This window comes from Schistocerca americana, chromosome X, assembly GCF_021461395.2.
Source record: "Schistocerca americana isolate TAMUIC-IGC-003095 chromosome X, iqSchAmer2.1, whole genome shotgun sequence".
Classification (NCBI taxonomy): Eukaryota; Metazoa; Arthropoda; class Insecta; order Orthoptera; family Acrididae; genus Schistocerca; species Schistocerca americana.
The window spans coordinates 179,568,252-179,712,430 of NC_060130.1; positions in this window are offsets into that span (position 1 = coordinate 179,568,252).

Consider the following 144,179-nt stretch of genomic DNA (forward strand, 5'->3'; position numbering starts at 1 on the left):
CCAATTGGTAGCTATGATTAAGTTATGCTCTGTGCAAAATTCTACCAAACGGCTTCCTCTTTCATTTCTCTGCCCCAATCCATATTCACCCACTATGTTTCCTTCTCTCCCTTTTCCTACTCTCGAATTCCAGTCACCCATGACTATTAATTTTTCGTCTCCCTTCACTACCTGAATAATTTCTTTTATCTCATCATACATTTCATCAATTTCTTCATCATCTGCGGAGCTAGTAGGCATATAAACTTGGCATGGGCTTCGTGTCTATCTTGGCCACAATAATGCGTTCACTATGCTGTTGGTAGTAGCTTACCCACACTCCTATTTTTTTATTCATTATTAAACCTACTCCTGCATTACCCCTATTTGATTTTGTATTTATAACCCTGTATTCACCTGACCAAATGTCTTGTTCCTCCTGCCACCGAACTTCACTAATTCCCACTATATCTAACTTCAACCTATCCATTTCCCTTTTCAAATGTTCTAACCTACCTGCCCGATTAAGGGATCTGACATTCTACGCTCCGATCCGTAGAACGCCAGTTTTCTTTCTCCTGATAACGACGTCGTCTTGAGTAGTCCCCGCCCGGAGATCCGAATGGGGGACTATTTTACCTCCGGAATATTTTACCCAAGAGGACGCCATCACCATTTAACCACACAGTAAAGCTGCATGCCCTCGGGAAAAGTTACGGCTGTTTCCCCTTGCTTTCAGCCGTTCGCAGTACCAGCACAGCAAGGCCGGTTTGGTTAGTGTTACAAGGCCAGATCAGTCAATCATCCGGACTGTTGCCCCTGCAACTACTGAAAAGGCTGCTGCCCCTCTTCAGGAACCACACGTTTGTCTGGCCTCTCAACAGATACCCCTCTGTCGTGGTTGTACCTACGGTACGGCTATCTGTATCGCTGAGGCACGCAAGCCTCCCCACCAACGGCAAGGTCCATGGTTCATGGGGGTAGGCTTAAGTAATTACTAAGCGCAATTCCTGTAAATTTTATAACGTACATGTAATAAACTGCGTGCATTCAGATCACTGTTTTTGTAGCCACATAAATTCCTTTGTCATTGATTTATCGTCGATGATTTACTTGTTAGATATTACACAACCAAATTAATTTATTTAATTTCAATTTCCAATCAAACAACGCCACCCACTAGGTAGGCAGGGGTTCCAAAAGCACCGTAACCTTACAGCTTCTATCCACTTACTCGTCGATCAGTCCAGTGTGGCAATAGGACACAGCAAACAGAAAGCTCATGTTTCTAATTTCACTTTTAAAAAAAATTATTCACGGAGGAGAATTATAGACACAGACCACCATTTCACCGCCGCACAGGACATAGAATTAAGCATCCCTGGCAATGAGAAGCAACTGAAAGCCTTGAAAAGGAATAAAATAGCCAAGCCCAGACAGAATCCCAGTTCGGTTTTACAGAGAATACTTTTCAGCATTGGTCCCTTACTTAGCTTGCATTTATCGTGAATCTCTCTCACAGAAGAAAGTCCCAAGAGACTGGGTAAAAGTGCAGGCGTCTTCGATATACAAGGAGGGCTAAAGAATGCAAATGAAAAATTACAGATTCGTATCACTGGTTTGCTAGAATTCTTGAGCATGTTCTAAGTTTGAATACAATAAATTCCACCGCGCGAGATAACATTCCGTCAGCAAATCACTACGTATTAAGAAACCACCACTCGTGGAATCTCATCGTACCCTTTTATCGCGTGTTATCAAACCCGGATGGTAATTGGCATAGATTTGAGAAAACACTGTTTAATCTAAGTCTGGATAGCCAAGAAACACAATATTTAAAGTATCAGCAGTAAGGATGCTTACCACTTATCACAAGCGGCCTTAGAAAAAACACAACAAATTCCATTTGGATAGCTGCATGTGATTTAACATGGAACTTGTGAGTGATAGTCAGTCGTCATTTTTATCTGTTTTCCGTCTTTCCCTTAGTTGCTCTAAATTCGTGGAGGTATGTACCGTCTAAGCAACTAGATGAAGGCAGTTTGTTTGTTGCCATACGCGTTTCGCTTCATTTATTTGGGAAGCAGCATCAGTGGCCTGAAATAAATGTTTCTTTTTATACATACAATAAACGTATTATGTGATAGATATAATATGCTGGTATATTACATTTTATCGTGTTTTTCTTTTGCTTTTTAGGTTACAAGCAACTTTTGTAGCACAAGTTTCGTATTGTGAATGAATAGTTCGGTGTTAGTTACGATTTCCAGCGCTGTTAATACATGTGTATATTCCTGGATATGTATTTGTTGTTCTTCATACTCCAGCTGGCCGATTTCTGGCGTTGTTTCATAACACTTGTCGCATCACATGTTTGACTTGCACTTCCATTTGGTGATCAACATACGTGTGTTTTCGGTGTGTAGTGTTGCCAACTGTTGTTATGTGTTTGTCTGTCTTTTGTTTGTGTTGTGCTTGATGTTTTTCATTTGCTGTGTGTGTGTGTGTGTGTGTGTGTGTGTGTGTGTGTGTGTCTGTGTGCTCGTGACGCGCGCGCGCGCACACGTGTATGTATTCTGTGCAGTTTTTTATATAATAAATATTTTTATATAATAAATAGGCGTGATAGTAATGAACGGTAAACATTTGTGCACATAAAAAGACAATCACTATTAAACTTTTCGTTAAAGAAGCTTGTATATAGTCTGTAGCCTAGCCCACCTGCCACACAACAGGTTCCTAGCGAGTCAAAAATAGAATACACTTGAGCGCCATTTCATACAAGCAAAAATGAGCCGACAACGAGGCAAGGTGATATGTTGGCGCCGGCCGGAGTGGTTGAGCGGTTCTAGACGCTACAGTCTGGAACCGCACGACCGCTACGGTCGCAGGTTCGAATCCTGCCTCGAGCATGGATGTGTGTGATGTCCTTAGGTTAGTTAGGTTTAAGTAGTTCTGAGTTCTAGGGGACTGATGACCTCAGAAGTTAAGTCCCATAGTGCTCAGAGCCATTTGAACCAAGCCAATATGTTGGCGGCGAATACTGCTGATAAGTCCAACTTCTCGCTAGCTCGAGGGGCATGGCACACTCAGGGGCGATTCGAGAACATTTTTCTACTCAAGCGGCTTGCCCTGTGCCTCTCTCCCCTTTACTCTCGTATACTTTTATCCGTGCCACTTCTTCTTTCTTTCTTCTTTCGCTTACGCCATAGTCCCGCGGCGATCGCAGGGTCGCCGTGCTTACAACGGATTTGGCAGTGTTAGTGTTAGGGGTGGCCGGATGCCCTTCCTGTTGCCACCCCGTACCCCCCAGGACGGAATCAGTGTACCCCAACTGTCTGCGTCTAGTGTAAATCGTGAAATAGTGCGGACGTGTTTCACATGTCTGCGACGCTTGTAACTGAGGCGGAACGTGGGGACCAGCCCGGTATTCACCTAGCGGGATGTGGAAAACCGCCTAAAAACCACATCCAGGCTGGCTGGTACACCGGCCCTCGTCGTTAATCCGCTGGGCGGATTCGATCCGGGGTCGGCGCGCCTACCCGAGTCCAGCAAGCAGCGCGTTAGCGCCCTAGGCTACCATGGCGGGTACTTTCATCCGTGCCACTGTTCGCTACTAATTGAGCTGTAATCAAATCAAGCACTTGAGTGCCCCAGACGCCTCTCTCACCTTGGCGTCCCTAGCGGCCGCTACTAAATGTGAGACGCCCCGTATAGAGATCTTACAGTTATGGCGCCTCTGACGGCCCCCTCAGCTTGGCAGCCCAACCGGCTGTTTGTGTCGCCCCGTGCACACTGAACCCAATCGACGCCAGTCTCGCAGCAGCCCCAGCAGCTTCCGCAAACGTGCATATTTCTCTGACGGTGCACTTTTGACGCGCCACAGCCGTTCGGCGCGTGTTCAAAACGGCTCGGTGACGCAACGGAATTGGACTGTCACACGACGAAGGTTCGAGCATACGAAATAGGTTCTCAGAAAAGTGAGTGAATCGCAGATTTCTTAAGTAATAGCACCCAGTACATTGCCGTGGACCTGGATGTTCGTCAGAGATAAAGGTACCCCAGTGAAGTGTGATGGGGCCGTTCTTGTTCTCTGTACGCATAAACGATTGGAAGGACTGGGTGATCAGAATTCTGTAGCTGTTTACTTATGACACTGTAATGTATGGGAACGTGTTATCGCTGAGTCACTGTAGGGGGTCACCTTAAAGACATACAAACTTTTATTTTGTAACAAATGTCCGCTGCATAGCGTTATTATCATGGTGTACTACCTTTAGTAGGAATATTTTTGTACATAGATTCTATAAAACTAATTACTGTTATTGCTACAGAGTATGTAATGTTTTTGCTACCTTAAAGATATATACAAAAAATTTTGCAGCAAATGCACACTGCATACAGTTATTGTATATTACTTTTAATATTAATTTCTTGCACAATGATAATATCAATGTAACTAAGATTACGTTTCTGTCACTATGACAGACGTATTTTGTAAATGTTTTTAACTGAGCGTCAGACTAAGCTGTCGCCTGGCAGGACATAGCCGGCCGGGGTGGCCGAGCGGTTCTAGGCGCTACAGTCTGGAACCGTGCTACCGCTACGGTCACAGGTTCGAATTTTGCCTCGGGCATGGATATGTGTGATGTCCTTAGGTTAGTTAGGTTTAAGTAGTTCTAAGTTCGAGGGGACTGATGACCTTAGAAGTTAAGTCCCGTAGTGCTCAGAGCCATTTGAACCATTTTGACAGGACATACGTTCTGCATCTGCGAGAATCTCATGATTGTGTTTAAGAGTCAGAGTCGACCTAACATAAAGAGTGGTGGTGGTGGTTAGTGTTTAACGTCCCGTCGACAACGAGGTCATTAGAGACGGAGCGCAAGCTCGGGTTAGGGAAGGATTGGGAAGGAAATCGGCCGTGCCCTTTCAAAGGAACCATCTCGGCATTCGCCTGAAACGATTTAGGGAAATCACGGAAAACGTAAATCAGGATGGCCGGAGACGGGATTGAACCGTCGTCCTCCAGAATGAACATAAAGAGTAGCCTGAGTCTACTTAAACATAAGTGAAACTCAGTCTGAACTGTCACCTGACATGATAATCGGTCTGAGTTTACGAGAATATAACGAAAGTCAGTGTGAGCTACCTTCTCACGTAAAATTTGTCCTATAAATAATTGAATATCACTACTTTGAGTGTATGTCAGTGTGAGCTACCACCTGACATAATATGTGTTCTATGACTTATAGAATATCATAATTGTAATTGAATGTCAGTGTGTGTTGTCGCCTGACTTGACATATATTTTGCAATCGATACTACTATGGCTCAGAGTGTTTCATCACCTGAGACCCCTGTTTATGACATACACTACTGGCCATTAAAATTGTAACACCACGAAGATGACGTGATACAGACGTGAAATTTAACCGACAGGAAGAAGATGCTGTGATATGCAAATGATTAGCTTTTCAGAGCATTCACACAAGGTTGGCGCCGGTTGCGGCGCCTACAACGTGCTGACATGAGGAAAGTTTCCAACCGATTTCTCATACACAAACAGCAGTTGACCGGCGTTGCCTGGTGAAACGTTGTTGTGATGCCTCGTGTGGGGAGGAGAAATGCCTACCATCGCGTTTCCGACTTTGATAAAGGTCGGATTGTAGCCTATCGTGATTGCGGTTTATCGTATCGCGACATTGCTGCTCGCGTTGGTCGAGATCCAATGACTATTAGCAGAATATGGAATCGGTGGGTTCAGGAGGGTAATACGGAACGCCGTGCTGGATCCCAACGGTCTCGTATCACTAGCAGACGAGTTGACAGGCATCTTATCCGCATGGCTGTAACGGTTCGTGCAGCCACGTTGTGATCCCTGAGTCAACAGATGGGGACGTTTGCAAGACAACAACCATCTCCACGAACCGTTCGACGACGTTTGCAGCAGAATGGACTATCAGCTCGGAGACCACGGCTGCAGTTACCCTTGACGCTGCGTCACAGACAGGAGCACCTGCGATGGTGTACTCAACGACGAACCTGGGTGCACGAATGGCAAAACGTCATTTTTTCGGATGAATCCAGGTTCTGTTTACAGCATCATGATAGTCGCATCCGCGTTTGGCGACATCGCACTGAACGCACATTGGAAACGTGTATTCGTCATCGGCGTACTGGCGTATCACCCGGCGTGGTGGTATGGGGTACCATTGGTTACACGTCTCGGTCACCTTTTGTTCGTATTGACGGCACTTTGAGCAGTGGACGTTACATTTCAGATGTGTTACGACCCGTGGCTCTACCCTTCATTCGATCCCTGCGAAACCCTACATTTCAGCAGGATAATGCACGACCGCATGTTGCAGGTCCTGTACAGGCCTTTCTGGATACAGAAAATGATCGACTGCTGCCCTGGCCAGCACATTCTCCAGATCTCTCACCAACTGGAAACGTCTGGTCAATGGTGGCAGAGCAACTGGCTCGTCACAATACGCCAGTCACTACTCTTGATGAACTGTGGTATCGTGTTGAAGCTGCATGGGCAGCTGTACCTGTACACGCCATCCAAGCTCTGTTTGACTCAATGTCCAGGCGTATCGTGGCCGTTATTACGGCTAGAGGTGGTTGTTCTGGGTACTGATTTCTCAGGATCTATGCACCCAAATTGCGTGAAAATGTAATCACAAGTCAGTTCTAATATAATATATTTGACCAATGAATACCCGTTTATCATCTGCATTTCTTCTTGGTGTAGAAATTTTTATGGCCAGTAGTGCAATATAGATTTTCATTATGGTAACCGAAACAGGGTGAGTTATCCCCTGACGTAACAGGTATTCTGCGTTTACAATAAGGTGGCTCAGTGTGTCCCATCACCTGATGCCCACTCTCTTTCAATAGTAGTACAATCAGTAGTACAATAGTACTACTGATCACTATTAAAGTCAGTGTGTCCTTCACTTGATATGACATATATTGTGCAATGGACATTATTTGTGGCTCAGTGTGTTTCATCACCTGGGGCCCCATATTTTACTAGAGTTTACAATTAGAATCCGTGTAAACTGTCACCTGACGTGACATGTATTGTACGATGGGCATTATTTGTGGCCCAGTGTGTTTCTTCACCTAAGGCCCCACATTTTACTGCAGCTTACAGTTAGCCTCAATGTAAACTGTCACCTAACGTGACAGGTCTTCTTAATTTACTATTGTCAGCGAAACGCGGCGTGTACTCTAGGTCTACTACTAGACAATGATTGTAACTGAAAGTCAATAGATGTTGTCACCTGACGTGACACATATTTTGTATTTAATCCTACTATGACTTAAAGTATCTTATTGCATTATTTCACTTGCATTAAGAGTTATGTATAAGACATTTATGCACATTTGCTGTTATATGATTAACTTCTAGCAGATATCTAACTATGTTATGTATTTTACCTCACATTCTACATTTCTGTTTGGTAATGTTTGATGTTAGTTGAGGTATTTTACCTCACATTTCTATGCTTCTATTTTGTAACTTTTAATACTATTTGATACACTTATATTTAGAAATCTACGTATATTGTGCATTTTACGTCACATTGTACATTTCTGTATTATAACTTTTGATATCTGATGTATTTGCCCTACATTTATGTCATTCTGTTTTGTACATTTTGATTTTCTTTGATTCACTGTGATTTGAAAATCTAATGATTTCATGCATTTTACTTCACATTCTATGTTTCTATTGGTAAATTTTATTGCTGTGTAATACTATTTTAATTGGAATACTATATATCTTTTGTATTGTACCTTACATTGTATTTTTTTAATGAATTTCGTGAGGAAATCTGTGCTAACTGCACAGATCCCCCCCCCCCCCCCCCCCCCCCCCCCCCACAAAATTCTGGTCCGTCGGATCAGGGGGTTATGAAAGGTTTGTGCTAAGGTCTGATCAGGGTAGATCCAGAAAACAAAGTCGATAGTTGCCAACCGCAAGGTGGAATGAGTACATTATCTTTGGGTAGGAGGATCTTTGATGGTTAAGGGAGCCGGGCGCATGCAGTAAAAAAACTCTGTCTTCGCAGCCAGGTGCCCGGAGGAAGGAGACGTGTGGTGACAGCTTTAAGGTAGGATTCGCACTACAGGTAGTACAGTAGGATACAGTAGGATTTCAGGTTGTACACTGAGCAGACTTTATCATATTAATGTGAGAAGCTATAAAATGATTCCAGAATGGTTTTTGTGAGATAATGTTCAGAGTTAGGATTTGTATGTCCAAGTTTTGACGCAGTAAGCGTTTTGTAAAATTTTTTATAAGAGTGATGAGTGATTCGTGCTGCAGAAATGTTGGAAATAGCTTTTGTATATGACTTAAATTTTTAACAATATATATATTTTTTGAGATCAACATTTTGTTTAAATCTAACAGCCTGAATCATAATCCACGTCCTTTGCTTGTATTGAATATGAAATTGAGTAGTAACGTAAAGTTACCCACCAAATGAAAGAACGTAAAGAAAATGAAGCCTCTATGCAATATATATGTGCAGTTCATGGTTTGAAATCGATTTTGGTATAACTAAAGTTATCAGAGCAAAGTTATTTCAAATAACTAATTTTATGCCATTGCACAACTGCCATTATTCAAGTCAAGATATAATTTCGTTAAGTAAACATCAGGTCCAAAAGTTAATTTTTCAGTACCATCTTAATGCCATTGCACAAACAGCATTATTCTCTTAAACGTGACTGCTGAGTCAAATACATGTTTCATTACTGGCAAAATGGAGGAGTGCACGAAATAAGTTTGCAGACGCAGTCAGATGCAAGTTTGTTGAATAATTATTTTGGAACAATTTTATCGTTGATACTTTCACTAATTAAAAAATTAAACAATTTTGGGTTAGATACTTTCACTCTTAAAGATAATTTTGGACATGATACTTTCAACCTGCAGGGAATATGTATGTGCTTAAGGTCATCGACTATTTTTCACGACTACTAGTAATGATAGCAGTTACAGACCTACGGGTCATTACTGTGGCACATACATTAATTCACAGTTGGTTATTGAAGTTTGCAGTGCCTGATATCTTAGTCACGTATCAGAGTACGTACTTCGTTTCGGAATTTATGAAAAGCTATGCCATGTGTGGCATATTCGAAAGTTACGAACGATCCCATTCCACCCTCAAACCAACAGTAGGATAGAGCGTGTCGATAAGATATTAGACATGGAGACTGGTATACCTATCTTCCATACGTGGTTTGCGCAAAGAACCCAAAGGTTCATACGGGAACATGCATGTCTCCATATGAGGTAGTATATGGGACGAAGAACTTTTAAGCCGGCCGGAGTGGCCGTGCGGTTCCATGCGCCACAGTCTGCAACCGAGCGACCGCTACGGTCGCAGGTTCGAATCCTGCTTCGGGCATGGATGTGTGTGATGTCCTTAGGTTAGTTAGGTTTAATTAGTTCTAAGTTCTAGGCGACTGATGACCTCAGAAGTTAAGTCGCGTAGTGCTCAGAGCCATTTGAACCATTTGAAGAACTTTTAAGGCCTTTGTTATGACAGATTTGCGAATCAGTAAAAATGTTTGCGAGAAGAATAGGCGGAGGGGTGGGGGATGGAGAAATGTACAAAAGACGAACAAAAAGGCTCTGGAACGACAGGAACAGCTATATAGGCGGCGCATGGGCGGACTGCCACAGTATCGAGCAGGACAGTGGGTATTGGTCACTCATCCCTATGCAGCGATGGGAAAGACAAAGATGATCTTCAGCGAGTATCACAGACCATGTCAGATCATGGAGACAACCTCATCAGTTAATGTCAAGGTAACTAGACAGTATAAGGTACACCATTCTGGGCGGGTCTGCGGCCAGGTTTCCACCAGTGTCTTTCGCCGAGGCCTACGAGAAAGACAGCTACGTCACGAAGCTAGGCCGAGGTCGCTCGCTAGCTCGCTCAACTCAGCAGAAAAGCTGCGTTTCTATATCTATTAACTCGTAACTGTGTTTGTATGTACAAACGAGCATTGCATCTTCTACTGGAGTCCACTGTTATGGAATTTTACTGTTATTAGTCCTACGATGATAGAAAGTTACTAACCCTACTGACCCTACGACTTATCTTAGAAAGTAGATTAAGGAAAGGCAAACCTACATTTCTAGCATTTGTTGACTTAGAGAAAGCTTTTGACAATGTTGACTGGAATATTCTCTTTCAAATTCTGAAGGTGGCAGGGGTAAAATACAGGGAGCGAAAGGCTATTTACAATTTGTGCAGAAACCAGATGGCAGTTATAAGAGTCGAGGGGCATGAAAGGGAAGCAGTGGTTGGGAAGGGAGTGAGACAGGGTTGTAGCCTGTCTCCGATGTTATTCAATCTGTATATTGAGCAAGCAGTAATGGAAACAAAAGAAAAATTCGGAGTAGGTATTAAAGTCCATGGAGAAGGAATAAAAACGTTGAGGTTCGCCGATGACATTGTAATTCTGTCAGAGACAGCAAAGGACTTGGAAGAGGAGTTGAACGGAATGGAGGATATAAGATGAACATCAACAAAAGCAAAACAAGGATAATGGAATGTAGTCGAATTAAGTCGGGTGATGCTGAGGGCATTAGGTTAGGAAATGAGACATTTAAAGTAGTAAAGGAGTTTTGCTATTTGGGGAGCAAAATAACTGATAATGGTCGAGGTAGAGAGGATATAAAATGTAGACTGGCAATGGCAAGGAAAGCGTTTCTGAAGAAGAGAAATTTGTTACCATCGAGTATAGATTTAAGTGTCAGGAAGTCGTTTCTGAAAGTATTTGTATGGAGTGTAGCCATGTATGGAAGTGAAACATGGACGGTAAATAGTTTAGACAAGAAGAGAATAGAAGCTTTCGAAATGTGGTGCTACAGAAGAATGCTGAAGATTAGATGGGTAGATCACATAACTAATGAGGAGGTATTGAATAGAATTGGGGAGAAGAAGAGTTTGTGGCACAACTTGACAACAAGAAGGGTCCGGTTGGTATGACATGTTCTGAGGCATCAAGGGATCACCAATTTAGTATTGGAGGGCAGCGTGGAGGGTAAAATCGTAGAGGGAGACCAAGAGATGAATACACTAAGCAGATTCAGAAGGATGTAGGTTGCAGTAAGTACTGGGAGATGAAGAAGCTTGCACAGGATAGAGTAGCATGGACAGCTGCATCAAACCAGTCTCAGGACTGAAGACAACAACAAACAATGATAGAAAGTGCACGGGCCTATTAATGATTTGTCGCAGCTGTACTGCAGTACAGTAACACTAAAATCATGTCAAAATCAATTTCAGTTGCATAAGGCACCACATCTTGCATGAAATGAGGACTCTTACGCAAAAGAGACTAAATGCTACAAAAAGCCGTTATACCATTATGTCGAGAATTGATTTTAAATTTTGTTGTGCAAGTAGTAATCACTAAGACTTTATAATAGGAGATTCGAGTAGAAGATGCAATTCTCGTTAGTACGTGCACACCCAGTTGCCAGTTAACAGCTGTAGAAACGCATTTTGCCTGCTGAGTTGAGCGAATGAGCGAGCTCTGGCCTACCTTCGTGACGTACGCGCCGAGGCCTGTCATTCTCGTGGGCGTCGGCCTTTTGCGTTGTGACGTCACCCGGCAGGCAGCGGACAGGCTGTGAGTAGCGCGTGTGTAATCTAGACGGAACGCGAGGCTAAATAATTATTGTAATAGCGTAGCGAGAGAGGGAAAGAGATGAGAAAAAATACAAGTAATTGCGCAGTTGCAAACTGTAACAATCATGGCCGTAAAACTAGTGATATAATATATCATCGATTCCTTAATAATGCGGTACAAAGGGAGTGGGTAGCTCGTTGAAAGAGAGCAGATAAAATTAGTGGACGAATTTGCTCAATCCGTTTTCTTCCGGAAAATTACGAGTGTGATTTAAAGAACGAGCTCCTTGGTTTGCCGATGAAAAAGAAGCTAAAAGCAAATGCAGTTCCATCACAGCATTTACCAAACTGGCATGGAGATGTAAATACAACTAAAAGCAACAGTGAAGCCACCGACGAAGTAAGCAACCTAAATATACTGACATTTACTGTTGTTCTGATTAAACTAAAAAATGGCTCTGAACGCTGTGGGACTTAACTTCTGAGGTCATCAATCCCCTAGAACTTAGAACTACTTAAATCTAACTAAATTAAGGACATCACACACATCCATGCCCGAGGAAGGATTCGAACTTGCGGCCGTAGCGGTCAAGCGGTTTCAGACTGACGCGCCTAGAACCGCTCGGTCACAAAATCCAGCTAAACTAAATTACAATGCTGATTTCGTTTACTTAAATCTTCTCAAACGGCATGTATTTTATCTATCGATACATAGTTATTATTTCTCAGGTGTCATTCATAAAACAGGCAACATGAAGCAAACATTTAATCACTTTTCTTTGTTACTCCTGCAGGTTGTACTTGAGCGAGCTCAGCGCTATGAAAATAGAGATGTGCGAAAGAGACCAGTTTGAGCCTTGGAATCTGTGTCTCCAAAGAAGAAGAAAGTGGACCAAGTAACAAATACAGCGCCGACCAGTGGACTAAGTGATTTAAGACGTAAGGACGAAGAAATCAAAAGACTGAATAAAGGAATAGAAATTTTGAAGAAGAAAAATGCAGTGCTGGAAATGACCCTAAAAGAACGTCATGTAGTCCTGAAACGGGTCAAAGCTGTCAGGCACGTGTTGTTAAAAAAGAGAAAATTAAGTGCAGCTGTGAAAGAAAGTGTGATAAGGAAGAAAGTATAAAATATATTATCGAGATGTTTCACTGCGGGACAAATTCGCAGTTTGTTAGAAGGCAACAGACAGGTTAAATGGAGTTCCCAGGGAATTGCCAATGCACTGACTTTAAAGAGCCTTTCTCGAAAAACTTATACGTATTTGAGAAAGCACAACATTTCTTTGCCCTGTCATGTAACGCTTCAGAATTGGACTAGAAATTTTAAGTGCAATCCATGCGTTTCGGATGAAATTTTGGCTATTTTGAGAGGAAAGACTCATACATTTACTGTGTTAGAAAAGAAAACTGAGCTGCGTTTTGACTAAATGAACATTGACGGACGTATCTGCTATGATGTGACGGAAGACAACATTTCAGGCCTCACAGCAATGTGCTAGTTGTGGTGATTCGTGGTTTATGTAAATCTTGGAAGCCGCCAGTTTATTATGATTTTGATGTGACAATGAACACGATATAATAAAGATAGTTGAACGTTCAGGGCAGCATGTTGTGGCCGTAACGTGTGATATGGGAGGAAAAAATTCTAGAGTGTCGAATGAGCTTTGCATCGACACATCCAAAACCTTTCTCACAAATCCAGCGGACAAGGAAGGAAAGATCTGGGTTTTCTGCGATGTGCCTCACTTTCTTAGAAACAACTTTTTGGACGAAGGATTTGTTCTACCTAATGGAACTTCAGTAACGAAGAAGTTAATTGAGAGCCTTTTGGACAGTCAGAAATGTGACCTGAATATAACACAACATTTATCATAAGCGCTCAATATCACAGGTAGAGCACGACAAAATGTTAGGATGGCTGCTCGTTTATTTTCACACCGCACGGATGAAGCCCTGTTGTATGCTCTGGGAAACGAACGTGAAAGTATTTTCTTTGAATTAATCAATGATGTGTTCGATGTCTTGCATTCTAAAGTTCTCTTTAAGCATGGCACGTCTCTACGTAGTGAGTTCGGTCTGAATCTTCCAAGACAAGAGAACACTTTAAGAAAGTTTCAAGATGTTTGATTGGATACCCGCTTTGGAAACAAAGGGTTTGTTGTTGTTTCAAAAGGGGTTTATCATCTCCAGCATAACACTTCTAGCACTGTTTGAAGAAGTAATAAAAGATAAAGAAAGGTATATCCTAACATCTCGACTAAATCCAGACTGTCTAGAAAATTATTTTTCGAGAATTCGAGGTCTTGGTGCTTTCTATAGCAACCATTCAGCAATCGAGGTCAAGCACAGAATTCGGCTTCTTGTTTTAACAGGAAATGCAGACGACGTACCGTTACCAAGCAGGGCATCAGTTGCTGATGAGAGAATCAGTAGTATAGCTGCTGCAGACACCGAAACGCACGATGACGAATTCATGAAATTCATTACCAGTGAACTTTGTATTGAGGTGACAGAGGAAAACCAAGTGAATGCTCAGTGTGCAAGTAGTTGTGACACTGCATCTATTACGGAAGAGGAAGAAGAACTCATGAGAACAATCCACGAAATAGAGGGAAAGAATTCTGATGCAGAGGACGTTTTGCCTGACTCTGTACACTTCACGGTTGGCTATCTTGCATTTAAGTGTCGAGCCACTGACAAACCCTTGAGATCACGAACTGAAATGTATTTCTTAGGACCAATTTCTTTAATTATGTTTTTAACACACTTTAAAAGCGTTTAAATGATTTACGGAAGACACATACTACATAAATTTCCCGCAACCTTAATTTCATATAGCGAGCTGTCTGACGCGGCCGGCGGTTGCCTACCTGCTGTCACGCTAGAGCGACCAACCACAGTTTCCTTGTCGGACTGGCCCCTCACTTAGTTAATGTATAGATACAGGTTCCTACGAAAACATCTATCGTGCACGTCAGTTGGGTGAAAAATTTAATGGTATGGTGGATACGGACCCACAATTTTTTGCAACCAATCCGGTACGCAAAGGTGCAGTAGGCAGAAAGAAGGAACCTCTAGGAGTTAGACAGTACAGGGCACAAGACTTGCCTTATGCTTTCAGGTCACGTAATAAGTTATGTTGCCAGGTTCTTTGCAATTATGTGTTGTGTTAGATTTGTTATTGATATGAGTGTTTTCTCTGCCTCGTGATGACTGGGTGTTGTGTGCTGTCCTTAGGTTAGTCAGGCTTAAGAAGTTCTGAGTTCTAGGGGACTGATGACAATAGTTGTTAAGTCCCATAGTGCTCAAAGCCATTTGATATTTGTGTTATGGGTACGGTTTGCATTGTGTTGTGTTCGGGTGGATTTAGTGTTTTCATGTCATTTGTATTTTTTTTTCTTTATCGTAGGGTTATTGACAGGTTTTTCGTGCTGTTTTTTATTGTTTCCACTATTCTTGGTAACTCGTTTCGCAAGGAGGGACGGGATAATGGATGGTTTCTTTCCTCAGGCGGCGACTTTGTGAGGACTGTTGTGTCTAGACAAGACAACCTAGACACAATGAGAGGAAGCCGAAAGGCACGCGCTTAAACTCACGTAGGCTGGCGTGAGGTCTGAAACAGGATACGTAATGAATGCTATAAAGAAAAGTACGTAGCTTCTGGAATACTTAACTTTAATCCATAATTGTATAACATCGCTCTTGATGATACATGCGTCATATAATAAATATCAATTGAATACGGCGCCTTGCTAGGTCGTAGCAATTGACTTAGCTGAAGGCTATGCTAACTATCTTCTCGGCAAATGAGAGAGTCTTCGTCAGTGTAGCATCGCTAGCAAAGTCGTCGGTACAACTGGGGCGAGTGCCAGGACGTCTCTCTAGACCTGCCGTGTGGTGGCGCTATCACTGACAGTGGCGACACGCGGGTCCGACGTATACTAACGGACCGCCACCTAGCAAGTGTGTTGTCTGGCGGTGACACCACATTCCTCCCCCGCAAGTCGGCGTACGGTTGTGTTATAAGGCTTCCGCTCGCCGTGGGGAGGACCCCATGATGACGTATGCGACGAGGTGGGGAGCCTAACAACAGGCGAGGCTGTGCCACCCGCACCCGGCCATTCGGTCCGAGGGGAGCTAGGAAACGCCTGAAAACCTAGTCCAGGGTGCACGCCAACATGCGGTGAATGCGCCCGTAAAGAGACAGGAGGGGCCGAAGGGTCGACCTCCATCGCGTCGGGGTACCCGACGGGCGAAGACGACATCTGGTCCGGAGCGGGCAAGAGTTCCATGTCGGAGGACAGCTGGTCACGGGAAGCGATCGGCGGCGCGTGACCCAGGGAGGCGCGTGGCGGCTGCAGCGAAGCTTCCACTGCGGGCGGCGCCGGCGGGAGAACAGGCGGCGGCGGCGGCGGCGCGTCGCCATGGAGCAAAATGGAAGGCAGCGTCGGTAACACCTGGGGATGAGGCGAGCCAGTAGATGGGTCCCCAGGGCGCTGACCGGACGGCACCGTCGCTGAAAGCAGACGGGGAGCGGCAGAACCCGTGCGACGACTGAGGCGCAGCTGATTGAGATGCCGACGCACCTCACCAGAGGCCCCCAAAACCAGATACATAGCGCGGCCGAGGCAGCGAAGAATGCGCCCTGCGCGCCAACGCTGTGAACCGCGATATTTGCGATAATAGACAACGTCGCCTGGAGCAAAAGCAGGCGTCTGCCGCTGCACAGGAACCTGATGCGGCGGATGCAGCAAAGACATCAAGGTTCGATTAGGACGACCGTGGAGCAACTCAGCCGGCGAGGGACCATCTCGGGGCTGAGAGCGATACGAAGACAAAAAGAGCAATAACGCGTCCTCCCGAGAATGCGACTCTTTCAACTTCAACATCTGTGACTTGAAAGTCCGGACCAATCGTTCAGCGGCACCGTTTGACTGAGGTGAAAACGGCGCGGATGGCAGGTGTTGAATACCATTGGCCTTCAGAATGACTGAAATTCTGCGGACATGAATTATGGGCCATTGTCGGAAACAATAGTCTGTGGAAGACCTTCAATACAAAAGATAGCGGATAACGCTTGGATGGTGGCAGTTGACGTCGTGGAAGACATCTGGACAACAAAAGGAAAATTACTGAATGAATCGACCAGAACCAACCATCGAGCATTCCAGAATGGACCAGCAAAATCGATGTGTAAGCGTTGCCAAGGGGAAGAGGCTGTCGGCCATGCAAAGAATTTCTGCGGTGGTGCGGATTGTTGTTCGGCACACGCCATGCAAGAAGAGCACATATTCGTAATCGCAGCATCGATTCCGAACCAAGTATAGTGTTGACGAGCAAGTTGTTTCGTTCGCAATATACCCCATTGTCCTTGGTGGAGAAGCCGTAAGACAGAGGACTGTAACGAACGTGGGACCACGACTCTGGACTGATCATTATCAGAACGCAACAACAAAACACCACGTCGAACAAAAAGTCTCTCCTTGTGAGCAAAAAATCCGCGAACCAACGGATCTTTGATCCGTGACTTTGACAAGGGCCATTGCGTAGCAACAAAACGCAAAACGGTAGCAAGGACAGGGTCAGCAGCTGTGGCTGTAGCTACACGACGAAAATCAATCGGAAACGATTCGACCACGTCATCGGTTTCCGAATCAATGAACATGCAAGCAAGTTCGGAAGAATCGAATGCTCTATCCTCAGCAACAGGCAAACGGGACAACGCATCGGCGTTTCCGTGCGTAGCAGTGGACCGATACAAGATATCGTAGCGGTACTGCGAGAGGAAAATAGACCAGCGAATGAATTGCTGCGCTGTACGTGGAGGTACAGTCTTGTTCGGATGAAAAAGCGATGTCAAAGGTTTGTGGTCCGTGATGATGGTAAAGTGACGACCATACATGAAATCGTGAAACTTAGTAACACCAAATACGAGAGCCAAGGCTTCTTTCTCTATCTGTGAATAATTTCTTTGCGCAGACGAGAGCAATTTGGACGCAAAGGCAATAGGGCGATCATGCGAGCCATCTTTGTGCGCAAGCACAGCACCGATCCCGAAATCCGATGCATCTACCATCAACAAAAGGGGTTTCTGGGGATCGAATGGCGTAAGGCAAGTATTAGAAAGCAACGCCGATTTCAACTGGCGAAAGGCGCGTTCGCATCCCGTCGTCCAGATGAACGGAACACCTTTACGGCGTAAGCGATGAAGCGGAGCTGAAATGGAAGAGGCATGGGGAACATAACGATGGTAATAATTAATTTTTCCCAACACACTCTGTAGCTGCTTCAAATTCTGCGGCGAAGGCAAGTCCTGTATGGCACGGAGGTGCGCTGGACTCGGATGTATGCCTTGTGCATTGATTACATGTCCCAAATATGGTAAGTCACGAGCAAAAAACACACATTTGTCCTTCCGCAAGCGAAGACCATTTCGTCGCAAGACCTGAAATAATGTTCTGAGATTGGCTAGATGTTCTTCTTCCGTCTTTCCGGAGATCACACTATCGTCCAGATAGTTTGCTGCAGTAGGGACCGACGCACAAACAGTTTGCAGATATTGCTGAAACAATGCAGGGGCGGATGCACACCCGAATGGCAGTCTTTTGAATCGGTACAAACCAAGATGTGTGTTAACCACTAAGACGCGCTGGGATTCGTCGTCCACTGGTATTTGCAAGTACGCATCGGCTAGGTCCAACTTCGAAAAATATTTACCCGGGCACAGTTTGTCAAAAAGATCTTCCGGGTGGGGTAAAGGAAAAGTTGCAATCACTAGTTGTGGATTCAATGTTGCCTTGAAGTCCACACAAAGTCTCAATTTACCGGAAGGTTTTGGTAAAATTACTAAGGGTGATGCCCAGAGAGAAGCTTGCACACGTTCAATCACACCTTGTGATTCCAAATCGTGTAATGTTCTTGCGACCTCATCACGCAATGCGTGGGGAACATTGCGAGCTCTGAAAAATTTTGGTTGCGCGTTTACTTTCAGTTCCAAATGTGCTTTATAGTTCTTAGCGCAACCAAGGCCCGGTGCAAAAATGTCTGCAAATTCTTCACACAGACGAGAAAAACTGGCTGAAGGCACAGTCTGGTTCGCTGATAGGACCTGATTGACTATAGACAAGTTAAACAACTGAAATAAATCTAAACCAAACAAGTTTACTGCAGAAGAAGAACGAAGGACATAAAAAGACACAAGTTTTGTTTGTCCCTTGTATGTTGCAAGAAGGCTGCACTGTCCTAACACAGGGATGTTCTGACCTGAATAACTATTTAACTTAACATTTGCGGCACGCAACGGAGGTGTGCCCAGTTGTATGTACGTATCTTTATTGATCAATGAAACTGCAGCTCCGGTATCGAGCTGGAATGGTATGACCTTGCCATTAAAGTCCAAATCTACAAAAAGTTTATTGTCCTGCTGACGACAAGAGCGACTGTCTCGTGCAACGTGAACTGACACTGGTACAGAAGCACTTGCGACTTGACGGGATTTCTGTCGACGTCGACGCACACTATCTGTGGGACGAACACAGTCACTGTTAGAGAGAGTGGCACTGGGCGGAGTGGATTGAACTACATGAATGTCCATGGACGAAGGTTCACGAGCCGGAGTATTCTTGGTTCGATTCCGGCGCGAAGCAAGGGGCCTGGAATGGTTGTGTGTGTCCGTTCTGAGCTTTTTCTGGCAAATGTCCTTTTTTATTACAGAAAAAGCAAATAGCTTGGCGTGACGGGCAATTCCCACGCGAATGTCTAGTAGCACACCGCGGGCATGATTTCACTGCATTTGCATGCTGGCGCGGGACACGTGGCGGAGGGCTAGGCGGCAGCTGCGCGGACGAGCGCGAGGGCTGGTTACCGTTCCGTGCAGCCCGCCCGGCGGGCCGGTTAACGTGACACACAGCTGGCGAAGTTGCAAATGATTCCTGAGCAAAGTCAAGTGTGTCCTGCCTATCCAATATGTCTATCACTTGTTGAAGGGAGGGATTGACCAGTTTCAAAATCTGTTCCCTTATACGAACATCAGAAACTTTCTGTGCAATTGCATCACGCACCATAGTATCTGAATAAGGGAGTCCACATTCACACTCAAAAGCACAATCCCTTGTAAGGCCTTGCAATGTTGCAACTCACTCCCTATTAGTCTGACCGGCTGTACGTTTCGTACGAAAGAACGTATACCTTTTTGCAACTACATTGACGGATTCCTAGAAATATGCATCTAATGCAGACAAAATTTCGTCGTAGGACAGAGTTGCTACGTCGCGGCGAGGAAATAATTTCACTATCACACGGTACGTCTGCACCCCTACACACGCCAATAAGTGAGGCTGCCGCTCCTTACCTTGAATTCTGTAGGCGGCGATATGGAATCCAAATTGGCGTGACCACTCCGTCCAGCTTTCCATTGCCGCATCAAACTGACGAAAAGGTCGTGCAACTGCATGTTGTTGCTGCGGTAGCGGTGGAGCGGCGGCGGCCGCATCGTTTTGCATTGCACGTTGACCCTGGACGAGCTGTCCAAGGGCATCCAATAAGGCCTGCGTCTGCTGATTCTGCAAGCGATAAAATTCGGACAGTACATCTGGAGATTGTGGCGAAGCCATGACACAAGTAATCTAAGCAAGTATAAAGAACAAGACCCTGTTTTTTCTCGTCGCCAAAAATGTTGTGTCTAGACAAGACAGCCTAGACACAATGAGAGGAAGCCGAAAGGTACGCGCTTAAACTCACACAGGCTGGCGTGAGGTCTGAAGCAGGGTACGTAATGAATGCTATAAAGAAAAGTACGTAGCTTCTGGAATACTTAACTTTAGTCCATAATTGTATAACATCGCTCTTGATGATACATGCTTCATATAATAAATATCAATTGAATACGGCGCCTTGCTAGGTCGTAGCAATTGACTTAGCTGAAGGCTATGCTAACTATCTTCTCGACAAATGAGAGATTCTTCATCAGTGTAGCATCGCTAGCAAAGTCGTCGGTACAACTGGGGCGAGTGCCAGGACGTCTCTCTAGACCTGCCGTGTGGTGGCGCTCGGTCTGCTATCACTGACAGTGGCGACACGCGGGTCCGACGTATACTAACGGACCGCGGCCGATTTAAAGGCTACCACCTAGCAAGTGTGGTGTCTGGCGGTGACACCACAAGGACATCCTGGATGATGCGAATGGTCCTGGGTTGGTCATACTTCATCGGGAGTGGGTCAGAGCGCTTAACTGTCGTCCAACCGTTGCAATCAGATTTTTTGCCTCAAGGAAATTGGATGTCATGCTTAGTCTTTTGAGGACTCTGAAATCAACAGCAGAGATGTGGGAAATTAGGAGAGGGATTAGGAGATTCGAAGATGTTTCTTTTTTTCGGAATTAGAAAATGTGCTCAAATGTGTGTGAATTTTTAAGGGACCAAACTGCTGAGGTCATCGGTCCCTAGAATTACGCACTACGTAAACTAACTTACGTTAAGAACAATACACACACTCATGCTCGAGGGAGGACTAGAATCGCCGGCGGGATGGACCGCGCATGTAGTCACATGGCGCCTCTAACCGTGCGCTCAAATAAAGAAAAGATGTTATGTGGACATGTGTCCGGAAACGCATACTTCTCTTCAAATCACATTAATCGTGGAATGGAAACACACACCAATAGAACGTACCAGCGTGACTTCAAACACTTTGTTACAGGAAATGTTCAAAATGTCCTCCGTTAATGAGGATACATGCATCCACCCTCCGTCGCATGGAATCCCTGATGCGCTGATGCAGCCCTGGAGAATGCCGTATTGTATCACAGCCGTCCACAATACGAGCACGAAGAGTCTCTACATTTGGTACCGGGGTGCGTAGACAAGACCTTTCAAATGCCCCCATAAATGAAAGTCAAGAGGGTTGAGGTCAGGAGAGCGTGGAGGCCATGGAATTGGTCCGCCTCTACCAATCCATTGGTCACCGAATCTGTTGTTGAGAAGCGTACGTACACTTCGACTGAAATGTGAACTACATGTTGTGTCGTACTTGTAAAGGCACACGTTCTAGCAGCACAGGTAGAGTATCACGTAGGAAATCATGATAACGTGCTCCATTGAGCGTAGGTGGAAGAACAAACTAAAATGAGCTCTAACATGGAAATTAAGCGTTTCCGGACACATGTCCACATAACATATTTTCTTTATTTGTGTGTGAGGAATGTTTCCTGAAAGTTTGGCCGTACCTTTTTGTAACACCCTGTATAAAGAGACAAGTGGTAGTGACATTTTTAGAGAAGTGCAAGGGGAGTACAATAAGTTACAGTTTACCTGCGGTAAATTAATAGTACAGTTATCACACTTGGTGGATGTTGTACCATGGTTCATAGTTTGGAGTAAAAGAGATTGGTAAAATACGTCAGGAAAATTACTGAAAATGGTGTTCGTGAAAGCAGATGAGAAAGATGTTAGGACATTAATTTACACTCTTGATGCGGTCCAGCAAATGGCGAGTTCTACGAAGGGTGTCATAGAACGAAACGCAACTCGACTGTCTGGTTTAGAGCAGGAGTTTTACGAGGTTAGTACGTGAGTTAACTATGGATCGAACTTGATATATAAGTGATACAAAGAAAGTGTTGAACAACGATCTGTGTAAGGTAGAGGAACAGTTAAATTAGTTGGATAACAGACTGGTCATTGCAAGGTTGCTCCGTGCCATGGCAGACTGACTGGGTGATACAAGGAATGAGGTGACGGTATTGCAGGAAGCAATGTATCATTTGGTAAATGGACGGCTCAGTCCGATGTTGATTCCAGCAAAGGAGTTTATGTTGGGAAAAGCACTTCCCAGCAGAATTAAGGCATATAGTGGAAGTTACAGAGAGTAATTTAGCATAATTTTTTCATATGGCTATGGTAAGAGTAAGGTCAGACCTATAACAGGGGTTGGTTCGAAATTACCTTTCATTTCTGGCGAAGTGGGACATAATAGAGAAATGGATACGAAAAAGGTCGCAGGAAGTATTGATGATTTACTCATGTGGTCATGTCATTAGCAGATTTGCAGAATTGCACTGAAGGTAGTGTTATTGTTCCGTCCAGAAAGACCGGTACAGGCTGATATGTGGACAAGTGAGACGAGTAGTTTTCAAGGAAAATGAATGAGACAAGTTTTCGACAAGGAAATCTCGGCCATACAGTCTAACTTCCAGAAGGTAGGAAGGCAATAGCTGTACTCGGTCTTGGCAACCCGAGGCGTTGAGAAAATTAGAGTTGCAGGCAAGCGGTATTATTATTTACGGTATGGCTCGTGGGATAGGCGGGAAAGCTTTACGCTTTGCGGCTACACTCATTGGTATGACTGTCATGACACTGATGCGGAATAAATTATATTGCCTGGAAAGGTCACTAAAGGTAGTAGTCATCTAAAATTTAACTTACCTTAATACCACCCTCGATCCTAAGCCCTCGACCTACACATTCATTAGACGAATTTATCAAATCAAAACAGGGGAAAATTTCTGTGTAACAGATGTCACAACACGTCCAAAATATTGAAAAAATTCATTAGCACAAGACCATATCGATAAGCATTTCGGATACCAGTCGTGGCGAGTTGCTTCTAGGTTTTTCCGTATTTTATTTCTGTAATGAATGCAGGCATATACGGTCTACAGATCTACAGACGTTTCAGTTGCCAGTCGACTGGTTGGCCACCACAGGCTGAGGCAACTTTCGATGGAAGTAAAACAGCTGCATTAGGCAGTGTAAGCATTAGATGAAGGATTGTAGTGTAATGAGATTCTGGAGACCGCACTTTGAAACTAAGCTCATGTTGGAGAAGGAAGAAAGCCATGTGGACCATATACATCTACATGAATACTCTGATAATCACATTTAAGTGCCTGGCAGAGGTTTCATCGAACCACCTTCACAATTCTCTATTATTCCAATTTCGTATAGCGGAAAGAATGAACACCTATATCTTTCCGTACGAGCTCTGATTTCCCTTATTTTATCGTGGCGATAGTTCCTCCCGATGTAGGTCGATGTCAACAAAATATTTTCGCATTCGGAGGAGAAAGGTGGTGATTGGAATTTCGTGAGAGGATTCCGTCGCAACGAGAAACGAAACGCCTTTCTTTTAATGATTTCCAGCCCAAATCCTGTATCATTTCTGAGACACTCTCTCCCATATTTCGCGATAAGACAAAACGTGCTGCCTTTCTTTGAACTTTTTCGATGTACTCCGTCAGTCCTATCTGGTAAGGATCCCACACCGCACAGCAGTATTCTAACAGAGGACGAACAAGCGTAATGTAGGCAGTCTCCTTAGTAGGTCTGTTACATTTTCTAAGTGTCCTTCCAATAAAACGCAGTCTTTGGTTAGCCTTCCCCACAACATTTTCTATGTGTTCCTTCCAATTTAAATTGTTCGTAATTGTAATATCTATGTATTTAGTTGAATTTACGGCTTATAGATTAGACTGATGTATCGTGTAACCGAAGTTTAACGAGTTCCTTTTAGCACTCATATGGATGACCTCACACTTTTCGTTATTTAGTGCCAACTGCCACTTTTCGCACCATTCAGATATTTTTTCTAAATCGTTTCGCAGTTTGTTTTGATGTTCTGATGACTCCATTAGTCGATAAACGACGGCGTCATCTGAAAACAACCGAAGACGGCTGCTCAGATTGTCTCCCAAATCGTTTATATAAATAAGGAACAGCGAAGGGCCTATAACACTACCTTGGCGAACGCCAGAAATCACTTCTGTTTTACTCGATGACTTTCCGTCAGTTACGAAGAACTGTGTGACCTCTCTGACAGGAAATCACAAATCCACTCACATAACTGAGACGATATTCCATAAACACGCAATTTCACTACGAGCCGCTTGTGTGGTACAGTGTCAAAAGCCTTTCGGAAATCCAGAAATACGGAATCGATCTGAAATCCTTTGTCAATACCACTCAACACTTCATGTGAATAAAGAGCTAGTTTTGTTTCATAGGAACGATGTTTTCTAAACCCATCTTGACTGTGGGTCAATAGACCGTTTTCTTCGAGACAAATCATAATGTTTGAACACAATATATGTTCTAAAATCCTGCTGAATATCGACGTTAACGATATGGGCCTGTAATTTAATGGATTACTCCTACTACCTTCCTTGAATATTGGTGTGACCTGTGCAACTTTCCAGTCTTTCGGTACGGCTCTTTCGCCGATCGAACGGTTGTGTACGATTGTTAAGTATGCAGCTATCGCATCAGCATACTCTGAAAGGAATCTAACTGTTATTCAGTCTGGAGCAAAAGACTTGCTTTTATTAAGTGATTTAAGTTGCTTCACTACTCCGAGGGTATCTACTTCTACGTTACACACGTTTGCAGCTGTTCTTGATTCGAATTCTGGAATATTTTCTTCGTCTTCTTTTGTTGAACGCATTTCGGAAGGCTGTGTTTAGTAAATCTGCTTTGGCAGCACTGTCTCCGATAGTATCTCCATCGCTATTGCGCAGAGAAGGCATTGATTGTGTCTTGCCGCTGGCATACTTCACATACGACCAGAATCTCTTTGGATTTTTTGCCAGGTTTGGAAACAAAGTTTCGTTGTGGAAACTAATACAAGCATGTCGCATTGAAGTCCGCGCTAAATTTTGAGCTTTTGTAAAAGATCGCCCATCTTGGGGATTTTGCGTCTGTGTAAATTTGGCATGTTTGTTTCGGTGTTTCTGCAACAGTGTTCTAATCCGTTTTGTGTACCAAGGAGGATCAGCTCCGTCGTTTGTTAATTTATTTGGTATAAATCTCTCAATTGCTGCCGATACTATTTCTTCGAATTGAATCTACATCTGGTGTACACTTATATTATTAATTTTGAATGAGTGGAGATTGTCTCTCAGGAAGGCGTCAAGTGAATTTCTATCTGCTTTTTGAATTGGTATATTTTTCGCTTATTTTTCGAGGATTTGTGGATCACAATATTCAATCTCGCTACGACAACCCTGTGTTCACTTATCCCTGAATCGGTTTTGATGCTCGTTATCAACGCAGGATTATTTGTTGCTAAGAGGTCAAGTGTGTTTTCACAGCCGTTTACTTTGCGAGTGGGCTCATAAACTAACTGCTCGAAATAATTTTCAGAGAATCTGTTTAGCACAATTTCAGATGATATTTTATGCGTAGCTCCGGAATTAAACATGTATTTCCGCCAACATATCGAGGGTAAATTAAAATCACCACCAACTATTATAGTATGAGTCGGGTACGTGTTTGAAATGAAACTCAAGTTTTCTTTGAACCTTTCAGCAACTTTATCATCTGAATTGGGAGGTCCGTAAAAGGATACAATTATTAGTTTATTCCTGTTGCCAACAATGACCTCTGCCCATAATAACTCACAGGAAGTATCTACTTCGATTTCGTGTTAAGTTAAACTCCTTCTGACAGCAACAAACACGCCACCGCCAACCGTGTTTAGCCTACCCTTTCGGAACACCGTTAGGTTCTTCGCAAAAATTTCGGCGTTAGCCAGCTTTCAATGCCTATAACGATTTGAGCATCAGTGCTTTCTATTAACGCTTGGACCTCTGGTACTTCCCTAACACAGCTACGACAATTTACAACTGTTATACCAATGGTTCCTGTATCTACGTTCTTCCTGTGTTCAGCCTGCACCCTTGTGACTGAAGCCTTTCTTGTATTTTCCCGAGACCCTCTAACCTAAAACACCGCCCAGTCTACGCCACACAGCCTTTGCTAACCGTGTAGCCGCCTCCTGCGTATTATGAGCACCTGACCTATTCAGCAGAACCCGAAACCCAACCACCCCTTGGTGCAAGTCGAGGAATCTGAAGACTACACGGTCGCAGAACCGTCTGAGCCTCTGATTCAGACCCTCCAATCGGCTCTGTACCAGATGTCCGCAATCGGTCCTGTCAACTATGCTGCAAATGGTCAGCTCTGCTTTCATCTTGCAAGCAAGACTGGGCAGCCTTTACCACTTCTGTTAGCTGCTCGAAACCAGAGAGAATCTCTTCTGATCCAAAGTGACACACATCATTGGTTCCAACGTGAGCAACCACCTGCAGTTGGCTGCACCCTGTGCTCTTTATTGTCTCTGGGAGGACCCTTCTACATCTGGAATGACTCCACCCAGTATGCACATGGGGTGCACATTGGTTTTCTTACCCTACTCGTCAGCCAAGTCCCTAAGGGGCCCCATAACGCGCCTAACGTTGGAGCTCCCAACTACCAATAATCCTACCCTCTGCGATTGCCTGTATCTTGCAGGCTGAGTGGTTTCCTCTGAAACAGGACAGGCGACAGTATCCGGCTCAGCGACAGTGTCAGCCACAGACAGCACCCGGAACTTGTTTGTCAGACAAACTGGGGAGGGCTTACGCGTGGCCGCTTGGGAAGTCTTTCGCCCCGGGGCGACCTTCCACTCGACCACAGGTGAAGGGTCGGCCTCAGTGCGAGCAGTAACTGGGTTGGCCACCGGTGAGGACCGATCGGAGGACTCTGACGTGCTGGACGTCCGTTGGATCCCCACAGCCGGCCCATAACAGTGGTGCCCATCCACTGCAGCCTCAAGCTGTGTAAGCGAAGCCATCACAGCCTGAAGCTGAGAGTGAAGTTTCACCAACTCGGCTCGCATCCGCACACAATAATCGCAGTCCCTGTCCATACTAAAGACCGTGGAAAACTAAACTATGCAGATAATCGGTCTATCGGCACGTGCTGGGCAACTCTACTGTAGGCCCTGACGAAAACGCACGAACTGTGTCTAGTAATACGCAGATATTCAAAAACCTAACTACCGAAGCACTCAGGTGAAACTAAATAATTTTCCCCTGATTAGGAACTTGTAATATGTCACAAAATCGGTTTAGTTTCTGACGCAAACGAAAACGTGAAAACTGTGGCTATTAGATATTAAATTTACACGCAGAAACTCAAGGAACTAAACTATTAAAGCACATAGATGATACAATAAAATTCGCTCCTGGTTAAGGCTGGGTGTTGCTATCAGCATGGTATGGAGCTTTTCGGTTTGAGAGTAATTTTAATTAAAGACTCGCCTTCGAAGACTCTGGACGGATCTTTCAAAAGAGAGGAGGTCTGTCGCACTCTGAAGTTCGACGCGTGCATTCTGAATTTTTAAAAGTTTTGTACCTACTGCAGCTAGACAGTAGAGGCCAGCTCAGCTGGCGCGGTAATCAAGTAAACCAGTAGACGTTATTGTTGATATTACGACAGAACTCTCAGATGGGAACTTGCGAGACGGTCAATGATCTTATGCACAGAACACCTAACAGAGTGTGAGCAGGTGTGAAGTAATCGTTTGCAACTTGGGCGCTTGTGTGCAACCGAGAAACTCGCACAATGCATTAACCGGGCCTAGCAATCCGTGCTTGGGGCAGAGCGAGCTAGGAAAAGCAGACAGGACAAGTAATATGAAGCAAACCTACTTGTCCCTCCCCAGGAGAATTATGGTAGAGGCATAGCTATAAGGACATAAATAATCGAGGTTATGGGCTAAAAGTATTCAGTCGTGCCACCTTTCTGTCTGCATCTTTAACTGGAGAGAATGATGGACTTCTGAGTTTCAGCGAAGCCACGACCCACCCTTGTTGATGGAGTTCGGCTGCTGTTAATTGACTCACTGAGTTCCGGCGAGGCGAGCCTATCTGTGATGTAGCAGCCGCTGGACTTCGGAAACTTCACCAATACATGGAGCTAGTGTGCAGCCAGCATCGACTCTCTGAGAGACTTCGGCCGATGGACTGCTAGCTATCTACGATCCTGATGGGGGATGTGCAACCTCATGGCATGCTAGCCACCTAGATGGCATCGGCCATTGTCCTGGTCAATCCATTATAGGTGTGGGGGAGAGGGGCAGTGATTCATCTACATCTACATCTACATCTACATATATACTCCTCTAGGCACCAAGCGGTGTGTGGCGGAGGTCACAATCCGCGCCAAAGTCATATTTCCCCCCTCTGTCCCACTCGCGGATCGCGCGACGGAAGAACGACTGTCTGAACGCCTCAGTACGAGCTCTTATTTCGCTTATCTTTGAATGGTGATCATTGCGAGATTTGAATGTTGGTGGTAATAATATATGCTCTACATCCTCGGTGAAGATCGGATTTCGGAATTTAGTGAGCAGCCCCTTCTGTTTAGCGCGCCGTCTATCTGCATGTGTGTCCCACTTCAAACTTTCTATGAGATCTGTAACGCTCTCGCGATGGCTAAATGTACCAGTCACGAATCTTGCCGCTCTTCTTTGGACCTTCCCAATCTCTTGAATCAAATCCATCTGGTGAGGGTCCCATACAGACGAACAATACTCTAAGACTGGACAAACTAACGTATTGTAAGCTATTTCCTTTGTTGAAGGACTGCATCGCTTCAGGATTCTACCAATAAACCGCAATCTAGAGTTCGCCTTACACGTTGCTTGTATAATCTGATCATTCCATTTCAGATCATTTCGAACAGTCACATCCAGATACTTGACGGACGTTACCGCTTCCAAAGACTGATCATTTATTTTGTACTCATGCATTAATGGGGATTGTCGCCTTGTTATACGCAGTAGATTACACTTACTAACATTGAGAGATAACTGTCAGTCATTACACAACGCATTTATTTTCGGCAAATCCTCATTGATTTGTTCACAACTTTCGTGCGATACTACTTTCCTGTAGACTGCAGCATCATCGGAAAACAGTCTAAGGCCGCTGTCAGTACCATCAACCAGATCGTTTATGTAAATCGTAAAAAGCAGAGGACCTATTACGCTGCCCTGGGGCACACCTGAAGCTACTCTTGTTTCTGTTGAAGTTACCCCGTTCAGGACGAGATACTGCTCCCTGTCTGTCAGAAAACTTTCTATCCCACCGCATATGTCGTTGGATAGACCATAAGCGCGCACTTTTTGTAGCAAGCGACAGTGCGGAACTGAGTCGAACGCCTTTCGAAAGTCGAGAAATATGGCATCAACCTGTGAGCCGGTATCTAGAGCCTGTTGTATATCATGCACAAAGAGGGTCATCTGTGTCTCGCATGACCGCTGTTTCCTAAAACCGTGCTGGTTTCTGCAGATGAGATTCTCAGAGTCTAGAAAGGTCATTATGTCTGAACACAAAATATGTTCCATGGTTCTACAACAAATCGATGTCAATGAAATTGGCCGGTAATTATGTGCATCCGATTTTCTACCCTTTTTATAGATTGCTATGACCTGGGCCTTCTTCCAGTCCCGTGGAACTTTCCGCCGTTCCAATGATCTCTGATAGATGACGGATAAGAATGGTGCTATATTTGTAGCATATTCAACATAAAGTCTTAAGGGGATACCGTCTGGGCCAGATACTTTTCTCGCGTCTAAGGATCTTAACTGTTTTACAATCCCTGATACACTAAACACTATGTCACCCATCCTTTCGGTGTTCGATAACTAAAAGGGGGAATGGTGCTGCAGTCCTCCACCGTAAACGAGTTTTTGAAAGCTAGGTTTAGAATTTCGGCCTTCTGTTTATCATCATCAGTTATATTACCCATAATGTCGGCAAGAGAAGGTATTGAATTATATGTAGTGTTCATAGATTTTACGTATGACCAAAATTTTTTGGGGTTATTTTTAGAATCTGCAGATAAAATATTGCTTTCAAATTCGTTAGAAGAGTCTCTCATTGTCCTTCTGACAGCTGCTTTCATTTCGCATAATTTATGTTTGTCAGCGGGGTAGTGACTGCGTTTAAAACGACTGTGCAAAATTCTCTGCTTTCTCAGCAACTTCCTAATATGTTTGTTGTACCAAGGTGGATCCTTTCCCTCCCCTATACTTTTGCTGGGCACATACTTCTCTAGCACAGGGTGGACAATACCTTTAAATATCTTTGTGTCTCGCGGTGAATGCTTGGAGCTGACTATGAAGATATTCATTAATGACACTTTTATTTGCTTTTCTAAACAGGAAAACTCTACACTGTTTTTTTTTGTTTTTTTTTTTAACTAACATAGTAGCGACAACGATATTATGGTCACTAATACCTTCTAGATTAACTTCCTCAAAAAGATCAGGTCTGTTTGTCGCGAAGATATCTAATATGTTCCCATATGAGGCACTGCTGCTCGTCTATGGACATCTGGTGTCGGCTACTGCACCCAAATGCACGTCTTGGGTACCACAAGTAGGCGGGGGCGTGCATAGCTGGCAAGACGGCGGAAGACCTGGGCAGGCCATACCCGTTCAGCGCTGCTGTTGACATGCATGGCGTCGTCTATTGGTTGGCTGCTCAGCATCATGGTAGCTGTTGCACGTGACCTGGGACGATGGCTGTCACTATCGGATTGGAAAGCCAGAGCATTCCATGATCAGCTGCGTTTGCAAGCGCATAGGGAGGCCATGAGGATGGCTGGGATGGTGTATGAGGCTGCCTGAATGAACGGATACTACCACTGCCTGACTGTACGCCCCGCCGTAAACCTGCCCTCTCCCTCTCCATTTCTCTCACCCATCCTGATATGTAGAGGCCTAGAATAGGACAGGTCGCTACAGAAGCGGCACCTATTTCACTACGCAAGTGTTGTACTAAACGAGCAGGAGAAACACACTTTTCACCGGAGTATCAACATGGGTCTTACAAGGGAACCTCCCCATCGAACCCCCCTCAGATTTAGTTATAAGTTGGCACAGTGGATAGGCCTTGAAAAACTGAACACAGATCAATCGAAAAAACAGGAAGAAGTTGTGTGGAAGTATGAAAAAAATAAGCAAAATACAGAAACTGAATAGTCTATGCATATGATATACAACATCAAGGACCATCTGATCTTATGAACGCCGTGGTCCTGTGGTTAGCGTTAGCAGCTGCAGTGCGACAGATCCTTGGTTCAAATGTACCCTCGAGCGAAAATTTTAATTTTTTATTTTCAGACAATTATTATCTGTCCGTCCGATGCGATCACTTTTTTGGAAGTGATTATCACATCCACAAGGAAACCTAAATCGGGCAAGGTAAAAGAATCTTTTTACCCATTCGCCAAGTGTACAAGTTAGGTGAGTCGACAACATATTCTTGTCATATGACGCACATGCCGTCGCCAGTGTCGTATAGAATATATCAGACGTGTTTCCCTGTGGAGGAATCGGTTGACCTATGACCTTGCGATCAAATGTTTTCGGTTCCCATTGGAGAGGCACGTCCTTTTGTCTACTAATCGCACTGTTTTGCGGTGCGGTCGCAAAACACAGACACTAAACTTATTACAGTGAACAGAGACGTCAATGAACGAACGGACAGATCATAACTTTGCGAAAATAAAGTAGGTAAAAATTTTCTACCGAGGAAAGACTTGAACCATGAGACCTCTCATTCCGCAGCTGCTCACGCTAACCACGAGACCACGGCGCTCCTGAGCTCGCGCTATCCTTGATGTTGCTTATCTTGCACATGGACTACTCAGTTTGTATATTTTGCTTATTTTTTCATAGTTCCACACAACTTCTTCCTGTTTTCTCGATTGATCTGTGTTCAGTTTTTCAAGGCCTATCGAATGTGCCAACCTATAACTAAATCTGAGGGGGGTGTGATGGGGAGGTTCCCTTGTTAGAAGATTTTACCCGTATTCTTGGCATTAGCAAATCGAACCGCTGGGAAGTTAATGTTTCGCCAGCTGCAGAAGCTGAAAACAGCCATACGCTGGAGTAACAATAGTCAGAATCCAGGCAGTTCACTGCATTAAGAGACATACGATAACGACGTAATATCATTTTTTGCAGAGCTTAAAACCGATAGAATAACTGGTTTAACGGTAATTCGGAAGCGTTCCACAGTAGCCTGCTGTCTTATTCCAATGTGGAACTTCTCTGCATACAATAAAATGTCAACCTGTCTGTGGCGTTCTGCAGTTTGGCTATTGGTGCAATAAGCCCACAAAAGCACTTTCAGTATGTTATGTAAGGAGATAATGGTATAAAACGAATATTGGAATCAGCAGAAGAGCCTCATGACGAATCCAGGTCACCACCAAGTCTGTCACAGCCGGCGAAGAGACGGCTTGGTCAGCGACTTCGCAACGCTTCTCTGTCAACAGACGACACTTGCCGCCGACGCGTGGCGCAGCCTGCAAGAGTAATGCAGCTCAATTACGACTGCTGGTGGTCACCGACAAGTTCCAGACGGCTCGGCACGCCACACTAGCCGACCTGAACAGCAGAAATCAGTACGGAAAAGTAGTATTTAATCACGCTCGAACGAGCCCCTTCGTCTTCGAACAGGTGGGCAGTGATGTGACTTCGAGACTGTGCTACTCTGCTATGCAGACGACTCTACCTCAGCCAGGACTCAAACAGCTGCCTGGCGCCAAAGCCTCTGGGTGCCGGGGGCAACTCTGTACTTCGCCGCCATCCCAGGAGCACCACGCCAGTGTCCACACATCTCCGCCCTCACCAGTGTACCAACAGAAGACCATTATGCTCCGATCCCAGGAATGTAATGCGGCCCAGGATTCCTGCAGCTGCCATTGCCAGCCAATCTTACTACGGACAGGAAAGACGGCAAACTGGCGACTCAACACCAACTGCTCAGCAGTGGAGTGTGCAGTCAGCAGCCGAAGGACGTCGCTTCTGGGGAGACGCCGTCGTGTTCTCTGCGCCTCCTCCTCCACTAACGCCTGTAATCCTGCCTCAATGAACACGTCACTGCAACCATCATCGACCTTCATCAGATGCCCAACACCCTCCCTCAACAGAGAATCCTATCCCACACTAAGCTATCAGAGCTGTCCTGTTCTAGCTGTTGTAAGAACGACTGGTGAGGATGAATAAAAACAACGAAATGGTCAGCCAGAAGACAGCACCCAGAACCTTGTATCTTCTGCTGCATGGACGTTCTAAGCAAGTGTATGAATAAGTGCGAAAATCAAAGTTTTCTTCGAGCCTGTATGGTTGTTTTACCGTCCTTCCTTCGTCCATTCACTGTTTGGGTACACTGATCCTGGGATTGGTAGTAAGTTGGTAATATGGAGAAGTTGTTTTCGGCTCAAGACGTTATTCAACAGTTAATAGACCAAGCAGCCCAGTTACAGCCAGAATAAGGGCAACTGGAGAAGTAAAGGAGGGAACAGACGCTTCCTAGTACACCTCCCCCAGATAACAACACCACTGCATTGGTTACACCATTTTCAGATTAAATGAGGGATGATATCTTTGTATCTTTCGATAATTTGCACACAGCCACTATGTTTGGAAATTGGAGTAATGAGCAATAGTTGAGTGCAACGAAGCTAAAATTAGGAGGGAACGCTAGAAAGTCTGTGATGTGCCACGAAAAGTTAAGGGAGTCAACAGTCGTTCGGTGTCTTCAGGGAAGGGTTGGTAGACAGCAGTAAGAGGAAAAATACATGGCGATACTACCATGAGAAAATTGACAATATGTTTAAAAAGCATGGGGACTCAATAAAGAGTTTTGTATACCACATTCGAAAAATTGGCAGTACGCAAGGAGTCCTGATAGATGATAATGCTAATGAAGTCATCTTACGGGAAGCTAAACAGAGAGCATTTGACTCGTTTTTATGGGGTTTAGAGCTATAAATTTTTTGAAGAGTTCGGATCAAATTTGAAGCAGAAGAAATGGCGTTAGTGCTAGCCGAAACTGATGTGGTCGAGAAGTCATAGGAAAATAATTTCATATTTAACACAAACGTTAAATTATTTTAATGTGGACATAGGGAGCATATGAAGTGTGATAGAAGAGAATGACACTGCTGGATATGCAGACGGTGTGGACATTCTGCACAGAACTGTAAGGATAGAAATTCACAGAGGCATGGAAGACAGTCACAGGGTGGACCACACACATAACTGAAAATGGAGTAACGGGCGGTGTGTGCACTGCACATCGCTCGCAGTAAGAGTTAGCACAAGTATGAAATCAGTGGTAGTCTTTTGTCTCACCCATTAGGTAAAAGGAAATTTCTGTAAGTTTTTGTTAGGTACCAGATCTCAGGTATCTGGGGCAAGTAAGGCTATACTTGCTATAGTGATATTAAATCCAACACGAAAGGCATTAAGTGGCGTAGTTTTGGGTTATGTATACTGACTTGGTTCAATGGCGATAGATTTTTTGGGTCAGGGAAGTCGTAGGATAACAGTGGGCATTCTGGCTAGGAATTCGCTGACTCAGTGGCTGTCAGCGTTTCCCTCTGGGGTTATAATACGGCTGAGACAATTGCAACTATCAAATTTTGCTGACATCGGAATCAGCACTTCCTTATCTCCAACTCCATTCGAGGAATCATGACATCCTGCCACATGCCAAAGTTAAAAGGGGTGAGGCGGAGTGCGGAGGAAAGGCCCCTCCCGCCCCCCTGCACTTCTGCAAATTTTGCATTAAGCACCCCAGCTCCAATGACACCACTCTACAGCCAATGGAACATGAAGTGTAGTGCTGTATTCATACTTTCGTGGGAGAGAGTCTTGCCTGCAGTTCGCATGCATGTCATACTTTGCTGACAACAGCTCAGCACTACCTTATCTCCAAGACGATACCAGGAATTATGACATCAGCAGCACCTCATCTGGGTGCATGCCAAGGGCATGTAGTTAACTATGCTTGCGTTTCTAGCTCCCAAAAATTCATTTAAAGACTGGCTCTCCTGTCCCACTGGTAACACTTTTTCGGAGCTATATATCATTTGCCATGGAATATTGGAAGACTAGATAGCATATTTCGCTACAGACAATTAAAAACCAACGTTTTCTTATAAAATATAAATCGGGATTTAGGTATTCGTATTTGTTGCAAATGAGTTTTATTTTATATACTATCCCACAAAATCTGAAAATGCAAGTAAAAGCAAGTCCTCTTTCAGCATATGACTGCAATTTAGAAAACGAGTGCTTGGAGCCACCAGCAGATGGCTGCACTGTAAAATCAAGGACGTTTGACCTCTATACCACGAATACTTTGCTACGTGGTTAAAAAGACACAGATCAGACGTATGCTGTAGGTTGTTCAGTAAGCAACTACTGTGCTACGGAGTGAGTGAGGTTACACTTACAAAAACGCGAGATTAAAAGTCTTAGACAGAAAGACACGCGTAATTTAATAACTATAGTACGAGGAAAACACAGGAAACGATGAACACTTAACTTGCCACTCTGCAGATGTATGCCTTGCCCAGTTCAATGACGTCAGGAGAACGGCTTTGTGGGAACTACACCCCAATGGCCTTGGTGTGGAAAGCACGTTATGTTGCTAAAAGTAGCAACATACCACTGAGTGGGAAATATCTATCAAACTATGTGGCCACCCATGGCGCACTTAATGAAAGCAGTTGTTGCAGCAATACGCCGAAAAGCAATAGGAAAATTCTAAAGAATTTAAAAATCTTGAGTGTTAAAGACTAAACTCCCCACTCTAGGGAGTGAAGAATCACAGCCCATTCATCGTCATTCTCTGTATGTAGCAGCAGAACACCTGAGAGTCTTTGCGTCGGCATCCACCAGTAACTGAGAGCCGGCCGGGGTGGCCGAGCGGTTCTAGGCACTACATTCTGGAACCGCGCGACCGCTACGGTCGCAGGTTCGAATCCTGCCTCGGGCATGGATGTGTGTGATGTCCTTAGGTTTGTTAGGTTTAAGTAGTTCTAAGGGACTAATGACCTTAGAAGTTAAGTCCCATAGTGCTCAGAGCCATTTGAACCATTTGGTAACTGAGACAAGAAGTCAGCGTTAGAATGTTGTGCAGTAGGCCTGCACAACAATTCATATTGAGAATTACACAGTAAATGTTAATCAGAGCCTCCACACCTAACAGCGGTTTCCCATACCTCAAGCGAAGATCACTTAACAGACAGTTGTGGGCGGAACAGGAATGCGGCTGACTATAAGCTACCTTCCACTATACATTGTCACTGGTGGTCACGATAGGGGTATATCGTAGAGAGGCTGTACCAACATCGCCCTCCTTTGATGTGGAGCTTCTTATGCAATGGGTGGAGCATCCACTGCCCATCAGAAAATTCTCTAGGCGTTGCATCTCACATATTCGCCTCGAGTATATTGATTATTCCTCTTTTTGATGATTTGACAGCCTATGCATGTATAGCTCCATGTATGTGTTGATTGCTGTATGTACTAGTAGCTGTCGGTCCTATTTTACCTCCATCTTGAATTTTATGTTGGTGTGGAGACTATTCTGGTGTGATTGAGCTGATCCTCACAAGAAGGTACCGTGGATGCGTATACACCAGCTAAAACGAAGTCGGGAGACTGCTGTTTTGTCTGCTAGGAAATTAACGGATTTTATATGTCTTTTAAGTCCGAAATATACGTACCCTCAATCACATTTCCTGTGTCAGCTGTGTTTATTAGAAGTATTAGCGGTTTTGGCGGATGCGACCATGCCCCACTAGGAAACAGAGCGAGGAAAAACGACATACATATTTTCGTTATTTGACACAATGAGTTACCTCCCATATCCTGTTGTCTGAAAATGCACACGAAGAAACAGCCACGTCTTACGAGGAAGTAAAAACCACGATCAAGTAAAAGATATGTAAAAGTCTTATAGTAGTTTACAGCAGTATTATCATGGCCCTGTAAGTAGATAGGGAGGAGGGAAACTCTTACAGCCCAGTATGCAAAGTGCAGTTGACACACTTTTAACTAGGGTAAAAAGAATACCCGATATTTACAGTTTGTAAATGTCCTGGCATGGTTGTGGATATGTATCAGAGTTGGAAGGTATAAACAAAAGTAGCGAAGCTCATCTGGCAAGCAATAAGAGCATATTCTTGCAGGAAAAATATCAGATCTGACACAGAAATCAACTCTACGCATGTCAACTCGCTGCTGCAGATCCTTAAGCTATGGAGTGGAAGTCATATCAACACGTAGACCTGGTTCCATCAAGTAAGGTACTACAAGAGTCTGCAGACAAGCTCGCTGATGCATCAGATACGTATACAGAATTGTTTCCAGGCATCAAGTTTCCAATATATCCAAGTCGTTGAGCCTCATCTAGGTACGAAGCGAGTGTTAGTATACTTTTTATGATCGTCCTAATCAAAATGTATGCATGTAGATAATCGGGAATAGGGGAATTCTTAGGATTTTTTCGTAGACTGGCGTATAAGAAACGCAAATATTCTCGTATAAAATCAAACAAAGCATGAGTGTGTCAGGAATATTATCAAATACGTGCGGAAAACTACGCAAAAATGACATAAAACGGTAAAACTCGAGGAAAACCTGCCATAATTACGAAAAATTGATGGGAAATACGAAAAATTGAGGGAAATACGACAAAATACGTAAAATCGCGAAAACGTAGCAAAAGTACGTAAACTGACTGAGAATACGTAAAATTAGAGAAAAGTACCATGAATTGCGGGGAACGGAGGTGGGCTGAGGGTAATTGGGGTCCGTAATACATACGAGTACGTCAACAAAGACGATATAAGTATCACACAGAAGTGCTATATTAAAGCAGCCAAAACATATATCTCCCAATCCAGGACAGTTTTCTCACGCATGAAATCGAATATAAATATTACCAAATTAGGGTTGATCTCACAGGCACTGTTATTCCACAAGTATTCAGGAGATTAACAGACATAAACCATTCCCTAGCGTGTACTGCAGGAGAGTGGACTAATGCTACATATATCTGCCTCAATAGTGTGAGGAGGGGTCTTAGGACAAAATTGTTGTATTATCCGATACATGAGCAAAACCTCCTAACCTCAGACCATGACTTCTTTGTGCCAGAGGAAGGCTACCAGGGCCGTGGTGATGCTGCTGTAGATCGTGATCAGACTGTTACACCTCCTTTGGCTACTGATCGTGGGTTTACTTACTCATACGATGTCGTCGTTTCTTCGTGTACATTTTCATGCAGCAAGAAATTGGTAGTAACTCAATCCATCAGTACCAAAAATACACTCCTGGAAATTGAAATAAGAACACCGTGAATTCATTGTCCCAGGAAGGGGAAACTTTATTGACACATTCCTGGGGTCAGATACATCACATGATCACACTGACAGAACCACAGGCACATAGACACAGGCAACAGAGCATGCACAATGTCGGCACTAGTACAGTGTATATCCACCTTTCGCAGCAATGCAGGCTGCTATTCTCCCATGGAGACGATCGTAGAGATGCTGGATGTAGTCCTGTGGAACGGCTTGCCATGCCACTTCCACCTGGCGCCTCAGTTGGACCAGCGTTCGTGCTGGACGTGCAGACCGCGTGAGACGACGCTTCATCCAGTCCCAAACATGCTCAATGGGGGACAGATCCGGAGATCTTGCTGGCCAGGGTAGTTGACTTACACCTTCTAGAGCACGTTGGGTGGCACGGGATACATGCAGACGTGCATTGTCCTGTTGGAACAGCAAGTTCCCTTGCCGGTCTAGGAATGGTAGAACGATGGGTTCGATGACGGTTAGGATGTACCGTGCACTATTCAGTGTCCCCTCGACGATCACCAGTGGTGTACGGCCAGTGTAGGAGATCGCTCCCCACACCATGATGCCGGGTGTTGGCCCTGTGTGCCTCGGTCGTATGCAGTCCTGATTGTGACGCTCACCTGCACGGCGCCAAACACGCATACGACCATCATTGGCACCAAGGCAGAAGCGACTCTCATCGCTGAAGACGACACGTCTCCATTCGTCCCTCCATTCACGCCTGTCGCGACACCACTGGAGGCGGGCTGCACGATGTTGGGGCGTGAGCGGAAGACGGCCTAACGGTGTGCGGGACCGTAGCCCAGCTTCATGGAGACGGTTGCGAATGGTCCTCGCCGATACCCCAGGAGCAACAGTGTCCCTAATTTGCTGGGAAGTGCGGTGCGGTCCCCTACTGCACTGCATAGGATCCTACGGTCTTGGCGTGCATCCGTGCGTCGCTGCGGTCCGGTCCCAGGTCGACGGGCACGTGCACCTTCCGCCGACCACTGGCGACAACATCGATGTACTGTGGAGACCTCACGCCCCACGTGTTGAGCAATTCGGCGGTACGTCCACCCGGCCTCCCGCATGCCCACTATACGCCCTCGCTCAAAGTCCGTCAACTGCACATACGGTTCACGTCCACGCTGTCGCGGCATGCTACCAGTGTTAAAGACTGCGATGGAGCTCCGTATGCCACGGCAAACTGGCTGACACTGACGGCGGCGGTGCACAAATGCTGCGCAGCTAGCGCCATTCGACGGCCAACACCGCGGTTCCTGGTGTGTCCGCGGTGCCGTGCGTGTGATCATTGCTTGTACAGCCCTCTCGCAGTGTCCGGAGCAAGCATGGTGGGTTTGACACACCGGTGTCAATGTGTTCTTTTTTCCATTTCCAGGAGTGTATTTATATCTCTTTTCCTCGCTTTATTTCCTAGTGAGGAATGGCCACAACCTTCAAAATCGCTAATACTACTGAACTACTACTAGTACTCGGAGCAACATTACTTAAGAAAAACCTTCCAGCATGACGAGTGTCTTACGACAGGTTGTAGGAGCGCTAGTTGAAGTTTATTCAAAAATGGTTCAAATGGCTCTGAGTACTATGGGACTTAACATCTGTGTTCATCAGTCCCCTAGAACTTAGAACTACTTAAACCTAACTAACCTAAGGACATCACACACATCCATGCCCGAGGCAGGATTCGAACCTGCGACCGTAGCGGTCGTGCGGTTCGAGACTGTAGCGCCTTTAACCGCTCGGCCACTCCGGCCGGCTCCAACTTGACCGTCCAAATATAAGCCACCACTGTTTTGGCTGGATTTACAAAAAATAAACCAACGTGGAAGTATCAAAAATAGGAGAAAATGACGGCCTCTTCCAGTCGTTAAGTGTGAAAGGTTTGTTAATTAGCACTGTGTCCTCGATTCTGATTGACTGGAGGATTTGTATGTTAAATCATTTCATGGAAGTGGCGATGCCGAGATGCCTCGTTGGGATGACTTGTCTGGGGGTGAGGCGATCTTTTCGTAGCTGTTATATAGAATTTTAGAAGTTACTCTGTCTGCCGGCCGGGGTGGTCGAGCGGTTCTAGGCGCTACAGTCTGGAACCGAGAGACCGCTACGGTCGCAGGTTCAAATCCTGCCTCGGGCATGGATGTGTGTGATGTCCATAGGTTAGTTAGGTTTAAGTAGTGCTAAGTTCTAGGGGACTGATGACCACAGATGTTAAGTCCCATACTGCTCAGAACCATTTGAACTATTTTTTACTCTTTCTACAATAAGCGCGTTAGTTCTTCCTACTCTGGCATATGGTGCATATCGTGCAAGAACGTAACTAACGGAAATAAAGGATGCTAGGGCTTTTAATTCTAATTACACTTTTTATTCCTCGCCTGATATTTGATAACGACGATATGGCGGGAGGGTTTTTCTACTGGACAGTGTGAAACAATACTCAGCTGTTGTAAGTATGGACATACTATAATTTTGCCAACGCTATACACCTATAAATGAAAATCGGAAATGTTATGCTGTTGGAATGGAAAGTTACTGTGGTTAGTGTTCTGACATGTGCATAGGAAATGACTTGGATGACACTGTATCCAGTCGTAAGGGACGTGATTGTGTGTTTTTAATAGTAGACAGCTTATAAGTGGTAAGTTGACTTCAAATAAAACTGCTCCAATTAATATTCTGTCGAAGAATAGCGAATTAAAGTGGAGGCATCTGCAGTCGGAAGGGGATGTAGTGCCCACATGTGAACATTTTAGGAGAAAAAACCTCATATTTCCCTTCTTTGTTCTGAGAGAGTGACGAAATGTCTCACTTTGTTCTGTGGTAAACTGGCCTACGACGTGCTCCTGAAGAGGGTCAGGGCCTTCGGCTGCTGGTTGCCTGGGACGTCTGCTTGCATCGGCTATGACTGCGGCCGAATCTTGTAGTAAGTGTTTTACGTTTCGTAATCGCCATTGCATTGGTAATGTGGGACATGCCATAATGTACAAATACACTACTGGCCATTAAAATTGCTACACCAAGAACAAATGTAGATGATAAACGGGTATTCACTGGACAAATATATTATACCAGAACTGACACGCGATTACATTTTCACGCAATTTGGGTGCATAGATCCTGAGAAATCAGTACCCAGAACAACCACCTCTGGCCGTAATAACGGCCTTGATACGCCTGGGCATTGAGTCAAACAGTGCTTGGATGGCGTATACAGGTACAGCTGCCCAAACTGCTTCAACACGATACCACAGTTCATCAAGAGTAGTGACTGGCGTGTTGTGACGAGCCAGTTGCTCGGCCACCAGAATGTGCTGGCCAGGGCAGCAGTCAAACATCTTCTGTATCGAGAAAGGCCCGTACAGGACCTGCAACATGCGGTCGTGCATTATCCTGCTGAAATGTAGGGTTTCGCAGGGATCGAATGAGGGGTAGAGCCACGGGACGTAACACATCTGAAATGTAACGTCCACTGTTCAGAGTGCCGTCAATGCGAACAAGAGGTGACCGAGACGTGTAACCAATGGCACCCCATACCATCACGCCAGGTGATACGCCAGTATGCGATGACGAATACACGCTTCCAATGCGCGTTCATCGCGATGTCGCCAAACACGGATGCGACTATCATGATGCTGTAAACAGAACCTGGATTCATCCGAAAAAATGACGTTTTGCCATTCGTGCACCCAGGTTCGTCGTTGAGTACACCATCGCAGGCGCTCCTGTCTGTGATGCAGCGTCAAGGGTAACCGCAACCATGGTCTCCGAGATGATAGTCCATGCTGCTGCAAACGTCGTCGAACTGTTGGTGCAGATGGTTGTTGTCTCGCAAACGTCCCCATCTATTGACTCAGGGATCGTAACGTGGCTGCACGATCCGCTACTGTCATGCGGATAAGATGCCTGTCATCTCGACTGCTAGTGATACGAGGCCGTTGGGATCCAGCACGGCGTTCCGTATTACCCTCGTGAACCCACCGATTCCATATTCTGCTAACAGTCATTGGATCTCGACCAACGAGAGCAGCAATGTCGCCATACGATAAACGGCAATCGCGTTAGGCTACAATCCGACCTTTATCAAAGTCGGAAACGTAATGGCACGCATTTCTACTCCTTACACGGGGCATCACAACAACGTTTCACCAGGCAACACCGGTCAACTGCTGTTTGTGTATGAGACATCGGCTGGAAACTTTTTTCATATCAGCACGTTGTAGGGGTCGCCACCGGCGCCAACCTTGTGTGAATGCTCTGAAAAGTTAATCATTTGCATATCACAGCATCTTCTTCCTGTCGGTTAAATTTCACGTCTGTAGCACGCCATCTTCGTGGTGTAACAATTTTAATGGCCAGTAGTGTAACATCATCTTGAATTGTAGCTTGTTGTGGAACTAAAAAATGATAGTGTTTCCCTACACATGCGAGTAGATTATGTGAAACTCGCTGTTCTGTGATGACCAAATTGCTTAAGAAGCTGCAACACAACAATCTGCTGCTACTGCGAATGATGGTCTGCTGATTATGGTTTTCTTCAAGTACAGGTGACAGAAACTTTACACAGAGGTTGGTAGAAGTGAGTTGGTAGAAGTGGTTTATGGAGCAAATATGTCCGATGTCAGCATGCATATGGTATTTGTTTTCGATCTATTGATAAAATCTTATAAGGTTCTTTAGTTAGGAAGTCCCGCTACAAGGTATGCCCCGACAACTTTTTTGTTTCATAAACGTCTGTGAGATATACCATTGCATTGGTAAAATGGAACTTGTCACAGTAAACAAACAGCCTCCTCTTGAATTACAGCTTCTTGTTGCTGAATGCCAAAAGATTGTGTTTTTTCGAACATCTGAACAGATAACATGAAAAACTGTATTCTGTAATGTTGTTTCACGTGTCTGAAATGTTTGTAGTACCCACATGCAATGCACACTGATTTGAACACCAGAGACGCTCTCATACCACGTAATTTTGTCGATCAAACGGAAAGAAATCGGTTAGCATAGATGCTTCGTTATACTGTGTTTGTGTGTGTGTGTGTGTGTGTGTGTGTGTGTGTGTGTGTGTTTCTTCAGAGTTTTAAGTTCTCACTTCTTCTTGACTCTGACAGAAGTGTCGAAATAATGAGGACATTCTGCAATGATCGGTATTTTTTACGGTAAGTCGGTGGAAGTTTTTTCGATTTTACACAGGGTGGACATGTATAGAAGTGGTGAGATAAGTTAATACACCTGTCAGACGTATTGCTATAGAGCTCCCATCTCTGCAGTTTGGCCATCTGTAATCGGCAGCAGTGTTGTAATTTTTTTCACATCGTTGGATGTCACAAAATTATGGGTGGTGATGAGATAGATAGAGATGTGAACTGTATCCTACAGTCAAACATAAAAATGGCATTTCAGACGTTTGAAATAAGCGTAATGCGCTCGCATTAGGAAGAATGCTGACAGACTATACCGATTTTTCTCATAAAACTAAAAGAAAATGGACTGCGCCTATTTCCATGGAAACAACTTTAGCTTTGTCACGATTGTGTTTATTTAATAGATGTTTACTTATAAGAGATGTGTAGTCGTTAGATACAACTAGCCGTCCGGTGTGGCCGAGCGGTTCTAGGCGCTTCAGTCTGGAACCGCGCGGCCGCTACGGTCGCAGCTTCGAATCCTACTTCGGGCATGGATGTGTGTGATGTCCTTAGGTTAGTTAGGTTTAAGTAGTTCTAAGTTCTAGGGGATTGATGACCTCAGATGTTAAGTCCCATACATTCGCATAGATAACAGCATATTTGGACACGAGCACCTGTCCAATCGCGATGATCACATGCTCACTGCAGTCGTAATTGACGAAGTCGTGGGTCAACGTAGAAGACATAGGGGTCACCTGCTTTGGATCCCCGTGTTCAGCAATCTAAGCTTAGCCGTTTGTTCTGAAACATTTCCGCCTGCACCATCACTGGTTTCTGCCATCAGATATGACGCAGGTCGCCGACTAACCTGCTTTACAGAGGGGCTACCCTCCTACCTCCTCCTGTGATAATGTGTAAACAACTAACAGCATCTCTCCTACTAGTGGGACCACCGTCCTTCAACCACTTGCCACAGATTCTCACGAAAACAGTCCGCGAAAAGCTTATCGTCTCCGCCGCTTCTCAGATGTTCTTTCGAAGTCGCCGGGCCTACAACAATCTGGAATCAGATTTTCACTCTGCAGCGGAGTGTGCTCTGATACGAAACTTCCTGGCAGATTAAAACTGTGCGCCGGACCCAGAGTCGAAACCGGGACCTTTGCCTTTCACGGGCAAGTGCTCTACCTTCTGAGCGACCCAACCACGACTCACGACCCGTCCTCACAGCTTCAATTCTGCCAGTACCTCGTCTACTACTGGCAGAATTGAAGCTGTGAGGACGGGTCGTGAGTCGTGCTTGGGTAGCTCAGATGGTAGAGCACTTGCCAGCGAAAGGCAAAGGTCTCGAGTTCGAGTCTTGATCCGGCAAATAGTTTTAATCTGCCAGGAAGTTACAACACTCTGCCTTTGACAAAGTCGCTTATGTCAGTGAATTTACTCATTTGCAGCTGGAATAGTTTCTGTTTCGTCTATGCTCTGCTGATATACTTTCCTAACTGCGAACGTGCCCGTAGTGCCATCAGTTTCGCGCTCGGCTGTGGTCATAACGTTTTAGCTCATCAGAGCTAAGTAGGTGCAGTTCCATGACGTATACAGAACAAAACCCACCTGCTGACAATCGCACCACTATCGTAATGCGTAGCAGAGTTTTATATAAAAAGAATACTAAGTAAAGCGATGAGTTTTTGTGCAATTTTTGATAGATAGATGGAGAAAATTTGCAAATCTCCTTATCGATTTTCGGGAATGTGTCTCCATGTCTTTGCTTCCCGTGCTCGGTTATGAAACAGTCAAATAATAACTTTTATCTTCTCTGTTAATTTGATGTAACGCGTATGTGTTTCTGGGAATTACATCCAGTGATATTCATACAAAATAACAAATAAGCTGTGACGTCGCCAGGACTCGATTACGTACTCTGCCGTGACCTTGCGCCCTCGGATGCCGGTAGCTCATCCGCAAGCGATTCAACTTTGTATCGCTCCATCAGCCATTAATGTTGCAAGCCTGTTCCATATGTATCCAAGTGGAGCGCGTGCAACTGAAGATCGCATGTATGAAACGTCTTTTACATCTAGTTTGACATCCAAATGCCCTTGCACATAACGTGCACCTTATGTTGATTTCAGGTACATTAATTTTTGAAGAAAAAACTGTACGGACAGAGCGATTACTTATGAAGTCAGATGGCCATTCCAATAACCGGTTATGAAGCAACGTTTTCTGCGTCGAACTGTCGGCTCTGCGACGGAGTACTGCCTTATTCTGTGCCCTCTGTCGGAAAGCCTCGTTTCCTAGTGACGTCAGTTTAACTTTGCGGAGAATCTTTCATCTACATCCACATCTACATTTACATCTACATCTGCATCCAACAAGTCACCTTACGGATGGTACTTGTGGCAGGATTATTTTTTATCCTATCCCTATTCCATTTGCGAGTGGCAGCTGAGAAGAACGACCATCGGTATGCCTCTGTATTAGCCGTAATACCTCGAATCTTGTCATTATGGTCATTCCGCGACACGTATGTGAGGGAAGTAATTGGTTGCCAGAATTTTCCCGTGTTGTACGTTCTCGGAATTCCAACGGCAAACCACCCCATGCTGCAGAACGCCCATCTTGTAATGGCACTATAGTGACTCTCGTGTGTCGAAGAAACGGTCCCGTCACGAAATGCACCGCTCTTCGTGGGATCTTGTCTATCTCTTCTAGTAATCCAACCTTATAAGGATACCAGACTGTTGGAAAATACCCAAGGATCTGTCGAAAAAGTGGTTTGTAAACCATTTCTTTCGTGGATGAATTACATTTCCTTAATACTCTTCCAAAAAATATCAGCCGTTCATTTGCTTTTCCTACAATTGGTTCTATACGGTCGTTGCAATTAAGGTCACTCTGTAAGCGCAGAACAGGGAATCAGTGATCATAAGGCCGTTGCAGCATCCCTGAATATGGAAGTAAATAGGATTATAAAAAAAGGGTGGAAGGTTTATCGGTTTAGCAAGAGTAATAGGAGGCAGATTTCAGACTACCTAACAGATCAAAACGAAAATTTCTGTTCCGACACTGACAATGTTGAGTGTTTATGGAAAAAGTTCAAGGCAATCGTAAAATGCGTTTTAGACAGGTACGTGCCGAGTAAAACTGTGAGGGACGGGAAAAACCCACCGTGGTACAACAACAAAGTTAGGAAACTACTGCGAAAGCAAAGAGAGCTTCACTGCAAGTTCGAACGCAGCTAAAGCCTCTCAGACAAACAGAAGCTAAACGACGTCAAAGTTAGCGTAAGGAGGGCTATGCGTGAAGCGTTCAGTGAATTCGAAAGTAAAATTCTATGTACCGACTTGACAGAAAATCGTAGGAAGTTCTCGTATAACGTTAAATCAGTAAGTGGATCGAAATAGCATATCCAGACACTCTGGGATGACGATGGCATTGAAACAGAGGATGACACGCGTAAATTTGAAATACTAAACACCTTTTTCCAAAGCTGTTTCACAGAGAAAGATCGCACTGCAGTTCCTTCTCTAAATCACCGCACGAACGAAAAAATAGCTCACATCGAAATAAGTGTCCAAGGAATATAAAAGCAACTGGAATCACTCAACAGAGGAAAGTCCACTGGACCTGACGGGATATCAATTCGATTCTACACAGAGTACGCGAAAGAACTTGCCCCCCTTCTAACAGCCGTGTACCGCAAGTCTCTGGAGGAACGGAAGGTTTCAAATGATTGGAAAAGAGCACAGATAGTCCCAGTTTTCAAGAAGGGTCGTCGAGCAGATGCGCAAAACTATAGGCCTATATGTCTGACATCGATCTGTTGTAGAATTTTAGAACATGTTTTTTGCTCGCGTGTCATGTCATTTCTGAAAACCCAGAATCTACTCTATAGAAATCAACATGGATTCCGGAAACAGCGATCTGTGAGACCCAGCTCGCTTTATTTGTTCATGACACCCAGAAAATATTAGATACAGGCTCCCAGGTAGATGCCATTTTCCTTGACTTCCGCAAGGCGTTCGATACAGTTCCGCACTGTCGCCTGATAAACAAAGTAAGAGCCTACGGAATATCAGACCAGCTGTGTGGCTTGATTGGAGAGATTTTAGCAAACAGAACACAGCATGTTGTTCTCAATGGAGAGACGTCTACAGACGTTAAAGTAACCTCTGGCGTGCCACAGGGGCGTGATATGGGACAATTGCTTTTCACAATGTATATAAATGACCTAGTAGATAGTGTCGGAAGTTTCATGCGGCTTTTCGCAGATGATGCTGTAGTATACAGAGAAGTTGCAGCATTAGAAAATTGCAGCGAAATGCAGGAAGATCTGCAGCCGATAGGCACTTGGTGCAGGGAGTGGCAACTGACCCTTAACAGAGACAAATGTAATGTATTGCGAATACATAGAAAGAATGATCCTTTATTGTATGATTATTTGATAGCGAAACAAACACAGGTAGCAGTTACTTCTGTAAAATATCTGGGAGTATGCGTACGGAACGATTTGAAGTGGAATGATCATATAATATTAATTGTTGGTAAGGCGGATACCAGGTTGATATTCATTGGGAGAGTCCTTAGAAAATGTAGTCCATCAGCAAAGGAGGTGGCTTACAAAACACTCGTTCAATCTACACTTGAGTATTGCTCATCAGTGTGGGATCCGTACCTGGTCGGGTTGACAGAGGAGATAGAGAAGACCAAAGAAGAGCGGCGCGTTTCGTCACATGGTTATTTGGTAAGCGTGATAGCGTTACGGAGATGTTTAGCAAACTCAAGTGGCAGACTCTGCAAGAGAGGCGCTCTGCATCGCGGTGTAGCTTGCTCGCCAGGTTTCGAGAGGGTGCGTTTCTGGATGAGGTATCGAATATATTGCTTCCCCCTACTTATACCTCCCGAGGAGATCACGAATGTAAAATTAGAGAGATTAGAGCGCGCACGGTGGCTTCTCGGCAGTTGTTCTTCCCGTGAACCATACGCGACTGGAACAGGAAAGGGAGGTAATGACAGTGACACGTAAAGTGCCCTCCGCCACACACCATTGGGTGGCTTGCGGAGTGTAAATGTAAGTGTAGATGTAGACTTGCTGTTTCCAGAGATTTGTCGCCAATAGTGTAATCATACAGTTGTGAATTTCTTCACCTATTTATGGGCAATACGTTGCACTTATTTACGTTCAGCATATGTCCGTAAACTGCAGCCAGATTGCTAGAAATGCAGGGTAAATAAATAAATAAATTCGCTCTGGATTCTTTGTTCACTAGCACTGCTAATATGTTCTGCAACAAAATTTTGACGAGTGCTCATTTTTGGTAGAAAAAGAACGTCAGACATTATCAATTTGAAAGACTAATCGCAAGTATGTGCATTCCGCACCTTCCAGTTACGCTCCCACATTCGCAAACTTTTGGAGATAGACACGATCCGGAGAGTGTGCGTATTGGTTTTCATTTTCTAAGTTTCGTTCATGTGGTATGTAATCTTGCAGTTATAGCAGTTCTTGTATAAATCACGTGCTGTTTCTCAATTCTAAATCAGAGTTAGCAGGATAAGTTGCCACGTTATTTCATTTTAGAGACATATTTTGCGTTCAGACATTTATCTTGTTCTCTTACAACAAACTGCGGCCCTCGATGCAGTGAAGTCCATTCCCCTATCTTCAGCTGTACACCTTGCCCCAAAGAGTCCGTCTATCCTTCCTCATCCTTCACCATTGAATGCATAGTTCTCGTATCTTGGTCCCCAACAACCATAAGCGTCAAATAGCCACGGCATTTAAGTCTAAGGGAGGGACTTGTATCTTACTCGTTTCACCATTTCATTAGTGGTCTTATTTTCTAGCAAATGAAACACAATACATAATCAGTTGTTTTTAATTTAATTGTCTTGATCGCAAAATGTTTTGAACATTATTCGTTTTGGCTATGCATTACGCATTTTTAAAAACTACAACAGAAGTAAAGGAAGAAAGCGTTACTGTCTGAAACATTAAAAGGTTAAAAATAAAACAGGTATTATGATATAGACACGATTTACCTAACGTTCTGTTGCACTGCACCAATCATAATATGTAAAATAACACAAGTCAAAGTTGCCATGCTGTTTCAACTACTTTATATTCGATGCAAATGCTATTATAGAGGTCGCTGATGAATGTATGACGTGCAGATAATTGTACAAAGTAATTAAATGAAGATTCTTTTAGAAGTAAAGTTATCAAAAATATTCTCACTTTTATTTAAATAAGCAAAAAACCCTTTGTATTGAAGGTCATAAAATCTATTAGTTTTGTGATAGTTTACAACTTATTAGAAATTTTGCAAATTGTTCAAATAATAAAATTTAATTACAAAAATCATGCTAAAAGCGTTCTTTTTTCCCTTTATTGCTATTTCATCCGCCTCACCCCGTATGGGGGTGAGGTTGGGGGGGGGGGGGGGGGAGGACGGGGAGGCTGACAGCGGATGCAATGCGCCGCTTTTCAGCTAAAACTTTTAAAACATTAAAAAATTGTACATAGCGATAGGAAGTAATGAATGGCTCACACACCAGAAAGACAGTCAGGTGCATAAACTAAAAGATAAAGGGTGAGTTCTTGATTGATTAAAGTATATATACAGACGAATGGAAAACTCATTTTTCACACAATATAAAAGGTAGATGGTCAGCTGCAGAAGATATAAAATAAAAAGCAGATATGTTCCTTGATTAAAATAGATATAGAGGAGTGAAAGTGATGAGTGGATGCAGACTACGAGGGATATGGGTGGTAGGGAATAATAGCGTTTGGGATAGTGCATAGGAAGGGATGTTTGGAGGAGTGATTTGGTAGAATGAAGACCGATACTTTTCTGAATCAAGCCTTAGGATGTAAATGGAGGGCAGTGGTGAGGAAGGTAGCCCTGTTGCGCGGAGGAGGTGCGGGTTCTCCTATGTCCGGTGGGATTTGTATATATGAGGGCGGATTTCATGGTCGAGTAATGCAGGCGATTGAAATTTCGTTTGGTGAGGACGTGAATCGTGTGGATGTTTAGTGTTGGGGGAATGTGGAGGTCGAGGCTCCCAGAATACCATGATCTGTATGTGTGTGTGTGTGTGTGTGTGTGTGTGTGTGTGTGTTTGTGTAGGGGGGTGTGGGGAGGAAGTAGTGGGTGGTTAGTGTCGAGTTTTTAGGGAATACGATATTCCGATATGTTAAGTATGGAAGAGTAGGGTGGGGAATTTTATAAGTTGGTTGATGACTCGGCCAAGGGGGGAAATCAGATCCGAAAGGCAAAATGGAGTGGGTGGCGTTCGAGTATCAGAGGAGTGCGACAGAAAGAGGGAGTAGCGGAAGTCCATGTCATATCTGCATAGCTGAGAATGGAAAGGATCAGCGATTTATAGGTGTGCAGGATCACGGAAGGGTGCAATTACCATGACAGGCAGGTTAGTAGTTTTACCAGTTTTGGTCTATTGTGGACTTTCTGTTGAATTGTTAGTAGATGGGGTTTCCACGTTAGTCAGCCATCGAGTGTTAGCCTGAGGTATTTTGGTGTGTTATTTAACGGCATAGAACGGTTGTAAATGGTAAGGTAAAAGTTGTGCGGGAGGAAGCTGCAGGAGATTTAGTTTATAATTCTTGCCTGGATTTTGGCAGGGTTGCACTAGGAGGTGAATTGATTGAGATGGACCTGGAAGGATCGTTGGGATTTCAGGAGCGTAGGGTAGAGAACGAGGAAGGTGATGTCATTGGCATACTGAAGGAGATGATTAGGAGGAGGGGGGTTTTGCCATCTTGGTGGTATAGAGGACATACAGGAGAGAAGAGAGGGCAGGGCCGCGCGGGATTAGCCGAGCGGTCTCAGGCGCTGCAGTCATGGACTGTGAGGCTGGTCCCGGCGGAGGTTCGAGTCCTCCCTCGGGCATGGATGTGTGTTTATCCTTAGGATAATTTAGGTTAAGTAGTGTGTAAGCTTAGGGACTGATGACCTTAGAAGTTAAGTCCCATAAGATTTCGCACACATTTGAAATTTTTTTAGAGAGGGTAGATCCTTGGGGCGCACCTGCAGCGGCGTAGGAGACACATGATTTGGTATTGTTGATGGCGAGATACAACGAGGCGACATGGGATAGCAATATGCATATATACAGATGGCTGTAGTGTCGCGTACACAAGGTATAAAAGGGCAGTGCGTTTCCGGAGCAGTCATTTGTGGTCAGGTGATTTACATTAAAATGTTTCCGACTTGATTATAGCCACACGAATGGAATCAACAGGCTTTGGATGCGGAATGGTAGTTGGAGCTAGACGCATGGGGCATTGCATAGCGGAAATCGTTTGTTGTTGTTGTGGTCTTCAGTCCTGAGACTGGTTTGATGCAGCTCTCCATGCTACTCTACCCTGTGCAAGCTTCTTCATCTCCCAGTACCTACTGCAACCTACATCCTTCTGAATCTGCTTAGTGTATTCATCTCTTGGTCTCCCTCTACGATTTTTACCCTCCACGCTGCCCTCCAATGCTAAATTTGTGATCCCTTGATGCCTCAAAACATGCCCTACCAACCGATCCCTTCTTCTAGTCAAGTTGTGCCACAAACTTCTCTTCTCCCCAATCCTATTCAATACCTCCTCATTAGTTACGTGATCTACCCACCTTCAGCATTCTTCTGTAGCACCACATTTCGAAAGCTTCTATTCTCTTCTTGTCCAAACTAGTTATCGTCCATGTTTCACTTCCATACATGGCTACACTCCATACAAACACTTTCAGAAACGACTTCCTGACACTTAAATCTATACTCGATGTTAACAAATTTCTCTTCTTCAGAAACGATTTCCTTGCCATTGCCAGTCTACATTTTATATCCTCTCTACTTAGACCATCATCAGTTATTTTACTCCCTAAATAGCAAAACTCCTTTACTACTTTAAGTGTCTCATTTCCTAATCTAATTCCCTCAGCATCACCCGATTTAATTTGACTACATTCCATTATCCTCGTTTTGCTTTTGTTGATATTCATCTTATATCCTCCTTTCAAGGCACTGTCCATTCCATTCAACTGCTCTTCCAAGTCCTTTGCTGTCTCTGACAGAATTATAATGTCATCGGCGAACCTCAAAGTTTTTACTTCTTCTCCATGAATTTTAATACCTACTCCGAATTTTTCTTTTGTTTCCTTTACTGCTTGCTCAATATACAGATTGAATAACATCAGGGAGAAGCTACAACCCTGTCTCACTCCTTTCCCAACCACTGCTTCCCTTTCATGCCCCTCGACTCTTATAACTGCCATCTGATTTCTGTACAAATTGTAAATAGCCTTTCGCTCCCTGTATTTTATACCTGCCACCTTCAGAATTTGAGAGAGAGTATTCCAGTTAACATTGTCAAAAGCTTTCTCTAAGTCTACAAATGCTAGAAACGTAGGTTTGCCTTTTCCTAATCTTTCTTCTAAGATAAGTCGTAAGGTTAGTATTGCCTCACGTGTTCCAACATTTCTACGGAATCCAAACTGACCTTCCCCGAGGTCTGCTTCTACCAGTTAGAGAATTGAATATGCCGAGATCCAAATGCCAAGAGTGTGTCAGGAATTTCAGCGGCCTACGGCCTTTACTTAACGACCGAGAGCAGCGGCGTTAGTGTGTCAGGAATTTCAGCGGCCGACGGCCTTTACTTAACGACCGAGAGCAGCGGCGTTTGCGTAGAGTTGTCAGTGCTAACAGACAGGCAACACTTCGTGAAATACACGCACAATCAATGTGGGACGTACAACAAACGTATTCTTTACGACAACGCGGCGAAATTTGTCGTTGATGGCCTACAGCAGTAGACGACGGACGAAAGCGCCGTTGTTAACAGCGCCACGTCGCCTGCAGCGCCTCTGCTGGGCTCGTGACCATATCAGTTGGACCGTAGACTACTAGAAAACCGTAACCTGGTCTGACTAGTCCCGATTTCAACTGGTAAGAGCTGATAGTAAGGTTCGAGTGTGATGCAGGCCCACGAATCTATACAGTCAGGTTGACGAGAAGGCACTGAGGAAGCTGGTGGTGGCTCCATAATGGCGTGTACTGTGTTTATAAGGAATGGATTTAGTCCTGTGGTCCAGCTGAATAGATCATTGACTGGAAAAGGTTATTTTCCCACTTGGACTCAATTTCCAGCCATTCACATACTTCATGTTCCCAAAAAATATGGGATTTTTATGGATGACAATGTGCCATGTCACTGGGCTACAATTGTTCGTGATTGGTTTGAATAACATTCTCGACAATTTGAGTAAATTATTTATCCATCCAGAACAGTCAACAAGAATTCCATCAAACATTTATGGAACATAAACGAGAGGTCGGTACATGCACAAAATCCTACACTGGGGACACCACTGCAAGAGTGGACAGCTACGCGGGCATGAGACTTTCAAAAACTTGTTGAGTCCATGCCACGCCTAGCTATTGTCTTTGCCAGGCAAAATGAGATCCGACACAATATTAGGAGGCATCCCATGACTTTCGCCGCCTCAGTGTAGGCTGGACGGTGAAAGAGATGTTATGTAATGATGTGGACATAATTGGTACGAAGTGCATAGGTCTGGAGATTAAATAGAAGACGGGAACGTGATACAAGGCGATATGCTTCTTCGAGCTCCAGGGCGACAAAATTAGCGGATTTGCAGCAGTTCATCTGGTGGGACAGGAGATGAATGAGGTACAGGAGATGGTCATCGGAGGAGATGGAAGTCACAGTAATGGACAGGAACTGGTAGGAGTTGTAGTCGACGTTTATGTCTATGTTGGGATAGGATGGACTCAGAGTCCTTGATAAAAGCGGAGGTGAGGCTAATGGGACTGTAGGAGGGGGCGTCCCAGGAAAGTTTGTTAGGTTTCAGGAAGAGGAGGATTCGAGAGGTTTCCCACGGCACAGGATAGAAATACCGGTGAAGGAGTACATTGTAAATGGTGGTTAGGATACCCAGGAAGCAGACAGGGCATTCTTTCAGGTGTCTGTAGGTCTTGCAATGGTGACTGGTAGAGGTGTTGCGCTATTTTTAGGTATCTGTTGAATGAATGTCTTGTGTTGTCATAAGAATGTTGAGTTCTGTCTGTGGGAGGGTGTCCAGGTACTGGAAGCTAGGAGTGAGGGGTGGCAGGGAGGTATTATTGGTACGCTCACAGACTGTAGGAATAAGGAGTAATGGAAGTGAGACTGATGAGGGATAGTAAATGTAAATGTCGTGTAACTAGGGCCTCCCGTCGGGTAGACCGTTCGCCAGGTGCAAGTCTTCGATTTGACGCCATTTCGGCGACTTGCGCGTCGATGGGGATGAAATGATGATGATTAGGATAACAGAACACCCAGTCGCTGAGCGGAGAAAATCTCCGAACCAGGTGGGAATCGAACCTGGGCCCTTAGTATTGACATTCTGTCGCGCTGACCACTCAGATGCGTGGGCGGACATGAGGGATAGTGAAGGAGTCAGAGAGATAGGATGTGAAGTGGTTGGCTTTGCTTAAATTGTCGGGTAGGTGGTTATTATCGTGCAGGAGAGGGTAGGATGGAGCAGGTTTGCCTTCCAGTACCTAGAAGAATCTATGAGCAGAGTGGCTTTGAGGTTTGAGCATGTTAGGTGCCAAGCTCGTTGTTTCTTTCCATTCAGTAGATTTATGAAGTTTCAATGTAGTCGTCAATGGTGCCTAAGCGAGTCTCGCTCACAGGTCTGCAGGAAGAAGGAGGGCAAGTAGTGGGAGTTCAGGACGTTGTGGATAGGTGGACTTCGATGGAGTGTGGTGAGTTACAGTGTTTGACAAGGTCTTGTGAGGCGGCGGGTGGAATAATTGTTAAAGCTCCTATTATTTATTTAATGCTGTTGTTTGCCATTCTCAACACTGGCTCTCTAACTACAATATTGGCAACCAGAAAGTGATTATCAAAACGTGAAGCCTGTAATTAGAATTCCTAGTGCCCACTTCATCTGAGAAATACATTTATAGCTACAGCTTATAGCTCTGAGGAATTAGGAGATTGTCTGGGATTCATAATCAAAAACCATTCTCTCTAAAATGTTCACTATATTCTGAAAGTCACAGACCAAAATGAATCCACACAATCCAGCTACCAGAGCAGTTCAGAGTCTAATGCGCTGATGCAACTATAACTGTCCAAATTAAATGTTTAAGTGAATGCTCACCATAATTTGATGATAATGTTCATCAAACGCCACGCTAAATAATGGTAGAATGTCTGTCCTGCGGCGGCACGTGAAAATACGACATACACAAACTGAAGATAGATCATTAAAGTCATCCCAGAATTAACACATCACTCGAAAACGATTTCATGGTTATGCGTATCCCGAATAACTTATTACAGCATCTGAGGCTGTTTATATCAACGATACCGACGCGACGCGACTCCCGGCACAGGTGGTGCGCTAATCAGCGTCTGGAGAGAACTGGGGCCTTCCTCTTCTCGCACGGCGTTCTTACATATAAAGCCGCGGTGCGGACGGCTAAGGGAACGCCTGATCAAATCTGCTCTCCCGACTAGCCGCTGGGCTAAAGTGCACGTCATTTATGTTGGCGGCCGAGTTTAGGTTCGTTCTGCGCATCTGACGTCAAAAAATACAGTCAGCCAATGAACAGAGAACGACGTTGCCAGATCTCGACTGCAGAGCAGAGCACGGACGAGTGTCTTCAGTTTTAGACGTTCAGTCATAAACAACGTAATCGAACAAAAGCAATGTCTTGATAGCAGACTTTCTTTCATAGAAAGTTTGGAAAAACCATTCTTTATACCGATTGCTTCATATTCTATTAATTAATTAAACTAAACAAGCAATAAGACTCCTAGTTCAGGCGATAGCTAGGAAAGGTGTTTGTATCAATTTCACGAACCGCTTTTTCGCAATAAAGAACAGCGGTAATTGTTTATTTCCTATTGTACTTCGACGAAGTGCGAGTAATTCATAGGCATACCAACAGTGTTTGTCAGAATTTTGCGTGAGCTGTTAGAGTCCTTCTGGAAGTACACCACAGGACGAGCTGCGCTAGCGTAACGGTTAAGGCATTGGGTGTGTAAGCGAAAGGTAAAGATTTCAAACCTTGAGTGATGCTAAATATTTTCTTCATATAAAAACAATATCGAAGTGTCTTACTTCACGAATTTTATTCGTTTGAATGCAATTTTTTGAAATTTCTAGTGCTTTGTCTCTTCCTTAACCCTTTCGCTGCTGCAGTCACGTGCTCCCCGCATTCCGCGCTGTGCGCGGTTTTGTCATCACTGCACTGACTGCCTGTGCAGACACTGCTTTGACACACTTATCACTCTATTTCACAAAAACTATTTGGCCCAAAAATTAGATTTTTACCCATATTCTTGACTGATACCTTCCCTCCATAAATGACTTAATTTTGTTTCGATGTTTAACCCAGTTATTGTGCAGCATTAAATGTAGTAAACCATTGCACGAAATTTTGTAGAGTTTCAGAGGTAAAAGTCCACGGCGTATACTTTCCGTATGGTCGATTTTAGTTGCCGCAATGTTGAGAATGAAATGTGGACAAGGTACTTAAATTTCATATAAAATTTACTGTATAACCATATCTCATTTAATTTAGTACCACATAGGTGTCATATGTAATATTGAGAAATATTCCGTCTTTCGTTTTATTTACACCTGGCGCGTTTGGCTTTATTTTAAAGCACTTCAATCAATGAAAGGTATGGTACATACACAATGGTACTCATGTTCTCTTTCTTGTTTTTGTTCCACAGTCGCAGTTTTACCAATGGTATTGAAATATATTCCTCTTCTGCAACTGTAATAAGCGACTTATTTAGACCAGATGCGTTTCTCTCTTTTGAAGCATCTTCAGTGGACAGTATTTTGTCTCCTTCATTGCCAAGTCACCTTTCGTAGTTTTGTGCTGCGGTAACACAATATTCAACGTTTGTGTCGGCTGTTCAGTGTTTTAGCAAATAAATGCTGTTTGTGTGTGCCACACACAAAAATTACATTTGACATAGCTCTGAGCACTTCACTGATAGACGGTATATTCAAGTCCTAATGTTTTTGTAAGTCCACAGTTTTGTTTAATGTATTTTGTCTACTTCCTTTTGATTGATTGAAGTGCTTTAAAATAAAGCCAAACGTGCCTGGTGTAAATAAAACTTTTGTTACAGTCGCGAAAGACGGAATATTTCTCAATATTACATACGACACCGATGTGGTACTTAAATCAAATGAGATATTGTTATACAGTAAATTTTATATGAAATTTAGGTATCTTGTCCACATTTCATTTTCAACATGGCAACTAAAATCGACTATACGGAAAGTATACTCTATGGACTTTTACCTCTGCAAACTCTTCAAAATTTCGTGCAATGGTTTACTACATTTAATGCTGCATAATAACTGCGTTGAACATCGAAAGAAAATTAAGTCATTTATAGGGGGAAGGTATCAGTCAAGAAGATGTGTAAAAATCAAATTTTTGGGCCAAATAGTTTTTGTGGAATCGAATGATAAGAGTGTCAAAGCAGTGGGAGCATCATGTGTCTGCACAGGCGGGCAGTGCAGTGACAAAATCGCGCACAGCGCGGAATGCGGGGAGCACGTCTCTGTAGCAGCGAAAGGGTTAATGCGGCCGTGGTGGCTTTACTACATAAACTGCGCGCTCCCCCCTAAACGTAAGCTTGCGAACTATATGCTATACTATGGCGCTGCTTCTCTTGGCGCGTGCAACTGGCAACGCAGCAATCTCCCGTGTCTGGGCGGGCATGCGCGAGCCGCCAAGATAAAAGAATTCAACTATAGTAATGCACCACTTTAAGTTATCGAATAAATCATTGCTTCCTTTGCTGATGGCCGATGAAGCTTTCAATTTAATTGTGTAATCAGCACACAAGTAAGTAATCATAATAAAAGTCTGACGTGGTAAGTCAAATATTTTGGGCGAGAGAATTAATTTAATTACACTACACGCAGTAGACGAGCTCTGAACTTGCTCTTTGGAGATACGCTATAGCTATAGTTTTATAGTTATTCTGTTGAAACTTCTCACATTTTTATGATTATAGCGGATCTCCATTCTACTTAAATTTAAACATCCTAGCTTTAGTTATTCGCCTACTTAATCTATCTTGCTTCCTTAATTTCTAAGACAAAAACCAGAAAATCATGAATTTCAGCTAAAATTTTAATTTGTGAGATCCAGAATACTGTTTCTACTAAATTATTATGCAAAAGGAATCTAAATATAAATTTTTAAGTTTGTAGCTCTTTTCTGTTGCGCCAATGATTTTTACAGAAAAACATCCAAATTTCGAAAATGGTTAAAGTTATTGAACTGATATCCAACACATATTGATTTTGTATTACTCCTGACATGCTAGAAACGTTTCAGGTTATTTACTTCATTTTAAAGTATTGCGCAATATTTATGACGTCAGAGCTAGTTACAGCGGACTAGGCTGGCACACAATGGAAAGACTGATGTGAATTTTATAAGGCGTGAGTACGCTACTTCCCCACAGTCTGTTGGAAGAAGGTGGTAGCATGGTGGATGTCATTGTGGTTTTGGAAGGATAAGGGATGGTTTCCGATTTGGATACCAATGGTTTTTCTGTAGGCATCCCAGTTTGTACGTGAATAGTCATGGACGTGTTTGCAAAAGACAGGAGGAGTAAGTGCATAGGTGGGTTGTGTTGTGTAGGCGATGGCGAGTAGGACAAGTAGAGGGTAACTTCCAATGGGTCGCTGAATGCAACAGTAATGCATCCAACGAGGGTAGCAGAAGCGAGGATAAAATCAGAAGAGGAACTGTTTTCAGGGCAGTCTGCTGTGCAACATGGACTATATCGCCATAAATTGAGTCAGTATATCGACGCCACTGCTGAAGTTAACTGTGAAAGCTACTATGAATGTTAGTTCAAATAAATGTTCAAATTTGTGTGAAATCTTATGGGACTTAACTGCTAAGGTCATCAGTTCCTAAGCTTACACACTACTTAACCGAAATTATCCTAAGTTCAAACACAACTGCCCGAGGGAGGACTCTAACCTCCGCCGGGACCAGCCACACAGTCCGTGACTGCAGCGCCTCAGGCCGCTCGGCTATGAATGTTAGTGTCAGTGCCGATAATATATGTGGAGAATGTGTGGTCTATATGGGTGACTGAATTGTATGTGCTGGGATGGCGTGGTTGGAAGTAGATAGTATCGAGGGTAAGAGTTATGGTCTTGAGGAAGAGTTCGAAGATGAGATGTTCGATAGGAGTACTGCAGACCAGACAGGGATGTTACTGCGGTAGCAAACAGGAAATCCATCTTTGGCGGTAAGTGTTGATGTGGTGTTGGATACGGTATTCGTGATGAGGGGTTTGATGGCTGACAAGGAGGGGGTATTGTGAAATACTATATTATGCTGCTGTTATGACGCGATTTTGGAATAGGAGTGTTTGTGTGGATGTTGGCTGGGTGAGTTTAAACTAGAGTGTCGAGATGGCTGAAGAGGAAGTGGACATGGTTGAAGGAATGGGTAGCTTATGTGTTGACACGACGCACAGAGTGTACAGCAAGGGAAATTTGTTGTAGAGTATGTGGCCTGTGAAAAGGGTTGACTATGGTCATAAATCAGTTGATGTCTTCTGCTGTGGGACGTGGGCAGAAGGAATTGTTGGGGTGGATGGGGTTGTCAGTTGGTTTGATGGTAACTGTCACCTTCGGTCTGGAAGATGGAGGTTGGGTTTCCTCTTAATTGTGAGATGGAGCAGGTTACAGACCTTACATGTAGGAGTATAAGTATTGCTTGAGAAAATTGTGGGGATTGTAATGGCGGCAGGTGGGAGGATCCTGCAGTTAACAGTGAGGTGGTCACCATACATGTGATATCTTTGGCAGTGGTACGATTGAAGACAGGTTGGACATGATTTGTAAAACAGGGCCTTTTGTAAAGAAGGTGGTCGATTGTGGGTAGGGATTCACGAAGGTGTAGACTTTGAATGTTGGGTGTGCTTTCCAAACTCCCGGATCAGGATGACAGTTGAGCTCGGACTCCAGCTCCTAAACCAAGGTTTCTGGGTCAACCCACTTGATCACATCAGTAGAGATTGGGGGAACAGCGAGGAGGCCGTGGTTGCTTGGTCTGCATTGGTGTGGGAAGGGATGGGAGGTTTGCAAAGCCATCTAAAGTGACACACAGTATTTTCCAGAGGAGTTTGATGTGGAAGTCTGTATCAGGGGATCTGTTGTGATTGGAGTCGTTTATACGGATGATCTGAGTGATGGGTAAGGAAGAGATATATTTTCGGATTTCAAAGAGGAGAGTTTTGAATTTAGGGAAGTTGCGGGTTCGGATGAGAGAGGAGAAAGGTATAAAGCTCATAGAGGTGGTTTGATCCGAGATGGCAGTCCATGAAGTCTGGGCTTCCTGCTGGCCTTGGAGTCTTTTTGAGATCAAGATTGGGGCACTTTCAGTGCTGATGTTTTTTGATGACTTCCTAATGGATGTAGACAATACGTAGTGGCGGGCGAAACTGTGGACAGTTGCTGTCAGGATTGTTTGAAATTGGATTTGGACAAAGAGGGTACCACAGTACAGCAACATGTTGCAGAGTCGTCTGTCTGAAATGGTGCAGGTGGATCAACAATGGTGGCGCTGCAGGAGTTGGTGCTGCTGTCGATGATGATGGTTCTTGTGCTGGAGTGGCTGAGTCCAAAGATGGTGTTACTGAGGATGGCATGTATGGAGAGGAGAGGACAGGGAGAGGTGGACACGCCTGGTGGAGTGTAGTAATGCTCTACGTGATGGTTGGAGGGTTTTGGGAGGGGTGGGTGTAAACAGTGGTGGTGGGAGAAGGCATGGCGACATGGAGATACAAGAAGGAGGTCGTCAGAAGACAGGCAGAGAAGTTACCGGCTGGTGAGCAGCGGACGGAGGCGTCAATGGCAGCACAGGCAGCGATGGTGACTGTATGGGGAGAGATGGAGGTGGAGACAGTGACATTGACGCAGAAAGTGAAGTGATCGTGAACCTACACACACACACACACACACACACACACACACAGACAGAAGTACCGCGCACACAATAAACGACACAGACGAACAGGTACAGGTACAGGTACAGATGCAAGTCACATTGGAGTACCACAAACAACTTCTGCAATAAGGTGAGTAGCAACAAGCGAAGTAATACTAGGAAGCAGAGGTGTGCACCTATGCTGCGCGGCCAACCCGTGGCCGTAGCCATTACTGTTGTGGGAGCCTGAATTCGCCTGCGGGGTAAATCGATGGAGACGCACCGAGGCCCGCTGGGCTGACCGGCCTCCGTCGCACGAGGCGCGCACCAGCCAGGCACTACGGTATACGGGAGCAAAACGAAATCTCTGTGGCCCGTCTGCAATTTTTTTTTACTTCTTACAGTATCTACAGTTGTTCACCATCGCTGTTATACACTACTGGCCATTAAAATTGCTACACCACAAAGATGACGTGCTACAAACGCGAAATTTAACCGACAGGAACAAGATGCTGTGATATGCAAATGATTAGATTTTCAGAGCATTCACACAAGGTTGGCGCCGGTGGCGACACCTACAACGTGCTGACATGAGGAAAGTTTCCAACCCATTTCTCATACACAAACAGCAGTTGACCGGCGTTGCCTGGTGAAACGTCGTTGTGATGGCTCGTGTAAGGAGGAGAAATGCGTACCATCACATTTCCGACTTTGATAAAGATCGGATTGTAGCCTATCGCGATTGCGGTTTGTCGTATCACTACATTGCTGCTCACGTTGATCCAGATCCAATGACTGTTAGCAGATATGGAATCGGTGGGTTCAGGAGGGTAATATGGAACGCCGTGCTGGATCGCAACAGCCTCGTATCACTAGCAGTCGAGATGACAGGCATCTTACCCGCATGGCTGTAACGGATCGTGCAGCCACGTCTCGATCCCTGAGTCAACAGATGGGGACGTTTGCAAGACAACAACCATCTGCACGAACAGTTCGACGACGTTTGCAGTAGCATCTACTATCAGCTCGGAGACCATGGCTGCGGTTACCCTTGACGCTGCATCACAGACAGGAGTGCCTGTACTCAATGACAAACCTGAGTGCACGAATGGCAAAACGTCATTTTTTCTGATGAATTCAGGTTCTGTTTACAGCATCATGATAGTCGCATGCGTGTTTGGCGACATCGCGGTGCACGCACACTGGAAGCGTGTATTCGTCATCCCCATACTGGCGCATCACCCGACGTGATGGTATGGGGTGCCATTGGTTACACGTCTCGGTCACCTCTTGTTCGCATTGACGGTACTTTGAACAGCGGACGTTACATTTCAGATGTGTTACGACCCGTGGCTCTACCCTTCATTCTATCCCAGCGAAACCCTACATTTCAGCAGGATAATGCACGACCGCATGTTGCAGGTCCTGTACGGGCCTTTCCGGATACAGAAAAGTTCGACTGCTGCCCTGGCCAGCACATTCTCCAGATCTCTCACCAAATGAAAACGTCTGGTCAATGGTGCCCGAGCGACTGGCTCGTCACAATACGCCAGTCACTACTCTTGATGAACTGTGGTATCGTGTTGAAGCTGCATGAGCAACTGTACTTGTACACGCCATCCAAGCTCTGTTTGACTCAGTGGCCAGGCGTATCAAGGCCGTTATTAAGGCCAGAGGTGGTTGTTCTGGGTACTGATTTTTCAGGATCTATGCACCCAAATTACGTGGAAATGTAATCACATGTCAGTTTTAGTATAATATATTTTTCCAATGAATACCCGTTTATCATCTGGATTTCTTCTTGGTGTACCAATTTTAATGGCCAGTAGTGTATAACTGATGGCTGTAACGTCAGGAACAATATGGCTACTTAAATCTCCACCGTCGCTTGTTGTTAAGTCAACGTATTGTTATGTGCCTGTGAAAAATCTCCATCCTACGCACCACTGGAAATAGTTAATTTTATTAACGGTCGTTCTACTGATTAGCGTATTTTTGTAATACTAACCTAAGTGTTTAAGGGTTCTTAGGGACACACACAGAAGTTTGATGGTTGTGTCATGGATGAACTGTTCTCATATTGTTTGACGTTTACCTTTTTCTCAGCAAGTAGGCCATTCCCAAGTCAATGTCTGGCTTCAGACTGCGGATTATTTGACAGACATTTTGTTAAAAATCAAAAGTTTACATTTATTACTTTATGGACCAAACACAAACCTGTGTAATGCGTAATACCGTATCGAATTGTCTTTTAAAGGCCTTACAGTTTGGGAAATCTATATAAATTCAAATCAAATTGAGTATACTTTGGTACCCTTTACGATTTTGTAGCAGAAATTCTTCTTACTTCTGATGTGAATGTTAAGAATATTTTCCTGCTTTACCTGGTAATAACAATCGGATTCACAATCGCTTGGAAACGACAACTTTTGAATCCACTTGAAGTGCAAATTAAAACGAGTAGCTACTCGAAGCTTCCAATGAATCTTCGTCACGGATAAATTTCTGGCTCAACTTAAAGGCGGAGTTTCCAGTGCTATCAAATAAAGCGGTAACAAGTTTATTGCCTGCCACTTCCACATATCTGTGCGAAATGTCTTCTCTTTCTTACACTATAAGAAAAATCCAGACACAAACTTTACAGCGAAAGCAATGAGAAACTGTCTTTAACTTCTGTGGTCCCTAATTTCAAAGTTATGTCACATACAAAGCAGGCAGATCCTCCTCACCGAATTCCAAGAGAGGTTTGAGCCAGTTAATTCGATAATGAAAACTTGCAGAGAAACAGAAAAGTGTAAAGTACTTTAATATACACGACATCACAGTGGTTCGATGCCGCCACTAAATTACTTGTAGGGTGCAAACGTATTTGTTAAAATTAAAAGAAAAGTAATGAAGGAACACAAACTGCAGACAAGAAAAAGTATCAAGTTTTCAATAAACTTTCTTGTTTCAAGAGGATAAAGAAATACTCTTCATATCTATAACGACCTTCTGGGTGAAATTATTTCTGGAACAAGGAATTAAGACGTTAGAAATCTATGACAACGAAAATACTATCTGAAATATAGAATGATAATGTGGTGCACTATAACCAGGTCATTCATATTTTGCCGTAGATTTTCCAGTAAGGCAAAGTTAACATTCAAAATCACCGAAAGTTAGATTTTTATTGCATTTTTTAAAGCTATATGTGTCTAGAATGTTCGGACGAAAAGGGTTTTCAATCCGTGAATTACAAAAGTTCCTACAGCCCATTGTTCGAAGCAGTGGGAGCTCTCAGCAGGAGGCGCCTGGCTCAGGTAGAAAACTTTTCATGCCGTGACGCAGGTTCACGAAATGATTTTTATTGGAGTATACATGGAAGCCGAAAAAGCTGAGGAACAATGAGTGCGGGCTGCCGAACGCAGCATATCCAGCTCAGCTAGATCAGCTTTTCTCGCCGAGAAGAAAGAGGAAATTGCTCTCCACGAACAAGTCGAGTTAGCGGTAGGGTTAGTACATGGTTCTCGATTTGCCGACTAAACGTAAGTAAGGAAAAAACTTCTTTTGGTCAACTTCCGTTCAAAGTTTATCAAAACATAATTTGTGGTCCTCCATATTCGATTAGCCATTTTGCTTTTCGAAAACTGACTTCAGATTTGTGTTCAGTGATATCAAACATATCTAATAACACGTAGTTTTTATGTAAATTGAATTAATAATACAAATAAAAGTTTATTCTAAACTTCAAATATATTTTTCTCGAGAAACGATTTTTCAAAACAGCACAAAATTAAAAATATACAACCTCTTAACTTCTACCTTTGACCCCTAACAAGTAATATATGAAACTGGTTCTCATGAGCTGTTTTTCTAAAGCCATAAGGAATGAAAAATCTAAAATATTGAACTCAAAGTTCGAGTTAGTACCATATCGTTAAATTTAAGGTTATTTCATTGTGGTTAGGTGTAAGCTCCCATAAATTTAATGTAGTATCCACTAATGTTATCTATTTTTGATTTCAGATAACTCCTGAGGGTGAAACGTGTCTGTGAAGTCGTTTCATAAGACGCTTGTCGAAATCTGTACAACTTATTCGCTTTACTACCTGATTTTAGCTCAGTTCATGAACTCTTCCAGAAAGACTGAGCACTCAAATAAGGCCTATTGAATATCATACTTGTGTTTTAATGTGGGGTTTCGGTTTTGTTTTGTGGGAAACGCTGAGTTGGTCATTGTCTGCTAGCAGCAGACGATGTTGCTTCTCGTTCGAAGCAGAGCACAGGATGACCAACTTAGGTCTCCAATACCTGAACAGAGAGGTTTACCCATCTTAGTCGAAGGCTGTTTTTGTGTGTGAGGTTGGTGACGGAGGGCTATCTCTCTGGTAGCTTCCGCTGCACGGGGAGCTAGGTAATCTCGAAAGAGTAAGCGGCACTCTTCGGTGAACGCTTGGTGAGTACGGATCGTAGCTCTTAAGGGGGGTTTCAGGTGATAGGAAGCGCGTTGAGTTAGGACTTCGTTATGTTTAACTGTTGAAATACTTAAGAACTTCAGCTTAACTGAAGCGTGTGAAACGAGTTATTTTTCCGAATATACCATAATTATATTGCTTTAAATAGACGATTTCTTGGGATTTGAGTTAAAAGTGTGGAAGTTATTTGTTCATTTTGAACAACCATGAAGTAGAATTTCAAACGGTAAATCTGATTACGAAAAGCTGGTTAGGGTCACTTCAACCGTACGTGAGTGTAATACTGTGTCGAAGCGAGTATGATTTTTAATCTTGCATTTTATGGAAGTTGCTTTTCTCTTTGTGTGTAGATGTTGTGCCACGTGTTTGGCAATCAATGACCCTTCTGGTCCACCACGGCACCGCAATAGGCTTTATTTTAACAGTTTGCTTTTTAATGAGCTATAATTTCTGCAAGAATATCTGTTCTTTCTTGCGCTTTCTACGAAGCAGCGCAACAGTTTGATTCGAAATGCACTACGTGCTCTTCTTCGGCTGTTTGCAAGCAGCATACGCAGTTAGTATGTTGAATAATTATGGCACAACCTCGTGCATTGGTTAAACCTCTGTCCAGAATAGTGCATGCGTAGAATCTTAATGCGAATCTCACTGAGATATTTTTATAGTATGAATGCAAAGGAGATGATAGTATCATTGTGTCCCACCTCCGTTTTCTGTGTTTCTTCTTGCTGTAGTTAAGTTGTGCTCTGTTACATTCTCACGTAATTCTTACTTAAATATTTCTAGGCAGGCAACCAAATACTTAGATACAATAAATAATCTACGTGAAAGATAAATTCTGTGGTGTTGATCTTACCCACTTACTCCGATTTCCAATGGAGTGCTATTTATCTGGCTATTGGTCTAACGACGTAGGCTCTGATTGGCTGAGAAAATGGCGTGAGGGATGCAGCAAAAGGTCCGTAGATGTGGCGGCTCTACTGCTCATGCGCCCGCCCTCTGAACTAGCCCGCTTCTTGCAGGTCGGTTGAAGTTCGGCTGACTTCAGCCGTTGCGCCTGCGGAGATGGAACGATGACCCGCATAGCGGTGCTTCATTGCGGGTTGGCATCGTTGCAGGAGTCCCCCGAAAAACGCCAATCCCAGAACATCCTTTGCATGTCTTTACATTGCCTGTAAAAATTTTTCAAAACTTTGATTATTTTTTGCTCATTTGAATGAGGCCCTGGCCTGAAATTTGTTGGTAATAACAAGACCAACTCTACTAAATACTCTCTCGTTAGAACGTAGCGGCAAGAAACAATCAACGCCTTCTCTGCGCGATGGCAAAGGAGATACTATCGAAGACAGTGGTGCCAAAGCAGATTTACTAAACACAACCTTCCTAAATGCTTTCACAAAAGAAGACGAAGTAAATATTCCAGAATTCGAATCGAGAACAGCTGTCAACATGAGTAACGTAGAAGTAAATATCCTCGTAGTTGTGAAGCAACTCAAATCACTTAATAAAAGCGAGTCTTCTAGTCCAGACTGTATACCAATTAGGTTCCTTTCAGAGTATGCTGATGCATTAGCTCCATACTTAACAATCATATACAACCGTTCGCTCGACGAAAGACTGGAAAGTTGCACAGATCACACCAATATTCAAGAAAGGTAGTAGGAGTAATCCACCAAATTACAGGCCCATATCGTTAACGTCGATATGCAGCAGGATTTTAGAACATGTATTGTGTTCGAACATTATGAATTACCTCGAAGGAAACGGTCTATTGACACACAGTCAACATAGGTTTAGAAAACATCGTTCCTGTGAAACACGACTAGTTCTTTATTCACATGAAGTGTTGAGTGCTATTGACAAGCGATTTCAGATAGATTCCGTATTCCTGGATTTCCGGAAGGCTTTTGACACTGTACCACACAAGCGGCTCGTAGTAAAATTGCGTGCTTATGGAATATCGTCTCAGTTATGTGACTGAATTTGCGATATCCTGTCAGAGAGGTCACAGTTCGTAGTAACTGACGGAAAGTCATCGAATAAAACAGAAGTGATTTCTGGCGCCCCGCAAGGTAGTGTTATAGGCCCTTTGCTCTTCCTTATCTATATAAACGATTTGGGAGACAATCTGAGCAGCCGTCTTCGGTTATTTGCAGATGGCGCTGTCGTTTATCGACTAATAAAGTGATCAGAAGAACAAAAGAAACTGCAAAACGATTTAGAAAAAAATATCTGAATGGTGCGAAAAGTGGCAGTTGACCCTAAATAACGAAAAGTGTGAGATCATCCACATGAGTAGTAAAAGGAACTCGTTAAACTTCGGTACACGATACATCAGTTTAATCTAAAAGCCGTAAATTCAACTAAATATCTAGGCATTACAATTACGAACAACTTAAATTGGAAAGAACACATAGAAAATGTTGTGCGTTTTATTGGCAGGAGACTTAGAAAATGTAACGGACCTACTAAGGAGACTGCCTACACTACGCTTGTCCGTCCTCTTTTAGAATACTGCTGCGCGGTGTGGGATCCTTACCAGGTGGGACTGACGGAGTACATCGAAAAAGTTCAAAGAAAGGCAGCACGTTTTGTATTATCGCGAAATATGGGAGAGAGTGTCACAGAAATGATACGGGATTTGGGCTGGAAATCATTACAAGAACGGCGTTTTTCGTTGCGACGGAATCTTCTCACGAAATTCCAATCACCAACTTTCTTCTCTGAATGCGAAAATATATTTTTGACACCGACCTACAAAGGGCGGAGCGATCACCACGATAAAATACGGGAAATAATAGCTGGTACGGCTTTCCGCGCGCTATACGAGATTGGAATAATAGAAAATTGTGAAGGTGGTTCGATGAACCATCTGCCAGGCACTTAAATGTGATTTGCTGAGTATTCATGTAGATGTAGATGTAGAACTTCTCGTGGCACTTGCGACAGTCTGGAATAAGCTGTTGCTCTCAACTGCCACCACACCAGAGGTGACTGTATCTCATCTGGTTTTCACATCAACAGATACATGGAAACTTCATCGACTCCGAGCGAGGTGGCGCAGTGGTTAGCACACTGGACTCGCATTCGGGAGGAAGACGGTTCAATCCTGTCTCCAACCATCCTGATTTAGGTTTTCCGTGATTTCCCTAAATCGTTTCAGGCAAATGCCGGGATGGTTCCTTTGAAAGGGCACGGCCGATTTCCTTCCCAATCCTTCCCTAACTCGAGCTTGCGCTCCGTCTCTAATGACCTCGTTGTCGACGGGACGTTAAACACTAACCACCTACCTACCTACCCTACTTCATCGACAGTTTCCTCCTCCACCGCCTAAGTTCCAAAGACACACCCTTTGCACGGCTTGAAGGCGTGGATGCTGAAGCTTCGTCGTGTGTATGACATTCTGCAAATAATACGACTGCGTGGAGGACAAAAGTGCTATATCACGTAGCTGCTAATAAATTCTGTACACTGTCCACACGAATTTACGTCATTTCTCTATTATACGATCAAACATCAAAGATGTCATTACTGATAAACTATTTTTTATGCAAACCCATATAACATCGCATTTACCTTGAAGTGCAACACGGTGGAACCCGCTGCGGCATTAACTTCCTCTCTCTCAGTTATCGAGAATTGCTTTATATGACGCGCCTGTAGTACTAGAAATAATGTGAGCAAATGCACTGGCTTTATTTTCATTTTTTTCCCTAAAATATTTCGAGCGCTTGCTTTCGGCGGCGCTGTCCCCCGCATATCTTTTACGATACTGAGGCACACCGTCTTCTTTAATTACGATCTCTTATATACAGAGGGGTCCAAAAAAATGTATCCACTGTTTAAAAGTCCATAACTGGCAAACTAATTGACGGAGTTGTCTCATCTTTGGTAGTGTAATAGTCTGTAGTTCCGGCAATCACCACACAAGCGTTGTATTGCATTGTTTTGTTTTGTCAGATGACAGTCGCCAGATAGTCTGTGTTTTGTTCTTAGTTTCACCTAGTTACTCGAGTAAACATGGCTGGCGCAAGGCTTACATTCGATGAAAGGAAGACAGTTTTGAAGTGGTATTTTAAGTACGAAAACATTATTGAGGTTCAACGGCAATGGCGAAATGGATATCAAACAGATTCACCGACACGTTTAACGATTCGTCGCATTCGAGACACATTTGAAGCCGAAGGCTGTGTTAAAGATGTACTCAAACAACGATCTGGACGACCTGTAACAGAAACAAGTCCAGCTAACTCCCGTCATGTGTTACAGCAATACACTCGCTCACCACAGAAGTCTGTGGGACAGTGTGTCCGTGAAACTGGAGTGAGTCGCTCAAGTGTTCGTCGAATTTTGAAGACAGCAAAGTGGATGTGCTACATCCCACGATTGCTACACGCAATGAACGAGGACGACCCAGGTCGCAGAATGGAGTACTGCGAATGGTTTACAAACATGGTGCGCAACGATGAAGAGTTTGCAGATATGACTGTGTGGTCTGATGAGGCATAGTTCAAACTCAATGGTACAGTAAATCGCCACAATAGCATCTACTGGGTCGCCGAAAATCCGAATGTCCATGTAGACAAAGTCGTGAATTTGCCAGGAGTAAATGTGTGGTGTGGGTTGTTTTACCGGGGCTTGATTGGGTCGTTCTTCTTTGACGGCACAGTTACCGGTGAGCATTGTGCGATTTGTGCTTTTACCAGTGTGGGGGATGTCTTTGGGGGTTAGTAGAATTATATATGTTACTAGCTTGGACCGTGGCGTTACACATGGTTAAGCAGCTATTTATAAATAGATGTTAATGCCGAAACCCACTATTGACGCGTATGCACTATCAGAAAAGCCATCCCTTGTTATATCTTTAAAAGTACATTACAGGTAAAGCTTATTTACAAAATCATGTACACACGGGTACAGATATAAGAGGGGAATTCAAAAAGTAGAGGCACATTTGTGAAAAGTTGGCAGGCCGGAGTGGCCGAGCGTTTCTAGGCGCTACAGTCTGGAACCGCGAGACCGCTACGGTCGCAGGTTCGAATCCTGCCTCGGGCATGGGTGTGTGTAATGTCCTTAGGTTGGTTAGGTTTAAGTAGTTCTAAGTTCTAGGGGACTGATGACCTCAGCAGTTAAGTCCCATAGTGCTCAGAGCCATTTGAACCATTTTTTTGTGAAAAGTTGTACTTATGCTGATGATAGAAAACTGTAACATATTAATAGTATTATTAAAAACTTTCTGTGTTCGGCTCCACAAATTTAAATTATATGTAAAGTTTTACTCCAATGCGTGGGAAATAAACATCCCAGGTTGGGACGCATAAACTAAAATCAGAGGAGGGGATGGTCTGATGCAGAGGGGGGGAAATCCCCCCCATCCCCCCCTGCAAATCGCACACTGCCGGTGAGGTGTACCTTCAGAAGCTTCAGACATCCATTTTACCTACCATCCGAGACTTCTATGGAGACGGAAGAGTTTAATTTCAACAAGATGGTGCTCCAGCCCACTGCTAAAATCGTGTTAGGGCGTATCTCGACGAAAATCTACCAGGAAGGTCGATAGGCCGTAGAGGTGCTGTGGAGTATCCACCAAGTTCCCCAGACCTAACTCCTCTGGTCTTTTACCTATGGGGAACACTAAAGGACGTCGTTTATCGAAAAAAGCCACGCACATTGGATGAACTTCGAGAATCCATCGTATGTTCATGTGCAAATATCCAACTGAACACGTTGCAGTCAGTAGTTCGTGCTGCAGTTCGGCGGCATCGCTTGTGTGTGGATGTTAATGGTGACCATTTCGAACACCTACAGTGATATCTTTAAGTTGGACTTTAAGCTATACTTTCACCAAAAATGAGACAACTCCGTCGATTAGTTTGCAAGTTATGGACTTTTAAACAGTGTAAACATTTTTTGGATCCCTCTGTAGTTCTGAATGTTTAAAATATTTAACCAAAATTTAAATTCTATTCTTCTACAAATGCGTCGTTTCACATGTATGAGAGCTCTTCCCTCACTGTCCGCCGCATTTCTAGCGCAGTGTTCCTGTAAATGGCACACTAATGCCACAGGCAACTGCAGCGTCCGACCACAGTCAGCTTCCATAGCCTTGGTAGCTTCTCGAAATACTTAGAGAAACTCTACTGATTTGCCAGCTACCGGCTAATCCCAGTTCCCAAACAAGCGTATTTTTCCGAATACACATAAAACTTCAGCGGTATGTTCATACTGCATAAGTACGAATTTTAACAAGACACACAAAGTATTCCAGTGAGTCTCAACATATTGCTTTACGTAAACAGCAACCGCGCGACTTTCACGTGGCCATTCCTTTTTAAATAAGTGACGGCATTTTTCGTTTACTCCAGCAACGCGTAAATATTAGGATAATATTCCTGCAACTATTTATTCTCAAGGGTGTGGCGTAGAACGGTGGTGATGGAGTGGTAGTTGTAAGGAAGGGACGGTAGTTATGTTCTGAAGTGCCTTTTCACATTTTCCCCCTCATGGGATCATAACCCTCTACAGATGGCTTGTAAATATCCCTAACTTGTTCAAATTTTAGTTTAGTTTCCTCCCGTATATTTACAGGACTTTCCTCCATATCACATGGAAATCCTGCAGCAACTGGACCCAACTTTTCCACTGGATCTCTCGCGGTATTGAATGAGTAGTAAGCTTTGCGGTTATTCAAGTGTCGCAACAGGTTACTGTTGCTGCCATCATGGAAAGCTAATTACTTACTACAACATTTAGATTTCTTACAGTCTTTGTAAAATTTTGTCGTACCATGCAATCTCCAGAGTTCTTCAGACGAATGTAGTTTCCTTCCCCCTTTCTAATTTTGGTCGTTGCTGTTCGATAAGTATATCTGACATAATAATAATAAGTCCATTATTATTATTATACATAAATTATTATTATACATATAATAATAATAATAATTATTATTATTATACATATTATTATATTTATTATTATTATTATTATTATTATACATTATTATTATTATTATACATAAATTATTATTATTATTATTATTATTATTATTAGTCGTAAAGCTCCCAACATGGAAGACGCTAAGTATAGATGGTTCACTTCTGGGGCTTCTTATTCTTCTTGTTTGCCCACCAGGTCTTCATTCTTTGCGAGAATTCAGCTTTTCTTTCTTCGCTCCATTTTGTTCCAGTTCTCGGCGCTTTTGTCTCTGGTTTGACCTCCCATTTGTCAACTTTAAGTTTGAAATTGTTTCTTTTGTTCATGTCTTCAGTAGTAATGTTGGCTAATTCCAGATCTTTCTTTACATTTTTGATCCATTCTCCTCCATTAACAAGGGATGCTACGTATCTTACTATTTTTTTTTGTAAGTCTGTGATCGGGAAGTCTCATTATGTGGCCATAGAATTTTAGACGCCTCTTCCTCATGTCTATCTCTATGTTAGAATATTCTTCAATTTTAAAATTTTTCTGTAATCTATACCCCTCTTTGGTCCATCTTGGTCCCAGAATTTTCCTAATGATTTTCCTTTCCTCTTTCTTCAGGTTTTCCATATCTGTTTTCCTTTTAAGTGTCAAGGTTTCGCTGGCATATAGCATTATTGGTTTAATTACCGACTTATAATGTTTAATTTTTGTATTTATAGATAGACATTTTTTATTGTAAATGTTTTGGACCAGCCCTAGACCCCTGCGAGCTTTTAATATTCTTTCTTGTTGTGAGTATTTTTCAGAAATTATCTCTCCTAAATATTTAAAGTATGGTACCCTCTTAATTTCTCCGTATTTGGTTTGTAACTCAGAAATTTCTAGATTTGTTGTTGTAAACACCGTTTTCTCAAAATATATTTGTAGGCCAACTTTTCCTGCACACTCTTTTAAGGTTTCTATCTGTTTGACTGCCATTTCACTAGAATCTGCCATTATTGCAAGATCGTCTGCGTAGGCTAAGTAGGGGATTTGTAGGTCATCTTTTTTGGTTCCCAGTGATATTGGTTTCCAGTACTTTTCTTTTTTGAGTTCTTTTTCCCATTCTGCCATGACTCTATCCAGAACTAAGTTAAATAACAGAGGTGATAATCCATCACCTTGTCTAACCCCAGTTTTTATCTCAAATGATTTTGAAAGTTTTCCCATGAATTTCACTTTGCATTTTGTATTTGTTAATGTCTGCTCTATGATGTTCCGTGTCTTCTTATCCAGTCCTTGTTCTTCAAGAATTTTAAATAGTGTGGGTCTGTGAATTGAATCATATGCCTTTTTAAAGTCGACAAAGACATATACTGTAGGCTTCCTTCGCATTTGTCTCATCCTTGTAATCAATTTCAAGTTTAAAATTTGTTCTGGACATGATCTGTTTGGTCTGAAACCAGCTTGGAAATCTGAGATTTTGGGTTCTAGCAGTTTTTGTGTTCTTTCAAGAAGACAAGCTGATAATATCTTGTATGTGACGGCAAGTAAGGAGATTCCTCTATAGTTGTTCACATCCGATTTATCCCCTTTTTTATGTAACGGATGTATTAGGGCACATTTCCAATCTTCTGGTATTTCTTCAGTAACCCATATGTTTTGAATAATTTTAACTAGCTCATTTCTTGAGTTAGACCCTAGACTTTTGAGAAATTCGGCTACAATTCCATCTTCTCCTGATGCTTTGTTATTTTTGAGTTTGTTTATGTATTTGATAATTTCTTCTTCAGTTGGCGGTACAGAGTCTTGCTGTTGCGGGGCTTTAGTGCTGGATATTGGAAGAGCTTCTGTTGGTTCTGGACAGTTTAGTAGCGTTTCAAAATATTTGGCTAATTCTTCACAGTTTTCTTCGTCGCTTAGTGCCAGATTCCCATCTGATTTCCGAAAACAGACATTTTGAGGGATATACCCTTTAATTTGGTTTGCAAAAGTTTTGTAGAATCCATGCGTATTATAATTTTTAAAATCTGCTTCTGTTGATTCCAGTTGCTGAGTTACATACTTTCTCTTCTCTTGTCTAATAAGTTCATTTGAAAGTTTCCGTGTTTCTAAAAAGTTTTGAAGAGTTTTCTCATTTTTATTTGAACTGTACTTCGCAAAGGCTTCTGTACGAACTTGAATTGCCTTTTCGCATTCCATATTCCACCATGGATGTTTGTGCTTCTTCTTCAGTGGTATTTGCTCCTTCGCTATTTTTGTGATTTTTTCCTTGAATGTTTCCCAGTTGTTTGCGGGAGAATTTTCCCATTTTTTAATTGTTTCTGATTCTGTTAATTTTTGTAGGTCAAATTTTGGGATTGCTGGTAGAATTCTTGGTGTTTTCCTTCTTGGGGTGAATTGGACCCGAACTCTTGTGAGATAATGATCTGAGTCAATATTTGGACCTCTCCTAACCTGGATATCTCTGATCTCTTTTTGGAAGTTATATGAGATGGCCCCATGGTCAATTTGAAATTCTCCCAATTGGCTTATAGGGGATCTCCAGGTCTTCTGTTTTCTTGGTTTCTTATTGAACGACGTTGAGCTGATTTTCATGTTGAATTGTTGACAAAGTTGGATTAGTCGCATGCCATTTTTGTTGGTCAATTTGTGTGCTGGGTAATGCCCAACCGTCTTCCTGTATTTCTTTTCTCTGCCAATCTGTGCATTGAAATCTCCAAGAAGTATTTTGACATCATTCCTCGGTATCTTTGACATTTCAAGTTCTAATCGTTCCCAAAATTTATCCACAGTGTCTAGGTCCTCTCTATTGTCAACGTTGCAGGGTGCGTGAACATTAATTAGGGTGTAATATTTATTCTTGTGTTTCAACCTAAGAAACATTAGTCTATTGCTAATAGTTTTTACAGATTTTACAAATTTAACTGAGGATTTTTCGACCATAAAGGCCATACCAAGCATGTTTGCCCCTTTACCAATTTTTCTGTCCGTTCCACTTTTGAAAATTCTGAAGCCATTGTAGTCAGTGATTTGATTATCAGGAAATCTGATCTCTTGTACTGCTAGGATTTGGATTTTCAGCTTCTTTAATTCTTCTGTTAATGTGTATAATTTTCCGGTTTGTATTAGTGTCCGTATGTTTACTGTTCCAATGTAATCTTCATTTTTGGGAAGTTTTCCAGAGTGCTCCGATCCACTCACAAATCGTGTAGGTCCGGTCTCCCCAGAATCCGATAGACCGGTTGCCACCTTTCTGCTAGGTGGGTGGATTTCACCACCTGGGGTACTTTTGTTATTACATACACGAACCATGATTTTACTTGTAATTGTATTTTGGTCTGACATGTGCCAGTTGGTAGGATCAAGGTTGTGGAGCCTTGAAACACAAATCAGCCGCCACTAACATGTGGAACAGACGCTGTCGGGAAACCGCCACTGACATGTGGAACCGTCGTGCCCTATTATTATTATTATTATATTATATTATTATTATTATATATTATTATTATATTATTATTATTATATTATTATACATAAATTACTATTATTATACATAAATTATTATTATTTTTATTATTATTATTATTTTATTATTATTATTATACATAAATACATACATACGACATTATTATTATTATTATTATTATACATAAATACATACATACGGCAATCGAAAAGCAGTATCAACAAAGCCAAAAAAATTGCGAGTTGCTTTCAGCCCGGTCACTTCAGGGTCTTAGACTGAACTGTCTGCATAGGACTGTATAAGCTGTCCACACGCGAGTGGATGTTAAAGACGGGCCGCAGATATTTCCGACGGATTCTGGAACACGTGCAGTTTCCCTCTGTGAATCAGCGGCGACACGACCTTGCGGCAATCAGCTGCAGTTCTCGGAACAGCTGATACGGTCTCATTATCTGGGTGCACAGGTGCGGACCTCTGCAGCAACGGCCCATTCCACGTTCAGAATGTCCATGAGTTTTTCAGCCGTTTTCACGTGATGGCATGTTCTAGTTACTTTCTGTATTGTGAAGGAGTGGATCACAGACCACATCGAAAAACATAAAATTGTACCGCAAAAGATCATGTTTGTGGAAAATAACCTAGGAACATTACAGAAGGAAGATTGTAAAGAGTAGAGTGTAGGAAGAGACTGTTGATACATTTCTAGACGATGCTCCAGTTGTGGACCAAAGTGTAATAAAAACCTAGCTACAAATTTTTAGGTCATGTTTCCCAAATAGGCTCAGAAAGTTTTAGGCTTTAGGACGAAACGTGAAAAGGAAAGGATGAATTCTATAAACCAATGAAAAGTCACTTCTATATACACTACTGGCCATTAAAATTGCTACACCAAGAAGAAATCCAGATGATAAACGGGTATTCATTGGAAAGATATATTATACTAGAACTGACATGTGATTACGTTTTCACGCAATTTGGGTGCATAGATCCTGAGAAATAAGTACCCAGAACAACCACCTCTGGCCGTAATAACGACCTTGATACGCCTGGCCATTGAGTCAAACAGAGATTGGATGGCGCGTACAGGTACTGCTGCCCATGCACCTTCAACACGATACCACAGTTCATCAACAGTAGTAACTGGCGTATTGTGACGAGCCAGTTGCTCGGCCACCATTGACCAGACGTTTTCAGTTGGTGAGAGATCTGGAGAATGTGCTGCCCAGGGTAGCAGTCGAACATTTTCTGTATCCAGAAGGACCCGTACAGGACCTGCAACATGCGGTCATGCATTATCCTGCTGAAATGCAGGGCTTCGCAGGTATCGAATGAAGGGTAGAGCTACGGGTCGTAACACATCTGAAATGTAACGCCCACTGTTCAAAGTACCGTCAATGCGAACAAGAGGTGACGGAGACGTGTAACCAATGGCACCCCATACCATCACGCCAGGTGATACGCCAGTATGCCGATGACGAATACACGCTTCCAATGCGCGTTCACCGCTATGTCGCCAAACACGGATGCGACCATCATGATGCTGTAAACAGATCATGGATTCATCCGAAAAAACGACGTTTTGCCATTCGTGCACCCAGGGTAGTCGTTGAGTACACCATTGCCGGGGCTCCTGTCTGTGATGCAGCGTCAAGGGTAACCGCAACCATGGCCTCCGAGCTGATAGTCCATTCTGCTGCAAACGTCGTCGAACTGTTCGTGCAGATGGTTGTTGCCTTGCAAACGTCCCCATCTGTTGACTCAGGGTTCGAGAAGTTGTTGCACGATCCGTTACAGCCATGGGGATAAGATGCCTGTCATCTCGACTGCTAGTGATACGAGGCCGTTGGGATCCAGCACGGCGTTCCGTATTGCCCTCCTGAACCCACCAATTCCATATTCTGCTAACAGTCATTGGATCTCGACCAACGCGAACAGCAATGTCGCGATACGATAAACCGCATTCGCGATACGTTACAATCCGACCTTTACCAACGTCAGAAATGTGATTGTACGCATTTCTCCTCCTTACACGAGGCATCACAACAACGTTTCACCAGGCAACGCCGGTCAACTGCTGTTTGTGTTATGAGGAATCGGTTGGAAACTTTCCTCATGTCAGCACGTTGCAGGTGTCGCCACCGGCGCCAACCCTGTGTGAATGCTCTGAAAAGCTAATCATTTGCATATCATAGCATCTTCTTCCTGTCGATTAAATTTCGCGCCTGTAGCACGTCATCTTCGTGGTGTAGCAATTTTAATGGCCAGTAGTGTAAAAGTAATAATTTTGTATTTTGTATTTGTTGTTTTAAAGAGTCTTGCCTTAATAACATCCTGTTAAGTCTTTGATTATCAGGGTTTGTATTATGAAAGTTAAAGACTAGAAACAGTATTTCATAAGATTCTGCTTCAGTAATTCAACATTTAATGGCTTCACCCTGTTTGTCATTCCTATATTAACTTGCTGTCATTAGGGTGTACTAAGTATGCGATTTATACCTTGGGTCACCATTGTGTGTATTGATCAGTAAATTTGACCTTTTATTGTATACTCAACCAGTCTATTCCACGAGTAATTATTTAGGACACTACCACCTGCTTCTATTACAGAGCCTTACGCGAGCAGTCCCGCTCTCCGAGCACATTCCCCATGCAACCCACATTTCCATATGCCGAACTCTACAGGGTAAAGCCCCATACTCGTTCCTTCACTTGCTCGCAGCCTAACTGTATTCCCGCAAGGGTCAAATAGTGTCGTGCATTCCCACTGAAGCAATCGAATAAATGGTGTCTGTTCTTTCAAACATGCATATCCGGAAGGACAGACACCAGCTGTATATAATACAGGGTGGTCCATTGATGGTAACTGGGCAAAATATCTGACGAGATAAGCTTCAAAAGAAAAAACTACAAAGAACGAAACTCGTCTAGCTTGAAGGGGGAAACCAGATGGCGCCATGGCTGGCCCGCTAGATGGCGCTGCGATAGATTAAACGGATATCAACTGCGTTTTTTAAAATAGGAACCCCCATTTTTTATTACATATTCGTGTAGAACGTAAAGAAATATGAATATTTTAATTGGACCACTTTTTTCGCTTTGTGACAAATGGCGCTGTAACAGTCACAAACGTATAAGTGCGTGGTACCACGTAACATTCCGCCAGTGCGGACGGTATTTGCTTCGTGATACATTATCCGTGTTAAAATGGACCGTTTACCAATTGCGGAAAAGGTCGATATCGTGTTGATGTACGGCTATTGTGATCAAAATGTCCAACGGGAGTGTGCTATGTATGCTGCTCGGTATCCTGGACATCATCCAAGTGTCCGGACCGTTCGCCGGATAATTACGTTATTTAAGGAAACAGGAAGCGTTCAGCCACATGTGAAACGTCAACCACGACCTGCAACAAATGATGGTGCCCAAGTAGGTGTTTTAGCTGCTGTCGCGGCTAATCCGCACATCAGTAGCAGACAAATTGCGCGAGAATCGGGAATCTAAAAACCGCAGGTGTTCAGAATGCTATATCAACATCGATTGCACCCGTACCATATTTCTATGCACCAGGAATTGCATGGCGACGAATTTGAACGTTGTGTACAGTTCTGCCACTGGCCACAAGAGAAATTACGGGACGATTGCAGTTTTTTGCACGCGTTCTATTTAGTGACGAAGCGTTATTGACCAACAGCGGTAACGTAAACCGGAATAATATGCACTATTGGGCAACGGAAAATCCACGAGGGCTGCGACAAGTGGAACATCAGTGACCTTGGAGGGTTAATATATGGTGCTGCATTATGGGAGGAAGGAAAACTTGCCCCCATTTTATCGATGGCAATTTAAATGGTGCAATGTATGCTGATTTCCTACGCAATGTTCTACCGATGTTACTACAAGATGTTTCACTGCATGACAGAATGGCGATGTACTTCCAACATGATGGATGTCCGGCACATAGCTCGCGTGCAGTTGAAGCGGTATTGGATGGCATATTTCATGATTGGTCGTCGAACCACCATACCATGGCCCGCACGTTCACCGGATCTGACGTCCTCGGATTTCTATCTGTGGAGAAAGTTGAATGATACTTGCTATCGTGACCGACCGACAACGACTGGCAACATGTGTGAGCGCATTGTCAATGCATGTGCGAACATTACGGAAGGCGAACAACTCGCTGTTGAGAGGAATGTTGTTACAAGTATTGCCACATGCACTGAGGTTGACGGGCATCATTTTGAGCATTTGTTGCATTAATGTGGTATTTACAGGTAATCGCGCTTTAACAGCATGCGTTTTCAGAAATGATAAGTTCACAAAGGTACATGTATCACATTGGAACAACCGAAATAAAGTGTTCAAACGTACCTACGTTCTGTATTTTAATTTAAAAAACCTACCTGTTACCTATTGTTCGTCTAAAATTGTGAGCCATATGTTTGTGACTATTACAGCGCCATCTATCACACAACGAAAAAAGTGGTCCAACTAAAACATTCATATTTCTATACGTACTACACGAATATGTAACAAAAAATGGGGGTTCCCATTTGAAAAAACTCAGTTGATATCCGTTTGACCTATGGTAGCGCCATCTAGTGGGCCACCATAGTGCCATCTGATTTCCCCCTTCAAGCTAGACAAGTTTCTTTCTTTGTAGTTCTTTCGTGTGACGCTTATTTCGTGAGATATTTGGCCCAGTCACGATCAATGGACCATCCTGTATATACGCTTGACAGCGTTACAACGTTTCAGTGCAGATGCACAACAGTACCCGAACCCCTACGGGAATACAGTTAGGTTGAGAGAAAGCAGACTATTGGATAGGAGGCGATACTCTGTATCATATCGAGATTTGGGTCAGACGGGGGAAGTGCTAGAATAGCCGAGGCAGTTAAGGTGACCACTAACATGATGGGGAAATCAGGGTTCGCCTCCTGATCTCGCACAAAATTCATCTGTCGCCGTTGGGTTCTATAAACGGCCCACTGCAGTTGAATGTCCGAAATTTCTTTCGTCATAGCCTCATTCCTCAGTAAGCTAACAGGGAGTGCCATAAGGAAGTGTGAATGTTTGGCAGGAGAATTTGCAAAATTATACGTGAAAATTGGAGTACCTCTGATCGCAAACATCTTCAAGAAATTGCGGAACGTGTGCATGGGCACTTACTTTTTGGATCCTGCCTTCTATTTCACGCTGTCTAGGCTTCGTGGGACGTCGTACTAAGGACGACACGTGTCGGCATCGAACTCTTAACCGATCCTTCCACAGCCTCACAAAATACTGTTTCTTTAAAGGCCATATGATCCCGACAATGGGTCATTTCTGGACTGTGCAGCTGGTCCCGGTGGAGGTTCGAGTCCTCCCTCGGGCATGGATGCGTGTGTTTGTCCTTAGGATAATTTAGGTTAAGTAGTGTGTAAGCTTAGGGACTGATGAGCTTAGCAGTTAAGTCCCATAAGATTTCGCATACATTTGAACATTTTGAATGGGTCGTTTCGCCTTGTCAATACTACTTTACGGGAGCAAAACTGTATACTCGTCTTCTGTACTAACAGAAAATCACAATTAGCCGCGTTGTTTAAGGCACCTTGCCACGGTTCGCGCGGCTCCCCCCGTCGGAGGTTCGAGACCTCCCGTGGGCATGGGTGTATGTGTTGTCCTTAGCGTAAGTTAGTTTAAGTTAGATTAAGCAGTGTGTGAGCCTAGGGACCGATGACCACATTAGGTAGGTCCCACAGGAACTTACCACCACCAGCATGCTGTGGTAAGGGAAAACGAGTTGACGAGTATGTAGCGACCGCAGCGCCACAGTTATGAGACTCGTTCACTACAGCGGTAGCGACGGAAACCCGTTCTACATCTACATCTACATTGATACTCCGCAAGCCACCCAACGGTGTGTGGCGGAGGGCACTTTACGTGCCACTGTCATTACCTCCCTTTCCTGTTCCAGTCGCGTATGGTTCGCGGGAAGAACGACTGTCTGAAAGCCTCCGTGCGCGCTCGAATCTCTCTAATTTTACATTCGTGATCTCCTCGGGAGGTATAAGTAGGGGGAAGCAATATATTCGATACCTCATCCAGAAACGCACCCTCTCGAAACCTGGCGAGCAAGCTACACCGCGATGCAGAGCGCCTCTCTTGCAGAGTCTGCCACTTGAGTTTATTAAACATCTCCGTAACGCTATCACGGTTACCAAATAACCCTGTGACGAAACGCGCCGCTCTTCTTTGGATCTTCTCTATCTCCTCCGTCAGACCGATCTGGTACGGATCCCACACTGATGAGCAATACTCAAGTATAGGTCGAACGAGTGTTTTGTAAGCCACCTCATTTGTTGATGGACTACATTTTCTAAGCACTCTCCCAGTGAATCTCAACCTGGTACCCGCCTTACCAACAATTAATTTTATATGATCATTCCACTTCAAATCGTTCCGCACGCATACTCCCAGATATTTTACAGAAGTAACTGCTACCAGTGTTTGTTCCGCTATCATATAATCATACAATAAAGGATCCTTCTTTCTATGTATTCGCAATACATTACATTTGTCTATGTTAAGGGTCAGTTGCCACTCGCTGCACCAAGGGCCTATCCGCTGCAGATCTTCCTGCATTTCGTTACAATTTTCTAATGCTGCAACTTCTCTGTATACTACAGCATCATCCGCGAGAAGCCGCATGGAACTTCCGACACTATCTACTAGGTCATTTATATATATTGTGAAAAGCAATGGTCCCATAACACTCCCCTGTGGCACGCCAGAGGTTACTTTAACGTCTGTAGACGTCTCTCCATTGATAACAACATGCTGTGTTCTGTTTGCTAAAAACTCTTCAATCCAGCCACACAGCTGGTCTGACATTCCGTAGGCTCTTACTTTGTTTATCAGGCGACAGTGCGGAACTGTATCGAACGCCTTCCGGAAGTCAAGAAAAATAGCATCTACCTGGGAGCCTGTATCTAATATTTTCTGGGTTTCATGAACAAATAAAGCGAGTTGGGTCTCACACGATCGCTGTTTGCGGACTCCATGTTGATTCCTACATAGTAGATTCTGGGTTTCCAGAAATGAGATGATGCGCGAGCAAAAAACATGTTCTAAAATTCTACAAGACATCGACGTCAGAGATATAGGTCTATAGTTTTGCGCATCTGCTCGACGACCCTCCTTGAAGACTGGGACTACCTGTGCTCTTTTCCAATCATTTGGAACCCTCCGTACCTCTAGAGACTTGCGGTACACGGCTGTTAGAAGGGGGGCACTGATGTAACAGCTGTGCCTTGAATTTTGTTGCCAAATATTGACGATACAATGACTTGTACGTTGCTTTAGACTGTTGAGAGCCACCAAGTGCAGTCCGAGATAGGAAATCAGAGACACAAAGCAGAGAGCAGACAAAAGTGGTAGCGTTACTGGAACTACACTCCTGGAAATGGAAAAAAGAACACATTGACACCGGTGTGTCAGACCCACCATACTTGCTCCGGACACTGCGAGAGGGCTGTACAAGCAATGATCACACGCACGGCACAGCGGACACACCAGGAATCGCGGTGTTGGCCGTCGAATGGCGCTAGCTGCGCAGCATTTGTGCACCGCCGCCGTCAGTGTCAGCCAGTTTGCCGTGGCATACGGAGCTCCATCGCAGTCTTTAACACTGGTAGCATGCCGCGACAGCGTGGACGTGAACCGTATGTGCAGTTGACGGACTTTGAGCGAGGGCGTATAGTGGGCATGCGGGAGGCCGGGTGGACGTACCGCCGAATTGCTCAACACGTGGGGCGTGAGGTCTCCACAGTACATCGATGTTGTCGCCAGTGGTCGGCGGAAGGTGCACGTGCCCGTCGACCTGGGACCGGACCGCAGCGACGCACGGCTGCACGCCAAGACCGTAGGATCCTACGCAGTGCCGTAGGGGACCGCACCGCCACTTTCCAGCAAATTAGGGACACTGTTGCTCCTGGGGTATCGGCGAGGACCATTCGCAACCGTCTCCATGAAGCTGGGCTACGGTCCCGCACACCGTTAGGCCGTCTTCCGCTCACGCCCCAACATCGTGCAGCCCGCCTCCAGTGGTGTCGCGACAGGCGTGAATGGAGGGACGAATGGAGACGTGTCGTCTTCAGCGATGAGAGTCGCTTCTGCCTTGGTGCCAATGATGGTCGTATGCGTGTTTGGCGCCGTGCAGGTGAGCGCCACAATCAGGACTGCATACGACCGAGGCACACAGGGCCAACACCCGGCATCATGGTGTGGGGAGCGATCTCCTACACTGGTCGTACACCACTGGTGATCGTCGAGGGGACACTGAATAGTGCACGGTACATCCAAACCGTCATCGAACCCATCGTTCTACCATTCCTAGACCGGCAAGGGAACTTGCTGTTCCAACAGGACAATGCACGTCCGCATGTATCCCGTGCCACCCAACGTGCTCTAGGAGGTGTAAGTCAACTACCCTGGCCAGCAAGATCTCCGGATCTGTCCCCCATTGAGCATGTTTGGGACTGGATGAAGCGTCGTCTCACGCGGTCTGCACGTCCAGCACGAACGCTGGTCCAACTGAGGCGCCAGGTGGAAATGGCATGGCAAGCCGTTCCACAGGACTACATCCAGCATCTCTACGATCGTCTCCATGGGAGAATAGCAGCCTGCATTGCTGCGAAAGGTGGATATACACTGTACTAGTGCCGACATTGTGCATGCTCTGTTGACTGTGTCTATGTGCCTGTGGTTCTGTCAGTGTGATCATGTGATGTATCTGACCCCAGGAATGTGTCAATAAAGTTTCCCCTTCCTAGGACAATGAATTCACGGTGTTCTTATTTCAATTTCCAGGAGTGTAAAGATTAACACTGAAGCCCTGCACATTGCAGACGATCTGGGCAGAAGTCCCAGGGGGCAATTTCCATTTCAGACAATTAACTGGTAACGGTATCCACCGCCTAGACGCTGTTTTAAGGCGTCACAGTAGAAGATGGTAACGAAAAGCCACGTCTTAGCAGAGGCAGCAAGCTTGAAACCTGCACCTGAGAACTGCAACGTCAGTGGGTTTACACAGGTTTGAGTGCTACTACAGCAGTCCCCAGTCACAAAAGGACTGAGGTCAGCTGACGTAAAACAGTGTTGTTGCTGATCGTAATATGAGTACACTGACGTTGCGCTCGAGCAGTGGAGGCGCGCGCATCCCTGGTGAAGAGCACTACCAGTGCTTGGCCAGAAGAAGAGCTGCGAAGCTCTGCTTGGACTGTGGCGTGACGCTAAGCAAAATGCCAAAATTGACTATCGCGCCTAGTAAGTCAACATATCTGCTACTTAAAGGTCAACTTGTCAGAAACCCAACAGTAAGAATCAATGGCTCACCAGTTCTTTGGCGCCGTGAGGCCTGATATCTAGGTGTAGTCATCGATGACAGGTGGAACTTCGCATCACACATTGGTACCGTATCTCAAAGATCTCTGGTACTGCTAAACAATCTCATCGGAAAAGGTCATAAACGTTTTCATCTTCCACCTAACCTAATAAAACTTTACCATAAGAGCATCCTAACATCGATAGTAGAATACGGATCAGGGGTCTGGGCACACAGATGTTCAAATGTTTATGAAATCTTATGGGACTTAACTGCTAAGATCATCAGTCCCTAAGCTTACACACTACGTAACCTAAATTATCCTAAAGACAAACACACACACCCATGCCCCAGGGAGGACTCGAATCTCCGCCGGGACCAGCCGCACAGTCCATGACTGGAGCGCCCAAGACGGCTCGGCTAATCCCGCGTGGCTGGGGCACACACAGACTCACGAGGGTCATGCCTGCCATGGCCGTAAGAAGGGTGCAGTGTAATATGCTTCTGCGCTCAGCCGGAGCATACAGAACAACTCCTGGAGGGGCGCTTCTAGTGTTATTGGGGATCTGTCCACTGGATATCAAAATCAGAGAGCAGACTTCCTGGTACTGGATGAAGAAGGAGAGGAGGGAAGAAGTAATAGAAATAATGGGGGTCTATGCTGGGGACAAGACTGCAATAAAAAAGAGGGTTAGAATTATGGCAGGATGAGAGGAATAACGAGGAAACGGGGCGCAGAACTTATGAGCTGTTGCCAGATATAGAGGAACGTTTAAAGTTAACATACTTCATGCCTACGAGAGCACTGCTGCAGTTCTTTACTGGACATGGGCCCTAGAAGACATACCTATGTCGGTTCTGGAAGCAGGCTACACCAGCGTGTGACTGTGGTGCTGTGCAAGGCACTCCGGAACATGTGGTGTATGAGTGCCCCTTCTTCGATGACGTAGCAAATCATTTAAGACAACAACTTCCGAACAACGGCACGCACCACCTGCTAAGGCAAGACGACACATTCAATGTCTTAAGCAAACTTTCAGATGAGATCTCGGAAAAGGTCCTTAGGGAATTTCTAAGGAACAACCAGTAACAATCATACCGATTGAGACTCCGTGCACCTCACCTGTTCCGCCGGGCCTGGACTTGGCCAGCAGCTTCAGGGCTGGGATCCGCCTTGCCTTGGATGAGGGGAGAGGGTGAGCATCACCACCGGATAAGATACGCACCAACTGACACGCTGGATTTAAGAAATAGGTTAGCATGTAGAAAGATAGGATAAGGCTTTTTAGTATAGACTGCAGCGATACGAAGTTATCGGCCAGCCCAGTGCCAAGGGCACGCCCACTGGGATTAGATCAGTGGGCAAGGCCAACAACAATTAGGTTTATAGATCACTGGCACACTTGAAACGCTGCAGGTAGCATAGGCCGGTAGAATAAAGTAGATGTATCTTAATACTAACAGAATTTAGAGAAAGACGTATAAACAACGAAAATTCAGACATAGGTAGAAACTAAAAACTAGAAAATTAGAGATCCCTGTAGTGATAGATTAATAATAAGGACTTACCTGTAGTGTAGATATAACAGCTGCAAAAATATTAACTATGAAATTAGGACTCACTGATGTATTTAGGTAGTGGGTTAACATGTATAAATATAATAACTGAATAAAGAATTTAAAAAAAAAAATTGTCGTCGTGCTAGACGTCATAGCCTGTGCAGAAGACCTTTGGAAACGCTAAACAACGTAATTGGGATTGGTCACAAACGTTTACACCTCCCATCCGACCTAATTAAATTATATCATAACAGTATCCTAACTTCAGCTGTAGGATATGGGTCAGGGGTCTGGGCACACAGGCTCACGAGGGTCATGCCCGCCATGGTCGTAAGAAGGGTGCAGCGAAACATGCTCCTGCTCTCGCTAGGGGCATACAGAACAACTCCTGGGGGTTGGGGGCATTAATAGTACTAATGGGACTCTGTCCCCTTGACATAAAAATTAGAGAACATGCAGCCAGGTATTGGGTGAAGAAAGAAAAGAGGGAAAAAATAGTTGAAATAATGGGGTGGGGGTTTATGTCGGGGATAAATCTGGAATCTAAAGAAGGGGGGAAGAATTACGGCAGGAGCAGTGGAACAATGATAAAACGGGGGAAAAACACATGAGTTGCTGCCAAACATCAAGGAGCGCTTACAGTTTAGATACCTCAAACCAACCAGAGGACTGGTGCCCTTTCTTACTGGACATGGACCCTACCCGCCATACCTATGCCGGTTTGGGAGATTGGCTGCACCAGCGCTTGACTGTGGTGCTGTACGAGGCACTCCAGACCATGTGGTGTACGAGTGCCCCCTCTTCGACGATGTTGCAAGTCAACTCAGGCAACAACTCCCCAATCGTGACACGCACCACCTGCTCAGGCAAGAGGACACTTTTCACATCTTAAAGAAACTCTCGCACGAAATATCTAGTAAAGTTCTCAAATAATTTCTAAGGAACAACCGACAGTGATCAATACCCGAATTAGCCTCCATGCACCTGTCCTGTTCTGCCAGGGCTGGACATGGCCAGCCGCTTCACGGCTGGGATCCACCATGTCTCGTATTAGGGGGGAGGGTGTACATTTCTTACCGATTGTGACACGCATTGATAATGACAGTATATATAAGAGTTAGGTTAGATGTAGGATAGAATAGAATAACTCACAAGGATAGCACTGCAGCGATTCTAACGTCTTAGTCCAGCCCAGTGCCAGGGGCATGCCCATTGGGGGGTTGGTGGCAATAAATATAGGATCGTTGTCAATCACAATCACTTCAGACAATCTATTGAGGCAAAAAATCAGCTACACGGCCTCGATTGTGGAACGAGCCATTATAGAGGGCATAGGAACCAAGAAGGGAAATTTACTGAAAGCGTTAATGATTATAAGCCAACATGTATTCCAGTAAAGACCCGCATAATCCACGTGCCAACTTTGCCAATGGGCTTGAGGAGTGGGTCACTCAAGAAACATTGAGGTGAGGCCGACTGACGTTCAGCACAGGCTCGGCACTGAGAAGTTAACTATACCGTGGGCACATCCAGAGTGCCAAGTGTCTGTCATGAACAATGCCCAAGTGACCTTGGTGTAGCAAACGCAGCACTTCAGGCTGGAGAGCCTGGAGAGCCACAACATATGATTGGTCATTACCTGTGGGAAGCAAAATGAAACCTTCATAAACTGCAAGCGCGTGCCGGCGGGCAAAATATCGGTGAACCACAGAGCTACGGATCTGTCTGGCTGAACGTGGCTAACCAGTGCGGATGTATAGTGCAACAAGACTTGCAAATCAGGATCCGATGCTGTGGCGTGAGCAAGCATCATCAGTGATCTGTAATTGAATTACTTACATTTTGATTTGCTTGTTGATCGAAAAACAGTTCGTTAAGAATATGTTGATTTGTACTTATGGTGATTTTCGCTTGATTTTGTTCGTTTTCGTACTTCAAAGTATGTGTTGTGGTTTGTGTTTTGTAGTGTTGCCAACATAACATTACCACTACTGCGTCTTTATCCTACAACCTTTTTTATTTATTTATTATCGTATGTGTGTAATTCTATTTAATTATGTATGTGTGTATTTAAATACTGTGTAAGAGTAGGGAAGGAGTACTGATGAAGGAATTTTTATTTTTTCAGTATAGGGGAGGGAGAAACCATGATGAATGGACATAAATGTATAGCAGTGTGATAGAGTGTGCTTTACAGGAGATAATGTGGGGCAAGAAGTGAAATGAAACTGTGAGTAAAGTGGAGGGGTTGTGGGAGAGTGGGAGAGGGTGAACGATGGAAAAGGCTCTTCCCTTTTTCATGTAATTTCATCAATTACTTTATATAGAGTCTGGTTTCAAATATTTGTTTGTCATGGAGCAACTGTTTATTTTATGTTAATGCTTTTTGTATGTGGAAATTTACTTGGAAAGGGAGGAGGTATCTGTCTTTACTGGCTTTTTATCATATTCATATCTGTTTCAATATTCCTTGGTCTATAGCGTTCTTGTTTTAGATGATCTGCAAATATTGAATGGTTTGTACCGTATTTAAATGCTCTGATGTGTCGAATGTCCTGCCAGTCATTCCAATGTATAGCTTTCCACAATCTTTGCAATTGAGCTGATAGATGCGACATTGGTGGTATCTGTCTGATTTTGATTTCAGTTTTGGGATGTGCTTCTGTATTGAGTTGTTTGTTTTGTAAGCAATGTTTATGTCTTGTTTGTTTTTTGAATATGTTACCTATTTTATGTGTGAATTTGTTGTGGTAGGTCATTGAATGCATGCCTTTTTTTGTTGTAGTGCAAGTTATATGAGTTGGTGTGGTTTTGTTGTTTTTTTCCCCATTTGTCTCTTTATTTTTTTGTTTAGTTTGTCTACCATTGTTTCTTTGTGTCTACTTTTTAATGATATTTGTTTTACAATGACTATCTCCTTCTGGTAATCAGAAGTGTGAAGGGGGACCCTGTTCAGCCTGTTTAACATGTACCTGATTGCTGCTTCTTTGTGGGTCTGTGGGTGGTTTGAGGTTGAATGTAACATAGTGTCACTTGTTGTGGGTTTTCTCTATATGTCAACCGTGTGTTTATTATTGTCTTTCCTAATGGTTATGTCCAGCGAGCTGTGCGAGTTTTCTTGTTTTTATTTTGTTGTGAACTTTAAGTTTTCGTGTACAGTATTTATGTCTTTGTGTGGTTGCTGTATTGTGGTTTTAGGTTCATGTACCATGAATATTATGCCATCCATATATCTGTACCATTAGATGACGTTGTAGCTTTCCCTTGTTATTATGTCTTCAAATATAAATTTTTCTATACGATCCATGAAAATGTTGTCTAATGTTCCTGAAATAGGGGAACCCATGTGTAAACCTACTTCTTGTATGTAATATTCTCGACTGAATTCAAAATAATTTTGTTGTGTTGTTAACTGTAGTAATTTTATTGTTTCATCAGTGTGTTCATGAGATAGTTAGTTGTGTGTTTGTAGGTTTTCTTCAATTATCCTTATAGTTTCATCAAAGGGGATGCAACTCTACGTACTTTCTACATCAAACGAGTGCAGTGTTTCTGTGCTAGGGATTTTTGTGTCTGTTATATGTTCTACCAGTTGAGAGATATTTCTGATTGTTCTATCATTTTCTAGTTTATAATGCTGGCTCAGCTGTGATGCACTTCTTTTGCTAGTAGGTATGTACGAACTGCTCTGAAATTTAGTATTGGATGGACTGGATAATTTTCTTTATGGAACTTTGGCTGACATCTCATGTTGGGGGCTTGAGGTTCTTTTTTTTTGTACAAGTCTCAGTTTCTCTCTCTGTAAATGTATACTCTGTGTTTTTGAGTGTATTTTTGACATGTGTTTGAAATCTGTTAGTTGACTTTGATTTTAACTTTTTTATGTTGTTTTTGCTGATGATTCTTCTGTTTTTTTCTATGTATTTCTTTGTTTTCATGAGGACAACGCTGTTACCTTTGTCAGATTTTGTTACAACGATGTTTTCTGCTTGTAGTTTTTTCTTTAGATTTTTGAGCTTTGTTTCATCCCAATTATTCTTGAATTCATTGTTTTCTTTTTTATTCTGTGTTGACATGTTTTTCATTTCTTCTTTTATTAACTCCCTAGTTAGCCTTGTGTTTACACTACTATTTTCACTTTTTTCTTCTATCGTGAGAATATGTGCAGATTCTATAATGAGAACTTCTATCTGTTGTTCATTAGCTGGTGAGCCAACATTGTGTTTAGACCTTTTTCCAAGAGCTGTTTTTCGTTCCCATCTAGTGTTATATCCGTAAGATTGACGATCCTGGGACAGAAATGGTGTGTGTGAATGTGTTTGTTCTTAAAGGGTTTAGTGTGACGCAATTTGAGATTTTCAGTTTTCTTGTTATGCTTTAGTCACATTTTGTTTATGGCGCTGCAGGTGCAGCTTTCGACTTTCTCCACAGTGGAAGCAAAAATGGTCGGATTATTTAATTTTTGTGCTAGCTGAAGGTGAACTTCGTATAATTCTTGTTTTAATGTCTGTTTCTTAGTATATAGAGATTTAATTTTGTGTTTCAGCCAGGCATTTTTCTGATTACCAGAAGGAGCTAGCCATTGTAAAACAAATAGCATTAAAAGTGACACAAAGAAACAATGGCAGACAGATTAAACAAAAAAATAAAGAGACAAATGGGACAAAATCACACCAACGTATACAACTTGCGCTACAACAAAAAAATTTGCATACAATGACCTACCACAACAAATTCACACATCAAACAGGTAACATGTTCAAGAAACAAAACATAAAAATTGCTTACTAAACAAACCACTCAATACAGAAGCACATCTCAAAACTGAAATCAAAATCAGACAGATACCACCAATCTCGTATCTATCAGCTCAATTGCAGAGATTGTGGAAAGCTATACATTGGAATGACTGGCAGGACATTCGACACATCAGAGCATTTAAATACGGTACAAACCATTCAATATTTGCAGATAATCTAAAACAAGAACACCATAGACCAAGCAATACTGAAACAGATACGAATGTGACAAAAATCAGCAAAGACAGACACCTCCTCCCCTTCCAAGTAAATTTCCACATACAAAAAGCATTAACATAAAATAAACAGTTGCTCAATGACCAAATAAATATTGGAAACCAGACTCTATATAAAGTAATTGATGAAATTACATGAAAAAGGGAAGAGCCTTTTCCATCCTTCACCCCCTCCCACTCTCCCACAACCCCCCCCCCCCCCCCCCCAATCACAGTTTCATTTCACTTCTTGCCCCACATCTTCTCCTGTAAATCACACTCTATCACACTGCTATACACTTATCTCCATTCATCATGGTTCCTCCCTCCCCTATACTGAAAAAATAAAAATTCCATCAATACTCCCTCCCTACTCTTACACGGTATTTAAATACAAACGAACATAATTAAATAGGATTACTCACATACTATATTAAATAAATAAAAGAAAGGTCAAAGACAAAGTAGTGGAAAGATTATGTTGGCAATACTACGAAACACATACTACGGCACATAATTAGAACTACGAAAAGAAACAGTATACAGTGCTGTGCATAAAAGTGTGTTGTGAAAAACATAAGAAATGCATAGTGCTGCAGAACAACTAAATATTAGTCAAAAATCGTCAGTGTCTAACAGAGAAAAGCAACGGTGCGCTAGCAGACGGCATTTGCTGAAGTAAGCGAGAATTCAATCGAAAATCACCATAAGTACAAATCAACATAATCTTAACGAACTGTTTTTCGATCAACAAGCAAATCAAAATGTAAATAATTTAATTACGAAACGCATCCGGTGGAAAAAATGACGCATTTTTGTAGTTGCCGGCCGCTGGTGGCCAAGCGGTTCTAGGCGCTTCAAGTCTGGAACCGCGCGACTGCTGCGGTCGCAGGTTCGATTCCTGCCTCGGGCATGGATGTGTGTGATGTCCCTAGGTTAGTTAGGTTTAAGTAGTTATAAGTTCTAGGGGACTGAAGACCTGAGATGTTAAGTCCCATAGTGCTCTGGGCCATTTGAACCATTTTTTTTGTAGTTGCAATGACAGAACAAAAATACACTCACGGATTGTAAAGCAACTACGGTCACTACGGTCACACAAATGAAGAATTTAATGTCGCCTTGTCAACCAATACACTGAGCTTTAGTCAACTGCTGTGAAGCGAAGGCAATCGGCCTGTCAATAGAACCAAATTTATGCGACAAAACTGTACCACTGCCGTAAGAGAAAGCATCCATAGCCAAGATCACAGGTTTGACCGGATCAAAGTGAACAAGGCATCGATCACTAGGGAAAGCATCTTTCATCTTCTGGAAAGACTGACACTCTTGCAACCAAATAAAAGGAATTTTCCTCCTGCGCAAGCGACGCAAGGGAGCCGCAATTTGAGGGACGTTAACAATTAATGGGCTATAATACAAGAGCTTCTCTAACACAGACTGAAATTGCCGCACATTGCTTTATATTCTAAGGTCACGGATAGCAACAAAATGTGATTGCAGTGAATGAACACCCTTGGCGCTAATGACATTCCCTAATTACTGGAGTTCAGTATGAAAAAACACATATTTGTCTTTGTTACTTTTGAGACCAGGTGAAGACAACACTCGAAAGAGAATCAGGAGATTGCTAATGTATTCTGCGGAAGTGCAACCTGAGACGATTATGTCATCTAAATAGTTCGAGCGAAAAGGAACTTTTGCAGTCAGCTGCTCCAGAAAGCACTGAAATATGGCTGGTACAGAAGCACTACCAAATGGCAATCACAAAATACGAAGAGACCCAGATGAGTGTTAATGACAAAGACTTGTTGGGGCAACCAATCCAGAGGTATTTGCAGGATAGTGTTGTGCAGATCAGTTTTGGCAAAGTAATGATCGGCACCCAATTTATCCATCAATTCTTCCAGACACGGAAAGGGATAACTGACAATTACTGTTAGAGTATTCACAGTTTTCTTAAAATCGGCGCAAAACCGAAGTGCGTTGGACGGCTTCTTTAGAATAACAAGATGGAACGCCCACTGACTGGTGGTAATGGGTGCTAAAATCCCACCGTCGTGCAAAGCGGTAAGTTCCTGAGCAGCCCGTCCCTAAAGAGCATGAGGAACAGGACGAGCTCTAACCAAATGTAGCTGTACATCGACCTTTATTGTTTCATGGGCAACAAAATTATTGACTTTCTCTAAACTCTCAGAAAACAAATCCCGAAATTGTGCATATAACTTAGCAACACTGTCCCGAGGATCAAAAGAAGAAACAAAAAGTAATTTGTCCTGAATGCTTAACTGAAATAAATCAAAAGAGTCTAGACCAAAAATAATCGGACTATCTCAGGAGGAAAGTACTATAGATGTCACTGTCTGTCAAATTCCGGAGATTTGAAGGAAGGCTTCAGTAGCTCTGCAAATGAGTTGGGAGCCTTCCCAGTTTAGATTAGATTAGTACTTGTTCCATAGATCATGAATACAACGCTTCGTAATGATGTGGGACGTGTCAGGTTAATAAAAGGTTTCTATACAAGACCAAAAATAATCGGACTATCTCAGGAGGAAAGTACTATAGATGTCAGTGTCTGTCAAATTCCGGAGATTTGAAGGAAGGCTTCAGTAGCTCTGCAGATGAGTTGGGAGCCTTCCCAGTTTAGATTAGATTAGTACTTGTTCCATAGATCATGAATACAACGCTTCGTAATGATGTGGGACGTGTCAGGTTAATAAAAGGTTTCTATACAAGATATTACATTACACAAAATATCACATGACACTTAATATTTTTTGTGGTGGGGGTTGGGGAAATCACCCACTTACTGTATCCAAAAATTCATTTAATGCGTAGAAGGAGTTGCCATTCAGAAATTCTTTTAATTTCCTTTTAAATGCTATATGGCTATCTGTCAGACTTTTGATGCTATTAGGTAAGTGATTAAAGACTTTTGTGGCAGTAAAATTTACCCCCTTCTGAGCCAAAATTAGATTTAACTTTGAGCAGTGAAGATAATCATTTCTCCTAGTGTTGTAGCCACGTACACTTCTATTACTTTTGAATTCGTTCGGATTGTTAGTAACAAATTTCATAAGTGAATATATATATTGTGAGGCTACGGTGAAGATCTCTAGCTCTTTAAATAAGTGTCTGCAGGATGATCTTGGATGAGCTCCAGCAATTATTCTGATTACACGCTTTTGTGTAATGAACACTCTCTTACTGAATGATGAGTTACCCCAGAATATGATGCCATACGAAAGCAGAGAATGAAAATAGGCATGGTAAGCTAATTTACTGAGATGTATATCGCCAAAATTTGCAATGATCCTAATAGCATAAGTAGCTGAACTCAAACGTTTCAGCAGATCTTCAGTGTGTTTTTTTCCAGTTCAACCCCTCATCAATGCATACACTTATAAATTTTGAATATTCTACCTTAGCTACCGATTTCTTATCGAAGTCTATATTTATTAATGGTGTCATTCCATTTATTGTGTGGAACTGTATGTACTGTGTTTTGTCAAAGTTTAATGAGAGCCCATTTGCAGAGAACCACTTAATGATTTTTGAAAAACATCGTTTAATGAGAGCCCATTTGCAGAGAACCACTTAATGATTTTTGAAAAACATCGTTTAATGAGAGCCCATTTGCAGAGAACCACTTAATGATTTTTGAAAAACATCGTTTACAATTTCACCAGTTAATTCTTGTCTGTTGGGTGTGATAGCTATACCTGTATCATCGGCAAAAAGTACCAGCTTTGCCTCTTCGTGAGTATAGAATGGCAAGTCATTAATATATATATAGAACAGCAGAGGACCCAAGACCGAACCTTGCGGCACCCCATTCTTGATTGTTCCCCAGTTTGAGAAATCACCAGTTTTTTGCATATTATGTGAACTGCTTATTTCAACTTTGTGCACTCTTCCAGTACCGCTATTAGACTGTTGTTTTGCACTAACGGCAGTACGGGGCTTCAAAAAGACACTACTCCTAGTTTACGGCTTAGACTTGCGTCAAGGAGTAACAGAAAGGCGTGCCTTACGCTTCTGTAAGCACACTGACTGTACATGTCCTCGTTTACAGTAAAAAGGCTAGTCGCTTTATATGAGGACCTAAATCAGCGAGCATGTGTCATATTACAGCGAGGGCACCACTTCACACGTTGTGCCGGACGCGAAAAGTGTTGAGATGGGCGCCGAGGCTGTGGCCATCTGGGCCTCTGTTTGCGAGCCGACTGCGATGCCGATTTGTTGCGGCTAGCTACAGAAGAAACAGGCGCTAACTCAAAACTCTCTGCTGCACTTTCGCAGGAATTCTGAGTGCTTAAAATCTGCAGAGCCTGTTGCAAGGAAGGGTCCAGATATTTAAGAATCTGTTGCCGATTTCGAGAGTCAGCTACACTGTGCGTGATATCGCTACGAAACATTCTATCTCTCTGATATTTGCCACAGTCACATTAGAATTTAGACTGGCTAGTAAGGCCTAGCAGTCACTCACTGACGTTACGTCTGTCTTCGGTGCTTACGCAACTTAAAGAATTTGTAGCGGTCAGCCACCACTTGTACTCTGTCCTCTTAATACTTCGTAAGCGCCTGCAAGAGATCCTCTTACGCGACCAGTTCAGGGCGGGATGTGGGAAATTTCGTAGCACTCGAGCGATATGCAGACGGCCCCTGGGACTGATGACCTCGCTGTTTGGTCCGCTCCTACAAATCAACCAACCGACAGACATTCCCGCCGTGGCAAGAAATACACTACTGGCCATTAAAATTGCTACACCACGAAGATGGCGTGCTACAGACGCGAAATTTAACCCACAGGAATAAGATGCTGTGATATGCAAATGATTAGCTTTTCAGAGCATTCACACAAGGTTGGCGCCGGTGGCGACACCTACAACGTGCTGACATGAAGAAAGTTTCCAACAGATTTCGCACACAATAAACAGCAGTTGACGGGCATTGCCTAGTGAAACGTTGTTGTGAAGTCTGGTGTAAGGAGGAGAAATGCGTTACCGACTTTGATAACGGTCGGATTGTGGCCTATCGCGATTGCGGTTTATCGTATCGCAACATCGCTGCTCGCGTTGGTCGAGATCGAATGACTGTTAGCAGAATATGAAATCGGTGGTTTCAGGAGGGTAATACGGAACGCCGTGCTGCATCCCAACGACCTCGCATCACTAGCAGTCGAGATGACAGGCATCTTATCCGCATGGCTGTAACGGATCGTGCAGCCACGTCTCCATCCCTGAGTCAACAGATGGGGACGTTTGCAAGACAACAACCATCTGCACGAACAGTTCGACGACGTTTGCAGCAGCACGGACTATCAGCTCGGAGACCATGGCTGCGGTTACCCTTGACGCTGCATCACAGACAGGAGCGCCAGCGATGGTGTACTCAACGACGAACCTGGGTGCACGAATGGCAAAACGTCATTTTTTCGAATGAATCCAGGTTCTGTTTACAGCATAATGATGGTCGCTTCCCTATTTGGCGTCATCGCGGTGAACGCACATTGGAAGCGTGTATTCGTAATCGCCATACTGGCATATCACCCGGCGTGATGGTATGGGGTGCCGTCGGTTACTCGTGTCGGTCACCTCTTGTTCGCATTGACGGCACTTTGAACAGTGGACGTTACATTTCAGATGTGTTGCGACCCGTGGCTCTACCCTTCATTCGAACCCTGCGAAACCCTACATTTCAGCAGGATAATGCACGACCACATTTTGCAGGTCCTTTATGGGCCTTTCTGGGTACAGAAAATGTTCGACTCCTGTCCTGGCCAGCACATTCTCCAGATGTCTCACCAATTGAAAATGTCTGGTCAATGGTGGCCGTGCAACTGGCTCGTCACAATACGGCAGTCACTACTCTTGATGAATTGTGGTATCGTGTTGAAGCTGCATGGTCAACTGTACCTGTACACTCCATGCAAGCTCTGTTTGAGTCAATGCCCAGGCGTATCAAGGCCGTTATTACGGCCAGAGGTGGTTGTTCTGGGTACTGATTTCTCAGTATCTATGCACCCAAATTGCGTCAAAATGTAATCACATGTCAGTTGTAGTATAATATATTTGTCCAATGAATACCCGTTTATCGTCTACATTTCTTCTTGGTGTAGCAATTTTAATGGCCAGTAGTGTAAGAGTGTTTGTCAGTACCTGTTATGTGGTCCGCCTCGCTAGCCGTGCAGTCTAACGCCCCGCTTCCCGAGCGGGAAGGGGTGCCGGTCCCTGGTACGAATCCACCCGAAGGAAGTTGTGTCGAGGTCCGGTGTGCCACCCTGCCTGTGGATGGGTTTTAAGGCGGTTTTCCGTCTACCATGTCGAATGCGGGCTGGTTCCCCTTATTCCCCCTCAGTTACTCTACGTCGGCGATTGCTGCGTAAACACTGTCTCCACGTACACGTTCAACACAGTTACTGTACCACGCAAACATTTGGGGTTATACAGTCGTCTGGTATGAGACGTTCTCGGGGGGGGGGGGGGGGGGGGGTTCTATTGGGGGCCGAACCGCACAATAACCCTGGGTTCGGTGTGGGGCGGTGGTGGGATGGGTGGACTGCTGTGGCCTGTTGTGGGGTTGTAAACCACACTAAGGGCTACGGCGGGCGAAGCCTCTCCGTCGTTTCTAGATCCCCGGTTTCAATACAATACAATACTCCGTGAATGTAGAAGAGGGTATCAGTGATCATAAGTCAGTGGTTGCATCAATGACTACAAGTGTAATAAGAAATGCCAAGAAAGGAAGGAAAATATATTTGCTTAACAAGAGTGATAGGGCACAAATCGCAGAATATCTGAGTGACCACCATCAAACGTTCATTTCTGAGGAAGAGGATGTGGAACAAAAATGGAAAAAATTCAGAAACATCGTCCAGTACGCCTTAGATAAGTTCGTACCGACTAAGGTCCAAAGCGAGGGGAAAGATCCACCGTGGTATAACAATCATGTACGAAAGGTACTACGGAAACAAAGAAAGCTTCATCATAGGTTTAAGAGTAGTCGAATCATAGCTGATAAGGAAAAGCTGAACGAAGCGAAAAAGAGCGTAAAGAGAGCAATGAGAGAAGCATTCAACGAATTCGAACATAAAACATTGGCAAACAATCTAAACAAGAACCCTAAAAAGTTTTGGTCATATGTAAAATCGGTAAGCGGATCTAAATCCCCTATTCAGTCACTCGTTGACCACGATGGCACCGAAACAGAGGACGACCGAAGAAAGGCAGAAATACTGAATTCAGTGTTCCGAAACTGTTTCACTGCGGAAAATCGTAACACGGTCCCTGACTTCAGCCGTCGCACGGACGCCAAAATGGAAAATATTGAAATAAACGATATCGGAATTGAAAAACAACTGCTATCACTTAGTAGCGGAAAAGCATCCGGACCAGACGAGATACCCTTAAGATTCTACAGTGATTATGCTAAAGAACTTGCCCCCTTTCTATCAGCAATTTATCGTAGATCGCTGGAAGAACGTAAAGTACCTAGCGACTGGAAGAAAGCGCAGGTCGTTCCCATTTTCAAGAAGGGTCATAAATCAGATGCGAATAATTATAGGCCTATTTCGCTTACGTCAATCTGTTGTAGAATAATGGAACATGTTTTGTGTTCTCGTATTATGACGTTCTTAGATAATACAAATCTCCTTCATCATAACCAACATGGATTCCGCAAACAGAGATCATGTGAAACTCAGCTCGCCCTATTTGCCCAAGAAATTCACAGTGCCGTAGACACTGGCGAGCAGATTGATGCCGTATTCCTGGACTTCAGGAAGGCATTTGATACGGTTCCGCACTTACGTTTAGTGAAAAAAATACGAGCTTACGGAATATCGGACCAGGTTTGTGATTGGATTCAGGATTTCCTAGAAGAAAGAACACAACATGTCATTCTTAACGGTTCAAAATCTGCAGATGTAGAGGTAATTTCGGGAGTACCGCAGGGAAGCGTGATAGGACCTTTATTGTTTACAATATACATAAATGACTGAGTTGACAACATCGGTAGCTCCGTGAGGCTATTTGCAGATGACACGGTTGTCTACAAGAAAGTAGCAACATCAGAAGACTCGTACGTACTCCAGGAGGACCTGCAGAGGATTAATGCATGGTGCGACAGCTGGCAGCTTTCCCTAAACGTAGATAAATGTAATATAATGCGCATACATAGGGGCAGAAATCCATTCCAGTACGATTATGCCATAGGTGGTAAATCATTGGAAGCGGTAACGACCGTAAAATACTTAGGAGTTACTATCCGGAGCGATCTGAAGTGGAATGATCACATAAAACAAATAGTGGGAAAAGCAGGCGCCAGGTTGAGATTCATAGGAAGAATTCTAAGAAAATGTGACTCATCGACGAAAGAAGTAGCTTACAAAACGCTTGTTCGTCCGATTCTTGAGTATTGCTCATCAGTATGGGACCCTTACCAGGTTGGATTAATAGAAGAGATAGACATGATCCAGCGAAAAGCAGCGCGATTCGTCATGGGGACATTTAGTCAGCGCGAGAGCGTTACGGAGATGCTGAACAAGCTCCAGTGGCGGACACTTCAAGAAAGGCGTTACGCAATACGGAGAGGTTTATTATCGAAATTACGAGAGAGCACATTCCGGGAAGAGATGGGCAACATATTACTACCGCCCACATATATCTCGCGTAATGATCACAACGAAAAGATCCGAGAAATTAGAGCAAATACGGAGACTTACAAGCAGTCGTTCTTCCCACGCACAATTCGTGAATGGAACAGGGAAGGGGGGATCAGATAGTGGTACAATAAGTACCCTCCGCCACACACCGTAAGGTGGCTCGCGGAGTATAGATGTAGATGTAGATGTAGATGTAGAATACCTGTTATGTGATGTGCTGCAACGTGCGTACTGAATTTTGCGAGGTACTTCGTCTAGTCTTCCATCGCCTTGTCAAATTCTCGAAATGGCGACACATACGCAAGTGGTGCAGGGTGTGGCGCAGCCTTTGGGACTGCCATCTTGTTTGAAGCCACCGAGCAGCTGCGCCATTTGTTGACTCTGAGTAAACTGAGTTGGATCAACTGCAGGTGGCGTAGCAGGTGACTGCGGCGCAGTAGCCATTATCAAGTAGGCAATGTACAAAGACAAACAGTGAAAAGCAAAAATAGCAAGACAATGAAGCATAGAGAAACCAAAAATGGGGTGCAAATGTAGCAACCCCGAAACCTAGAACATAAAGACCTCAAGCAAGGCAAACACTGAGAAAGCAAGAACAGCGAAAACCAAGCAAAAAGATGACAGAACAGGAAGCAGGTAACTTAAAGACAGCCATGTATAGGTTCGATAGTTCGTCTCCAGATGTTGTGTACAGCTTCAAAAATGGTTCAAATGGCTCTGAGCACTATTGGACTTAACATCTGTGGTCATCAGTCCCCTAGAACTTAGAAGTACCTAAACCCAACTAACCTAGGAACATCACACACATCCATGCCCGCGGCAGGATTCGAACCTGCGACCGTAGCGGTCACGCGGTTCCAGACTGAAGCGCCTAGAACCGCACGGCCACACCGGCCGGCTGTACAGCTTCATATACAATGGTAAGAAGCGGTGGGCTAGAGACTGGTGGGGCAATGTCATCGTAGGAAAGCTGGACAGGAGCGAACAAGCAACACATCATTAGAAAACCCAAAGAGATTCTGGTCATACATAAAGTACACCAGTGGCAAGACGCAATCAATACCTTCACTGCGCGATAACAACGGTGAAATCACTGATGACGCTGCTACTAAAGCAGAGTTATTAAACGAGGTTTTCCGAAACTCCTTCACCAAAGAAAACGAAGTAAATACAGCATTCCTCAATTCCAATCGAGAACAACTGCCAACATCTACATCTACATCTACATGATTACTCTGCAATTCACATTTAAGTGCCTGGCAGAGGGTTCATCGAACCACAATCATACTACCTCCCTACCATTCCACTCCCGAACAGCGCGCGGGAAAAACGAACACCTAAACCTTTCTGTTCGAGCTCTGATTTCTCCTATTTTATTTTGATGATCATTCCTACCTATGTAGGTGGGGCTCAACAAAATATTTTCGCATTCGGAAGAGATAGAAGGTGACTGAAATTTCGTAAATAGATCTCGCCGCGACGAAACACGTCTTTGCTTTAATGACTTCCATCCCAACTCGCGTATCATATCTGCCACACTCTCTCCCCTATTACGTCATAATACAAAACGAGCTGCCCCTTTTTAGTCCCTTTCGATGTCCTACGTCAATCCCACCTGGTAAGGATCCCACACCGCGCAGCAATATTCTAACAGAGGACGAACGAGTGTAGTGTAAGCTGTCTCTTTAGTGGACTTGTTGCATCTTCTAAGTGTCCTGCCAATGAAATGCATTCTTTGGCTCGCCTTCCCCACAATATTATCTATGTGGTATTTCCAACTGAAGTTGTTCGTGCCGGCCGCGGTGGTCTCGCGGTTTTAGGCGCTCAGTCCGGAGCCGTGTGACTGCTACGGTCGCAGGTTCGAATCCTGCCTCGGGCATGGATGTGTGTGATGTCCTTAGGTTAGTTAGGTTTAAGTAGTTCTAAGTCCTAGGGGACTGATGACCACAGATGTTAAGTCCCATAGTGCTCAGAGCCATTTGAACCATTTTTTGAAGTTGTTCGTAATTTTTACATCCAGGTACTTAGTTGAATTGACAGCCTTGAGAATTGTACTATTTATCGAGTAATCGAATTCCAACGGATTTCTTTTGGAACTCATGTGGATCACTTCACACTTTTCGTTATCACGAATCCAGTCGCACAACTGAGACGATACCCCGTAGGCCCGCAGCTTGATTAGAAGTCGCTTGTGAGGAACGGTGTTAAAAGCTTTCCGGAAATCTAGAAATACGGAATCAACTTGAGATGCCCTGTCGATAGCGGCCATTACTTCGTGCGAATAAAGAGCTAGCTGCGTTGGACAAGAACGATGTTTTCTGAAACCATGCTGATTACATATCAATAGATCGTTCCCTTCGAGGTGAGTCATAATGTTTGAATACAGTATATGCTCCAAAACCCTACTGCAAACCGACGTCAATGATATAGGTCTGTAGTTCGATGGATTACTCCTACTATCCTTCTTAAACACTGGTGCCACCTGCGTAATTTTCTAATCTGTAGGTACAGATCTATCGGTGAGCGAGCGGTTGTATATGATTGCTAAGTAGGGAGCTATTGTATCAGCGTAATCTGAGAGGAACCTAATCGGTATACAATCTGGACCTGAAGACTTGCCCGTATCAAGCGATTTGAGTTGCTTCGCAACCCCCAAGGTATCTACTTCTAAGAAACTCATGCTAGCAGCTGTTCGTGTTTCAAATTCTGGAATATTCCATTCGTCTTCCCTGGTGAAGGAATTTCGGAAAACTGCGTTCAATAACTCCGCTTTAGCGGCACAGTCGTCGGTAACAGTACCATCGGCACTGCGCAGCGAAGGTATTGACTGCGTCCTGCCGCTTGTGTACTTTGCATACGGCCAGAATTTCTTCGGATTTTCTACCAAATTTCGAGACAATTTTTCGTTGTGGAACCTATTAAAGGCATCTCGCATTGAAGTCCGTGCCAAATTTCGTGCGTCTGTAAGTTTTAGCCAATCTTCGGGATTTCGCGTTCTTCTGAACTTCACATGCTTTTTCCGTTACCTCTGCAACAGCGTTCGGGCCTGTTTTGTGTACCATGGGAGATCAGTTCAATCTCTTACCAATTTATGAGGTATGGATCTCCCAATTGCTGCTGCTGCTATATCTTTGAATTTGAACCACATCTCGTCTACATTTGCATAGTCAGTTCGGAAGGAATGGAGATTGTCTCCTAGGAAGGCTTCTAGTGACACTTTATCCGCTTTTTTAAATAACATTATTTTGCGTTTGTTTCTGGTGGATTTGGAAGAAACGGTATTGAGCCTAGCTACAACGACCTTGTGATCACTAATCCCTGTATCAGTCATGATGCTCTCGATTAGCTCTGGATTGTTTGTGGCTAAGAGGTCAAGTGTGTTTTCGCAACCATTTCAATTCTCGTGGGTTCGTGGACTAACTGCTCGAAATAATTTTCGGAGAAAGCATTTAGGACAATCTCGGAAGATGTTTTCTGCCTACCACCGGTTTTGAACAAGTATTTTTGCCAACATATCGAGGGAAGGTTGAAGTCCCCACCAACTATAACCGTATGAGTGGGGTATTTATTTGCTACGAGACTCAAATTTTCTGTGAACTGTTCAGCAACTATACCATCGGAGTCTGGGGGTCGGTAGAAGGAGCCAATTATTAACTTAGTTCGGCTGTTAAGTATAATCTCCACCCATACCAATTCGCACGGAGTATCTACTTCTACTTCACTACAAGATAAACCACTACTGGCAGACACAAACACTCCACCACCAATTCTGCCTAATCTATCTTTCCCGAACACCGTCTGAGACTTCGTAAAAATTTCTGCATAACTTATTTCAGGCTTTAGCCAGCTTTCTGTACCTATAACGATTTCAGCTTCTGTGCTTTCTATTAGCGCTTGAAGCTCAGGGACTTTCCCAGCACAACTACAACAATTTACAACTACAATACCGACTGTTCCTTGATCCAAGCACGTCCTGTATTTACCATGCACCCTTTGAGATTGCAGCCCACCCCGTACTTTCCCGAGGCCTTCTAACCTAAAAAGGCGCCCAGTCCACGCCACACAGCCTCCGCTACCCGTGGAGCCGCCAGCTGAGTGTAGTGATGAGAAGATGAGAAACGTATAAGTAGATATCCTCGGTGTAACAAAGCAGCTTAAATCATTTAAAAAAACCAAGGTCTCCGGCCCAGATTGTATACCAGTCTGGTCCCTCTCAGAGTATGCTGATACAATAGCTCAATATTTAGCAATTATATACAACCGCTCGCTCACAGAAATATCCGTACCTAAAAACTGGAAAATTGCTCAAGTCACACCAATACCCAGAAAGTGAAGAAGGAGTAATCCGCTGAATTACAGGCCCATGTCACTAGCGTCGATTTGCAGTAGGGTTTTGGAACTGTTTTCGAACATTATGAAGTACCTCGAAGAACACTGTTTATTGACAAATAGTTAGCATGCCGACCTCTGTGGGCGAGCGGTTCTAGGCACTTCACTACGGTACCGCGCTGCTGCTGCGGTCACAGGTTCGAATCCTGCCTCGGGCAGGGATGTGTGTGATGTCCTTAGGTTAGTTAGGTTTAAGTAGGTCTAAGTCTAGGGGACTGATGACTTCAGATGTTAAGTTCTATAGTGCTCAGAGCCATTTGAACCATTTTTTGAAGTTGTTCGTAATTTTTGCATCCAGGTACTTAGTTGAACTGACAGCCTTGAGAATTGTACTATTTATCGAGTAATCGAATTCCAACGGATTTCTTTTGGAACTCATGTGGATCACTTCACACTTTTCGTTATTTAGCGTCAACTGCCACCTGCCACACCATACAGCAATCTTTTCTAAATCGCTTTGCAACTGATGCTGGTCCTCGGATGACCTTACTAGGCGGTAAATTACAGCATCATCTGCGAACAACTTAAGAGAACTGCTCAGATTGTCACCCAGGTCATTTATATAGATCATGAACAGCAGAGGTCCCAGGACGCTTCCCTGGGGAACTCCTGATATCACTTCAGTTTTGCTCGATGATTTGCCGTGTATTACTAGTTACCATGGATTCAGAAAATATTGTTTTTGCGAAATACAACTAGCTCTTTATACTCATGAAGTGCTATCGACAGGGGATGTCATATTGATACCATATTTTAGATTTCCAGAAGGCTTTCGACACCCTTCCTCACAAGCGTCTTCTAATCAAACTGCGTGCCTACGGAGTATCGCCACAGTTGTGCGACTGGATTCGTGATTTCCTGTCAGAAAGGTCACAGTTCGTAGTAATAGACGGAAAGTCATCATGTAAAACAGAAGTAATAACCGGCGTTCCCCAAGGAAGTGTTATAAAAATGGCTCTGAGCACTGTGGGACTTAACAGCTATGGTCATCAGTCCCCTAGAACTTAGAACTACTTAAACCTAACTAACCTAAGGACATCACACAACACCCAGTCATCATGAGGCAGAGAAAATCCCTGACCCCGCCGGGAATCGAACCCGGGAACCCGGGCGTGGGAAGCGAGAACGCTACCGCACTACCACGAGCTGCGGAGGAAGTGTTATAGGCCCACTATTGTTCCTGATCTATATTAACGACATAGGAGACAATCTGAGTAGCCGTCTTAGATTGTTTACAGATGATGCTGTCATTTACCGTCTTGTAAAGTCATCAGATGACCAAAACGAATTGCAAAATGATTTAGATAAGATATCTGTATGGTGTGAAAAAAGTCAATTGACCCTGAAAAAAGGAAAGTGTGAAGTTATTCACATGAGCATTAAAAGAAATCCGCTAAATTTCGATCACGCGATAAGTCACACAAATCTGAAGGCTGTAAATTCAACTAAATACTTAGGGATTACAATTACAAATAACCTAAATTGGAACGATCACATAGATAATGTTGTGGGTAGAGCAAACCAAAGACTGCGATTAAATGGCAAAACACTTAGAAGGTGCAATACGTCTACTAAAGAGACTGCTTACACTACGCTTGTCCGCCCTCTTCTGGATTATTGCTGTGCGGTGTGGAATCTGCATCAGGTGGGACTGACGGATGACATCGCAAAAGTACCAAGAAGGGCAGCTCGTTTTGTTTTATCGCGAAATAGGGGAGATAGTGCCGCAGGCATGATACGTGAATTGGAGTGTCAATCATTAAAACAAAGACTTTTTCGTTGCGACGGGATCTTCTCATGAAATTTCAGTCATCAGTTTTCTCCTACGAAAACATTGTGTTGGCACCCACCTACATATGGAGAAATGATCACCACGATAAAATAGAGAAATCAGGGCTCGCACAGAAAAATTCAAGTGCTTGTTTTTCCCGCGCGCCGTTCGAGAGGGGAACGGTAGAGAGACAGCTTGAAGGTGGTTCATTGAACCCTGTGCCAGGCACTTTATTGTGAATAGCAGAGTAATCACGTAGATGCAGATGTAGATGAGAAACGATGCCACAGGAAATAGAGTTCAGCTCGTACAATAGCAACAACGGTGATGGAGCTGCGACTAGGCAGTGTGCTCAAAGTACAGGAGATGTGACCAGCAGGTGTGCTACAATGGGTCTACCAGATTCCACACGACAGCTATCGGCGTTGGGCAGAAACTTGCGCTTCTGTCGCCAACATAACGCCAGTGGGGTGGTATCGATACATGATACCACAATAAGAACCTTCGCTATATTTAAAAAAAATTTGACGGTTTTCACATAAAAAATTCGGAAGACTTAACCTGTCAGCACGCCTCCATAAAATCTCTAGTTCCATGGGGCGTAGGAGCTGACAGCAGTGAATAGTTCCAGACCGTTAGTTTAATAAATGGTGGTTGCAAAATAATCACGTGACTTGTTTACAGAAGAATGGAGAAGCTGGTACAATCTGAGCTCGGTTAAGATCACTTTGGGGTATGGAAATGTGCAGGAACACGTGACGCAATATTGACCCAACGGCTTATCATTGAAGATAGGCTGAAAACGGAAAACCTGCACTTATAGTATTTGTATACTTAGAGAAAACTTTAGACAATGTTGACTGAACTACGCTCTTTGAAATTTCGAAGCTGTCAGGGATAAAATACAAGGAGCGAAAGGTTATTTAAAACTTGTACAGAAATCATACCGTAGCCATAAGAGATGAAACTAGAGAATAGTTGAGCAGCAATGTAGAGGTTACTCAGCCTGTACATTGAGCAAGCTGTGAAAGAAACCAAAAGGTGAGCTTGAAAGGAAATTAAAGTTCAGGGAGAAAAAAAAACTCTTTAATATTTACCTTTGACACTGTAATTCAGTCACAGACGGCAAAAGACTTCGAAGAGCAGCTGAATGGAATGAATGGTGTGTCGATAAGAGATTTTTAAGGTGAAACAGAAGTAAAAAAAGGGTAACTGCATGTAGCAGAATTAAATCAAGTGATGCTGTGTGAGTTAGACTACGAAATAAGATATTACACGTAGAGGATGAGTTTTGCTATTTGGCCGCTAAAATAACTCATCACGGACGAAGTAGAGCGTCTACAAAGTACAGACAGTCGATAGCAAGTATAGCATTTCTGAAGAAAGCATTTGTCAACATTCATTATAAATTTAACAATTATGAATCTTTCCTGAAGGTATTTTCTGGAGTGTAGCCTTGTACGGAAATGAAACGTGGACGATAAGCTGTTCGGGCAAGAAGAGAAAAGAAGCTTTTGAAATGTGATGCTATTAGAGAATGTAGAAAATTAGATGAGTAATGGTACTAATGTGAAGGTACTAAATAGGATTGTTGAGAAAAGAAATTTATGGTAATACGTGAGTAAAGAAAGAAATCGTTTGATAACACTCATACTGAGACATGAAGGAATTGGCAATCTGGTAGTGAAGGAAAGTGTGGGGGGCAAAAATTGTAGCGGAAAATCTAGGCATGAATTCAGTAAGCAGCAGAAATGGATGTAGGTTGTAGTAGTTATTAGGCTTTCACAGGATAGAATAGCGTCGAGAGTTGCATCAAACCATTCTTCGGACTGAAGATCACAACAGCAACAAAAAACTATATTATTTAAGTAATATACACTCCTGGAAATTGAAATAAGAGCACCGTGAATTCATTGTCCCAGGAAGGGGAAACTTTATTGACACATTCCTGGGGTCAGATACATCACATGATCACACTGACAGAACCACAGGCACATAGACACAGGCAACAGAGCATGCACAATGTCGGCACTAGTACAGTGTATATCCACCTTTCGCAGCAATGCAGGCTGCTATTCTCCCATGGAGACGATCGTAGACATGCTGGATGTAGTCCTGTGGAACGGCTTGCCATGCCATTTCCACCTGGCGCCTCAGTTGGACCAGCGTTCGTGCTGGACGTGCAGACCGCGTGAGACGACGCTTCATCCAGTCCCGAACATGCTCAATGGGGGACAGATCCGGAGATCTTGCTGGCCAGGGTAGTTGACTTACACCTTCTAGAGCACGTTGGGTGGCACGGGATACATGCGGACGTGCATTGTCCTGTTGGAACAGCAAGTTCCCTTGCCGGTCTAGGAATGGTAGAACGATGGGTTCGATGACGGTTTGGATGTACCGTGCACTATTCAGTGTCCCCTCGACGATCACCAGTGGTGTACGGCCAGTGTAGGAGATCGCTCCCCACACCATGATGCCGGGTGTTGGCCCTGTGTGCCTCGGTCGTATGCAGTCCTGATTGTGGCGCTCACCTGCACGGCGCCAAACACGCATACGACCATCATTGGCACCAAGGCAGAAGCGACTCTCATCGCTGAAGACGACACGTCTCCATTCGTCCCTCCATTCACGCCTGTCGCGACACCACTGGAGGCGGGCTGCACGATGTTGGGGCGTGAGCGGAAGACGGCCTAACGGTGTGCGGGACCGTAGCCCAGCTTCATGGAGACGGTTGCGAATGGTCCTCGCCGATACCCCAGGAGCAACAGTGTTCCTAAGTTGCTGGGAAGTGGCGGTGCGGTCCCCTACGGCACTGCGTAGGATCCTACGGTCTTGGCGTGCATCCGTGCGTCGCTGCGGTCCGGTCCCAGGTCGACGGGCTCGTGCACCTTCCGTCGACCACTGGCGACAACATCGATGTACTGTGGAGACCTCACGCCCCACGTGTTGAGCAATTCGGCGGTACGTCCACCCGGCCTCCCGCATGCCCACTATACGCCCTCGCTCAAAGTCCGTCAACTGCACATACGGTTCACGTCCACGCTGTCGCGGCATGCTACCAGTGTTAAAGACTGCGATGGAGCTCCGTATGCCACGGCAAACTGGCTGACACTGACGGCGGCGGTGCACAAATGCTGCGCAGCTAGCGCCATTCGACGGCCAACACCGCGGTTCCTGGTGTGTCCGCTGTGCCGTGCGTGTGATCATTGCTTGTACAGCCCTCTCGCAGTGCCCGGAGCAAGTATGGTGGGTCTGACACACCGGTGTCAATGTGTTCTTTTTTCCATTTCCAGGAGTGTATAATACGTCATAAGAAAAGAAATAGATGTTCTGCGAAAATATTTATGTAAAAGTAGGAAGAAAAATAAATTACAGAAACATTTGACACGTCTTTGAATAGTGCTCGAAATGAAGTACAGGAGGATGTAGTGTGTGGAAGATAGTTTACCTAGGAATGCATCATGTGTGCTTGGCGGTGTTTTAGATTACTTACTGATTTTAGAATCATGTGAAGAAATGTGCGCAAGAAACCATCATAAGCAGTTCCGGCATTTTTTACTGTTTATGTTGTTTTGACACATGAGATTGTGTTTTGAGCAGCTTTTGTAAATATTATGAACCTCACATATTTAAATTTTATACAATATAGTGAAGGTATCTGGAGGATATTATGAATTTTTCAGATACGGAGTTTTAAGAAGATGAGTAAAATTCTATATATTTTTTAAACTAATCACATAACCAGTGGAGGGTTAAGCCGCACTTCTTCGCTCGTGCACCGCCTTCTTCCTTGAAGTGGAAGAAAGTCTTTTACCATGGAATATGTGATATTTGCAAATTAACTGAGTTTCTTTAATGACATAGCAATTTTTCCTCTCTTAAAAATGGAAATTGATAGTACTTGCCAGCTTCTCTTTCAAACTGTTTCAATGTGCAACTGGTTTTTGATAATACTTCTGCTCGATTTGATTTCACTTACTGAATATTGGTGTATAGTGGAGTAATAATTTAATGCAAAGTGAAATGAAATGTTCGTATGGCACTGATGGCTGGGAGCCTCCACCTAGCGAAGTTCAGCCGCCGAGTAACAAGTTTTTTCGTTGACGCTACATTGGGTGACTTGCGTGTCGATGATAACGAAACGATGATGATCACAACACGACACAACACACACTCCTCGAGCGGAGACAGTCTCCGATCCGGCGGGAAATCGAACCGGGGTTCGCTGCGTGGCAGCCAGACGCACTGACAACTCAGTTAAGGGGGAGGACAAAGTAACCCATAAACTCTTCATTACAGTACTGACAAAATTTTGTTGTTTGCAACACTTCTAAATTTGAATAGAGTAGTTGTTCATAGATACATAACCATGTACACAGTTCGAGAAACCATACTTCTCTAGGTACATTTGGCAATTAGAGAAAAAAACTGCAGAACACGTAAAGTGAATGCTATCATTTAGAAGTAAATTTTTTAAACTTGAATTGCAGCACTGTCTGGAGTCGAAAGTGTGAAATGTGTTCCATAGTACGACATTCTCCCCTACAGCAGCTGAGATGTTCTACATGTACATCAACATGAGCCACCACAGAGTGCATAGTGGAGGCTACCTCCTACTAACTACTAGACATTCCATTTCCTGTTCCACTCGCAGATGGAGCGATGGAAAGACAACTCCCTAATTTCTCTCCTTTAACTTAATGGTCCTTACGTGAAATTTACGTTGGCAGCTGTAGATTCGTTTTGCAGTCAGCTTCAAATACTTGTTCCTTAAATTTTCTCAGTAGTGACTCTCGAAAATAAAGTTGTCTTCCCTCTGTAGTTGTTGTGGCCGTCAGTCCAGAGACTGGTCTGATGCAGCTCTCCATGCAACTCTATCCCGTGCAAGCTTCTTCATCTCCCAGTACCTACTGCAACCTACAGCCTCCTGAATCTGCTTGGAGTATTAATCTCTTGGTCTCCCTCTACGATACGAAATTGGTGATCCCTTGATGCCTCAGAACATGTGCTACCAACCGACCCCTTCTTCTAGTACAGGTGTGCCACAAATTTCTCTTCTACCAAATTCTATTCAATACCTCCTCATTAGTTATGTGATCTACCCATCTAATATTCAGCATTCTTCTGTGGCACCACATTTCGAAAGCTTCTATTCTCTTCTTGTCCAAACTGCTTATCGTCCACGTTTCACTTTCATACATGGCCACATTCCATACAAAGACTTTCAGAAACGACTTCCTGATACTTAAATCTGTACTCGATGTTAACAAATTTCCCGTCTTCAGAAACACTTTCCTTGCAATTGCCAGTCTACATTTTATATTCTCTCTACTTCGACCAGCATCCTCAAATAGTAAAACTCATTTACAACTTTAAGCGTCTCATTTCCTAATCTATTACCCCAGCATCACCCGATTTAATTCGACTAAATTCCATTATCCTCGTTTTGCTTTTGTTGATGTTCATCTTATTCCTCCTTTCAAGACACTGTCCATTCCGTTCAGCTGCTCTTCCAGGTCCTTTGCTGTCTCTGGCAGAATTACAATGTCATCGGCGAACCTCAAAGTTTTTATTTCTTCTCCAAGTCGTGCTTCGGTAGCTCAGATGGTAGAGCACTTGCCCGCGAAAGGCAAAGGTCCCGAGTTCGAGTCTCGGTGGGGCACACAGTTTTAATCTGCCAGGAAGTTTCATATCAGCGCACACTCCGCTGCAGAGTGAAAATCTCATTCTGGAAACATCCCCCAGGCTGTGGCGAAGCCATGTCTCCGCAATATCCTTTCTTTCAGGAGTGCTAGTTCTGCATGGTTCGCAGGAGAGCTTCTGTATAGTTTGGAATGTAGGAGACGAGATACTGGCAGAAGTAAGGCTGTGAGTACCGGGCGTGAGTCGTGCTTAGGTAGCTCAGATGGTAGAGCACTTGCCCGCGAAAGGCAAAGGTCCCGAGTTCGAGTCTCGGTCGGGCACACAGTTTTAATCTGCCAGGAAGTTTCAGTCCTTTCAACTGCTAAGATATCCGACCCCACACATTCGAGCAGTACTCAAGAATAGGTCACCCTAATGTTCTACGCGTTTTGTCCTTTATAGATGAGCTACACTTTCCTAAAATTCTCCCAATAAGCCGCAGCCGACTATTTGCCTTCCCTGATACCTTCCTAACTTGCTCGTTCCATTTCACATCGCTCTGCAATTTTATGCCTACATATTCAGTCTACACGACAATGCCAAGCAGCACATGACTAAAGTCTTATTCGGACGTTACCGTATTGTTTTCCCTACTCATCTGCACCCAACAAACGTTATTCTAAATTTATGGTATGCTGCCAATCATTACACCAACGAGAAATTCTGTCCAAGTTAACTTGCATCCTCCTACAGTCACTCAACTACGCCTTCCCATACACCGCAGCATTATCAGCAAACAGTAGCACATAGTTACTCCCACCATCTGCCAGATCATTTATGTATATGGGAAATAAGAGCAGTCCTATCACATCTTCTTGGGGAACTTCTGACGATACCTTTGTCTCTGACGAACACTCGTCGTCGAGAACAACGTACTTGTTTCCATGACTTAAGAAGTCTTCGAGCTACTCACATATATGGAAACCTAATCCGTATGCTTGTACCTTCGTTAACAGTCCGCAGTGGGCTACCGCGTGAAACGCTTTCCGGATATCAAGGAATATGGAATTTGCCTGTTGGCCTTCATAGATGGTTCGCAGGATGTCATGCGGGAAAAGCGAAAGCTGAGTTTCGCATGACCGATGCTTTCTAAATCAGTGTTGAATAGTGGGCAGAAACTTTACAGCGTCAAGAAAATTTGTGATATTCAAGAATTTTGCAGCAAATTGCAGGAAATTGGTTCGTAATTATGCCGATCCTTTCTTTTACTCTTCTTATAATTGGGAGCGGTTTTTTTCAGCCGCTTCGGACTTGGTGTTGGGCAAGAAATTCGCGACAGGTGCAAGCTAAGTAAGGGGACAATGCTGTAGAGTACTCTCAGTAAAAATGAACTGGAATTGCAGCTGAACCTGACGACTTATTTGTTTCCCACCAGCACCCGTTTTCTGTACATGATTTTGAGCATTATTCGAAGGAGTGTGAAATGTTTCTCTGACCTGCTTTAGTTCGTACTTTTAGACTAATCACATCTGACCGTGTTCTTTTCCGTTTCTTTTGTTTTTGATTTTCAAGGTTTGTTCGGAAAACATGAAATATACCAGTGCGAGGGTTGCCCAGAAGGTAATGCACCGCATTTTTTCTACAACAGTTCTTTATAAAACATAATGAGAACTACACACACCAAAGAATGGTCTTTTATCTACACATCCTATTTTTCTACGTAATCTCCATCCCGTTCTATGGCCTTCCTTCAGCGCGAAACGAGGGCGTGTATGCCCTGTCGGTATCAATCCTTGTCCTGGTGTCGGAGCCAGTGCTTCACTGTATGGATCACCTCCTCATCTTCCTCAAAATGGCTTCCACGAATGGGATGCTGTAATGGCCCAAACAAGTGGAAGTCCGAGGGCGCTAGGTGAGGGAGCTCCGCTGAACCGCTTTCTGATGATCTCACGCTCTGCGCCCAGCGACTAACTGTACTTACGTCGACAGCACATGCTCCATAGACTTTGCACAAGCGTTTGTGAATATTTCCCACAGTTTCTTCCTCTGCAGTGAGATATTCCATGACGGCACGTTGCTTGTAACGTACATCATCTACAGACGCCATTTTGAAACTATCCTGCAGCTACGTTATCTGTCGGAAGAGATCGAAAGTTTGCGCGCTCACTCAGGAGAATTCGAATAACACATACGTAACGTTTCGCATTCGTAGTATTGTTTCCGGCCGAGAAATAAAACTGCAGTGCATTACTTTCTGGGCAACCCTATTATTTAAATATCGATCGCTATTCTATTTGTGTTAAGAGTATATACATCAAAAGAAAGAGACACGTTTCAGTTTACGCTGTGAATTGATATTTGACTCTTTATTTACATATCTAGCACCAGCTGCTGGCGAATATTTCAATTTTCCATCAAATCAGTAATTAAGTTTCTCTTAGTAACTTGGATTAGTTTCAAGCAATTAAACCCGTTGTTGAAAAACTAGACTTGACGCTGGTCAGTTTCATACACAATTTTGTAACACTGAGACCCACGTACCAAGTGTAAAACGGGTAGAGGGGACCTAACGGGTGCGCAGACTGATCCCTTACAAAGAAAGTTTTAAATTGTGTAATAATGATGTATCAGATTACAGATTCATAAAGGATACTTAATTACTATGTTCTTGATAGCGAGTACAAACATAATGCAGAATTAATTCACAAGTCAAAAAAATATAATCGACCGTTTAATGTACGGCTATTAATTTTCCTCAACCATACGGACTGCCGATGTGTCACACAGGCTTCAGGTAAAGTTGGCAATACGATCAATTTCTGTCTCTGCGTAGCACACGATTGTGCTGCACCCCGAGCCTGTAAAACCACGGAGACGCCATCTGTTGTATTTCTTGGAAGGCACCACTTCTGTGCACAGTTTACGATGTACTGGCTTCCTTCAGCTTGTAACTAGTGTAAATTGAGAGTCATCGGTGCTAGGTCTCCCGGGCGCACATAGCCTACCTGTGTGTTTTATGCACTCTACTATGCTAGCCGTTTGTGTCCGTATCCGATATTCCCCATACCCAACTACGTGATGTACTCCCAAAAGCTATTACTTTCTCTAAACGCGACACTCTACAGACTGGAAAATGTATGTTCTTGTTTTATTGAGTTTCAATGTATTTTACTTTTCGTGCAGGCGAACGGCACATCGACGAGTAGCTCAGAAAGGTAAATGGATGTCACTCTCTGTAATCAGCTTTTGGTCCAAAATCCTTTAATTACTCGATTATACTTGTTTGTTTTTTCCCCTCTGCCATTTTAATATCATTTATTACGGCACCAGGATACTTGTAGCAAGAGGAGGAGTCTAATGTCTCCACACTTAGCGGACAGAAGATACACTACTGGCCATTAAAATTGCTACACCAAGAAGAAATGCAGATGATAAACGGGTATTCATTGAACAAATATATTATACTAGAACTGACATGTGATGACATTTTCACGCAAGTTGGGTGCATAGATCCTGAGAAATCAGTACCCAGAATAACTACCTCTGGCCGTAATAACGGCCTTGATACGCCTGGGCATTGAGTCAAACAGAGCTTGGATGGCGTGTACAGCTACAGCTGTCCATGCAGCTTCAACACGATACCACAGTTCATCAAGAGTAGTGACTCGCGTATTGTGACGAGCCAGTTGCTTAGCCGCCATTGACCAGACGTTTTCAGTTGGTGAGAGATTCGGAGAATGTCCAGGCCAGGGCAACAGTCGAACATTTTCTGTATCCAGAAAGGCCCATACAGGACCTGCAACATGCGGTCGTGCATTACCCTGCTGAAATGTAGGGTTTCGCAGGGATCGAATGAAGGGTAGAGCCACGGGTCGTAACACATCTGAAATGTAACGTCTACTGTTCAAAGTGCCGTCGATGCGAACTAGAGGTGGCCGAGACGTGTAACCAATGGCACCCCATACCATCACGCATGGTGATACGCCAGTTTGGCGATGACGAATACACGCTTCCAATGTGCTTTCACCACAATGTCGCCAAACACGGATGCGACCATCATGATGCTGTAAACAGAACCTGGATTCTTCTGAAAAATTGACGTTTTGCCATTCGTGCGCCCAGGTTCGTCGTTGAGTACACCATCGCAGGCGCTCCTGTCTGTGATGCAGCGTCAACGGTAACCGCAGCCATGGTCTCAGAGTTGATAGTCCATACTGCTGCAAACGTCGTCGAACTGTTCGTGCAGATGGTTGTTGTCTTGCAAACGTCCCCATCTGTTGACTCAGGGATCGAGACGTGGCTGCACGATCCGTTACAGCCATGCGGATAAGAGCCTGTCATCTCGACTGCTAGTGATACGAGGCCGTTGGGATGCAGCACGGCGTTCCGTATTACCCTCTTGAACCCACCGATTCCATATTCTGCTAACAGTCATTGGATCTCGACCAACGCGAGGAGCAATGTCGCGATACGATAAACCGCAACCGCGATAGGCTACAATCCGACCTTTATCAAAGTCGGAAACGTGATGGTAAGCATTTCTCCTCCTTACACGAGGCATCACAACAACGTTTCACCAGGCAACGCCGGTCAATTGCTGTTTGTGTTATGAGAAATCGGTTGGAAACTTTCATTATGTCAGCACGTTGTAGGTGTCGCCACCGGCGCCAACGTTGTGTGAATGCTCTGAAAAGCTAATCATTTGCATATCACAGCATCTTCTTCCTGTCGGTTAAATTTCGCGACTGCAGTACGTCATCTTCGTGGTGTAGCAATTTTAATAGCCGGAAGTGTATTAGCAGGTAATAGTTCGTTTGAATGCTAATAGGTAAATGATAACATCAAGGACAACTGACTGTGTAATTAATAACCGCTACCACGTGTGCACTTCCTACTTCTCCTTTGGTTATGAAAATTCCGACAAAAACCCACTGAGTAGTTTCTAGGATGTCTTGTCTTGTTTCTGCTCCACTCAAACATATGGCCAATTAACTACTACCTAAGGAAATCTTTATTTTTCGCCATAAAGGTAACACACGTGTGATGCATCTAAGAACAGTAAAATTTCCAAGAAGAAATAATGACAATAAACCATACAATATAAGTAAAGTGTATTATAATCAACATATATTGCTCACTAGAAAAAAAACCTTGTTCGTATAGGTGTTCCCACAATTGTCCGTCATCTGTTCTACCATAGAGTGATTCAAGTGTACCTATTTGTTCTTATTCTTTCCCGTATACTCTGTAATGTTTATCATTACTATACTGCAAATGCTACGCTGGATTAGCTTACAGTCCCACAGACGCACAGAAACAAAAATGTAACGTCGATTTCTAGAACGAAATGTATTCGCCTGTAATGTGCGAAATTCTGGCGAAAATTCCAAATATTTCTCCGCCAGCAACGAGGGTTGCCAGGCTATTGAATTGATAATGGGGTTTGTCACTGATCACATGTATACTGGTATTCATATATTCCGTGCAGTTAATGAGATTTGCTTGAATCTGATCGTATGGAATCATGAATGTACCAACGTATGTATGAGATGTCAGAGCAGTAACGTACTACAGAGCGAAGGGCAAATTTCGTCTCAAAGTTCGGCTGTACTTGAAGCTGTCGCTAAAGCCGTTCACTGACCCGTCGCGCTAATGCGCGCATGGTTGATTAAAACTTTAATTTCTCTGTATCCGGGTGAGATAGGAGAGACTGTGTACGAACTCCACTTTACATGTCCACATATATCAATGTTATACAACTACTAAATTGAATTCTGGTACTTTAAATTTTATTTCAGTATCTAACACCTTCCAAATTCGAAAAACATTACTAGAAAAAGAATGCAGTGCAGATATACCACCCAGGTTTCTGAACAACGTGATGCCAGACAGCCTCCTCAGATAAATATGCATGTAATACAAATATATTTATTTCTAGTAGACTATAAATAGCACATCTTCTTTAAATGAGCTTTGTCACACTCAGAAATGCAACGAAGGTTTCTCAAGTTACGTTAATGTTACAACCTGTTGTGACGTCCCCTCTCCCCTTTTTGTTGTCGCTGTTGATGTTGAGCCACTACTGCTACAGCTCGGTCGGTGGAGTGGAGATGCGACGCGCAGTGATGGTTGTCCCCGTCGGATAACGTGGAACAGCACCTGAAAATCTCTAAAGAAAATTGTTCCTCGTGTAATGTATGAAAGTCCGTTTGCGAGTCCGTACAGTCTTCTCAGCGATGCGAACTGCTGATTTTAATTGTCTGTTATGGTTTTATGATGATTTGCTATGCCCGGTTAGTTAGTTATTGCAGCGGTGAGTGAATCATTCATCACCGGCGTCGTTCCACGCCACTGAAGCGAGGAAAAATTCATTTGCGGTTCAGTATCAGTAGTTGTTGTTACGTTGCTAGGCAGAATTGTTCACTACGTCACGACACAAATCCAGAGATAATCTATAATGCTATCTTGCTTTCGTGCGTCGTAATATTATCTCGGCAAAACACTCCTTTCAATGCTCAATGTCCATCAAGTCACTCTTTCAATTAAAATGTTCACAGTTAATTAATTTTGATCATCAACTATCACACAGTTCAATTAATGATGGAGCCAACACGTGAGATTTCCATTACTGATGAACAATTTTTATTGTTCCTTCTTAGGAGTTAGTTTATAATCATCACACCACACGCACACCGATGGATCAGATCAATTACGATTTTTTTCAGTTCGGTGATCGTGACAATTCCATAACTTTTACAATCGGCGTATTTGTATTATCTTCGTGTGGTCGTATTAATGTTTCCTACTAAAGGCTAATCAGGTATTGCAGTCTTCGATACTATGTACATTCTTCGTTGTAACTTTTCACGTTGATGAAGGTTGAGTCCAACAATAATATCTCCAGTAATTAAAGTTCTTTAACTCGTCGTACACTATCAGAATATCACTTCAGTTCAAGTTCTCAAGTCAGAATAACTGAGAACAAAGTCCGCGCATTTCTATCACGCAATAGTACTTTTTTTGAATATAAACAATCTCGTAGCGTTCCATTTGTAGTACTATAGCAAACGGTGCTCTGTCACGACTTGATAACAAGCAAGCTAGCAAGTGACTAACATTTCCATGATCGAGCATTGTAGACGCATTGAATTTCCTTTTCGCCGCGTTTACAACTCTCTTTCACAATAAATGTTATCTCTGACCGATATATTATTTTGGACTTTCGTCGTACTGATTTTCAGTTATTACTGTGATGTTTGATAGATAATTAAAAATAACCTTTCTTTCTTTCTGCTTTTATATCATGACATACTCAGTAATTATTGAAATTGGTGTTCATCAAAACTTTAAGGTGTTATATTATTGTCAAAGTTGTCGTACCTGTCAGGATAACATTGTTCTCTACTTTAAATTATCATGATATTCTTATTTGGGTTTTCGGGTTTCTTGGGGTGTTACGCTGTCAAAAGCCTGAATAACCACCTTTAGCAGTGCGGATCACTACGAGACGTGCAGGGAGGTAGAGACGATGAAGTTGTAAAATGTACCGACAGGGACGTGACGGCATGGAAACTCCGGTGCCGTGGCGAGCTGCGCTACGTTTCTCGGTTGAATATCAGCGAACAGCCACAATGATGTGGTTCCACACATTCTAGATTACGTTTATTTCCGGGAAGTTCGGGGGCCAACGGAATACGGTAGACTCAACCTGGGGCTCTTTGAGCAGGCACGTACACTTCAAGCTTTGTGACACGTTGCATTGTCTTGCTGATACATGCCATCGGGTGGAGGAAAAACAAACTGCGAACTCACCGAGGATGGATGCATACATGTGTTAATCCACTGGGTCATCCAGAATTATGAGAACAGCCAAAGTACGCCAGGAAGACATTCCCCAGACCGGAATGTACCCTCTTCCTGCCTGGACACCTCCAATGACCATTGCAGGGTCTTTGCTTTCAGACATTTCACGCCGTACACGCCAACGGAAATCTGTCGCCCGAAAAGGCCACCTGTTGCCACTAGATGGACGTCCAGCTACGGACTGGCATGCAGTTTCCGTCCTTCGTCGCCGATGAACGGCAGTCAGAACGGATGGACGATCCAGATGCATGGTGTGGAGGCCCGTTCCCAGCAATGTTCGCTGAACGTTCTTTGAAGAGATACTGTTGGTAGCCCCCGGTCCATCTGGGCGGCCAGTTCCTCAACTGTTGCACGTCTGTCTGCCCGTACACATCTTCGCAACCGTCTTTCATCCTTGTGATATACCGGGTGATCAAAAAGTCAGTATAAATTTGAAAACTGAATAAATCACGGAATAATGTAGGTAGAGAGGTACAAACTGATAAACATGCTTGGAATGACATAGGGTTTTATTAGAACCAAAAAAAATACACAAGTTCAAAGACTGTCCGACAGATGGCGCTTCATCTGATCAGAATAGCAATAACTAGCATTACAAAATACGACAAAGCAAAGATGATGTTCTTTACAGGAAATGCTCAATATGTCCACCATCATTCCTCAACAATAGCTGCAGTCGAGTAATAATGTTGTGAACAGCACTGTAAAGCATGTCCGGAGTTACGGTGAGGCATTGGCGTCAGATGTTGTCTTTCAGCATCCCTAGAGATGTCGGTCCATCACGATACACTTGCGACTTCAGGTAACCCCAAAGCCAATAATCGCACGGACTGAGGTCTGGGGACCTGGAAGGCCAAGCATGACGAAAGTGGCGGCTGAGCACACGATCATCACCAAACGACGCGCGCAAGTTATCTTTCACGCGTCTAGCAATATGGGGTGGAGCGTCATCCTGCATACACATCGTACGTTCCAGCAGGTGTTTATCAGCCAGCCTGGGGATGATGCGATGATGCGATTCTGAAAGATATCGGCGTACCTCTCACCTGTCACGGTAGCAGCCATCTTTCGGACATTCTGTCAACTTTGGTTTTTTTTTGGTTCTAATAAAACCCCATGCCATTCTAAGCACGTGTGTCAATTTTTACCTCTCTATCTACATTATTCCGTGGTTTATTAAGTTTTCAAATTTATACTGATTTTTTGATCACTCGGTATGTCACACGGTGCACAGCAGTTGCCTCGGAGCCAGTTTGTGTAGCACCATTTGTCCACAGAGACACGCGAACAGTTTACAACCTTAGCCGTTTTGTAAATGCTTCCACCTTCGGCCATAAAGCCAATGACCATGCCCTTTTGGGTGTCAGATAAAAGCTCCGTTTCCGCATTGCAACGACTGCGCTGCTTATCGCAACCCCCGGATTACTCTATGTAGCCTCCAGTACTGGTGCTGCCACCTGCCGCCTATGAATGTTAATTGCACTTTGCGTCGAACATAGGTGACGGTATATTGATGTGACTGAACCACGTATGTACACTACTGGCCATTAAAATTGCTGCACCACGAAGATGAGGTGCTACAGACGCGAAATTTAACCGACAGGAAGAAGATGCTGTGATATGCAAATGATTAGCTTTTCAGGACATTCACACAAGGTTGGCGCCGGTGGCGACACCTACAACGAGCTGACATGAGGAAAGCTTCCAACCGATTTCTCATACACAAACAGCAATTGACCGGCGTTGCCTGGTGAAACGTTGTTGTGATGCCTCGTGTAAGGAGGAGAAATGGGTACCATCACGTTTCCGACTTTGATAAAGGTCGGATTGTAGCCTATCGCGTTTGCGGTTTATCGTATCGCGACATTGCTGCTCGCGTTGGTAGAGATCCAATGACTGTTAGCAGAATATAGAATCCGTGGGTTCAGGAGGGTAATACGGAACGCCGTGCTGGATCCCAACGGCCTCGTATCACTAGTAGTCGAGATGACAGGCATCTTATCCGCATGGCTGTAACGGATCGTGCAACCACGTCTCGATCCCTGAGTCAACAGATGGGGACGTTTGCAGGACAACAACCATCTGCACGAACAGCTCAACGACGTTTGCAGTAGCATAGACCATCAGCTAGGAGAACCATGGCTGCGGTTACCCTTGATGCTGCATCACAGACAGGAGCGCCTGCGGTGGTGTTTTCAATGGCGAACATGGGTGCACGAATGGCAAAATGTTATTTTTTCGGATGAATCCAGGTTCTGTTTACAGCATCATGATGGTCGCATCCGTGTTTGGTGACATCGCGGTGAACGCACATTGGAAGCGTGTATTCGTCATCGCCATACTGGCGTGTCACCATGCGTGATGGTATGGAGTGCCACTCGTTCCACGTCTCGGTCACCTCTTGTTCACATTGACGGCACTTTGATCAGTGGATGTTACATTTCAGATGTGTTACGACCCGTGGCTCTACCCTTCATTAGATCCCTGTGAAACCCTACATATCAGCAGGATAATGCATGACCGCATGTTGCAACTCCTGTACGGACCTTTCTGGATACAGAAAACGTTCGACTGCTGCCCTGGCCAGCAGATTCTCCAGATATCTCACCAATTGAAAACGTCTGGTCAATGGTGGCCGAGCAACTGGCTCGTCACAATACGCCAGTCACTACTCTCGATGAACTGTGGTATCGTGTTGAAGCTGCATGGGCAGCTGTGCCCGTACACGCCATCCAAGCTCTGTTTGACTCAATGCCCAGGCGTATCACGGCCGTTATTACTACCCGAGTTGGTTGTTCTGGGTACTGATTTCTCAGGATATATGCACCCAAGTTGCGTGAAAATGTAATCACATGTCAGTTCTAGTATAATATATTTGTTCAATGAATACCCGTTTATCATCTGCATTTCTTCTTGGTGTAGCAATTTTAATGGCCAGTAGTGTATAAAGTAGTAAAATGGGTAACTGAGTTTTTAATGCTGAATTTTACGTGCACTTTCGAAAAAGCGGTCCCAAATGAGTCGCTGTGTGTTAACAGGGACACTAAATAACTTTTCTAGTAGCGACTGGGCAGCGCTGCTGCTTGACGGTTCCAGTCAGCGCTAGTCGTGGCGATTCGGTTGCTGCTGGGGTAGTGCTTAGTCTTTTACTGTCCGTGTGAATACATATTGATAAAACTTGTATCGTACTAAACTAATGCGGGAACGCTCAATAGAATGGGAACGTAGAACTCCGCTTTATAAATAATTTTATTTGCAACTTGAAACAATCAGAAGCTTTCCGTGAAAACAGGGTGCTAGATGAAACAGGTGATGAGCAGTACTTTTTTGGGCTGATTCCAGCAACATATTGCAAAATGAAATTGCGAATATGTGCAACACTAGAGAAAATGCACCTGACGTCTATTCCAGTCGTCTATTGGTCCGCCCACACCTTCACCCTGGCTCTGTACATCTCCTTCTTCACAGCTTAGTGTCCACCTCCTCAACCACCTCTTTCTATCCACCTCCTCCACACCCACTCTCAGTCTTTCTCCTCCTGCCCCTCTCTTTGTTCATCTCCTCTACTCCTTCTCCCTAACCATTTGCATCTCCCCCCTCTGTCCATCTGCTCTTTCACTCTCTGTCAATCTCCTACTCTCTCTAATTCCATTTCTCCTGCTCCCTTTCTTTCTGCACGTTCTTCCCCTTGCCCTGTCCATCCTCTCCCTTCCCCTCTCTCTGTCCCTCTTCTCCTCTTGCCTTTCACTGTCGATTTCCTCAAAACACTCACCTTCTCCTCCCCCATCTCTCTGCCTATGTCTTAGTCCACCTGTCTCTGTCCAGCTCTTCTTCATTGCCTTTTCTGTCCATCTCCTCCTTCCCTTTCTCTCTCCACGTTATCACGCTACCGCTATACAAGGCTGATGATTCTCGCCCCCACAGTATTTTCTCCCATATCGTACTTAACATGTGCATGAAATTCGGTTGCAATTGTTCCGAGAATTTAAGATGAGCTTTTCACCCTCCGATTTGCCAGCGTGAGCTGATATCAAATTTATTTCACATATATTTAAAATATGTCAACCGTATTTCTAAACATATTTCACCTGTATCTCACGTGACTTTAGCCCTACAGCTTTATTTTCACGCAGCTCAATATTTAAGACGTCATATATCCTGAAATATGTGATGTGCGATGATATACTATTGTAGGTAAATTCAGTGGTATATACACTACTGGCCATTAAAATTGCTACACAAGAAGAAATGCAGATGATAAACGGGTATTCATTGGACAAATATACACTCCTGGAAATTGAAATAAGAACACCGTGAATTCATTGTCCCAGGAAGGGGAAACTTTATTGACACATTCCTGGGGTCAGATACATCACATGATCACACTGACAGAACCACAGGCACATAGACACAGGCAACAGAGCATGCACAATGTCGGCACTAGTACAGTGTATATCCACCTTTCGCAGCAATGCAGGCTGCTATTCTCCCATGGAGACGATCGTAGAGATGCTGGATGTAGTCCTGTGGAACGGCTTGCCATGCCATTTCCACCTGGCGCCTCAGTTGGACCAGCGTTCGTGCTGGACGTGCAGACCGCGTGAGACGACGCTTCATCCAGTCCCAAACATGCTCAATGGGGGACAGATCCGGAGATCTTGCTGGCCAGGGTAGTTGACTTACACCTTCTAGAGCACGTTGGGTGGCACGGGATACATGCGGACGTGCACTGTCCTGTTGGAACAGCAAGTTCCCTTGCCGGTCTAGGAATGGTAGAACGATGGGTTCGATGACGGTTTGGATGTACCGTGCACTATTCAGTGTCCCCTCGACGATCACCAGTGGTGTACGGCCAGTGTAGGAGATCGCTCCCCACACCATGATGCAGGGTGTTGGCCCTGTGTGCCTCGGTCGTATGCAGTCCTGATTGTGGCGCTCACCTGCACGGCGCCAAACACGCATACGACCATCATTGGCACCAAGGCAGAAGCGACTCTCATCGCTGAAGACGACACGTCTCCATTCGTCCCTCCATTCACGCCTGTCGCGACACCACTGGAGGCGGGCTGCACGATGTTGGGGCGTGAGCGGAAGACGGCCTAACGGTGTGCGGGACCGTAGCCCAGCTTCATGGAGACGGTTGCGAATGGTCCTCGCCGATACCCCAGGAGCAACAGTGTCCCTAATTTGCTGGGAAGTGGCGGTGCGGTCCCCTACGGCACTGCGTAGGATACTACGGTCTTGGCGTGCATCCGTGCGTCGCTGCGGTCCGGTCCCAGGTCGACGGGCACGTGCACCTTCCGCCGACCACTGGCGACAACATCGATGTACTGTGGAGACCTCACGCCCCACGTGTTGAGCAATTCGGCGGTACGTCCACCCGGCCTCCCGCATGCCCACTATACGCCCTCGCTCAAAGTCCGTCAACTGCACATACGGTTCACGTCCACGCTGTCGCGGCATGCTACCAGTGTTAAAGACTGCGATGGAGCTCCGTATGCCACGGCAAACTGGCTGACACTGACGGCGGCGGTGCACAAATGCTGCGCAGCTAGCGCCATTCGACGGCCAACACCGCGGTTCCTGGTGTGTCCGCTGTGCCGTGCGTGTGATCATTGCTTGTACAGCCCTCTCGCAGTGTCCGGAGCAAGTATGGTGGGTCTGACACACCGGTGTCAATGTCTTCTTTTTTCCATTTCCAGGAGTGTATTATACTACAACTGACATGTGATTACATTTTCGCGCAATTTGGGTGCATAGATCCTGAGAAATCAGGACCCAGAACAACCACCTCTGGCCGTAATAACGGCCTTGATACGCCTGGGCATTGAGTCAAACAGAGCTTGGATGGCGTCTACAGGTACAGCTGCCCATGCAGCTTCAACACGATACCACAGTTCATCAAGAGGAGTGATTGGCATATTGTGACGAGCCAGTTGCTCGGCCACCATTGACCAGACGTTTTCAATGGGGTAGAGATCTGGAGAATATGTTGGCCAGGGCAGCAATCGAACATTTTCTGTATTCAGAAAGGCCTGTACAGGACCTGCAACATGCGGACGTGCGTTATCCCGCTGAAATGTAGGGTTTCGCAGGGATCTAATGAAGGGCAGAGCCACGGGTCGTAACACATCTGAAATGTAACTTCCAATGTTCAAAGTGCCGTCAATACGAACAAGAGGTAACCAAGACGTGTAACCAATGGCACCCCATACCATCACGCCGGGTGATATGTCAGTACGGCGATGACGAATACGCGCTTCCAATGTGCGTTCACCGCGATGTCGCCAAACACGGATGCGACCATCATGATACTGTAAACAGAAAATGGATTCATCGAAAAAATGACGTTTTGCCACTCATGCACCCAGGTTCGTCGTTGAGTACACCAACGCAGGCGCTCCTGTCTGTGATGAAGCGTCAAGAGTAACCGCAGCCATGATCTCCGTGCTGATAGTCCATGCTACTGCAAACGTCGTCGAACTGTTCGTGCAGATGGTTGTTGTCTTGCAAACCTCCCAATCTGCTGACTCAGGGATCGAGACGTGGTTGCACGATCCGTTACAGCCATGCGGATAAGATGTCTGTCATCTCGTCTGCTAGTGATACGAGGCCGTTGGGATCCAGCACAGCGTTCCATATTATCCTCCTGAACCCACTGATCCATATTCTGCTAACAGTCTTTGGATCTCGACCAACGCGAGCAGCAATGTCGCGATACGATAAACCGCAATCGCGATAGGCTACAATCCGACCTTTATCAAAGTCGGAAACGTGATGGTACGCATTTCTCCGCCTTACACTTGGCATCACAACAACGTTTCACTAGGCAACGCTGGTCAACTGGTGTTTGTGTATGAGAAATCGGTTGGAAACTTTCCTCATGTCAGGACGTTGTAGGTGTCGCCACCGGCGCCAACCTTGTGTGAATGTTCTGAAAAGCTAATCATTTGCATATCACAGTATCTTCTTCCTGTCGGTTAAATTTCGCGTCTGTAGCACGTCATCTTCGTGGTTTAGCAATTTTAATGGCCAATAGTGTGTGGCTACTGTCTGTGAAATGCGTTGTGAACAGTGTTAGCATTAAAAAAAGTAATTACTTAAAACTTCGATTTTTCACGCACCTTAGTATTTCACCTCATATTTCCTAAACTTTGTGTCGTACAATGATCTGTTCTGTGTACTTAAATTCAGTAAGATATATGGATACTCTCTGTGATGTATCTTGCGAATAGAGTTAGTAGTAAAGAAATGGCTAAATGGGTCTGTGCACTATGGGACTTAACTTCTGTGGTCATCAGTCCCCTAGAACTTAGAACTACTTAAACCTAACTAACCTAAGGACATCACTCACATCCATGCCCCAGGCAGGATTCTAACCTGCGACCGTAGCGGTCGCGCGGTTCCAGACTGTAGCGCCTAGAACCGCTCGGCCACTCAAGCCGGCAGTAAAGAAGTAATAAATTAAAATTCCATGCATGATGTGGTAGTTTTTCACGCATCTCAGTATTTAATGTTATATCTCCTGAACTATGTGTCGTACAATGATAGAATTTTGCTGGTACATCTAGTGGTATGTGGGAATGCTGTCTGTAAAATGTGTCACCAGAAGTAAAAACTTAAAACGTCATGATTCGTGCGACAGTATTACTGCATGAACAGCTAAAATGTAGTAAACGATAAACCAATTTCCTTTCATCATTTTCCGGGGTTGTCAGCGGGAGAAATTTCGTAAAGGTTTAAAATTATATGTAAAGCTTTTTGCAAGACACTAAATGCTCTCACTCCCAAATAACGGATGATTAAAGTATGGGTATTCGGGTTCGTGGGTTACACGTTTTCTTCACCCTTACCCGCACCTCTTTGATAAGTGGGTGGTTCTTACCCCCACAGCAATTCTTTCCAGACAGTAAATCATATGTGTATGAAGTTTGGTTGAAATCAGTCCAGTGAATTACGATGAGATGTGGAACATATATACATACATCGATTTTCATTGTGTGCGCATGTGTGTGGGTTGTGGTGTGTAAAGAAATATATTCCCACCCACAAAAATCCAGGAAAAACGCGCTCAACGGCAAACACCAGTTTCAACGATACTGCAGGAAAAATGGGCATGTCTTACTTATAAAAAACTGCATCTTGATAAATTGAAAGTATTCGGAAAATTTAGCACTAAAATAAATTATATTTTGACATGTTAGGAATTTTAAATTGATTTAACAATGAAAATCATTAGGTAGCTATATAGATTTAGAGAAATTCCTTATAATTGCAGTGGACGATGGTTCTGTGTCAAGTGCAAAGTTACATCGTCTGTAGTAAGCTGGAAAAAGTTAGAGCACAGAGAACGGGCGAGTCCTGAATGCAACAAGGACTACTTACACGGTAAGGACATGTTAACCAACACCTGTACCCGGATACGAAATCGTGGAGTGCCTTTAAACAAACATATCAACAACGGAGTAGCATTTATCGTAGAAATTGGTGTTTAACATTGAACGTTTTTTCCATGCGTTTCTGTATATTGGGCTGCCCCACATTAGTCTATTGCGATATTTGTTTTGTCGATATGTATTCACACGGACAGTAAAACTAGAAGAATAAACAGTAGCCCAGCAGTAGCAGCACTACCCTGGCTCGCGCTGACTGTTGCCGCCAAGCAACAGCGCTGCTGAGTCGGCCCTGGAGTACTCGTTTTTCTTCATGTTTTACTGTCTCCGTTACTACATAGGATAAAACAAACAATAGGCTAATATCTGGCGGTCTGCCGAAAGACCGTGTAAAATTTCGGTTTAAAAATAATTTTGTTTGCGGGAAGAAAGCAGACGCTTTCCGTCGGCAATGGGCGTCTCCTGAAAAGCGGGATTAGATGTATTTGTTTGGGATGACTCCACTTACACATTGCAACAACGAAATTGCAAATAACTGCCGAAAATTAGATACAATGTGACTGACGACTCTCAGGAGGAACACCAGGTGTATATGCGGGATAGTAAGAAACAACCTGAAAAGCTTGTAAGGGTGTTGCAGAGTAGATTGTGCTGGAAAGAATTGTTAAGAAAAAATTCGATACTTTGCGATGTTTCGGAGTCAATTTGCATTAATGTTAGCCAATCAGGCGCCTGCGCTGAGAGTGATATAAAAATTGGACATGGGATGACAGTAAGGATCGAACTCGAGCCCAAGTTTGACAAGGGAACCTCCCCATCACACCCCACTCAGATTGAGAGGTAAGAGGGCGCAGTGGACAGCCCGTCGAAAACTGAACACAGATCAAGCATGAAAACAAGAAGAAGGTGTACTCAACTGTGAAAAAAAGCAAAACAGAAACAATTGACGGTCCAAGGACAAGAAGTGCGATACAGAGCAACCAGAAAAAGCAACGGCGTCTTTCGTTAAGTACTTATGGTGTTGGACTGCTAAGCAGGTGAGCCGCGTTCAAATCTGCAGCGAGCAAATTTTTTTTTTTTCACTGTTCGCTCTAAATTTGTGTCTTTGTTGTGGTGTAAGGTCCGTTTGATGCAATGAGGTGTAAGGTGGGACCTATAATGACAGTTGATTCTGCACAACTACACTATTAGCAGCTGAAAAGAAGTGATTTTCGAAAGGGAACGGAAAACGTTTAATGACAAGTAGCAAGTCAACCTCGTACGTGTGTCATATGATAAGAATCTCTTATCGGCGCGCCTAACTTGTACGCCTGGTAAGTGAGTGATATATGCTCCTTGCCCGATTTAGGTGGTCATATGAATGTTCGTATGAATGTGATCACTCCCAAGGAAATGATGAAAACTATTAAATTGTCACATAAGCTGCAAAAACTGAACGGCCGGCAGCTGTGGGGGAGCGGTTCTAGACGCTTCAGTCCGGAATCGCACTGCTGCTAGGTCTCAGGTTCGAATCCTGTCTCGGGCATGGATGTATGTGATGTCCTTAGGTTAGTTAGGTTTAAGTAGTTCTAAGTCTAGGGGACTGATGACCGCAGATGTTAAGTCCCATAGTGCTTAGAGCAGGGGTCGGCAAGTAGTTTTCCGTGGGGTCTGGATTCGGTGTAAAATTTTTTATGGAGGTCCAGAAAAAACTAATAACTAAAAGGTACTGTTTTTTATTTTGTTTTCAAGTCGAGTTAGTTTCCAAAAAAATGGTAAAACAAGTAGTCCTCAGAAAATATTGTAATATATTCAATGTGAGAAATTACATCGACGGTCTTGAGCCAGTTTTTTGAAGTTCGGTATACGATGGGTACAGCAAATGCGAAGTATGTCTTCGAGGTGGGCGTCCGTCAACCTTGACCGATGTGTGTTCTTCGAGAAATTCATTTTCGAGAACGACGATTCGCATATATATGTCGAACCAAACATAATGGCCAGATTTATAGCTACTTTCTTACAATTTTCATATTTTTCTGAAACATGTTTAACCCAAAATTCTTCAGTGGATACAGTTTTATACATTTGCAAAGAAATATCTTCTTGCAAGTCGATTATGTCCACTTGAAGTGAAGACTTTGAAACGCTGAACAACTTAGCAGCCCCATCAGTCCATTCTGCCGATGTATCAACTTCATAAGGAAATTTTAGAAATTGAGACAGCTTTCCAATTTCTGCAAAGTCTTGAATCTTGTAGCAAAGTCGTCCCTTAGATCGGACAGAAATCTTACAAACACTGCAATGTCTTCTTCAGAGTTCTCTTTTTTATACTCAAGAATTGTTAGTAAATGAATAAATTCGTGCCTTGCAATATCTTTTTCAAAAATATCCAGCTTACAACGAAAAGCAGACACGCTGTGTATCAGATCACGTATTGATTTGCTAATCTACTCGACCAAATGTTTGTGTTTTAGACACGTTTAGTTACTAAATTACTCAGTACTCGACTGAATTACTAGCCTAGTGCAAACGAGGCGCAGGGATACTTAGTTGGACGTCGGACTGTATTTAAGAATATTTGGCTGTCTGAGGTTGGACACGGACCGCGGTCCGTCTGTTGCCGATCTCTGGCTTAGAGCCATATGAACCAAACAATTAACGCAACAGTTTCACAATCACGCAGTTTCTCTGTGCTCTCTCAAAACATTTGTTTTTAACATTTTTGAAGTTGTGTTGCGTTTTGGAAGTTTTGACTCTTGAATTCCTTTGTTGTAACATAGTTCACACCCGTTTATTTGTTGTTTTCATTTCTGTGAGACGTCTATATGGCATGTCGCCTGCTCTCGCTATTTATCACATTTACTTGCGACGGTAAGGTATTCTTACCAGATGACTCAAATTCTATAACCAATGTATACATGACCACTGATAAGACTGCAAAAAGAGAAGAGACATTTCAATGATCAGACGAACAGTTCATAATGTTGTGGAAAAAATAACAATTAATTGCTCGAGGGAGATTTACACTCGGCTCGCCCGCTTGGTATTCCTACACCCTAACCACTTAACCACGACGCTGCAATTGTTCAACTTGTCTGTAATGCAGTTTTTAAGCTTGGAGCGTTCACGGTTTTCGTTTTGCTTTTTTTTTCCACAGTCGAGTAAACCTTCTTCCTGTTTTCATGTTTCATCTATGTTCAGTTTTTACGCGCTATCCAGTGGGCCATCTTACCACTAAATCTGAGGGGGTACGATGTGGAGTTTCCTTTGTGAGCAAATTCGCGCTCTCTCATCACGCTACAAAAACGAGTGACACTGGCTGAACCTCGCCGGACGCTTGAATTTGCACGCGCAACAGCGTGATTGACTAACTTCAAACTAACGGCTCAAAGTATGGATTTTTTTCCGATAAACGATTTCTCAGCAAATCCTACGCTGCAACACTCTTTCACGCTTTTGAGATAAACCTGTGTATACATGTGTATTTATATACAGGGTAATTCAACTAAAACTTGCACCGCAAATATAGTGGAAATACAAAGTGTTATTGACGTGCAGTTTTAACAGAATGGGATAGTATCCAGGGGCTCGTATTTTTAGCCAATCAACAAATTATAATAATACTTAGTAACCGTTTTTTGTGGAAACGTACACTCTTTAAATGGAACAATGCCCGTTGACATTAACAAACTAAAAATGGGGTAAATTAGAAGTCAGTGGTAATTGTTATAAGATTGTGCTCTGAGTCGTTAAGGTGATAACGTATTCTGAAAAGATTCCACACCGACACTTGTTTGCGCCATTCAGTCTGCGTAATTGGAGGTACGATATTGTTATGTTTGCTTACATTGCGCTTGTATGCTCCTTCAGTGTCTTGCTACTTGCTAGTCAGTTGGCGTGCGACAGTCTGAGCAGTAAGTCGTCAGTGGACGATGGGATTCACCAATGCAGGTAAAGCCAACATGCTCATTGCGTATGGAGATTGTAGGAAGAATACAGTTCCTTCTTGTACGGTGCATGCGGAAGATATCCCAACAGATATCAACCACCCCCCAAATATTTATCAGCCTCTTCGATCAGTTATGTGAATGTGGGGTGTAACACCTGGACAACGTAACAGTGGGAAAATAATGTTCTTGCCGCTGTTACGAGTTAGCTCCTGTGCAATCACACGAGGAAGTGCTATGGGTCACGCAGGTGTCCTATGCATTCTCCATCGACATAGGTTCCATCCCTATCACGTCTCAAGAACTGCATGGAAACGACTGTGAGAATCGTGTTAACTCGCATACGCGGGCATTAAGGTAGGATACTCCAGCTGTATCATGTATCATGTTTAGTGATGAAGTCACATTTACCAGTCATGGCCAGGTAAACCCCCGAAACATGGACTACTGGTCTGTCGACAATCCCTGTTGGCTTCGTCAGGTGGAACGTCAGCGGCCGACTATAAACGTGTGATGTGGTATAGTGAAGCTTCAGATCATACGCCCGTTTTTCATAGACTGAACACTAAACGCGCTCAAGTATCGCAGCCTCCTAACAGACCATCTACCACTGCTTCTAGAAGACGTTCCCCTGCAGACTGGACGGAATCTGTGGTACCAACGTGATGGCTGTCCAGCCCATATTGCACGAAGTAGTACAGCTTATCTTCACGAATTGTTTCCAAATCTTTGGACTGGAAGCAGAGGACACTCGTGGACAAAACGAGCGAGACCCCTCGCCTTTTCGTTACGCTGATCTGCACAGCTTTAAAGTCTGCTACACAGAATTACAGGTAAGGCGACGAAGTGCTACCAACATACTACGCACAGGCGTGAAATTGACGAACTATCCAAACTTTGTCAGATTGTTTTCAATCATATGTAAGACTATACGAGGGTTGGAACTTAAATAGTGGCAACTATTTATTCATAACCGATACAAAAGAGTTACGTGTTTGCACCTGTTACTGTCCTTCAAAGTAGTCACCAGCGTTGTGTAGAACCAGTTGCCGCTCCTCGCTAATAACAGTATTTTGTTATTTCGATAAGCATCCCAAATGATTGTCACATAAGAGGTGACATTGATGCGTGGGCAGAAGAGCCAACACCGTGTTGCTAGAGGAGGCCGAAATGCACGCGTTTAAGCTCACGCAGACTGACGTGAGGTCTGGAACAAGGTAAAGTAATTATAGTAGCCAAAAATAGTACATAGCTTCTGGAATACTTAACTTTAATCCACAATTGGAGAACATCGCTCTTGATGATACATAATTAAAATCTCAATATAACTGGTAATGGCGCCTTGCTAGGTCGTAGCAAATGACGTAGCTGAAGGCTATGCTAACTACTGTCTCGGCAAATGAGAGCGTATTTGTCAGTGTAGTATCGCTAGCAAAGTCGTCTGTACAACTGGGGCGAGTGCTAGGAAGTCTCTCTAGACCTGCCGTGTGGCGGTGCTCGGTCTGCAATCACTGACAGTGGCGACACGCGGGTCCGGCGTATACTAATGGACCGCGGCCGATTTAAAGGCTACCACCTAGCAAGTGTGGTGTCTGGTGGTGACACCACAGACATAAAGGTAGAAAATTCATGTTTTAGAGTCCTGAAAGCTCTATGCAACAGAAACTGCAGATCATTTTGCCATTTTCATTGCGAAATTGCCGGCTTATTCATGTATGGGCTAATAACAGAAGGCTGTTTGCTTGGGTTGTCTGCTAGCGTAGTGAGAGGTGTTTTCTACTGCAAGAGGGGTCTGGTTTGTTTTCGGTTCTAATCTCGATGGAGGCAGATAGACTATCAGTAAAGCAATTTTAAGAAATTCTCGCGCTCCCAATACGTTTTATTGCTACATTTATTCTGTAGTGGCGGCCTGTGGATGTCAATATGAAACTCTTGTAGAATTTCATACTTGTTACTGCCTTCCTTTTTCCGATTTTGTCAATAATTGAATTGACTTACGTGTGGCACTGAATGATTTTTAACTAAATTTCGTTATGAATCTTCACCCATTGCTAAATTTGAACACTTTCATGGTAGGTCAGCAACGGTAATCCACTATGACTGGTCTGAAAGTTGACACAAACCGTTTCGCGGACGAGTGCGCACAATATTTTGCTAATTCGTAAAGATCTGGGGTACTTTGTCTTACTAGAACAGTTGTGTTATCCCGATAAGCTGAAATTCATTTTTATTAGTACAGTTCATACAGGGTGTTTCAAAAATGACCGGTATATTTGAAACGGCAATTAAAACTAAACGAGCAGCGATAGAAATACACCGTTTGTTCCAATATGCTTGGGACAACAGTACATTTTCAGGCGGACAAACTTTCGAAATTACAGTAGTTACAATTTTCAACAACAGATGGCGCTGCAAGTGATGTGAAAGATATAGAAGACAACGCAGTCTGTGGGTGCGCCATTCTGTACGTGGTCTTTCTGCTGTAAGCGTGTGCTGTTCACAACGTGCAAGTGTGCTGTAGACAACATGGTTTATTCCTTAGAACAGAGGATTTTTCTGGTGTTGGAATTCCACCGCCTACAACACAGTGTTGTTGCAACAAGACGAAGTTTTCAACGCAGGTTTAATGTAACCAAAGGACCGAAAAGCGATACAATAAAGGATCTGTTTGAAAAATTTCAACGGACTGGGAATGTGACGGATGAACGTGCTGGAAAGGTAGGGCGACCACGTACGGCAACCACAGAGGGCAACGCGCAGCTAGTGCAGCAGGTGATCCAACAGCGGCCTCGGGTTTCCGTTCGCCGTGTTGCAGCTGCGGTCCAAATGACTCCAACGTCCACGTATCGTCTCATGCGCCAGAGTTTACACCTCTATCCATACAAAATTCAAACGCGGCAACCCCTCAGCGCCGCTACCATTGCTGCACGAGAGACATTCACTAACGATATAGTGCACAGGATTGATGACGGCGATATGCATGTGGGCAGCATTTGGTTTACTGACGAAGCTTATTTTTACCTGGACGGCTTCGTCAATAAACAGAACTGGCGCATATGGGGAACCGAATAGCCCCATGTTGCAGTCCCAACGTCCCTACATCCTCAAAAAGTACTGGTCTGGGCCGCCATTTCTTCCAAAGGAATCATTGGCCCATTTTTCAGATCCGAAACGATTACTGCATCACGCTATCTGGACATTCTTCGTGAATTTGTGGCGGTACAAACTGCCTTAGACGACACTGCGAACACCTCGTGGTTTATGCAAGATGGTGCCCGGCCACATCGCACGGCCGACGTCTTTAATTTCCTGAATGAACATTTCGATGATCGTGTGATTGCTTTGGGCTATCCGAAACATACAGGAGGCGGCGTGGATTGGCCTCCCTATTCGCCAGACATGAACCCCTGTGACTTCTTTCTGTGGGGACACTTGAAAGACCAGGTGTACCGCCAGAATCCAGAAACAATTGAACAGCTGAAGCAGTACATCTCATCTGCATGTGAAGCCATTCCGCCAGACACGTTGTCAAAGGTTTCGGGTAATTTCATTCAGAGACTACGCCATATTATTGCTACGCATGGTGGATATGTGGAAAATATCGAACTATAGAGTTTCCCAGACCGCAGCGCCATCTGTTGTTGAAAATTGTAACTACTGTAATTTCGAAAGTTTGTCTGCCTGAAAATGTACTGTTGTCCCAAGCATATTGCAACAAACGGTGTATTTCTATCGCTGCTCGTTTAGTTTTTATTGCCGTTTCAAATATACCGGTCATTTTTGAAACACCCTGTACTAATTAGCGTTTCTTCTTTCATTTATATGTTATATTTACGTGTTGTGTTTAACAAACTAATCAGAATTAATATAGTCTTACACACGATTGAAAACAGTCTGACAAAGTTCGGATGGTTGTCAATTTCACGCCTGTGCATAGTATGTTGGTAGCACTTCGTCGCCTTGCCTCTTATGCTGTGCAGCAGACTTTAAAGCTGTGCGGATCAGCATAACGAAAAGGCGAGGGGTCTCGCTCGTTTAGTCCACGACTGTACCTTGGCCGCCTTGTTCCCCCTTTTTGAGACATGTAGTTTTTTTCTGTGAGGAAAGCTGAAAGACGCTGTCTACAAGGATATATCAACAGCACCCGATGATATGCAACGACGAATTATTGCAGCCTGCTCGGACATCTCCACTGAAATTCTAGCACGTGGAAAGCAGTCGTTGCACGCCAGATACGGTGAGTGAGTGTTATGTCGCTGCCCGTGATAATTTTAAACACAGTTGTCAGGTTTCTGGTCAGAATCCACGTAATTGGTGTATGCAGTTGTGTTGTTCTTTAGTTTGTGCTACCACTGGTATTGTACAAGTTTTGGTGTGGTTAACGACTCGCACTAGAATTCTGCAACTAACACCACTGACATTCTAATTTAGACTACGCTCAATTTGTTAATGTCAATAGGCATTGTACCATTGAAACCTGTCTCCTCTATATCTCTTTTGTTACGCAACCTTCCCTTCTACAATAACCTATGAAACCTTCCCTTAGCATTTTTGCTTAAAATAACAAATGAAATCTTCCCTTTGAAATTAATTCTCTTTCTCAATCTTCGCATACAACTTTAAATACTGCTTATTAAAAGTGATTTTCTGATTATTTCGACGAAACATAGAATGTGTCGTCGTCGTGGCTCTCAGTCGTTACCTGCAATATCACAAAACTGTTCCTTACCTTTTTTCTGCTACTGGATCACCATCTGACTGCTACATCGAACTGCGACATGAATATACTTACTCTGTTTTACTATACTCTATTAGCTGCTGGTGGGCTGTCATAATAAGTGGCTGTATTTATTACCAAATCTGACGTTATTCTTTAATTAATTTGACTGAAGCTACGTAATTCATAGTTAAACTTTTTCTTGACAACAATAAAATTTTGCAAAGTTTTACGTTGATGGTTTTTGGGATGGATTATAATCAGTAATGCAATATTGTTCGCAAAAATTAATCGTATTCTGAATGAAATGATTTTACAAACGTTCAAATGGGACTTAACTTTTTACAATAATCTTACAACTAGCATTGCGCAAACATACCTTCAGTAGTCTTGAGTTGCTCAAAAAAATAATTCAATAATATTAGTTCCTCTTTTGATAATAGTTAGCTGATGTCTCTGTACATCCGTTTGTAATCTCTTGTAAATCATAGCTGGTGGCTGGCAGACACACCGCTCCTCTCAGCCTCTCGCTTCAGACCTGCTACCGACTCGCTTCACATCTCGCTTACTACTGACTTCCTACGAACGCTAAAGTGAGGTCTCTCCCGCCAACAATGCTTTCTGGTGCGGACAGTCCCTGCTACCATTATAGAATGTATCAATGCGTGGTCTTCCCACTCTTTTCTTAAAATGTATCCATACGCGGTCTCTCCCACCCTTTTTAAAATTATATCAATGTGCGGTCTCTCCTGCCAACAATACTTTGGTGCAGACATTCCCTGCTACCACTGTTATTTCCAACATGACAAATATTAATTATTCCTACATAATCCAATTAATAAAATATAAACATCTTTCATAAATCGTGGTTTGACAATAGACAATAGAAATATACACGTCTTACACCATTTAAAAAAGTGTATCTTTGCACAAAAATACTCTTTCTAAGTGTTACTGCAATCTGTTGACTGGCTAACGATACGAGTTCCCGACAACCAATCCATTCTGTGAAAACCGCGCATCTGTAACACTATCCATTTCCGTAATATTTACAGCTTGTGTTTTAGATCATTCACCCTGTATATAATGAATCGGAACTGCACTGTCAAACTTTCAGAGGTTTCTCTGGGGTATCGTCACAGTATTTAAGATGTACACGTAACAGCTAATAATGGTATAAAATTTTATTGTATTCTATTTTCATCATTTTAAATTAGTCTCAGGCAGTGGCGTGAGCAGTTACGCAAACTACTCCGCAGTACTTGTGGCCGGCTCCCGGCGCTACTACGCTAAGCTAGGAACGCCGTCATGGTATGGCTGAGTTAGAGATACCAAGTTTCTGTCACAAACCCGTCAATGGGAGAACCGTGTGCTGTCACGTGAGTAACGCAGAGGCAGGTCGTTCTCTTGCCTGTCAGCTTCCTTACCCTCTTTATTCTCATGAAGTGTTGAGTGCTATTGACAGGAGATTTCAGAGCGATTCCGTATTTCTGGATTTCCGGAAGGCTTTTGACACCGTACCACACAAGCGGCTCGTAGTGAAATTGCGTGCTTATGGAGTATCGTCTCAGTTATGTGAGTGGATTTGTGATTTCCTGTCGCAGAGGACAAAGTTTGTAGTAATTGACGGAAAGTCATCGAGTAAAACAGAAGTGATTTCTGGCGTTCCCCAAGGTAGTGTTATAGGCCCTTTGCTGTTCCTTATCTATATAAACGATTTGGGAGACAATCTGAGCGGCCGTCTTCGGTTGTTTGTAGATGACTCTGTCGTTTATCGACCAATAAAGGCGTCAGAAGATCAAAACAAACTACAAAACGATTTAGAAAAAATATCTGGATGGTGCGAAAAGCGGCAGTTGACCCTAAATAAAGAAAAGTGTGAGGTCATCCACATGAGTGCTGAAAGGAACTCGTTAAACTTCGGTTACACGATAAATCAGTCTAATCTAAAAGCCATAAATTCAACTAAATACCTTGGTATTACAATTACGAAAAACTTAAATTGGAAGGAACACATAGAAAACGTTGTTCAGAATGGCTCTAAACACTAAAGCGCCTAGAACCGCTTGGTCACAGCGGCCAGCTAGTAAATGTTGTGGGGAAGGCTAACCAAAGACTGAGTTTTATTGGCAGGACACTTAGAAAACGTAACAGACCTACTAAGGAGACTGCCTACACTACGCTTGTCCGTCCTCTTTTAGAATACTGCTGAGCGGTGTGGGATCCTTACCAGATAGGACTGACTGAGTACATTGAAAAAGTTCAAAGAAGGACAACACGTTTTGTATCATCGCGGAATATGGGAGAGAGTGTCACAGAAATGATACAGGATTTGGGCTGGAAATCATTAAAAGAAAGGCGTTTTTCGTTGCGACGAAATCTTCTCACGAAATTCCAATCAGCAATTTTCTCCTCCGAATGCGAAAATATTTTTTTGACACCGACCTACATAGGGAGGAACGATCATCATGATAAAATAAGGGAAATCAGAGCTCGTACGGAAAGATAGAGGTTTTCATTCCTTCCGCGCGCTATACGAGAGTGGAATAATAGAGAATTGTGAAGGTCGTTCGAAAAAAGCCTCTGCCAGGCACTTAAATGTGATTTGCAGAGTATGCATGTAGATGTAGATGTGGCCATGTCCATCGGTGCTTCCTGTTGAGGGCGAAATGCCCTTTCCGTACCATGTGCGGTTCGCCTCGCGGCCGTAGCCAGTTTTCGTGAATATTGTAGCCCCAAGTGGAAGTTCTTGGGAACAAAACCAATTTTTTCTCTGAAACCTAGCATTTCTCATTTTACTCGCGGGAAAATCATCGCGGATGCCCACCTGTTACCAGCCTGACACATACAAACTAGTGTCAGAAGTGAGATCTTTCTCATCGTTCGATCCGTCTTGATATTCTCCTGCTGATCCTATGTAATGGCAACCACAGCCACGCCTAGCGGTTTGCTGCCGCGGGCCGCCTAGCTCTTTGCGCTGGACCCGCCTTCGGGCGCGACCGACAACGTGTTAAGCCGTCGGCACACGGACCGTGCATCCGAACGTTGAGCGTTGAGCGTGCCGAGTTTCTGACGTCATAGCGCGGAGTAGCACGTTCGGTAATGTTTCCGAACGTGCAGAGCAATATCTGGCATGTCAGATATTGTGAGCGTGCGTCTGAGCGTTGACCAATGAGATGGCACAGCGCCATCTACGTACGTCACACACACGCCGTCTCCCTTCAGTACAGAGTTGTGAGGCGCCATATTGGCATTCATTTCAAGCCTATACGTATATATGCGGTTTCTGAGCACCAGCAAATTGAGAATCACTGGAAAACCCGTTGTTAACTGTGTGATTCATTCCAATAAAATAGTGAGAAACATCATATTCGTGGGAAAAGAATTATTGTAACTTGCGTATTATGAGAATATGCTATTTGAAGACAGCGACACACTAAGGATCCACTCGAAACGGATTGTTCTTGGTTCAGTTTGTTATAATTAAATTTCAATTGGTAACATATCTACGATTAAGGTTTTCAGGAACGGTAAGGAAATATGAATACATGCGCAGATACTGTTGTTGGTTTAGCGTAATGAGTAGCGTCACTGTTTCAAATTAAGTTGTTTGTGGGGGCGGTGGTTCGCGTCTTGACCCTTCGAAAGTTTTTATTCCTAACATTCGCGTTTTTATTAGGTTCTGAATACTTTATTGTTAGTTAAGTATATACTATAATATTTGATGTTATGTAAATATAAGTTCACCTTTTTTGAGGGGTGACTTTGTTCGATTGGCTTAACCTACAGGACAGCTTGCGCTACTTGTATAAAGATATTTTGCTCCTTTTTGTTTTACGCTTCGTAATTCACAAGTTGCAAGGATTCTGCTACTGGGTAGGAACAGTGATCAAGTAAGGCTGACCTCGGGGTTTTACTAAAATGTGGGAATGATGAAATAAAATTTATCTTATGCGGAGAAGTATTCCAAATTTGTAGCGCACTGTTTGTAATGGAACATTTATAAGCCTGTGTCCTTATTGATTGGACAGGGTACTTTCCTTATCGTGGACGATGGAGGAAATGGGCGTTTTAATAGAGCAAACGTGAGAATTTTACGCGCGCCCGTTGAGTGAACATTGTGATTTACGAACTAGAAACATCCCGCAAACCACCGCTGGAGTGCGTTGCGATCGCGTATACCACGTTGGGGCCCACGTACCGTATGCACATGTCGCATCGTTCTTGAGCGTTCAGCAGCACGTTGAACTCGGCACGCTCAACGTTAACGTTGGACAGCACGGTCCGTGTGCCGACGGCTTTAGGCCGTGCATGCGAGGGCACTATATGACCGCGCGCCGCTACATCGCGTCCCACGCCGGGGCGAGCCGCAAGCAGTAGATGAGTCCCCACGCCGCGCCGCACCGTCCGCTGGGTGCTGTAACGTCTGTCGCAGCCGCCCCCAACGCCGACGCCAAAACCGCCGCCGCCACCGTGTGATGTAAGTGTCGCTGCAATGCATTCTGCTATTTAACCCTAGGACGCCTAAGGGGGGGATTGTTGAACCCACAATTTTTTTATGTCCCCTGGTTTTGCCCAAGTAACTTTCATACTACATATTCCCTTTGAGTTATTGTTTGTTGGCTATTTTATTTAACGTTAGTGCCAATACATTTTACAGAAAATTCCTGCTTTGAAAGAAAAAATAAATAAACTTATTATGGGTCCAACAACCCCCCCCCCCCCTTAGGCTTCCATGCTATAGAAAATTTCCCTTAGTAGGATTTCTCATCTCTACAACAATGCAGGTCAGTTTCTTGTTGGTTGGTATTCTTGATATTCACAACAATCGGTTTAATTTCAGTGAAAGTGATTGACTTAGAAATGACTAAACGAAAACGTGACTCGTTTTTAGAAACAGTTCTGAATGAAATTTTAGATGAAGATTCTGTCTCGGGGAGTGAAAGTGAATATGAGGATGGTGTTATGGGGTATGATTCAGGTCGGGAAAGTGATGTGGATGTTAGAGAAGATGAAGATAGCGAAGCTTCAGGCAGTGACCATCAGGATGTTATTGTGGCCAATTCTGGAAGAAGGTACGTAACCACACAGCCTAGAATTCCTCGGAGGTCTGTTGTAATATAGTAAGAGAGCAGGCAGGAGTAACTCCAGCTGGTGTTTGCCATTCACCTGGAGAAGCCTTGAAGTTACTTCTTACGCCTGATATGATGGATGTTATAGTAAAACATTCAAATGAAGAGGCAGTTAGGCGAAATGTTACTTTGACTAATGAGAAAGAATTGTATGCCTTTATAGGAATCCTGATACTTATGGGGGCAAATAAGGACAATTCTGGCAGTGTACACGATCTTTGATCAGACCTAAAGGGTCGGCCAGTTTACGAGGGTATTATGGCAAGAGAAAGTTTCAAGGAACTTATTGCAATCGTAAGGTTTGATGACATAAGTACCCGCCAGCTAAGAAGGGAAGCAGACAAGCTCACAGCAAACTGTGATGTTTTCAACAAGGTGAATGATAGATTTCCACTACTGTATAAACCAGAGGTCCACCTCGTTATTGATGAGATGCTCAGTTTATTTAGAGGGCGCTGCCCCTTCAAAGTATTTATGATGGATAAACCGGGCAAGTATGGCATCCTTATACGTATGATGTCCGATGCAGTTGACAGATACGTCTTGAATATGGAACCCTATGCACGTAATGTTCAGAATTTGTCGAAAGAAGAACGGGGTTCAGCAGCTGTCGTCAAACGTCTGGTAGCACCTGTGAAAAATACTGGTCGAAATATCACTACAGACCGATACTACACATCGGTGGATTTGGCGGAAGAGTTATACCAAGACTACAAAGTTACTACAGTAGGAACTCTCCAGTCAAACAGGAAGCATATTCCAGACATAATGAAGAACACGTCAAATCGAGAGCTATATTCATCAGTGTTCTTGTTCGCAGATCCATCAACAGGTAGGCCTCTAGTAATTTTGGTTTCCTACCTAGCAAAAACGAAACCAAGTAAAAACTTACTGATGTTGTCAAGAATGCACCAAGATAAATGCACTGTTGGAGGAGAGAAGAATAAAACCGAGATAAATGCATATTATAATTCGACTAAAGCTGGAATTAATACCACTGATCAAATGACGCGAATGTACACCTACAAGAGGGGAACAAAGATATGGCATCTATCCGTATTTTACTCTCTCGTCGACATTTGTGCTATCAATGTAACCATCATATTCATCCAGCAACATCCAAGATGGAATGAAAAGAAACACAACAAC